Consider the following 144,179-nt stretch of genomic DNA (forward strand, 5'->3'; position numbering starts at 1 on the left):
AATCAAAATTAAAAACTTGTAATATATTAGTCTAAATTATGGGCCTATCTTGGTTAATATGATCAAAGTGTTGACCCAACTCTTGTAGGATCCAAACAGGTTCTTGTGACTTCTGAATAGCCCATGTTACTTTACACAACTTGATGTCCTTTGATCATGTGGGTCAGAAACGGATAGTTGTAATCTGTAATCTATAGGAGAATGCAGAAGATTGAGAACTCTTTCCCATAGAGCATATCTTTGTTCAGGAACACAATTAGGCTGCGTTAAGACCAGGGTTGAAAGAGTGGGTTATTCTCTGCTGGAGGTAGGCTATAGTAAAACTTTGGGATTGGGGCAACATCCTTGATATATGACCTTGTAGCACTCTTGGGATTCTCATGCAGTTCTTCGAATTAGAACTAGGTTAGAAGGCAGAACAAAATGAATTTCTGTTCTAAATTATGCTATTCATTCATGTCCCAACAGATATTTCAAATAATTATCAAACTTCAAGCAATTAAAGTAGTGTTGTTTATCTATTTCTCAATCTCTGTTGCCTCTTGTATTACTGAGTTCTTGATTTGAAGCCTTGTAGAGTAGGAGTTTTATCATTTAAAAAAGTTTGTTCCATGCGAATAAGAAAATATTTACATAAATAACATTTTGAAATTTCACAGAATCATTTCCCACTTACAGTTTTGATAAGAATGTGTTTATGTTTGGAGTCTGGACTAAGGCCATAGTAAAATCATATAAACATGTGACTCTATGAAATATAGATATGATGAGTAAAGAAATAAAAAATCCAGTTTTTTTCTTGTGATGAGATCTATTCAAGTACTTAATTGAGTGTTGTCCCCCCCCCCCCTGGTTGTTCTGAATAATTAAGGTTCTCATCAGATGTTTAGTCATTTGTAAAAATCATACAAAACATGGTTTCAATAAATTCTCAGAGCCAATTTGGTACAGTGGTTAAGGTATCTTAGAAATCCAGGGACTGTGAATTTTGGTCACACCTTAGCAGGAGTGGGCTAGTGCCGGGACGAGGTGGGGGGTGGACGCAGTGGGGTACCAAAAATGAAGCTCCATCCCAGAGCACCCAATTTGTCTTCGGAGTCTTTGGAGAGGGGCGGCATACAAATCTAATAAATTATTATTTATTTATTTATTTGATTTGTATGCTGCCCCTCTCCGAAGACTCGGGGTGACTAACAACAGTATAAAAAGACAATGTAAACAAATCTAATATTAAAAATAATCTAAAAAACCCCAATTTAAAGAACCACTCATACATACAAGCATACCATGTATAAATTCTATAAGCCTAGGGGGAAGGGAAATTTCAATTCCCCCATGCCTGATGACAAGAGGTGGGTTTTAAGGAGCTTGCGAAAGGCAAGGAGGGTGGGGGCAACTCTGATATCTGGGGGAGCTGGTTCCAGAGGGCCAGGGCCGCCACAGAGAAGGCTCTTCTCCTGGGTCCCGCCAAACGACATTGCTTAGTCAACGGGACCCGGAGAAGGCCAACTCTGTGGGACATAACCGGTCGCTGGGATTCGTGTGGCAGAAGGCAGTCCCGGAGATATCCTGGTCCGATGCCATGAAGGGCTATTAAATTATTGTACTGAAAGATGTGTAAAGAAAATGCAGGGCGTCCTGCATAAGCCACACCCACAGTGTGGTAGTAAAAGTTTTGGTAGCCCTTCACTGCACCTTAGGCACAAAGCTAGCTGACTGACTTGGGCCAGTCACTATCCTTAGCCCTTAGCAATCCACTTCCAAGAATCTTTCCAAGGAAGTCACTAAAATCAAGACAACCATAAGGAGTTGGGACTAACTCAAAAGCATGCATAAATAAACAAACAAAAATTGGATCCTGAAACAAAAGATAAATTGGCTTTTAATTTCAGGATTTCAGGATAAAAACACCACAGGTTCCTACTAAATATAGTTAGTAGTATAGCTAAAAGCTTTCAATATAGTATGTTCAAATGAAGCATAAAATCCAGGTGTATTAACAGTAGCCCTATTTAATTCAGTGATGCAACTCATTTGTTATGGAAGCAGTGAGACTTTTACATAAACTTTCTGGTCAACGCTGGATAAAAATATTCTGCGATGAAATTAATTTGAAGATTAATCTTATACTGTAATTTTATAAGATTAATTTTATCAAGTCTTTTTGTAATGCAAATGGATTTAAGCTCTTGTTTCTATTTTTTGTTAAAATTTCACATTAGTTTTGTCTGCTACAGTTATCATCAATTGGTGTAGTATCTTTGTTGTGATTATAGTATGGATATATGCAAACACAGAAGTAACTATCAGTCATTGCTAAGTACCCCAACCCTCATCCATTTGGAGAAGGGGGGAAAGTGTGAGGTGTAAGAAGATATAGTCAGTTGGTGCATGAAATTAGTTGGCAAGCAAGGATTAACAACATCAGTAAAATATATCAAAATATTCAGCTTATTAAAACATCTTCTTATTTGGCATCCAATAACACAGTCTTCCAAGCTTCAATAAAACCTCATAAGCAACTCTTTTCAATCTGCTTAATCATCTGTGCTCAAACATCTCGTATGGAAACTACAAAAACTGTAAAACGTCAGGAAAATATTGATTGTTCCCCTGTAGGGAATAACAATGACAAATATCCAGAGGCATGGGTTATTGTCAGTATGTCTTGTTATTCCCACAAAATATGTTTTCCTGGAGCTGCCTAGATTTCATTGGAAATGAAATTTAAACTATGGCTATCTTCTATGGCATAGGCTCAAGTTACTTGCCCATCCTATAGGGGTCAGGAAAGTTGGCATCCTCAAGTTCTACTGATTAAGCAATGCCACCTGAAAAGCCAAGGGACTGGTCCTTCTCTTCCACAGTGTATATACTCTGGAATGATGTTCCCTCAGCGATCCATAGAGACTCACCCTATTTTATTTTGACGAGCCTTATAATCTTGCCCTTGAGCTACAATGGCGGCAGGCTCCTTGTAGGCTGTTTGATTTATGAGATGGAGATGGGATTTCCCTGTTTCTATAGATAGAACATGGAGCAGAGTTGTCATAAAGTCAGGTGGTTTATAAATTTAACAAAAAAACCTCTCCCCACCATAATAATATAAATATGAAAAGAGAAATGTTGTCAGTTAAAGGGGCAGAGGGATTGGGGGATAGAATGGAGACATTTCCAGTAAAGACAGCTTTGACAGGAAGATTAAATTGAGAATTAAGTTATTATTTAAAAAATAATTACATTCCTAAACACATTATTCCCACAATGCCTTTATATTTGAAAATTCTGAGGAAATGTTTAAAATAAAGAAATCAAAGCTATATTTTGTGACTGTTTTTTGTTTTTATTCTGTTCTCTAATTTTCTGTATATTTATTCTTCTATATTTACTGAGTGGCTGATCTGTACCACATACAGCTTTTGAAATACCATTTCCAAAGTCTATAGACACATAGTGCTACGATATCATTCATCCAGCTATAAACTGAGATTCTCTAAAGTACATCATAGCAATCCAATCCAACCAGGACAAAGAAATTCATCTATACATTAGTAGACAAATAAAAACCCAAATAGTATGTATAAATATTGGATTCAATAGCTGATATGATCTGAATATTTCCTCCACTGGGTAAAAGATGTATATTTTCTTGATAAGGACATTCCTTTCCCACAAAATAATTTTCTACTCGTCTTTCCTATTCCAACAACTTGGGTGAAACATGGAAAGTGATACAAATAACACCATCTTTCTTTTGTTCTGTATTGACATTGATATAGTGCAGATTATGATAACATGTCTTTGCAAAATAAATATCTTTATTCTAAAATGTTATAAAATAACATTAAGTGGGGTTTCATCTATTAGTTGCAAAATATAAACAGATAGAGTTTGGTGTCCTTTCTGACATGTTAATTTTTCAACTGAAAATGGCAAGCTGCCATATATTTTCAAAGTAAAGAGTAACAACATGGAATTATACGAAATAAAATTTAATTAATCACAAAGTCTCTTTGTTTCAGCATATTTTATCATGTTTCCGCTTTTTCTTGCTTGAATGCATAAAAGTCCTGTAACAAAGCAACCGTTACCCACTTCCAATTTTGGAATTTGAAAGGGATTGGGAGTCTAAAATTTGCAACCGATAAACTCAAAAGCATTTTGTTTACTTATCAAATCTTAGAAGCAAAAGATTTTCCATTGTATGTGGCAAATAAATCAGTTTGTGAAGCAGGGAATCTATTATATTATGTGTGTAACTAATTGATAGTTCAGTGAACTTTCACAAAACTAAAAATCTTTATTTCATTTTACACAACGCATTTCAATTTTCTCAATTTATTGTATTGGTTTCCGTTCATGACAGGGAAAAATACGTCATGTTTCTGTCTAAGAGAAAAATAATATTTTGTTGTTCACTACTGACATCAACAATAGTTCTTTTTTCAAACTGTTTAACTATGTTTTCTACAAATATCATGTTTCAATACCAATCATAATATATACACTTTAGAGCCCTTTTCCTAAATTGTGCAAAGATAAAAAGGAAGTTACATATTGCATTATTTTCCTTTACAGTTAATTAATTTATTTTAACAAGACATGTTGAATAACCATGCATTCACTTAACCCAGGTCTTTATTTATCATGCAGGTGTCTTTTCTTTTTACATTTTTTTGTTGTTCATCATACCCTCTATGGCTTCATCATAATTCAAGACTAAAAGCACTTTTCTCTTATCTTTAAAAGATGGGACATTTTGAGGAACAAAAAAAATATGATTCTTTGTGTTTCTGATCATGGAAAGCATCCCTGAAAAAGAAGAAAAAGGCAGATGCTATGAGGACCTAGATTGTTGGGGGGCAATATGCTGACTCCGTTAACTGCTTGGAGAGGGCTGTAAAACACTGTGAAGCAGTATATAAGTTATAAGTGCTATTTCTATGAGGATGACATACCAACAGCCTTTCTTCAGTTCTCTGCAGTAAAAGAGCTGGAAAACGATGCCACTCGGATTCCTGTGGCTCGTCTTTCTTTGAGACAAGAAGGAGAAGAACATATTTTTCACGGTACTTGTAGACCACAGACCTCTGAGGTCAGAGTCACCTTATCAGTGAGATGTGTGGCATATAAATTTAATAAATAAATAAATAAATAAAATAAAAATTTCAGAGTCCACATTTTCTTCAGCTGTTGAGTCAACAACTTTGGCTTATGCTTCATTGCTTTTTAACATTGTGCTGTTTTTAACATAACTATTATTACAACTACTTGTTTAATGGCTACCTCGTTTAGTGGCAGCCTATAAATAAGAAAGTAGTAATAAATTAATAAACATCATTTTTTAAAACTAATATAGGAGTTTAAGCCCAAATATCCCACATGCTGGTGTGAGTGTAATGCTGGCATTGCCCTACAGCAAAACTTTACCTAAATGAGGTTGCAGCACTCAGCAATCTTTGCAATCTCTGTCATGTGGTTTGATTTGTGTCCATTTAGCTTTTGATATAGTTCATGAATTGCATTTTAATTTTATTATTTATTCATTTCGATTATCATTTTAATTCTAAGCTGTCCTTCATACAAGTTGTTACAACATGAAAAATGGGAGATCAATGGAGGTTTTTTTCTTAATTTAGGCAACAATACACACTCACTCTCTTTCTCTTTCACACACATACATGTGCCGATACAAACAGACACACACAGAGAAAGAGGGACAGACATACAGACATATTTAGCAAGTAGAAAATGTGTTTGTATAGAAGTGTGCACATTCTGTTCCAGACACATGCATACTCACAGAATTATGTAGAAATATCTAAACATTGGTTATATCAAAATGTTAACTGTCAAAGAATATAGGCTTTGCTTTAGATTAAGTACAAATAATGGAAACTGTTTTTACACAGCATCCAATTAAATGATTATAAATAATGTATTGTTGAAGACTGCTATCTGAACCTCTTTTATACAACTTCTTCATTTTATCATTAAAATAGGAACTAAAAACATTAGTCGATTCAAGTGCAGCATACATTTTGATATTAATTCTCTCTCTGCATTTTGATATTAATTCTCTCTCTGCATATATGCAAAAATGTATTTCTATTCCTATGCATAGATTGAGCTTCTTATAAAAATAATTATAATAAAACAAGAAGATAAACTTAATCCTCTGAATGCAATAAAATAACTTTAAGCAGACACCAATTCAGCAAATCTTCAATAGACTTATATTAGCCATCTCATACATCTGTTGCAGATGATATAAAGCTATTTATTTCCCTGCCTAAAATCCAGATTTGCTCTTCCATACTAGTGCACTTTGCATAGAGACGTTGTTTGCTTTTAAGAAAACCATTCAGTTTCAATCACATAAGAAACAGTTACTGGGGAACCTTATTCCTAATTCCCATGTAAACAAACTTCTTAGCATTCCCTTGCTTGTATAAACCAAGGGATTGAAAAGTCTTTGGTGGATTGTCGGAAGAAAAAAGCAACACAGGACTTCATCCAAAATAAGGTGCTCCCGAAGGGAAGGGGCAACATGTAGCATCATCAAGGTCACACTCTCATCGGTTTTTGTTTTGTTTCGGGGGTGTTCTCTTAGTTGGGTGGCACCCCAGCTTCTTTCTGACGTAGTTTTTCTTTCTGTTGTTTAAGAGAAAAGAAGTTTATTATCATTCTTTGCTTTAATTTTCCATCTGTTTTCAAACTGCAGAGAGTATATGGTTTATGGCAGGGGTCGGCAAACCGAAGCTCGCGAGTCGCACGTGGCTCTTTGGCCCCTTGCTCTTGTGCAAAAGCAAGTTTCTGGTTGCCATTTAAATTTGCCACCCCTCGGTTTAGGCCTGTGATGGTGAATCTTTGGAGCCATTTTGGAGGGCATACAACACTTTGCTGTGTTTCAGCTCCAGTGTGTTTGTGCGCTGGTCAGCTGATTTTTGGCCTTGAAAAAGGCCTTTCATCCTCTGGAGGCAAAAAAAATCACCAAACGAACAAACCGGAAGTTCAGAAAAAGGCACTTCCGGTTTGTCGTTGTTAGAATTCTTAGCAACCGGGTGTTCGGCCGCCACTCCTGATCTGGCTTTCCACTCCAAGATAACCGCTGCTGTTTGTGCCCCTTGCCCCTGTGCCCCTTCTACCCAGCAGCTGCTCTATGGCTGTGAGTCCATGCGGGCAGACGAGGGCCTGGAGGCGCAAGCTGGGTGGGCAGCAGCTTGCTTGGTGCCGTGGCTGATTCTAAAAGAATCAGAAAAAGAATTTAGGCCAAAAGAATGGAGCAATTTGAAACCAGAGTACACATAAGCTTTCCCCGTCCTCCATTTCTTCCAGAAAAATTAATTCCTGAAATGCCACACTAAGACAGGAACTATATGTTTTTAAAACAAGTATATGTCAAAAAGCCTGTATCTTTAGTCAACAGTGTATGTCTGTAAAAATTACAAATGTGAAAAAAAACCATTTTAAAATTGTAGAAATAATAATAAAAAAAGTAACGGCATGATTTGAAGCCAGCTACTTGTAGGGATTGTCCATTCCTTTTCCTTCAATTATTTTCAATTACTGATTATTTTACACAGGCCATGTGGCAAACCACACAATAATGTAACTGTAGATCAGACCCAATACAAACCTGATAGTCATACATTATCATATATTATTTCAGATAATTTCTATTAAATTAATAGAACTCTATTTTGATTTCATATACATGCTCAACATCAGGCTGTCCCTCAAAAACATAGTCATATCTTTGTTACTAAATTGGACTCAATTCTCTCTAGCTTGCTGATATCTGTATTTAGCATCTACATGCAGCAAAAGAATTTTCCATCTGTCTACATAAAAAGATAGTAGCCAATACTGGACAAAATCCAGCAATCCAGAACTTGTTTTTAAATAAATTAAAATGACAAATTTAGAGGACATCTTACAGGAATGTGCTATTAACTATCTTTTCTATCTATGGTGTCATATTAATATTTCATAAATGGAAAGAATCTTGAAAGGCAAAAACAATGCCAAGGACTATATAATGGGGCAAGAAAGGATGCCCATGTTCAATTAACATTCAGATTTCATACAGAAAAATGTTGAGTTAAGATCTACAATAATTTTATAACATGGCTCCAAGATATAATGCCATTGCAGGAGAAAGCCCTTAGGCAGGGAAGGGTTACAAATTTTTTTACTACCACACTGTGGGCGTGGCTTATTTTGCGGGTGTGGCTTGCAGGCCATGTGACCAGGTGGAGTGGCTTGACAATGATGTGACTGGGGGTGGCTTAAAGGTCATGTGACTGGCTTAAAGGTGGCCAACTTGACGTCACTCATGTCAAGGGTTTGGGTGAAGGTGCCTGGCCTCTCCTCGCCTCAAAGAGATACAATTTCCCTATCTATTGACATCCAAAATATACTCTTTAATTCTATGTATATATGCCATATGTGTACATACATATTATTCACAGGCACACAAAAATATACATTATCTACTATATAAACTGTATGTGTATGTACACACACACATGCACAGCTCTTCTAAAATTATACACATTCAACCTCATTTACTGCAATAGGAAAAACATATCCAGAGCCCAGAAGGGGAAAAAAGAAAAAAAATTCAAATTTTTTTGACTGGTTCTGCATACCTGACCATTCCCATAGGAACCCATCACTACCCTTAGGACACCTATTTTAAAATTGAAAATGCATACTTGCTTTTCAATATATTAACTACATAAGAATTAATTAAAACTTCCAGCTTTATTTAGAAAGAGAAACAGAAACCAGAATCATAATAAGAATGTAACATACCAGACTGGCATTTGGATTGATTTTCCTAGTTTCCACTTTTTTTTCTGAAGTTAGCTTGCTCACTGTTTGCTGAGCCATTCGGAGTCTAAAACAAGAGTACGTATAAGCAAGTATTATTAGAGATTTAAAAATGATACATGTTCACCACATAAAAGTTGTTTTCCTAAAAAGCTATACTTTATAAAACAAACTCACAAAATCTACACCAATTCTCTTACCTGACAAATTTGGAAAAAATATTGTCTATAATTTTTAGAACCAGCATAGGACCTGACCTATTTTACATTCACTAACAGTGAGAGTTTTCCTAACAAAATGTCTTTTACTGAGATAATCATTGATCCAACCTCATATTAGCCCCGATTCAGAGCAGTTTCCCAGAGCTTCTCCAACCCAACCTGAAGATACTATAAAGTGAATTTGGGGTGTTTAATTGCAAAACATATGTTCTGTTACGGAACCATAGTCCTTTCCTTGCAAGAAAGCACCTATCAAGCCAGTATGACCTTCATCAGGGTCACTGCGATGTAGTACCAATTCCAATCAATAAGGATATCAACTAGCTGCTATCATAATACATTCTCGAAACATATTAAATTCCTTATGATTAACATAATTTGGGGTATTTATAAAAAAGGTTCCAACTATCCTATATTTGTAGCTCAGGGTTAACATGAAGGGGCCTTGTTGCTCTCTGATTTTGATTGTTTTCTTGCAGACATTTCATTATCCAAATTAGTTAACATCATCATCAGTGCTAGTTTATAGTCTAGTGCTGTGATGGTGTGCCTATGGCATGTGTGCAGGGATGGGCAGCAGCTGGAACGGTCGGGAATGCCGTTCCGCCAGCGGAAACGGAGTGTGTAGGCTCGTCCCGTTGCTACTGGCCGTGCACATGCAGGCACGCGCAACTGGCACGATTCCGGTAAAAATTTGCCAGTTTTTCTGCTACCACGCATGCGCGGAAGCAAAAAATTGGCAATTTTTGTGCAAATCTTGCTGCCAGAAGGACATCCGCATGAGATTTCAGCTGATGCACATGTGCAGCAGCAGAATCTTACTGCGGCACCTAGACCAGCAGCTGGGGCCAGCAACAACAGCGGCCTGCATGAATAAGCCATGCGGCTGGAGTTTGGAACTGCACGGCCTGCTCCCCGTGCCGCATGACATATTCCTCCCCGCACTGCATGCAAGCATCATCCATAGAAAAAGGTAAGTCAGTCGGCGGGCGGGGAAGTGCTCTGGCTGCAAACAGGAAACCTGGGACCCAGGGGACCCAGGGGAAGAGCCTTCTCTGTGGCGGCCCCGGCCCTCTGGAATCAACTCCCCCTGGAGATTCAAACTGTTCCCACCCTTCTCGCCTTCCGCAAGACTCTGAAGACCCATTTATTTTACCAGGCATGTGGAGACTAATGCACCCCCTTCTGACTAGTAAGATTTGAGTATGGTATGGTTTTGTAGTATTGATTGTTTTTTAATGATAGTGGGATTTTAATTTTAGTTTTAACTATTAAATTTGTACTATATTGTCATTATTATTGTTGTTGTGACCCGCCCCGAGTCCTCGGAAAGGGTCGGCATACAAATCTAATAAATTATTATTATTATTATTATCATCATCATCATCATCATCATCATCATCATCATCATCATCATTATTTGGCACGTATCAAGAAAAGGCTAGCCATCATTGTTCTGGTGCAGTGATGGCAAACCTTTTTTTCCTTGGGTGCTGAAAGAGCATGGGCGCGTGCTATTGCACATGATCGAGTGGCTAACCTATATTTCAATGCCAGGGAGGGGGAAAACAGTTTCCCTGCCCATAGAGGCCTTGTTGAGGCCAGAAACTACCTGTTTCCCAACTTTTGGTGGGGCCAGTAGGCTTGTGCTTCACCCTCATCAGGCTCAAAGGCTTCCTTGGAGCTGTGGGAGGGTAAAAACGTCCTCTCCCATCCTCCCAGAGGCTCTCTGGAAGAGAAAAATGCCCCCCCCCAGTCTCTGTGCAAGACAAAAATCAGCTGACCAGCACACACATGGGCATTGGAGCTGAGCTAGGGCAACAGCTTGCATGCCAGCAGATATGGCTCTGTGGGCTACCTGTGACACCCATGCAATAGATTTGCCATCACTGTTCTAGTGGCTTCACTGTCCGTGTTGGTGGGGATGGTTTTAGAGATTCTTTGACTGGACTGTTTGCTCTTGGTTTCTTGATTGGGGAATTGTTTACTTGACTGTTGGTCTGAAGTTAACCTTGGCGTTAATCTATGCTGATCTGGGATGCTGATTGCTGGTGGAGAGGTGCTTCAGTCTTTTTGTTCCTTTTTGGGCTGGGAGCTTGCGAAACTGGAGTGTTTTTCAAAAGTAGAACAACACATATGGAGTTTCCTGATTAATTCCTAATTAATCCAACTGAACCACACTGTTTATATTAGTATCCTTCATAAAAATCAATATCTGTTACTGATCTTGAAAGGAAGTCCTGATAAGGGTTTACTCGTATTTTTCCTGACTTGCCCTTGTTCTTCATAGGGCAAGATGTTTGCACATCTCCTTGCATAAAAAGTATAGCAATTTACTGAGTTATCCACAACTGCATCCAATTTCAAATAGCTGCTTAAGCAAATTTATGCTTCTAGTGTTGGACAATTAACACTGTTATTATGTTGAATGCCAGCTACTTATGTGGCAAGTTGTTAATTTAGGCTCAAGAATAGTAATGTAGTCTTTGCTTGTTTAATATAAGGGACATCTCACACACATACACACATGCCTTAAATGTTTTGAGTAATTGTTAGCCTGTATCCAGGTTTTCATCAAATGTTACATGAAGAAGGGGATGCTTGCCTGCCAAATTTGTGTTAGTTCCCAGTTAACCACAGTATACCAAGACCATCATACTTGTACCCGTGAAAATCTACGAAAAGATATATATATATATATATATATATATATATATATATATATATATATATATGTCAAATGTTTTTTTAGCTGGAATTTTAAAATTAAGGGAGAATAGGATGGTCCCATTTTGCCCTTGTTCTGGCCTCAGCTAGCCACACCCTTCCTTCCTTACATAAAAAACCATATATATATATATATATATATATATATATATATATATATTCGTAAATTTTCACGGGTATATGTATGTAGATTGTTCTGAGTTCGGGTTTTGCCCTGCGTAATATTTTGCATGTTTATGCGACGTTTCGGTGAAATCACATTCACCATCATCAGGCTGAAGTTTCCTAGGCTGCCATTGGGTTTTTTTATAGACCCAAAGATAAAATCCAATTGGAATACCAAGGAATCTATGAAATCCCTTGCAAAACATGTGCAGCCACATACATTGGACAAACCAACCGAACAGTGAGCCAACGCATTGCAGAACATGTGAATGCAGTTAAAAAAGAAGAAAAGACTTCCTCCCTTGTCCAGCACATTAAAAAAACAGGGCACGAAATTGACTTTGAAAAAACTAAATTACTTCACAAAACAGAGAATTTATATTGAAGAATTGCTCTAGAAGCCATAGAAATTGAGAGGAGCCCCCTTTGCATAAATAAAAGAGATGACACGTCCCGCCTACCAGAAATTTGGAAACCAGCCTTAAACCAAAAAAACACTTCATAAAAATCACCATGTCAATCCTTCTAATAATTATGAATTTGGAATTTTGAAATTTGGAAACCAGCCTTAAACAAAAAACACTTCATAAAAATCACCATGTCAATCCTTCTAATAATTATGATTACACCAACCAATCAGATCACTGAAACATAATCACCCAATCTATTTGCTACATTCAAACCAAATCTCCACCTCCACACTATATACTAGGAAGAAATGACAGTTGCAAACATTCCATTTTACAACAGCACGAAGCTTGGAAACTTCAGCCTGATGATGGTGAATGTGATTTCACCGAAACGTCGCATAAACATGCAAAATATTACACAGGGCAAAACCCGAACTCAGAACAATCTACATACATATACCCGTGAAAATTTACGAAAACACACACACACACACACACACACACACACACACACATATATATATTATATTTGATCATGAATCAAAGCACAAATGATAGAAAATTGGCTGAGTGAAATTAACTTTTTTTTAAGGTGTGTTAGTCTCTCACAGAAGCACAATACATTTTGCAAAATCCATGTGGTTCCATAGAACATATTTTTTTAAAGGAAGGAAGGAAGGAAGGAAGGAAGGAAGGAAGGAAGGAAGGAAGGAAGGAGGACTATACATATAATAAAGTTTCAAATGGGGCCTATTCCCAAATAATATAATGTGGAATGGTCCAGAAGTACAAGTTTCTAACTTTGTCTTCTTCTAGAATATTTATTCCATTTCCCTTCCCTAGAACTAAGCATGCCCTGTCATCATAAGACTGGGTTCAGAAAAAAGAAATGTTCTACTTCTGCAAACTTTCAAATCACTCCCAGCCTGTTTTCTGATAAATCAGCATGGGTTAATTTGGCTGTATAAGAAGCAAGTGTCATAAACCTGAATTTAATAGGAGGAGGAAGTAAAATGAAATGTAGCAAGACCACTGGATGGGAAAACACTTAATATTTTAATACGTAATTTAAAATGTGTTACATTTTTAACATAAATTTGTTACAACATGAAAGAATATACTTTAGTAATGAAATCATAATCATCCCAATCTCCCTCCCCCCCCCACTTTAAACCTTCAAACAGTTCAAACCTTAACACACAAAAAGGTTTTTAACTAAAAGCTAACAAAATCAGGAAACAAGGGGACATACTACGGCATGGAGTTTGATCTCCACAGCGGGATACCAAAAAAAAAAAATGCTGTAAATGCAGTATAGGATTTTGACACTGTGCTAAATGGGGTCTGAATCCCACAGGCATCCCTTTGATGCAAGTGTGGACATATTAACTTCCCTTTTGTTTGTCAGCGCTGTCTGCAACACCAATATTGCACCGCAATACTTAAAAGTTGTCCAACATGAAAACGCAGAGAGAAGCAATCTGTTCCAAATTAGCACAGCTCCTCTTTCATTTCACTAGCTAGCAATTGGAAGGGGTTAAGAAAGTGTAATTTATCAGATTATATGTGTTTATCTTTTTGTGGGGACAGCATCCCTTTGGTCAATTTTCCTAGGCACCCTGAGGGAATAATCTTTCCTTGAGCTCCATTTGATCTCAAAGAAAACAATGACGCCTGAGAAATACAGGAGTATAATTTGTTGAGTTTGAAAAAGAACAGCTCCCCAGACTTCTAAAATGGTATTAATGGCTTTATTAGAACCTTACCTCTCTTTGGAAATGTTTTTGTTCTCCCGTTTCCAAATAGTCTTAAACTCACTACAGAATTCATACCAAACCATGAAAACATAATTCGGTGTGGTCTCTTTTTCACCAGATTTTGGCTTTATTCCATAGTACTTCACCATTTCTTCAAAACTGGAGGAGGTAGAAAAGGGGGAAAAGGTGGACAGCACATAAACTCACTCGGGAAATTCAATGGAAATTTTGGTGGCATAGATTTCTGACTAGAAATGTCAAGCTACAAATAAAAATGTCAGGTACATGTAGAAACTGTACCATAAATAAAGACCAGATGCAATATAATATATAAGAGTTTTTATTGCACTAGCTAAGTAAATTCAGTTGACAGATGTCTACATAGGCAATAGGAAGAGCAAAAGCAAAAAACAAACACACAAACAAAAAAACAAACTGATAAGTAAGATTTGAGAAAGAATCACATTTTTAAACCAGTTGTCTACAAAAAGACACTGAATTGTATCACTGTACATTCCCTAATAAATATCTAAATAATAGGCTATTAAGTCATGCGAATCTTTTCCTAACTGAAGATTTTCAGATATTAATATCTTGAAAATACATCATTTGACTCAGAGCAGGCACCTGAATATAGTACTACTGGAGTTACAATCTTGTGGTGAATATTCCTAGGACTATTTCCACTTAATATGTACTGTCTGCTTCTTCATTTGTGTCTTCTAAGCAAGTTGGAACAACTTATTGCTTATGGACAATTTAAACAATTTAAAGGTTAGAGATCTAGAATTAAGTTTCTTATACTGAAGAAGGATGTGGCTGGTGAAAATATCCACATGCAGTAGACATTTTGCATGGTTCAGGTCATGTTGCATGACCTAAAAGAAAACTACAAAATATTTTAAATGCTCTATCAGACAAATAGCAAGCTTATTATCTAGTATTGTTCCTTGACTATTATTTTCTTCAAGGAAGTCACAGAATACTCTCCATGTTTTTAACTAAACAACCTTCATTTCATATGAAAAGACAGCTGTCACAGAAAACCTACAACCTTTGCTTTAACTCAGTCCTGTAGGATTTTTCCATGTACTGTATACATTTTCATCTATAATTTAATCTCTCCAAAATTTTTAACTGTATGAAAATTCTGTAAAGAATAATATGCATTTGAAGAAAGAATCCCAATTTTATTTAAATTTTGAATTTATAATGCACAGTTTTTTAAAAAAAACTGAAGAACTTACCACTTTTGTGCAATGTCCAGGTGACTTTTTTCTGCCTTATGTTCTTCTATAGCTGCAAAAAGCATTTTAAAATAATTTTATAAATCTGAATATATGCTACATTTCAAGGGTTTTAGAATTTCACACCGCTCACAGAAAAAGGAATATTTATCGTATTAAAATATGAATTGTATGTGTCAGCCTTGTAAACGTTATAAAAAAAGCAATGACTCTCTAAAAATATGCCAGAAATACAGAGGGGTATAATTGGCTGAATAGTTTTAGAACAAAAGTACAATATATGCTGTTTTTATAACGATGAAGGGACTATTTGTGAGACGATTCTGCATGCAGTAATAACAAAACACTTATTTTTATTGTGTTACAAAGATATTTCATTTACAGTGAAGTTATGCAGATTGATTTTGGTTTCCTTAAACCTAATAGACTCTATATGTTTATTTCTTCAATATGTTAATGGCTTTTTAACCCATGAAGGACATATTCAACAACAGCTATTTATCTGTATTTGTAGCTTTATCCCAGAATGACTGTACCTCTGGATTTATAGCTCAAGCTGTAAATAATCAAGCTCAGAGAGCACCAAGCAACTTTAAAGAAAAAAAATATTTAGATGTCCAGGACCAAAATGTTCATGCAAAGATATTTCAGATCCTGACAAGATTACTTACACTTTTATCTAGACTTAATTTACTCAAAAACTGTGGTTTCCTATTCATTCTAATTTCCAACATACAGATATATCCTGGGAACTTTTTTGTGGAATTATAATGAAACATTTCCTATCAGATGGCCAGACATGATACTGCTGCTAGTGTTACATAGCTGAATTTCACAAAATAAAAGGCATGTAAACCTTATATATGACAACCCTTCCTGTGTTTCCAGGATTACTATGGACTAAATCTAGAAATCTAAGCCGATGACAAATTCCATAATGCTTAGTTGTGTGAGCCAGTGGCAGTTTACAGGTTAGAAATAGAATAATATAAATTATTATATTTGTATATTTCATTTGTTCAACATAATATAAATATGCTTAAGAAATGAATAAATAAAAGTAAGTTTGATAGTGTATAAATGAGATTGGCTTAAATACACAGTTGCCTTATGTAGGGTCAGAATTATAAGATTGTCCTACCACATATCTCCTTTTGCACTACAATCCCTGTTTTAATCTGATTAGATATCATCCCTTTGAGGTAGACCAGGAGTTGGAAACCAAAATTCTGAAGACCAAAACTGCTTTTATTTTTCGCTTTTATACTATTTTATGTTTCTCCCCTCTCTTTATCTATTAGAGAATAGAGTGCAGAGTTATTATGGTATGTTAAATTATTTACAGATCCAGTCAATTTCATACCTTTTGTTCTCACCTGCCATCATTTTCACACATAAAGAAACAAAGGAAGACCTATAAGTTGCACATGATTTTAATTACAGGGCCAAGATTAGAATTTTACTTCAAATGTACAGGAGGAACAAAACCCGAAAGCATAACCGATCTCTCAAATTTCCATTCTTGCTTCAAATGAAGCAAATTTAGATGGTAGGGAAAATAACTAAAATATTTTACTAATATTCTGTTATAAATCTTAATAATGTTATTTTAATTTGTATAGTACTACACATAATCTGTTTTCAACCCAGATTAGTTTGGTCTATTTAGCAAACTTATAGAAGTAAACTGCTTTTAAGTTACGTATAAATAATTTTGTACAAGGGCCTGCAAATTGTAAATAGTTACTTGTCCTTACACTTGAGATATTTTGGAAAATAGCTTGACATTTTTAAACTACATGATGTATGAAAGTTCAAATACACTTAACAGTAACACAAAAATACTGATTATATTTATACATTCCACCCACAGAACAAATTCAATTGTTTATTATCAGAGGTAATGCAAGGAAACCAAGAAATTATGTTCTGTTTAAAAATGGATAATGTTGCCTATAAATTTGTCAAAATTGTGTTGAAGGTCAGCTTACTAGGCAATTTAAGCAATGAAGCCAGCTAAGTCAGTTATTATATATTCATTTTTCTTGGATATATTTTAATATTAACAGAAAGTAGGCTTTTTAAAGAGTTTGTTTTTTTATATACTCAAGAAATGGAACATATTTTAAATTGTGTTTCAGTTCATATCCTCTTTTGAAATATAATAGCAAAATAAATTGAGACCAATGTACTATATGTCTCAAAACTCAGTATTTTTTTGGAAACAACTCCAAAAATGTTTTTTTTTTCAAATATAATTCTCCTGCATTCACATTATTAATCAATCATTATACCCCAACTGTGGTTAAACATGGTAACTTTTAAAACATAGTATTATTTAACATAACAAGAAAGAATATTTTTTCATTTGCTTGTATTCCAAAGAAAACAGAAAGAGTAATCTTTCTGAGATTGCTAAATACAGGCAAACAATTTAAGAAACTGGAAAATTGGTTTTAATCCCTTTTAAACAGAATATGTATGAAACCAATCGGTTCAGCTTTTGAAAAAATAAACCAGACTTTTTTCCTATAAAAAGAAGGATTTTTTTAAAAAAATGGAGGTAGGGATGGGGGGTTTAATGTGTTCAGAGGTATGATGAATTATGTTAATAAGAATAGGAAACAGGTCTTGTCTAAAATAAGAAATTGTCACAAATACTGAGCAAATAAGTACATTGGGTAATAGAGAGTTGCAGAAATGGATAACTATACACAACCTAACTTTCAAAAAAGCTTATGGTTGTGGTTATTTGAGTTGTTTTAGAAAATAAAAAACCCCACAGCATTATTTCCTCCTGTGGGATGCCTAGAATGATTTATGAAGCCGAGGTTATATTTTATAAATGTTAACTTAGTAAAGACTTATTTCATACAATCAGGTATAATATGTACAGCAGTCTCTTGCATTTAAGATATAGTTTTCTATAGTGCTGGAATGGAGAATGGTTTAAAGAATTTTCTTCATTAGGATATTTTGCTTTTACAAATAAACATTTCAGGTGGTTGGGAGCATAGGCTCATTTTAAAGACACAGCAGGAAATCGGCAAAATTGAAATTAATTTTCTATGGATTTGTGTAGCCTTTTTCATACTGTGAATTGCTTTATCTCATTTGATGACTCTTTTATTACCTTTCTATTGCTGGTAATGAATTATTCTGCCGCATAGGTTTTAAGATCAGAATTACCATCAGAATTGTAGAGTTTGTGACAGATATTGGAGCAAGAAAGTTATAAGAAGAAATATATGTGTATTTTATATGGAACACATCTGTTTCTTTGCACAAATATATTAAAGAATAATTGGAGTTAAAATATAATAATACAGTATTTTTAGAATTTAAAAAATAAAGGGTATTTTTTAAAAATGGTTTTGGACAGCTTCTTATTTTATACTGGTAATTTAGTATTTTAAAAAGAACAGGCACAACATCTACCAGTATGTACACTCTAGTGTTAGAAAAGTATTGTAGTAGGTTTTGGTTCAGTAAAATTGTCAAACTTGAAATTCTAATTTGTATACAAAATTAGACCATGAACAAATGTTTTTCCTATTGGTTAGTTTTATATATAAATATCAAAGCAATAAATGTATTCATAAACAAAGATGGTAAATAATACAATCTCACTGAAAAAATAGGTGCTTCTTAATCCCAATATGATTTTGTCATTCTTATATGGACATTATTTGGAGTTGGTGGAATCACTGTCCTAAGTTGGTTTGAATAGAGCAGTGTCTAAATCAAATAAATTAAATTAAAATGATTAATAAGATTTAGTTACATTATACTTCACACTTCTCCAAGCTAATGGAAATTTTTACTTGTTTACTAAATACATCTGAAGGGAGTCAGAATGGGAAAGATTGGTTTAACTTTCCCCTTTTAATATTTTACATTTTTCATTTACGTTGCTAATCTTTTTAATAATACGTATGCACAATAAATCTCTGAAACTTGTCATTTTCCCCAGCTTTGGGTTAAGATGGGTCTCATCCTCTTAAAGAAATATATCTGTTTGAGAAATATGATATATATATAGTATGTGCTTTTTATTGCTTTTACTTTTTATAATGTTGTATCTTTTCTTTTGGAGTTGGGTGACCTTCTAAACCGCTAATTAATGATTAAGTAAATAACAAATATAAGTAACATAATGTATTTTCCACTGCTAAGGAAAACATCTTATTGCCTGCTTCTACTTTGTTTTAGATTTTCTTGCTTCTCAACCACTAAAAGACCCTCTTTTATCATTTTAGATCTGTATTATATAGTTTTAAATATACCGTAGGCGGAAATGTTTGCTCATCTACATGAATCTAAATTGTCATGAATACACTTAGGTGTTAACTATATCTTATAATATACCATAATTCTAAAAACTATAGATAAAAATTTCTGTAAATCTAAACAGTTTGAATATGAGTCTCAACTGGACAGCAACCAATTTTCATTGATAAACAAGAACATTTTGGTTCATGTAAAAATAGTTTTCAACAAGGTTTATAAATGCAAAGGTCACATTGAGTAGTCTTTCTATGGATAGTATAAACAGTATTATAAGTGTTGGTTTTCTATATACTTTCCAACACAAGGAGAACCATAGACATGGATCTGCATAAAAATATTATGTTAAAAATTATGTTGACTTTAAGAAAATTCAATAAAGCCTATTCACCTGGAATAGAATTCTGTACATTATTACAAATAATTTGATGTGATTTGGGATCATTTCTATTTCCCAAAATAATTCTAAATTTACTTGAAGAAAATTGTGTTAATTTCAAAGCAAACATAACAAACATAGCAAACAGCCTGCTATTTTAAAGTGGAACATCCAGCCTATATTATTCACAGCATTTCTTTTACTTATAAATATATTTTCTATACTGTAGATATCATTTAGATCTACTATTTATATTGATTTATAGTGAGCTTTGGCTTCCAATAGCAACTGCTTGAGCATACAAGCATTCTTGAAAAAAGAAAACATCTGTATTATCACATCTAAATAAGAGTTGTTGATATTCCAGGATAATTGTTCTATCTCTGGCACTTCTAATATTTTCCCAGTTGCCTGCAGCTGTTGTAATTCATGGGTATGGAAAGAAAGAGAAAAATGCCTATGTATGAAGCAATGAAAATTCTGAACACAATAAATGTTTAGTTATCATTGGAATTTTTTAAAAAATGAAATTATGATTTTTTAAACTACTCTGTCTCACTAAAGATACAGATCACAAATGAAAAAAATATTGCACTGTGAAACATATTACGTAGATTCCAAATGACTATTTCATTCTGATGTTAACACTAATGAAAATTATTCACTAACTGAAACAATAATGTAGCATATCATGCATTGCTTGATAGTTATCCAAGAGTTTCTTCCCAGACCATTCCTTTAAAAAATGAAGACAGCTGTCCTTGATATACTAGCATCTTCTGCCTTTTCTGTAACAAATCACTTAGAGTTCTTTTTATATGGGAGTCATATTGAATATTATGTACAAAGAAGATCTTAGTGTACCAAAAAACTGAAAAATAGATCTTCAATAAAATGAAAAATACAAATCATTTATAAGACAACACAATGCTTAAAAGGAAAGCAGTGCTTTTCCAATATTTATACACATAGAACGCTGGTTGTATACTTTTTAAAAAAAAGATGCGGTCTTTACTATCAAAATATGTGGCACTTTAAATTCCATTCAATCATTCTGTGCCACACTTTTGCTTTGTTTATTATATTTTTATTCTGCTCAATAACCAGATTATCTGGGGACATTGCTATTTTGCTGATGAACAGTTCTATAGTTTCAAAAGTTTGCATTCAGGTTGATGACCTGTGATTTGCCCTAAGAAAGTTACAGCATAATATATAATGTTTTTTATGTTGGAATGGGGAGAAGGGTTGGTTGAAATGTTATGTTTTAACTTTCTCCTCTGTAATCATCATTATTATTGCTACTGAAGAGCTATTTTGCTTGTATATCTTGATTAATTTCAAATTTGAAAAATCCTTCATTTGTGGAGCTGAAAAATAAGTGGCTTGAATCCCACCCGATGCAAAATTATTAAATTAAAATTGTATATATTTTTCCATTCTGCAATTTGATATCCAACAGTACCTGCAACAATATTGTCATGGTTAATCAACAAAAATTAAAATCAAAATGATAGTATTTTATAAATGTGATTTATATGCTGCCCAACTCCCGAAGGACTCTGGGTGGCCAATATTTACAGATTTCTAAGTTGAATGAAGAAAATTCTCAAAAGCATGTAATTATGCATACCATAATTATATAATGGTGTAACCCTAAGCATGCATTTTTAGAATGAAATTGTACTGCTTTTCAAAGGAGACAGTTCTAGGGTTGTACTGTAAAACATTTTCTACAATTACCAGGGAATCTGCTGAAAAATGATACCCCTGAACAAAAGTAGAGTCTACAGAGATTAACCACACATAAATCACTCTTGGTAAATACAGTTGGTCAACCACTCATTTTTAACTAACCATTTTACATTGTATTTATGTGTACCAGATAATTTCCACACACTAAATATCATACTTCTGGTTTAATTTTCACTTATTCATGAAGCAATCTAATCCACCAAACATTTTTAAAAAGTGCTTGCTCTCTCTTCTCTCCCCCTTCCTCAGAAATAAGAGAAAAATGCATGGTTACATAGGATCAAGGTTTAGATGTAGGTTAAATTAGTTATGTTCACCCATTCAGTGGGATGATAAGCAGCAGAAATGTACTTTTGAGGACTTCTTCTAAATGCCCAATAGAGCAGAGGTCCTCAACCGCCGGTCCGCGGACCGGGACCGGGCCGTTGGGGCTTTTCAGCCGGTCCGCGGCGCCAGGGCCCCCTCGGCCTTTCCGCACCACCAGCGGCGCTCCCCCCGCCAGCCAGCCAAGCGCCGCGCCCGCCGGAACCGGCTCCTCGCTCTCCCCCCGCCGCCCGCCGCGTTTGCAGGAGGTGGGGAGGGTTGGGCGACCCGCCAAGGCCAGGAGGGACGCCGCTGCCCCCCCTTCCCTCTCTCCGCCCGCCGCTGCGCCTCCTTGACGCCGAGAGGAAATGCCGGCAAAGGCTTTCCTCAGCGGAGGCCGGCGAAGGTGATATTGAATGTCGGGGGAGAACGGGCGGTTGCACGCGCTCCCTATCTCCCTGCTAGCCCACTCGGAATATTCAAAATAAGAAAAACCTTTGCCGGCGAAGGCTTTTCTTAGTTTGAATATTCCGAGTGGGCTAGCAGGGAGATAGGGAGCGCGTGCAACCGCCCGTTCTCCCCCGACATTCAATATCACCTTCGCCGGCCCCGCCTCTCCTGCAAACCCCCTTGCTGAGAGCCCGGGGCGAAAGTGCTCTCACAAAGGTGAGGCGGGCAGGGCGTGCGCGCGTCATCGCTGAGAAGAACGGAGAGAGAACGAGAGTGAGTGAGAGCAACAGACAGCAAGATAGAGAGAAAGTGAGAAAGAGAGAGTGAGAAAGGGGGGGAGAGAAAGAGATAGCAAGAGAGAGAACAAGAGAGAGAAAGAGCGTGAGAAAGAAAACAAGAAAGAGTGAGAGAGAGAGAAAGCAAAAGAGACAGAAAGAAAACAAGAGAGAGAAAGTGAGAAGAAGAGAGAGAAAGAGGGGGAGAGAGAGAAAGAGAGGGAGAGGGAGAAAGAGAGAGGGAGAGGGGGGAGAGATAGCAAGAGAGGGAGAGAGGGAAAGGGGGAGAGAGGGGGAGAGAAAGAGAGAGGGAGAGAGAGAGGAGATAAAGGAAGAGGAGAGAGAGAAAGGAAGAGAAAGAAAGAAAGAGGGATAGAAAGAGAGAGAGAGAGTGAGAGATGCTCAGTGAGCCTTTCTTTGAAGTTGCCTTTCTTTCTTTCTCTTTCTTTCTTTCTTTCTTGCTCTTTTTCTTTCTCTCTTTCACCTTCCCTTCCTCTATTTCTTCTTTTCTTTCTCCTTCCTACCTTCTTCCCTTACTCTCCCCTTTCATAAGTTTCCTTGCTTCCTTCCTCTGTTCCTGTCCCTTCCCCCTTTCTTTCTTTCTTTCCTTCCTTTCCTCCCTCCATTTCTTGCTTTCCTTTTCCTTCCTCCCTTCTTTCCTCCCTCATTCCCTTCTTTCACTCCTTCCTCTCTTACTCTCCCCTTTCACACCTTTCCTTGCTTCCTTTGCACCCTTCTTTTGTTCCTGTCCCTTCCCTCTTTCCTTCCTTCCTTCCCACCCTCCGTCCATTCATTCACCCATTCCTCTCTTGATCGCCCCTTTTACGGCGCCGCTGACAGCTAGCTCCCCCCCCCCCCACCGGGCCATGGAAAACTGGTCTAGCTTAAAGCCGGTCCCTGGTGCAAAAAAGGTTGGGGACCTCTGCAAGAGGATTGTCAAGCATGCAGAAGAGTCTTTTTGTGCATAATTTTAAAAAACCCAAAATATGGCCTAAAAACATATTCTATTTGAAAAGGTGATTCATTTGAAAAGGAAAAAAACCCCACAGACATTTTCCCCTAGGTTGATCAATGGATTCACTTTGCAGTGGGAAATCTATTATTGCTCCTGAGTTTATGAGGAAGCTTAATACATGTATTACACTTCTTTTTACAAACTATTGGTAAAGAAATAAAGTCTGTGTTAGTGTACAGTAGAATAGTTGCTGGGCTACAATCTTATTGTACATTAACTTATAATACTGTAAATTTTAGTGAAGGCAGTGAGATCTGTGTAAATATATTTGACATTATATAAAAATATAAAGAATACTATGTTACCCATATAAAACCACATTAATAAATTATTGTTTCAATATATTAATACTAGTACTATATTGTGACTAGCATATAAAGGCGATTATTATCTAATGCCAGTGACAATAGACCCATTCAAAAAGTGAAAGAGACAAAAGTGAGAGTAGGATGATTCCAAGAAGAGAAAGTATAAATTCTATATCACAAAGGATTTGAAGATAGGGAATGGAAGTAAGTAAAGAGGATATGGAATCTACTCCAAACTTGACTGTAAAAAATACGACTTTAGTAATCGAGTTGCCGAAGCATAGAACTCATTCCCGGACTCCGTAGTGTCCGCCCCTAACCCCCAACATTTTACCCTTAGACTATCCATGATTGACCTCTCCAGATTCCTAAGAAGTAAGTAAGGGGCGTGCATAAGCACACTAGCGTTCACATTTCTTTATATAGATGAAAAAAAAACATTTTCAGAAATTACAAGCCTTCCATCCCCTATCCTATTGTCTCTCCTATATCTCCTCTTTTATCCCTATATCTTTTCTTCTATTATCTCATTTATATATTTTATTCCTATATTTTCTCTTCTATTTTTCTTTGATATATTTTACTTCGAGTGTAACCTTCATTTTGTATTATTGTGTATTGTATTAAACAAACAAACAAACACATAAAATAAATAAAGTGACTGAAGTTGAAGAATTATATTTGGAATGCCTCAGAACCATGTGAAAATAAGCTAAGGTAAATGATGTAATTTCTGAAAATGTTTTTTTCATTATATAAAGAAATGTGAACCACATTCTGCATAAATCTGAATAAATAATTTAAAACAGATTTGTATTGAAATATATCAAGAATGGAAATGTGCTTCAACAGTTTGGAAAGTATGTACCTTCACAGAAAAAATCTTCAAACTTATCCTTAAAGGGTTGAAGGTGTTCTTCAGGTGATTCTCTGAAAACAACTTTCATTTGTTTTTCACAACCTACAAAAATAAATTCAATGTTAAACAACAAAACCTCTAATAAAGAATAATATTCTAATATCTCAAACAACAGTTTATATTCAACTAATAGGAATAAATACCCGCCAGAACTGTAACATACTTTACAAGAATTTCTAAATTAAGAAAAAGAACTGGCTTAAATATACAGTCATTTAGGCGATTCATTATGGAGTGAATTTGTAATAAAATGACTTTACGTATCTTTATGACAAACAGTTTCCTACATAGCAACAGTCTTGTTGTTTAGCTTCACTGTCACTAACAGGCTTTGTTCCATAAAACAGAAATTTATAGTATGAACGATTCCCAAATTAGCCTTCACTATTCACTTTCATTGGAATCATTGTAAGAGAAAATAAGACATCCACCACATTTTGTGAAGTGCCAACGAGTTTCAGGAAACAGTTTAGGAAAATAGTACAAATGATTTGAACAATAAAGTATTCTGATGCATTTGAGAAGTACAATTATATTGTTTCAGTGATTATCAAAAGCCTGGTTGCAACCCAGCACACACGTAAGTACTTTATCAAGTCAGTTCTGCTTACTTCTGAGTTAATAACTTCAGTAGTTCCTTTCATTGATCTATCTATCTATCTATCTATCTATCTATCTATCTATCTATCTATCTATCTATCTATCTATCTATCTATCTATGTGTGTATATATGTGTGTGTATGTATGTGTGCGTGTGTGTGTGCATTCAACTAAACACACACACACACACAAAACATATATAGGTATATTTAGTTTAATATGAAATCAAAATTTATTCACATACAAAAATGTTTCGGGGATGATCTGTGTAATCTAATTATTTCAATTAGCTTTAAAGCAAGTGAAATGTATCTAAATATTAATATAAGACACTTGCTCTTGGCTTTAGAGGTAGTAACATAAGAAAAAACATTAACAACTTAATTAACACCTTTATATTTGAGTAACTTAATACTGTATATTTTTGATTTACACATATTATTTTCAATGAACAATTCTCCATGTACATTACTACTAATTTTGTAAGGGACTAGTACAGCTCTGAACTATTTTGAAAAAGCACAGGCTATGCCCAGTTTTATGGATTAGGATATCTGATGTTTTGTGATATATTTTAAAAACACAAATCTATGTACTAGATATATATTCTGAAAGAACTACTGAGGTTCTCAGTATATTTAATGTTATTTTTTGGGGTTACTTGATCCATTAATGCTCTAAACTAGGGTTTGGTATTAGGGTGTCAGTTTTACTTTCGCATTTATTCTAGGGGATCTGGCCCAATTTCTGACACACTGTAGTGCAGAGGTGGGTTCTGATTTTCCTTGTTGATGTTTTGCTTCCTGACACGCCACTTGAGCGTGGTGTGTGTTCTAACTTACCTCACTGCCTGTTGGCTTCCTCTCATGGACATGCACAATGCTGAAAACTCAGCTTCTGCACATGCTCAGAAGCAAAAAACAGCTTCTGCGCATGCTCAGAAGCAAACAAACAGCTTCTGTGCATCTGCAGAAGCAAAAAACAAGATGGCGGTACCTATGACACTGTCCAGAGAATCAGTTCGTGACCATGGCCAGCAGGCCATGGCTCCAGGTTCAGCGAGTGGGGGGAGGAATTCCTGCTACCAGTTCTAAAGAACTGGTCCAAACCAGGAGGAACCCACCTCTGACATGGGCACTTTGCGTGTGCAGAAGCAAAAAACAAAAAAGATGGCACAGTCTATGGTGCCGCTACGAGAGCTGGTTCAGGGATGTAGCAGGCCTGGGTAGCTGCCAGTTCCAGTAACCCAGGCTGCCAAGTTACTACTGGTTCCATAAAACTGATCCAAACCGGGAGTAACCCAACCCTGCTGCAGTATCACTACTATAAGCACTGGGCTGGGCAATAGTGGGCATTCACCACGCTAAGACTCAGGAAATCACTAGTGTTCCACCACTTCAAATGGAAAAGAATCACATCAAACCTAGACTGCTTCTGTGTCTACATAATCTTAACACAAGCTAAAATCCTAATTGGTATATACATCAATAATATAAAGAAACTGGAATCATCAATTGTGGCAGCAGTGACAGTTTGGAAAATTTGTCAGTGAGACAATTTTAGAAAATAAAAAGAATAATGGTCTTATTGAAAATGAAATTTCTAATGACTTCATAATGTGTCCACTACATATATAGGCTGTGCAGAAAGAATGGGGAAAAATTAAATTTATTAATTAATAATCCAATTTGTGAGAAAATAGGAGATTTTCTCTGAATTAAAAGAGAAATATTTTACGCATTTTACTTCAGAAAGTAGAAATCCACAGTGTAATATTTATTTTTACAACTAAATGAAATGTTAATTTTTTTAATTCCTGACCTATTTTCTTTACTTCTAAAGTTTTTTTAAAATGTCATACACAGCCTAATCCTAGTCACCTTAATTTAGAAGCACATAACATTGATTTCAATGTATATAAAGTGAAGAATCTGGTATTTTTATTCTATTAGTTCATTAAATATATACACTGTCACATATGACCAAATTTTGGTTGCCAAATTTTTAAAAATTAAATAATATCAACTAAAACATCAAAGATCCAATTTTAAAAAGTCATAACTAGTATTTTTAAATTTTGGCTATTGAACATTTATGTCACATGTATTTATGACATATTTATGTAAGAGGGCATCAAGATTTCAAGCATTACGTTCTGGGTCAAGACAACAACTCTGCTGTCTTGAGTCTTGTCGCTAGGCCATAATTCATCAATGTTTCTGAATTATTGTTAGAGGAAAGTTTACAGTCTTGCTGCAAAGGAATAAAATAAACCTGGAGATCATAACTGGCATTTGGAAGAAAATACCAGCTAACAAAAAAGTAGCTCACCCATGCAATTGTTCTTCTATTTCTGATCCTCTGTTATTATGTGAAGGAAAACCATTATTTCATATACATATTATAATTTAAATGTACACTGGAAAGTTAAACCTATAATTAGAACTTGCCTAGATAAAATTATGCTTAAATTTTGGATGCAAGTGCAAATGTGAAATATAATTCTTATTTTTCAATATTTGAGTATATGAATTTCCTTACTCTCCACAAATGTAGTTTTGATTTTCTGTGCACTCTCAATGAACCAAAGTTTTATTTTGTTTTCCTGGCACTGATATTTCTGGAAAATAAAGAATGATGATCTCTAACTCTGGCCCAGCTAGGGTTACCAGAACAGAACAGACTGAGGAGGACATGGACAATTGAAAAAAACTAATGGCGGAAAAGAAGACACTGTTAAATTTCTTGGCATCTGTGAGGAAAATTACAGTGAAAACCCACAAAAAATGTTCTTAAGCGTACAGGTAGCACCAGACTGTTTTTTTCACTTTTGATATTTTAAGAACAAATTTTTATTTTCAAAACGATATGCCGCTAATAATACAGAATTGATAACAACAACTACAATAGAGTTGGAAGGGACCTCGGTGGTCTTCTAGTCCAACCTGCTGCTTAGGCAGGAAACCCTACACCACTTCAGACAAATGCTTATCCAATATCTTTTTAAAAACTTCCAGTGTTGCATCATTCACAACTTCTGGAGGCAAGCAGTTCCACTGATTAATTGTTCTGTCAGGAAATTTCTCATTAATTCTAATTGGTTTCTCTCCTTGTTTAGTTTATTTATTTATTTATTTATTATTTAGATTTGTATGCCGCCCCTCTCAGGTGCTTTGGAGAATAGTTTGACTCTCTCTTCTTTGTGGCAACCCCTGAGATATTGGAATACTGCTATCATATCTCCCCTAGTCAGGGGTGGGCTCTACGTGGAACGCTAAATTGGGCTCGTCGCCGCATCTCATGAGTGCTTGCGGGGCCAGCACGATTTTGCTTTTGAACCTGTGGAAATAGAAAAATCGCGCTGGCCCTGCAAGTACTCACAAGCCACCGCGTTCCAGCTAGCAGCCCACCCTTGCCCCAGTCCTTTTTTTTCATTAAACTAGACATATCCAGTTCCTGCAACCGTTCTTCATATGTTTTAGCCTACAGTCCCCTAATCATCTTTGTTGCTCCTCTCTGTAATCTTTCTAGAGCCTCAACATCTTTTTTATATCATGGCAACTAAAACTGAATGCAGTATTCCAAGTGTGGCATTACCAAGGTATCATAAAGTGGTAGTAACACTTCACGTGATCTTGATTCTTTGAATTCAAGACGATTGCTGAATTCAGGAAATAAATAATATAAATCTAGACAGGAGTTGAGAGACTGAAAGAAAATGAGCAGTTTCAATGACTAGTATTGTTAACATAGTCTGAAGAACAACAATAATATAATAAGTTGTCAAAAAGCCAGACAATGTGTAAGTTTAAGGCTATGCCTGCTGGACAGAGGATACGAGGACAAAGAAATGGATGTCACGGAACTCTCACTTGAATCAACAAATTAATGGAAAGGCAGGATAAAAAATCCACAAATAAAGAAGCAAAACAAGAATCAATGGTGTTTTTTCATTCTTTCTACACCATACAGAGATTCTTTGGCAGCTAACCTAATAAATGTTAAGATCATAAGAGACACCAACAAATAAACTAGAACTTAAATTGGGTGGATATTTATATCAGGAAATCTTTGTAAGCAAGGAGCATGGGACGTTTGAAAGGTAACAGACATTAGAAGCATGGCCCAGTCTCACCTGTCTCACTCAAATTTCTGTTGTGAGACTGAAGGCAAAAATTTAGCAAATGCAAAATATACACATGTTCAGTGTAAAGAAGCATGCCGGTGCTTGTTCAAGTCAGTTTTATGGAGGGGTTGCTGTTTTGTTTAAACAGCAGATAAGGATGGTTTCTAAAGGAGACTGGATTCTTTTTTTAAAAAAAAAACCTTAAACAAGACACAAAGTTACTTCCCCAACTAACTCTTAGAGAGCTCTGGAAAAAGCAGTTTCTGTTAATGACTCTTCATGCTTCTGCCAGTCTTCTCTCTGGATAATAAAATATACAACTGTAAACAGTCATATCTCATGCTGTGACCACACTGGAATGATAGCAAAGGAATGGCAGCTAAGGACAGAAATAAGGATTAACAATCCAACTTGGAGATGCAACATATCTTTGGGAAGATTCAAATTACTTTACAGAAAAACCCTGGAACAAGCTAGCTGTAATTGCTAGAGCCAAGGGAAAGCAGAAAGGAATGCTGGACAGCTAACAATGGAACAAAAATACAAAAATAGGAAGTTGAAATGCTTGGTATCTTGAGATTGGTTGTTATTATTTAGTTAACATAAAAATATTATTACACAATGCAAGAAAAATGATATTGTCTGCCAATTTTAATCTCCTTTAAAACTCATCCCATGGGTCAGTGTTTCCCAACCTTGGCAACTTGAAAATATCTGGACTTCAACTCCCAGAATTCCCCAGCCAGCAAATGCTGGCTGGGGAATTCTGGGAGTTGAAGTCCAGATATCTTCAAGTTGCCAAGGTTGGGAAACACTGCTATAGGGCATGGTCCAATATAAAGTAGCATGCACAATATATTGATTTTTGGGTTGGCATGGGATTGGGGACACCTAGGTAAACTTGGTCCAGTTATTTTTCTTGAGCTCAATCTGTCTCACAACATTTCTGCTATGAGATAAGTGAGGTACATTAATTTGTATTCCTCCTTTCCCAGAGGAAATGAAAGATACAAAATCAATGGCTAAATCAGTTTAGATCTTGAGAAGGACAATTTTCTGGAAGCTGAAGTCATTCCTCTATTTAAGGACTGCAGAATTCAGTAACTACATTAAATTGGCTATCCTACATTCAACCAGATCAAAAGAAATTTCCACATTTAATAAAATGGCTATTGATTTTGGTTTTGTCTTCTCTATGCATCTCATATTCCCTGATAAATTACCTCTTTGAAATGAAACCTGTTAACCGAGATTCAGCTTAATTAAGATCTGCTCTGGGAGCTTTTTAAACATAAGAGTGGGCTTTATATATAAAATGTAAATATTACATATACACTATCAGCTACCTGAAATGTAAAAATGAATGTTAGCAACATGAGAAGCTTCTTTAGTTAATCATTTGCAGTTACATTTTAAAGTACACTATCTGGATATATACAGTACTGTGTTTTCACTGCATCAGATCTAAGATTAGCATGAAACCCTCTCCAAAATGTATGGAGTATAGCAAGAAATAGTATTTAAAATGTCACAATATATGTACTGCTAGATATGCATTATGGTTTCCATGGCAAAAACTAGAATTCAATAGTAAAATATGAAAATGTCATTTGATTAGCATTCAGCCACTGCCAGAAGATTTAATGCATTATTTCACCCAACTCATTTAGCTCGCCAAGTAAAATAATTACAAAGTGGAATTTCTTTCCTTAATGTTTGTGAACAATAATCTTTTAAAGCTCCACAGACCCTTGTAAATCTGTCCAGAGTTCATTACATGTAAGCAACCCTTCATGTAAGGAGCCCTGTGCTGTCAATCAGAGAGGAGCTGGTATTTTTAGGCATCATTTTAAAACAAAATGTAAAACTAGAAATAGTTCAGGGTTGATAAGGATGAATTGTTGAACAAATCGTAGGACCTATCACTAGCACTTACAGGAATCATCCCAATCAAGCCAAGTAACAGCATAGACCCTTGAAACTGTCGCTGATACAATCCTTCATGAATTATGTTCCAGTGAAGACTCCAGGGAGCCATTCTCTCCTGATATCTGCTTAGAATTCAGCAGGTATGTCATTACTTAGGGCTGCTAAAGGCCTTCTTTTTTAATACTCCATTTGAAGCCGGTGCCATCTCAAAGAAAGCTTTAGAATTTAAAATTTCATTTTAAAGTAAGAGAACATGAAAATATATTTTAAAATAAAAACCTTGTGATAACTGATTGATTAACCTTTGCACTGGTTTGTCTGGTGCACCAATTGCGACCCTACTTGGATCAGGAGGCTCTCCTCACAGTTACTCGTGGCTTTATCACCTCATGGTTGGATTATTGCAATACACTCCACATGGGGCTACCCCTGAAGAGTGTTCGGAGACAACAATTAGTCCAGAACAGAGGCAGGCAAAGTTGGCTCTTCTATGACTTGTGGACTTCATCTCCCAGAATTCCTGAGCCAAGCATCCAACTCAGGAATTCTGGGAGTTGAAGTCTACATGTCATAGAAGAGCCAACTTTGCCTACGCCCTGGTCCAGAATGTAGCTGCGCGAGTGGTTGTAGTACACTCAGATTACATCAATCCTGCGCGAGCTGCACTGGCTCCTTATTGGTCAGGTTACAAGCGGTGTGCCACAAGGGTCTGTTCTGGGTCCTATTCTTTTTAATATGTTTGTGAGTGACATAGGGGAAGGTCTGGTAGGGAAGGTTTGCCTATTTGCCGATGACTCTAAAGTGTGCAATAGGGTTGATATTCCTGGAGGCGTCGGCAATATGGTAAATGATTTAGCTTTACTAGACAAATGGTCAAAGCAATGGAAACTGCAGTTTAATGTTTCCAAATGTAAAATAATGCACTTGGGGAAAAGGAATCCTCAATCTGACTATTGTATTGGCAGTTCTGTGTTAGCAAATACTTCAAAAGAAAAGGATTTAGGCGTAGTGATTTCTGACAGTCTCAAAATGGGTGAACAGTGCAGTCAGGCAGTAGGGAAAGCAAGTAGGATGCTTGGCTGCATAGCTAGAGGTATAACAAGCAGGAAGAGGGAGATTATGATCCCGCTATATAGAATGCTGGTGAGACCACATTTGGAATACTGTGTTCAGTTCTGGAGACCTCACCTACAAACAAATATTGACAAAATTGAACGGGTCCAAAGACGGGCTACAAGAATGGTGGAAGGTCTTAAGTATAAAACGTATCAGGAAAGACTTAATGAACTCAATCTGTATAGTCTGGAGGACAGAAGGAAAAGGGGGGACATGATCGAAACATTTAAATATATTAAAGGGTTAAATAAGGTCCAGGAGGGAAGTGTTTTTAATAGGAAAGTGAACACAAGAACAAGGGGACACAATCTGAGGTTAGTTGGGGGAAAGATCAAAAGCAACATGAGAAAATATTATTTTACTGAAAGAGTAGTAGATCCTTGGAACAAACTTCCAGCAGACGTGGTAGATAAATCCACAGTAACTGAATTTAAACATGCCTGGGATAAACATATATCCATCCTAAGATAAAATACAGAAAATAGTATAAGGGCAGACTAGATGGACCATGGGGTCTTTTTCTGCCGTCAGACTTCTATGTTTCTATGTTTCTATGTCTTCAGGCTCAATTCAAAGTGTTGGATATTACCTTTAAATCCCTATATGGCTCAGGGCCAGGTTATCTTAGAGACTGCCTTCTACCTCATAGTTCTCAGGGACCAGTAAGAGTTGGTCTTCTCTAGGTCCCGTCAGCTAAACTGTTGTTGTGAGCAGCTCCGAGTTCTTGGAGAGGGGTGACATACAAATCTAATAAATTATTATTATTATTATTATTGTTGTTGTTGTTGTTCTTCTTCTTCTTCTTCTTCTTCTTCTTCTTCTTCTTCTTATTATTATTATTATTATTATTATTATTATTATTATTATTATAAAACAGTGTCAGCTGGCAGGCCCGTGGGAAAGGGCCTACTCTGTGGCTGCCCTGGCCCTCTACAAACAACCTTTTGAGATCCGGACTGCCCCACTCTATTGGCCTTCCAGAAAGCATTGAAACCTGGCCTTTCCACCAGGCTTGGGGTTGTTATCTCACAATTGTGAGGTCCTGCCTGAATGATATTTATGTATGTGACTTTTTAACTGTTTTAAAATCTTTTATGATGCTTTAAAATGTATTTTCTATATTCTGTAAGCCACACAGCATCCTTCAGGAGCTGGGCAGCATAGAAATACGATAAATTAAATTAAATTAAACTCTTGTTAAGAACTTTTTAAACTTTTTGCATAGTGCTTTTTCCTCTCCCTACTCTGTTCTCTTAGAAGGGGAAGTATATATTATATTAACATCTCTAATAATGTTTTGGCTAGAAACCATGTTTTAATTTGGGCAATGATTCAGAAGGCAACTAATCTCTTTTTAAAAAACTTTTTAAAATATTTTAAATTTATTTGGATTTGTTCCGATTGTTATATTTTGCTGTGAGCCGCCCCGAGTCCGCGGAGAGGGGCGGCATACAAATCTAAATAATAAATAAATAAATAAATAAATAAATAATAAATAAATAATGAAATGAAACAATCCTAGCAACCTATCCAAGTTCTTGAGTATCTAATTATATGGAAGGTCCTTCCATTTATATCCAATATTGATTTTTCACCAATGTTGAGACTTGGCCAGTTTAAATGCAAGATATTTTATTTGGGGTTTATTTCAGATAGGGGAGCTGGGAAATAAAGAATCACAAAAAGCTACTGAACATTTTGTATTTTGATTGCAGGATTCACCAGCATAGCACATGGGCTCATGTCTTTCAGCTCTTAGCTGACTCTGGCCTTGAGAAAGGCAAGGTACCAAAACAAGACCGAAGCAAATTATGGGTCCACTAATAATAACAACAACAATAACAATAACAACAACAACAACAACAATAATAATAATAATAATAATTCATTAGATTTGTATGCCGTCCCTCTCTGAGAACTCTGAGAACATTAACTACTGGAGGTCCCTTACGTCTTTTATTCACTATTGATTTTGCACAGGTGTAGCACATTTACTTTACAAATAACCTGGAAGGGTGTGGCAGACAAATAGAACTAAAAATTGGTTGAAACTAGTGACAGATGGAACCCAAGCCAAAATAAATAGAGTCCAATCTCTTTTCCTCCTTTTTAAATGTCTCTTTTTCCTAATATACCCTTCTATTATTACTCAACCTTAACAAAATGTATGGTGACTGGAGAATTTTGAGAGTTGAAGTCTACAACCAATTGAAGTCTGGTGAGGTTGTACTTGGTTCCCCCACCTGCATTTGAAGAGGAACAGCTTGCTGTTCTTTGAATTGATCACTTTCAGTGTGATTTTTTCAAATGAGGATGAAATGTCGCTGAGATCCAAGAGTTATAGTTTAATTAATTTAGAGTTATATTCTCTCTCTTTCCCTCTCCACCTCTCTCTTTTCTCCTTGCAAACTTAACGTTTAGAAATATAAAGCTAGATAAATTTCAGAAAATCTTGGGTAAAACTGAGTTATGTAATTATTGCTTTCATACTATAATTTAGGGTTTAAAATAAAAAATAAAAAATAGTACTCTTGTACAGGGACATGATACTCCTGACATTAAACTTTTTAATATCAGCCCTATGTTATTACACTGTGAAGCTTGAAAAAATAAATCAAAGTAAAAATAAATAAAACAAACAAAGTAAGAACTTTTCACACAGTTAAATATTTAGTAACTCATCTAACACACTGGACAGTATTTTGGCTTTAAAATGATTGTTTGGATTTAGCAAATGTGGCCAAGCATTTGAAAAGGGGGAAATGAAAAATGTAATCGTTCTAAGCTGAAATACCAGTAAAAAGCTCTTTGCTTAAGTAATTCATATTATGCCTTCCATTAACTGGAAAAAATTCCTTACTCATGTACTAGCTTTATTAGAGGTGAAGTTTTCATCATTCTCTTGGGCGTATTCCATTTTTCCTTAGTTCACTATTATTTTTCCCATCTGTATTTTTCCACTAATAGTAATATTAGAAACAGCCTTAGCAGAGGGCCTCCTTGAGTCATTCTATGAACTGCCTTTCTCTAAGCGTAGTCTTCCTTTTGAACAGGAACAATAAGAATGGTCAGAGGAGCAAATTTCAAGAACAGAGAAGGTTTTGTAAATGTTTTGCTTTGAGAAGAGAAAACTAATAGTGCCTGAAAGGATGTACAAAATAGTTCGAGATTTATTGTATGCCATTCAAGACAGAATAATGGATGAATCTTCACACATTAACAAATTTTAAAATCGCTCCATAAAGCAAACAATTCCACATTTTACTATTTATCCAGTTTCACTATTTATGTATGCGGTTCGTCATTTTCTAAAATATCCCCAAAGGTTTTATTACTTCCTTTTCAGCATTTTTCATGGGCATTAAGATTTATTGCACTTCTGTAATAGATATCCCCACTCTTACTTTATGTCCACTTTCCTTCCATTCTGTTGGTCTATCTTCTAATATTGTTTTCATATAGCAACTCATTCCTTCTCTTCCTGCAAGCATTTTATTTTTTATCCTACCAGTATTTGTTATTGTTTCTATGTCCATTCCTATCCAAGATCTACTCTTGATGCTGCTAAGAAATGGCTAGTCCTACATTTAGGACTGCTCCTTACCATTTCAGTTTTTTATTATAAACATTAAACTTACCATACTATAAAGCACTGATGGCGAACCTACGGCATGGATGCCACAGGGGGCATGTGGAGTCATATCTGCTGGCACGTGAGCTGTTGGACTAGCTCAGCTCCAACGGGCATGTGTGTGCCAGCTGGCTGATTTTGGCTCACACAGAGGCTGTGGGAGGGCGTTTTTGGCTTCCACAGAGCCTACAGGGGGATGGGGGAGGGCATTTTTACCCATCCCTGGCTCCAGGGAAACCTTTGGGGCCTGGGGAGGATGAAACATGAGTCTACTGGGCCCACCAGAAGTTGGGAAACAGGCCATTTCAGGCCTCCAAAGGGCTTCCATGGAGTAGGGGAAGCTGTTTTTGCCCTCCCCAGGCATTGAATTATGGGTGTGGGCACTCGTGCATGCACGATAAGACGCCTGTACGCTCTTTCGGCACCCGAGGGAAAAAAAGTTTGTCATCAATGCTATAGAGTATAGATCTTTGAATTACCTATTGTTCTTTCATTTAATTTATTAATTCATGCTTCCTTACCATTTTCTCTTTCTTCAATTTAAACCTATCCTGGCTTTAGTCAATTGATGACTTCTACATAATTTTTGTTTTTGTAATAGTTTAATAGTAGTTTAATAGTTTACAAGATTTGTATGCAGTCAGTTTGAACACACTTTGAGTCAATGTGAGACAAGAACAACCCAGCTTTGGTGAAAACAGCTCTTTAGCCTATAGAATAATTTTTAAAGCAGAGAGTTGCCTACATTCTAATAAGCAAAAATTTTTTTTTGCACTGACAGAAACTCAGACTGAATATTTTATATTTTTAACGAAAGTGTTATACTTTAAAAAATTGCAAGTAGTTGCTTTTTTCTTTGAACTTGTGGTTCTGTCGTATCTAGAAATTGGTGGCAAGAGTTCATTTGAATTTTAGCTTTAACTTTACTTAATTCTAACTTACTTAAAAACTACACTTTTAACATTTTGAATACAACTGAAGCTTGACTTCAACAAAGGACTGTCATAAATTCTGTGCATGAATATCTGATTGGAAAAATACATTAGGTGAAATAAATTTCTATTGAAATAAAAATAAATCACATCTTTTAAAGTTTTTATTTAGGTCATTCATGGATCCATGAATGAAAATATCCACATTGGTTTTTCTGATGAGGAAAACTATCTTTGTATTAACCAATCATTACATTAAATATATATATTTAAATATTTCCAATTACAACTAAGAATTTATTTATTTGTTCATTTGTTTATTGGATTTATATGCCGCCCCTCTCCGTGGACTCGGGACGGCTTACAATATTTTAGTAAAAAATACAATAAATAAAACATTCTAGGCCAATTAATAGGATAATAACTTTAAAAAATTTCTTAAAACTAAACATTTAAAATAAAAAAGTCACACACATACTATCACACCAGATACATTCGTTGGGCAGAGGTTGCAGTCTAATGACTCCAAACCTGGTGACATAAATGTATTTTCAAATTCTTATTGAAGGCAAGGGGGGTGGGGGCAGTGCGAATCTCTGGGGGGAATTGATTCCAGAGGGCCGGGGCTCCCACAGAGAAAGCTCTTCCCCTGGGCCCCAGCAGCCGGCATTGTCTGGTTGACAGGACTCTGAGGAGATCAACTCTGTGGGACCTAACCGGATGCTGGGATTTGTACGGCAGAAGCCGGTCTCAGAGATAATCTGGTCCTATGCCATGTAGGGCTTTATAGGTCATAACCAACACTTTGAATTATGTCCAGAAACCAATTGGTAGCCAATGCAGTCCACGGAGTGATGGAGAGATGTGGGCATATTTTGGAAGGCCCAAAACTGCTCACGTGGCTGCATTTTGGACGATTTGAAGTTTCCAAACACTCTTCAAAGGTAGCCCCATGTAGAGAGCATTGCAGTAGTTGAACCTCGAGGTGATAAGGGCATTGGTGACCGTGAGCAAAGATTCCCTGTCCAAATAGGACCGCAACTGGTGCACCAGGCGAACCTGGGCAAATGTTCCCCTTGCCACAGCTGAAAGATGGTTTTCTAAAGTTAGCTGTGGATTGAGGAAGATGCCCAAGTTGCGGACCCCATCTGAGGGGGTCAATAATTCCCCCCCAGGGTAATGGACGGACAGATGGACGTGTTTTTGGGAGGCAGTAGCCACAGCCACTCAGTCTTGTCTGGATTGAGCTTGAGCCTGTTGACACCCATCCAGACCCTGACAGCCTCCAGACACCGGCACATTACTTCCACTGCTTCACTGAGTGGACATAGGGTGAAAATATCATCAGCATACTGGTGGTAACTCACGCCATGCCCCTGGATGATCTTGCCCAGTGGTTTCATGTAGATATTAAACAGCAGGGACGAGAGGATCGACCTTTGAGGAACCGCACAAGTCAGGGACCTAGGAATCGACCTCTGACCCCCTGCTAACACCAACTGTGACCAACAAGAGAGGTAGGAGGAGAACCACCATAAAATGATGCCTCTCACTCCCAACCCCTCCAGTCAGCGCAGAAGGATACCATGATCGATGATATTTAAAGCTGCTGAGAGGTCAAGAAGCACCAGGACAGAGGATAAACCCCTGTCCCTGGCCCACCAGAGATCATCCATCAGCATGACCAAAGCAGTTTCTGTGCTGTAGCCGGGTCTGAATCTTGACTGTCAAGGGCCTAGATAATTGGCTTCTTCCAAGGACTGCTGGAGCTGGAGCAACACCACCTTCTCAACAACCTTCCCCATAAAGGGAAAGTTGGAGACAAGACAATAGTTATTTAATAACTATCATCTTGTCTCCAATAAGGCTGGAAAGGCTTCTTGAGGAAAGGGCGCACAAGTGCCTCCTTGTAGGGAGCTGGGAAGGACCCCTCCCTCAGAGAAGCATTGGTAATCTCCTGGACCCAGCTCTGTGTTACCTCCTTGCTGGCCGAAACCAGCCAGAAGGGACACAGGTCCAATAAACAGGTGGCGGAACTCACAGCTCCAATGGCCTTGTCCACTTCATCAGGTGTCGCCAGGTCAAACTTGCTCCAAACAGGTGGACTAAGATGGGCCCCTGTCACCTTGACTGACTCGTTGTCAGCCGACTCTGCATTCCAACTGGAGTCAAGATCAGTCTGGATCTGAGTGATTTTATCTCCGAAAAACTGGCATTACCCTGCAAGGGTTCCTCAACTCCCCCCTGATTAAGGAGGGAGCGAGTCACCCTAAACAGGGCGGCTGGGCAGGATTTCGCAAACGCAATCAGGCCGACGTTGTATGCACATTTTGTCAACCTGATCGCCACTTTGTAAATCTTAATATGAACTTTTACAAGTGTTCGGTCAGATTTGGATCTGGTTTTCCTCCAACGCTTCCCTAGACTTCTCTTCCCTGGAGAATAGTTTCCAAATTTTCACTATTTCAGTATGTTTAAAATTTTGAAACTAAAACATATAGTGTCTTGGTAAAGCTCTCAAATATTACCAAAAGTAATTTAAATTTAGTTAACCAAAATTCCAGCATGTATATAACATCTGTAATATAAACAGTTAAACTCAATATGATCCATCTAAAGTATATAGGAAATTTTGTGCTTGTCTAACTAGTTGGATGAAACCTTCTCTGAAGACAATTTTTGCAAATGACATCTGTTTCAGTTTTAACTTTTTACTAGTATTTTGCCAACAGCCACAGCTTTTTAATGGTTGCCAGAAACTACACAGATTCATCAGATATTTTGTGCACATGCTAAACAATATCCTTTTCAATTAAAACATTTCACATGATATTGTGTTTAACAATGTACAAAAATAGTTGTTTGAAGGAAAAATACTCTTGGTTTACTATAAATTCCACTTCTTGATTTCTTAACCAAAATTCAGTTTTTGCCAACAGGTTCTTTTTACTTTTGATGGAAAATAAGGTGGAATTTTGAGTTCATCCATTATGTTCTTATGTACTGCGTAGGACTGAGCAGAATTGATACTAAGTGTATCACTACAGCAGTTCAAATTATGACATGATAAATTCAAGGATTAAAATGTAGAATAAAATAGGTATCTTCTTTTGAATAGAATTACATTTAGCAATTCATGCATATAACCAGTGAAGGGCTACCAAATTTTTACTACCACACGGTGGGCATGGCTTATGCAGGACACCCTACATTTTCTTTCAGCATCTTTCAGTGTAAATTGGGTGCTCTGGGGTGGAGCTCCATTTTCGCTACCCCGTCAGGGCAGTAGCCCACCCCTGCATATAACCATGTCTGTATGAATAATTGTGGAATCTGTATTCTTGCTTGAGTATTCTATATTATCTATGAAGAACTCATACTTGGACCCAGGTATATTTAAATATAGTACATTTAAATAGAGTAATTTATTTTGTAAACCAGAATCTAATATTAACTCTGACTGAGCTGTAAAACAAGATAATGTTTTCTTTTCTTTTTTTCTTTTCTTTTATTTATTTATTTATTTATTTATTTAATTTATTAGATTTGTATGCCACCCCTCTCCGTATATTATATCATTTTATTTTATTTTATTTTATTTATTTTATTTTATTTTATTTTGCTGTCTATCTTGCCTCAGGGCTGCTTTGGCAGCTTACAAAATTAAAAGCTAAAAAACCATAACACATACAGTAAATATTTTTAAAAGCAATAAAAAGGTCATTACAATGAGGAAAAATTGTAAATAAAATAAGCTATTAAATTGATTTTTTTACAGGATTGAGTGGAGTAGAAGTGTATAGATTGAATTATATCTCACTTCCCAAGAAACACTTGGCAAAGCTGGCCACTGTTTTTGCTCCTTGAGATACTGTAGGAAGGTTTCTAATGGTTGTTTCCTTGCCAATGGTTCTATTCAAAATGACCGACACTAATGTTCATGAAAATTTTCTGCTTTAAAATGTCTTTAAATAAGGTTAAAGATAGAAGAAGAATGTGTTTTTATCTTTTCTATCTCTACTTTATCCTTATATTATGTTAAACATACTACAATACAATACTATATTTGGATGGCAAATAAAAATAAATAAATAAAAATAAAAGAATTGGGAAAATAAAAATTCTAACATTATTCTAGGCTAGTTTCAAGCAGAGATACACCCAACATACTTTATTTTCTTGTGGAACATTCTGTGCTATTTCGGCAGAAAGAGTTTTTATATATCCTATTTTTCAGTTTCAATTTTTAATTAGCATTTGTCCAATTATTTGAAATAACAAACTGAAAGCTCTTCCTCCATTTTCTTATTCCATATTCTATCAGATAATTCTCATTAAATTAAACTGATCTTCATAAATTAACTTGGCTTCCATAAGATTTTTTTAAATTTAATTTTTAGGATGAATCCTAGAAAAAATTAATTCCCAGCAATATCTGTTTCATCATGAATCTCCCACAAATCTACTTTAGTGAAAATTTCCAAATTTGCTCCTGTCTGGCAAAATTCTACTTCTCTTTTGCCGGATTGACATTTGTTGGATAAGATAAATCTATCAATTGTTTAAGATTAATACAGTAAGGTTCAACTATAAAATTCAATCTTACTGTCAGGTAAATAAGGTAGTTTTTTTAAATTTACGATTACAAGTGAACCCAACATTTCTGTTGTTAAGTGAGACATGTATTGAGTTTTGTTCCATTTTATGACCTTATTTGTCACAGTTACTAAGTGAATCACTGCAGCTGATAGTTGTTAAGTTAATTTGGCTTCCACATTGACTTTTCTTGTCAGAAGATTGCAAAAGGTAATCACATAACCTTGGGACACAGTAATGATCCTAAGTATGATCTAGTTGCCAAGCATCTGAGTTCCACCCCAGAGCACCCAATTTGCACTGAAAGATGAAAGTAAATGCAGGGCATCCTGCATAAGACACGCATACAGTAGTAGTAAAAATTTTGGTAGCCCTTCTCTGTATACAACTATACATAAAGATACATGGAAAAACAAATGGCTGGTATCCTAAAGGGGAATAAAGTTTATTTTCAATAGATTGTGAAATAAAAAGATGAGATTGGAAAAAAAAGACTGGAAAAATATGCAATGGTTTTTGGGGTTTTTTTAACTGCAATAAAACCAGCATTTTATTGACTTCCTGTTAAAATAATCACTCCTTGGGCATGTCAAATGTATAGCAGGAGAACGATACTTTTTGAAAATGGTAGATCAAACGCAGATCCTATTTCAGCATGAACAAACATATTGAAGGGGAGGCCAAGGGGGCTTAACAGAACCATGAGATGAGGGGAGATAGAGCATTCATAGATGCCAAGGTTAAATAAACAACAACTGATATTTCCTTACCATTGGTGACCTTTGAAATTTCCTTTAGAACAATTATGAGCTTATTTAGAAATTGCTAGCTAGAAAAATAAATTCTTTACAAATTTTATTTTCAGCTGTGTATAGAGATCCTTGAATTTTTCAAGAAAAATTCTGTTTAGAGAAGACAGAAGTGACCAGTAACTTATATGCATTAAGATGCTTTGTATCCATACTATAAATTATGACAGCTCCCAATTTAATTTATCCAGTCTTCTTTTCTTTAAAAAAAATGCAAATGACTTTTATTAATCTCTTTTAAGTCATAGCAGAAGGCCTAGATTTGAAATTCTTGTTTCCTTTGTTAGAAAATTGTCTGATACAATGTGTTTGATCTATAAGCAATGAGAATCCATAAATAGCAGAAACTTCTTTTGAAAGTATATCTTGACTGCAGTTCTACCCACTGCAGCCAAGAGACTAATCTGTTTAAAAGGAACTTAATCATTTTCAAATGGAATTTTTGCTTTGAGTTGCAAGCACAGCCTTTACTGATATGTAAATTATATCTACTCTATTCCAAATTCATGAGTCAGTTGAGAAATCTAAACAAACAAACAGCTTATTCTATTCAACTTTTCCATTTGCATTCATGACCCACAGTAGTAGGTTCTAAATTCTTTTGTTACAAGTTTGTGTGCACGCTCACAAGTGCAACGTTTCTGCACATGCACAGGCATGTAGGTAGAGACTTGCTACGAGGCCAAACTGGGCAACCCACCACTGATGGTGCTTCAAAACTTACTGAATATTATTACAAAATTAGAGGAAATTATACATACTGGGTTCCACCCACAAGGTTAAATTTAATTAACCAATAGAAAACCTAGAAGACATTTGCTCATATTCTTCAATCAAATATTCTTTAACGTTCTTCAATGCAATATTCTTTTAGCATTGAAGAACTTAAAGTTCTTCATTAAAGTTATCATTATAAAAATATTTATTGCTGGCCTTGTTTTTAACTGTGATAAATTAACAGCATGGATTTGCGGTAGTCGAGCTCAAACAACAGTAATCTACCCAAAGCTGCAATCCAAAGCCAATTTACTTGGGAAGATTTGCCAAAAAGATTTTGGAAGACTGGATTGCTCAGAAGTCCAAAAGCATATTTTCAAAAGAAAACTAGATTTTTATTTACCTTCTAGATCTTTCTTTAGTTTTCTTAAATCTTTTATCAGATCTTCGAATTTTACTTGTGATGCCTGGAAGAAATCCTGGGGCTCTGGCAATGGAAATACACTATTTTCTGTTCCTGCTTCCTAAACAAGAAAGTTAAGAACAGTAACTGTAATAATGCCACAAGTTCTATTGAAACAGATACATATCCTTAATTATAAATATAAATAAATGATGCAAGTTAAATAAAAATACTCCTTTCCCCTGAAGATAAATTGGAATCCCACCAGTGAAATGCTTGTGATCTTCAAATTACATTTATAGTACATAATAATTGTAATATTTGATTAAAGACAGCTCACCATGCTAATAAAACTTCATTGTATTGTATTTATTAGAGTGAATTCCTTTATAATTGCACGGCCTTTTTCCTCTTTAATACCTCCTTTTGCCTTGGGCTTGGCTTCTAAATTCTGGAATTTCTTGCCAAAAATTCTAAATTCCTTTTTGGTTATCTTTTTACTGGCAGGTACCTGATGGATAAACTCTGTTTTTTCCTGAGTTCAAAATTATTTGACCGAATGCAGACTGTGGACCCTATCAATGTGGTTTTTGTGGGTCTTTGAACCATGCTTTAATGGCTCTTATTTGATTTGTACTGTGATGTAGCAAGCGTATCAGGAAAGACTTAATGAACTCAATCTGTATAGTCTGGAGGACAGAAGGAAAAGGGGGGACATGACCAAAACATTTAAATATATTAAAGGGTTAAATAAGGTCCAGGAGGGAACTGTTTTTAATAGGAATGTGAACACAAGAACAAGGGGACACAATCTGAAGTGAGTTGGGGGAAAGATCAAAAGCAACGTGAGAAAATATTATTTTACTGAAAGAGTAGTAGATCCTTGGAACAAACTTCCAGCAGACGTGGTAGATAAATCCACAGTAACTGAATTTAAACTTGCCTGGGATAAACATATATCCATCCTAAGATAAAATACAGAAAATAGTATAAGGGCAGACTAGATGGACCATGAGGTCTTTTTCTGCCGTCAGACTTCTACGTTTCTATGTTTCTAAGCTATCCTAATTAGAAATGCAAAATATAAACCCAATGAATAAATTAATAAATAAGCTACCACCTTCGTTCAGAGAGAATATGTCTCAAAAACAACCAGCTTTTGTGATGTCAGAGTTGGCTGATGACACCCACATTTATTTCGGGCAATGTTATTTATTTCCACAGTTCCCTAAATGGGGAGAGTGTCAAAAGTGTCTGGTTAATGAATAGTAACTTTTCCAGTCATCACGGAAATGTTTTCCTTGTTTATCCATTCATCTTAGTCTTGGCCCCTCGCTAAAAAGCATTGCGTAGCATGCAAGGAAAACAAAGATACAAAGTTATCTTTGCATAAGCAAATCCTAATTTTTAACTGTAATTTAATGGCTGGTAACTGTGTTTTTGCCCTTTATAGGACATTCTTTAGTCCAGAGAATTATTATGCAAGAATAAATAAAAGGAGTGATTTAGAACCATTCCCTTTTCTTTTTTCTTTTTATCTGCTCTTATTCATACTATCACAACTCTTTGAAGAAGATTTGAGGGCTGCTCCAGCATGAATTAAACCTCAAACTTTTATTTTCTAATTATGGAAATCTTCATTCCAGAGTGGCGCAGTGGCTTAGAGGTGGAGCCCTCTCCTCACAATCAAGAGGCTGTGAGTTTGATGCTAGGTAGAGGTATATAGTTCTCTCTCTGGGCACAATGAGAATATATCTGCTGAACAAAACTCCACACTGGCAACAAGAAGGGCATCTGGCCAGTAAATACTGCTAGCTCCATTCAGTTGTCCAGACTCCACACCACAAGGGATTATGGGGTTGTTAAAAGAAAGAAGATGATGAAAATCTTCACTCCATCATAAAATTTGGGTCTGCGGAAATTCACAGTTCCAATAATTACATCATCATCGTTGTCGTCATCATCATTATTAATAACAACAGAGTTGGAAGGGATCTTGCGGGTCTTCTAGTCCAACCCCCTGCTTAGGCAGGAAACCTTACACTACTTCAGACAGATGGTTATCCAACATCTGCTAAAAAGCTTCCAGTGTTGGGGCATTCACAACTTCTGGAGGCAAGATGTTCCACTGATCAACCATTCTGACTGTCAGGAAATTTCTCCTTAGTTCTAAGTTACTTCTCTCCTTGTTTAGTTTCCATCCATTGCTTCTTGTTCTACCCTCAGGTGCTTTGGAGAATAGGTTGACTCCTTCGTCTTTGTGGCAACCCCTGAGATACTGGAACACCGCTATCCTGTTTCCCCTGGTCCTTTTTTCTTTAACTAGCCATGCCCAGTTTCTGCAACTGTACTTCATGTTTTAGCTTTCAGTCCCCTAATCATCTTTGTTGCTCTTCTCTGCACTTTTTCTAGAGTCTCAATATCCTTTTTGCATCGTGGCGACCAAAACTGAATGCAGTATTCCAAGTGTGGCTTTACCAAGGCCTTATGAAATGTTATTAACACTTCATGTGATCTTGATTTTATCCCTCTGTCAATGCAGCCTAGAACTGTGTTGGCTTTTTTGGCAGCTGCTGCACACTGCGGGCTCATATTTAAATGGCTGTCCACTAGGACTCCAGGATCCCTCTCACAGTTACTACTGTTGAGCAATGTACCACATATACTGTACCTGTGCATTTTGTTTTTTCTTGCCTAAATTTATTTATTCTTTTCAAAGATCTCACAATCATAAGGGATTAGGAGACGTAGGAAGACAAGAAAAGCAATTCATGTGGTTTATGTTTCAACTTTAATCCAAGATGCAACACCACCACCACCCAAAAGCAAAATAATAGACAACAGTTTAATTTTTTCAGATAGCTTACTATCCTTACCTTTCCTGTTTCTTTTCTCATATAGGAATGGGATGAACATAATTCTACAGAACCTTCTTAAATAAAATACACATTGCAATAATTGATAAAAACTTACCTTATCAAAATGGCGTAGATAGTAAATTACAACATAATCTGCAAGGCTGATTCCTGTATCCTAAAAGAAAAATAAGATTTGAAAATATCAGAAAATGTGGGATATGAACAGAAAACAAATACAGATTGAAAAGAATATTCTACTGTAATTTATACTTCCTAAACTCTTAATAAAGGTGAAGTGACCACAAATTCTGTGAAAAGTAATAGTAAATAGTATAAAATAGTTAATTGCTATTGTTTTCTATTATTGTTGTATTTTCAAGTACAGTAATCCCTCGCCACTTCACGATTAATCTTTCGTGAATTCGCTATTTCACAGGTTTTTTTCAAAGGGATTTTTCAATGGGAAAAGAACACAGGGCAGTGACAGAAGAATGCTGCGACAGGGGAGGAAACTGCAGCGTCGGCCTCCTTCAGCCTGCATGCTAGCTGAGGGAAGCTGGTCTCTCTCAGCGGTCACCAGCGGTGCGTTGTTAACAATACAGGGTTTAAAGTCCAAATACTCGTTAAATACATAAAAAATATATTTCCTCTACTTTGTGGAAATTTGTTTTTCACGGGTGGTCTTGGAACACATCCCTCACGAAAAACGAGGGATTACTGTACTCTCTTTTTAACAATTTAAGGAGAAAAAACTCATCCCAAAAACTTTTATCTCTTAATGGGGATAATATATACTGCTCAAAAAAACTAAAGGGAACACTTAAGCATCACAATATAACTCCAACTAAATCAAACTTCTGTGAAATCAAACTGTCCACTTAGGAAGCAACACTGATTGACAATAAATTTCACATGTTTTCAGCACATCCAAATTTGTACAGAACAAAGTATTCAATGAGAATATTTCATACATTCAGATCTAGGATGTGTTATTTGAGTGTTCCCTTTATTTTTTTGAACAGTGTAGAATCACTGTTATAAAGTTTTTGTCATATTGTGGCTAGTTTTGTCATACCAAATATGTTTGACATGATCTGTAATGACTTGGACAGGGACTCAGTTGAAATGAGGCCATCTGAATCTGTACCTGATCACCATTCTAAAATTTGTCAGCAGCCCAGAAAATGGAATTCTTAGGCTCACTTCTCCCTGCTTGCTTTATATGTACACACATTGGGCTTGGCAAGAATATTATATAAGTATCAATTGAATTCCATACGATGATAGACATCACAGAATACATGATCGAGATTTTAATTCTTCTCAGATACCTCGCCAGAATATTAGGTTTGGGGAGAAAAGCTACCAGAGAAAGGAAACCAAGACATTAAGAGGTTGGAAGAATTAGCTGGTCATGTTTAGCCCAGGGAAAAGAAATCTGCAAAGGGGCATGTTAGCTCTCTTTGAATATCTGAAAATTTGGCATGTAAAAGGTGAGGTAGATGTGATCAAAGTTGTTCCAGAAAATAGGACAGGAAACTCTTTGGATTTCAATTGGGCATAGAGCAAAAAAAAAAGTAACAATAACAAAGGCGCAAATCTGGATAGCCATGGGCAGGGGAATGGATTAGATTATTTTTAAAGTTGACACCCCTGATCTATCATTCTGTTGTAATACATTTGCCACAAAGGAAAAGTCATTTGAAAAAAATTATAGACATTTCTCCTTCCAATTACACTGCACTATCAAGGCCAGAGAGTCAGTTTGATCTAGTGCAGTGATGGTGACATGTGGAGCCATTTCTGCTGGCACACGAGCCGTTGCCCAAGCTCAGCTCCAACGTTCATGTGTGTGCCGGCCAGCTGATTTTTGGCTTGTGCACAGGCTCTCAGAGGGCATTTTTGGCTTCCAGAGAGCCTCTAGGGGGATGAGGGAGGGCAGTGTTACCCTCTCCGGCTCCAGGGAAGCCTTTGGGACCTGGGGAGGGTGAAACAGGATCCTACTGGGCTCACCAGAAGTTGGGAAATAGGCCGTTTCCGGCCTCCAGAAGGTTTCCCGGGGTAGAGGGAAGAAGTTGTTTTCATCCTCCCCAGGTATTGAATTATGGGTGTGGGCACTCGCACGACAGTGCACACACATGTTTTTTTGGCACCCAAGGAAAAAAAGGTTTGCCATCACTGGTCTAGTGGTTTAAGGCACCAGATTAGAAACCAGGAGATTGAGTTCCAATCCCACTTTAGGCATGAAAGGCAGATGAGTGACTTCAGGCCTCTCTTTCAGTCCAACTCCCCTCATTTTGTGGGGAAAAGAGGAGGAGGAAAGAGTATTAAGTATGTTTATTTATTTATTTATTTATCCAATTGCTATGCCACCCAACTCCCTAGGGCAGAGATGGCAAACCTGTGGCATGGGTGCCACAGGTGGCACGCGGAGCCATATCTGCTGGCACACGATCTGTTGCCCTAGCTCAGCTCCAATGTGCATGTGTGTGTGCCAGCCGGCTGATATTTGGCTCACACAGATGCTCTGGGAGGGCATTTCTGCCTTCCAGAGAGCCTCCTGGGCAGTGGGGGAGTTCATTTTTACCCTCCCCTGGCTGCAGAGAAGCCTTTGGAACCTGGGGAGGGCGAAACACGAGCCTAATGGGCTCACCAGAACTTGGGAAACAGGCTGTTTCTGTCCTCCAGAGAGTCTCAGGGGGCCCCTGTTTTTGCCCTCCCCAGGCATTGAATTATGGGTGTGGGCGCTCACACATGTGCAATAGTGTGCACCCACGCTCTTTCGGCACCCAAGGAAAAAAAGGTTAGGTATCACTGTCCTAGGGACTCTAGGCTGCTCACAACAAGTTTGCTGCCTTGAGACATTTATAACAGGAATAAAGGTGAGATATATCATATCTTTTTGGAGTATAAGACACAGCTTAGTTTGGGGGGAATGCACTAGGGGACAAAATCTACCTACCAAGTATTTATCTGGTTAATAAATCTGTCCTCAATCTGGCCATTTATGGTCAGCTGAAACACATCATTTTATCCTATGGTTAGGGCTGAAAAAAACCCTTTTGCAGAGGGAATAGCAATGAAAACAAGCCTGCAAAGACTTAGGGCTGGGAAAAAACTTCAGATCAGCAATGAAAAAATGCTGAAAGCTGGGAAGATCATTACAAAGATTGTTAGCATTTCCTTCGGAATGAAAAACCTTTTTTGAAGGGAGTAGCAATGAAAACAAGCCTGCAAGCCTGGACGAGCTGGGGAGATTGTTAGGGCTGGGAAAAAAGCTTTGAAAAAGCTACCCTCAGAGTATAAGACACACCCAAATTTAGGGTGAAAAAAGGTGTGTCTTAAACTCCAAAAAGTACGTTAAAAAAAATCTAAAGGTCACCTTATGAACAATATATAAAACCTCCTATGGACCATTGCCAGCTTTTAACAGCCTAATTATCATAGAGGGGCGGGGCTTAGGAGAATGGTTGGGGCCAGAAAGAGGGATCTCTACATATTCTTCATTTCAGCTCTCAAGAATTCAGTAACAACTAGCCCTCATTAGTAATACTGTAGTCTTCCCTAGGACCTGTCCAGGGTTCTGAAGGATATATCCTTCAGCAGGATCACTTTCTGACCTCACTCTCAATGGCTTCTTGTTTATTAATCCCTTTCCCATGGTCCCTTGCTTCAAATCACTACCTGATGTGTCTATCTATATAATGTAGAATCAAACAATATGTCAAAAATTTTAGAACATTCATAGAGATGCAGTGTCATGAGTGTGCACTATGCTTTTCACAATATCGCTTAATTTAACATAAAAACCCCACTCCACCATCATCACTCCCCCAGAAAAACAAGAATTTAGGATTAATGGCAGTTTTATATGGGTACTCTTCAACATACATCAGTTTGCAGTGAAAGTTACAACAGCACTGAAAAAAATGACTTCACACTTACAGCTGTTGCAGTAGCCCCATGATAAAAAAAATCAGACACTTGGCAACTGACTCATATGTATGATGGTTGCAGTGTCATGGGGTCAACCGTCTGTGATCCTTTGACAAGCAAACTCAATGTGGAAGCCAGATTCACTTAACAACTATTAATAGTAAAATAGACAGTGGTGGGCTCCTATGGGAACGGTCAGGAACGCAGTTCCGGTAGCAAAATTTGGAGCTCCACCCCAGAGCACCCAATTTGCACTGAAAGATGTTGAAAGAAAATGCATAAGCCATGCCCACAGTGTGGTAGTAAAATTTTGGTAGCCCCTCACTGAAAATAGAGTAATAAAATCTATACATTAGGTATATCAAGGTTGCCTCAGCCTTCCATACTTCTGAGGTAGATAAAATGAGGACCCAGATTGTTGGGGGCAATAGGCCGATTCTGTAAACTGCTTAGAGAGGGTGTAAAAGCACTATGAAGTACTATATAAGTCTAAACGCTATTGCTATAGATATACCTTAATTACCATGTGTATAGATCAGGGGTCAACAACCTTAAACACTCAAAGAGACATTTGGACCCATTTCCTACAGAAAAGAAAACACGGGAACCACAAAACCTGCGTGGGTGTGGTCAACTTGACATTACTCACCCAGTCAAATGACTCCCAACCATGTCTACCCAGCCAATCATTAGGGCAGAGAACCAGTTGTTAAATTATTTGCCATACCCGACCCTGTGTCTGTCTCTCCCTCCTTCCCTCCCTCCCTCCCTCCCTCTCATCTGTTATATAAAAGGAAAGAAAAGTGTGCTAGAAGGCAAATGGAGGTGGGGAAGAGAAACCAAGACATGGAATGAATGGGTACAGATCTGAGACTGGCTCCTGGGGCAGGATTCCCTTTAACCCTGGGATACCTCATTGAATTAAGAGGACAGCAGAGAAATACATTTATCTGAAATTTAAATCATAAGGCACATAACAAGAAACTGCGTCAGGGAGAACCTATCACCATTTAGTTTCAATGTGAGGAATTTCAATCACTCTTTCACAACTTGTCTTCTTAGTGGTGGCACTGGATTTGTAACAGCACAACTCAGGAATGATGGGAGTGTAGTGCAGTAGCCTTTGGAGGGCCATCACATCCTTCTTCCTCCCTCCCTCCCCTTCTCCCCTAATTTCACCTTCATTCATTTAATCCTGAGTATTATGGTTCATTATTGTTAGTAGAAGCTCTCAGCAAACAAAACAGCAGCTGTAGTTTGTGGCTGAAGTAATCTTGGGCTGTCATTTACACACACGCACACAAACATACACACATACGCACAAACACACACTATTTTTATTACACTTGTAAGGGACAGGGAAGAAGAGACCCGGGCAAATCCCTCTCTGAATAGCCTCCCGCCCAAATTTTCACTACTTTCCTCTCTGATCCTCTGATGAACAGATCTCTCTCCCCCCCACTTTTGGACTCTGGACTGCCACACCTTTATTTTCCCCATTTATTGGGGGAAATTGGATTTTTATTGGGCCTTCCCTCACCAAAAGGAAAGCATGCCAAAAGGAAAGCCAGCCAGGATTCTTCTCCTAGAAGCCTCCTACCCTTCTCCCTGCACCATTCCCATAAGCCCCACTCAATCCCACTTCAGGACAGAGGAGCACACGCTGGAAACGTATGTTGGGATGACATTGGAGCATGACTTTTGACCTTCTGCCCTCAGCCCACAATTCTTCATGCTCTTCCAGGCCTGGCTGGCTGAGGAGTGTGGGAGCAGCCCTGATGCCTCTGCTTCTCCCCCCACAGCCACAGCCGTCGTTGCCTGGCTTCCTCAAAGGCGCAGCATGTTTCAAAGGTCTCAGCTCGCGCTTGGAGGTGTCTCGCTGCAAGAGCCAGGCCAGGCCTCTCCACCATCTAATTTGCCAATAGGGGCACTTTTGCTGGGCCAGCCGTTCCCCCTCCCACTGGGATTTTGTGCTTGGTGCTCGGCTGAGGGAGGGGAGCACTACCCCACACCGCTCCTTTCTTTCTCTTGGCCCAGCCGATGAGGGAGGAGGAAGGCCAGGCTGCCTGATTTGCCCCCATCATTCTCTCCCAAGCCTCTTTGCTCATAGAACTGCAAATGTGCCATGACTCAGGCAGAATCCTATTGCTGTGCAAAGGAAGTACAGGGGCTCTTCGCTCCCGCATTAAGGCTCTGGCAAGGAGCTGCAGTAGAGGGGTGAAAGAGCTGCATGCGGCTCTGGAGCCGCAAGTTGCTGACACTTGGTATAGACTAAGGAAGATTACCTTGATTAAATATACAGGAACCATTATTTGGGGGGAAAAAGGCTGACATGGAAGAGTCTGTTGTTATAACCAATTTCAATAAAAGTACAGTAGTTTTATCCTTCATCCAGAATTGATTTTCAGGTTTGGTCTACCGGATGGAGCTGACATTATGGAGAAATATATGTCTCACATATAAACAAAACAACAGCAAAGAGAAGAAAAACATTTTTCTTTCAAAGACCTATAGGGATTTGTAGTAGAAAGCAAGAGGAAGGAGAAAAATGACAAAACACACAACACAATATTGTAACACAAACTCCAATCCAATGTATGTGACATTATCACTCCAGTACAAAAGTGTTGTGCATGCATTATGAGTCTACGAAGAAGAGGAGCATAGAAATCCAATCCAAACACAACATATATTTTGTCATTTTAGTGTCATTTCTGTTAGGAGCAAATCTGTCTATCCACAAAACGTTGCTTACTAATTGAAAGACTGAGTGTAATTTAAAAATATTCAATTAAACTGCATACTGTACTTACTCTGCTCTTAACATCTTTTAGTTTGGGAAGTATTTCCAAGCCAAATCCATCTGCTTGACCACGTGTTTTATTTCCTCCATTCATATAATTTCCAAAAGCCAGAATTAAAGCTAAAACATTTTTCACACTTTCCATTGTGATCAACCCCTGAAAAATGTAGCAGGAATTTATAATATCAAAAAAATTACATGAAGAAATATTTAATGTTAGCTTTTCTTTATAAATGTATACAGTGAAATATACTAACAGAGAAATGCTATAATTCTATAATTAATAAAATCAATTCTGGGCCATGAAATTATTTTAAGAACCCATATTGCTCAAGTTAGGTAGAATATTAAATTAGGAATTCAATAATTATCACCTAGAAAATTAATTGGATGACTTTGAGCCTATTATTATTATTATAGAGCCATGGTGGCACTGTGATTAGAATTCAGTAATGCAGGCTAACTCTGCTGACTACCAGAAGTTCAATCTTGAACGACTCAAGGTTGACTCAGCCTTTCAAGCTTTTGAAGTTGGTAAAATGAGAACCCAGATTGCTGGGGGCAATATGCTGATTCTGCAAACCACTCAGAGAGGGTGGTAAAGTATTATGAAGCAGTATATAAATCTAAATGCAATTGCTATTATTAAACTTTTAATTCAGTAATTGAAGAGATAAAAATGGAGGACCATATTTTATCATCCATACTTTTTAAAGTAGATGGGTTTTAGATGCAGCATATAGAAATAATTTCTCATGTTGATATTTTGGCTGCTTTAACATTATTAGCTGCTAACACTGGATAAACGTTTTGCATAATAAATGAATATTCCAGACGTCAATAAAAAGTGAACAAAGCACAGAAGAAATTGAATGGTGCTTGTGTTATGTGGATCTCACTTGAATATACACATTTTGTATCAGAAGTACAAAATAACGTTTGTATCAAGAGTTAAGTGCTTTCTTTGCTCTCCTAACAAATCCCAAGGTCTGTTTCTCCACCTTAATTGGTATTCAAAGGGTGGGCTAACACAAAAAGAGGGCAATAATCTCTCCATCTCCTTTCTAGTAGTCATGAATTTGAAATCTTCTAGATTCAGAAATTATCTTCTCTCTTCTGGTAGATATGTAGAATTATACCAAGTTTGTTGAGTGATGAGCCAATACAAAACCTTCTCAACCCAATTTACGAATATAGGTTAAATTAGATTAAAAAAATTACTTTGAGGCCATTAGATAGTGATTAGTCCTCAGTTCTTTTTTCCCAGAAGTTATACAGTAGAAAAGTAAATGAAGTTCAAACTTCAACTATGAAGCAACATAACAGAATAGAATAGAATTCTTTATTGGCCAAGTGTGATTGGACACACAAAGAATTTGTCTTTGGTGCATATGCTCTCAGTGTACATAAAATAAAAAAATACATTTGTCACTGTAATAATCAATGTCACTAATTCAACCCAGTATAAACACAAAAATATTGTATCACTACATTAAATTTAAAATAAATATGCAAAAACAACATTCAAACTAGGGAATTTTTTAAAAAAAGAAAGTTGTTTTCTGCTTCAAAAGTTTATCTGAGAATCAAATACCTATTGTAGATTCATGAAATCCATTCTGGCCTCAAGTGTCACTGGGATCTCTTTGGATCCTGCCAGTGTTGAAATGGATACAGAACTTTGCTTTGTGCACTTGAAAATGAACAGATTCATTTGCGTTTTAAAAATTAGCCAATTTATTAGGACTTAAGCATTCACAGATGTAAGTGAAAGCTTACGGTATGCCATTATAAATGAGCTGGATTTTGCCAATTGTAATTTCAACAATTCAGAATATATTTTTTCATTTATGATTTTACATAAAAATATTTTTTAAAGTTGTTTAATTTTTTAATAGAAAGTCATTTTGACTTAAAATAATTGGCATTCAAAAAGATTAGAAAATGACATTTGTTAAGAAACACATTATACAGTGATACCTCATCTTACGAATTTAATTGGTTCTGGGAGGAGGCTCGTAAGGCGAAAAGTTCGTAAGACGAAACAATGTTTCCTATAGGAAACAATGTAAAACCAATTAATGTGTGCAAGCAAAAAAAATTGCAAAAACGGTGCTCTTTTGTCACCTTTTGAAACAGTCGGGAAGTTTGGCAAAAGTTCGGATTCGGGAGGCCACCGAGAAGCGCCGCTGCCCGGCTGTCACCTTCGCAGAAGAGCCATGGAGCTGCCGGCCGGTCGGGAGGCTCAAATGGAGGTGGGGAATCACAATAGGGAATTCCATGAGTGGAGCTTTGATGTCACGAAGACGTCCTTCCTGGAGTCCACGTTTCGGCCGGCCAGGAAGGATGTCTCCGTGACATCAAAGCTCCATCCATGGAATTCCCTATTGGGATTCCCCACCTCCGTTTGAGCCTCCCGACCGGCTAACAGCTCCGTGGCTCTTCTGCGAAGGTGACAGCCGGGCGGCGGCGCTTCTCGGCGGCCTCCTGAACCTGAACGCCGAACCCGAACTTTTACCAAATTTCTGGGTTTGGCATTCGGGAGAACGCTGAGAAGCCCCCCGGCTGTTTTGGAAGGTGAGAGCCGGGCGGCGGCGCTTCTCAGAGGCTTCCCGAACCCGAACTTTTGCCCAACGTCTGGGTTCGGTGTTCGCAGCGGCAGGTTCTTAAGGCGAAAAAAGTTCGTAAAAAGAGGCAAAAAGTTTCCGAACCCTGGGTTCGTATCTCAAAAAGTTTGTATGACAAGGGGTTCATATCACAAGGTTCTACTGTATATTATTTTAACTAGATTTGAATCAATTTTCTGTCATTTTTACTTTTAAAAAGTCATGTTCAATGAAGGAAAATAAACTTTAGAATGCTATAAATTTTGTCCCAAGTACCTTACAAACATGATGAATAATGTCAACTTTATGTTGAACTGCAATTATCCCTTCATTGAAGACAGATTGAAAGATTATACATTGGGCACGTTCAGCAAAGTTGGAGATCTGGGATAACTCATATAAAAATCTGGAAAAATAGGAATAAACATGTACATTTTCATCAAGTGGTTGCATTTTACATTATACAATCCAACATATCAGAAAATATTGACAATACATAAAAGGAGCTCTTTGCTATAATTTAAATTAAATTTAAACAAACAGTAAAGGTAACATAAACATTCTTTTTATCTTTACTGAAAAAGCTGAATTCAATATTCCAGCACAGTGTATACAGTCTGAAAGAAATAGAAAGGTCGAGATGCTGCCCTCTGCTGGAGAGAAACAAAACTAAAAACAAAAATTCTAGTCCCATTGTGAGTATGTGACATTTGATCAGGATCCAATGAGTAGGTATGCTATGATAAATTTATCATTCTCAGGCTTATTCCTAAAAAAAATAATCTTCAAAATAAAATCTTAATTCTATTCTATTTAATGTAACATAAGTATTCTATTTTCAATAATACAGATCTATTCAAAAGTAAATCCTGGTTAATTCGAGAGAGTAGCAAAGTAGATATAAGATTAAATTTAAACTTCTATCAAATATTGATGTTTAGAGTCTTGAGGCTAATCCAATATAGCACCCTTTAGGTATGATGTTCAGAACATTAATCATCTAGTCTAGATACTTATCTGACATTTAGTTATTATTATTAGGAAAATCACTTTACTAATTTTACTTTGTTGGGAACTGGTTGCTGTTTGAAATTATTTTATATAAATCATGAAGATTTCTATAGAGACAAAGGATATAAATGTTTTAATTAGTTATGTATTAATTAAACTGAACTAGAATTCTGACTCTAATTTAGTGTAGTGTCTTTCTTTGTTATAATCTTTTGTATCTATATAAGGATTAAACCTGTTGGAAGGTTTCATATCTGTTCTATCTTTTGGTGGTTTCAATATAACAGGTAAAATATAAATGTTGTACCATGTTAGGCGTCTCACTCAGTAGGAATAGTTTAGAAAGCCAAACTGAATGTTACATACATATTTGTCGATTTTCTTAAATAAAAAGCAAGTTTGGGAGGTTGCCATATAAATTGGAAGTATCTACTTCATTTCTGACAGTTGGGAAAAAGAAATTGCAGTCTTCACCAGATGCACTGAGACTCCAACCCTTGAATTCTTTCCCAACATAGCTTTTGCAGTTTCAAAACATCTGAACAGCAGCAGGTTTTAATCAGCTCCTTCTGTGGCTATTGAAGGCTCTCTTTGATTAGCATCTTTCTCTCCTGCTGTGGTACATATACTGATACTAGTAGCTGGATACCCATGCTTCATTACAAAAGTATGTGATCGGGCTTGATACATTGAAACGTAAAGCTTGAAAATTTAGGTAGAATGTGTAACACCTTAGAATCAGAGTGTGTTAATATAAGGCAAGTGGCAGTTGGAACAGAGTCCTTTTCAGGCAGGGGGGGAGTAGAACGTCTAAATCCTTAGCATCAGAATAGGTTAATATAATACTGTATAAGAAATACTAATGATCTGATGATCATTTCAAAAAATCCTTTCTCAGCGAGCACCTAGAAGCCAAGAAGAACATATGTGCCAAGTGTCAAGATTGTAGGCATTACAATTCTGGAGATTTCGTGTTGAGTGAGCGGTATTTGGTTTTTATATAGAGAGAGTTAGGGGATACATCTCTCTAATGTAATACCACATACCATAGCATTTTATTGCTTTTCTCACTATCATTGGAAGCATAAAGTTCTCTCCCATTTTACCCTCTGTAAAAAATGGATGAAACACTTCCACTTGACAGCAAGGGAAAGATAAGTTGCTTTAAACTTCTCTCTTAAAGCTACAAGGCATCAAACCTGTTATTTTAGTAACAGGAGCAGCAGCAGCAATTAAGATACAACACTTTTGTAGCATTTCCTACCGTCTCTAAAAGGTTACAACCGAGATGACTGGGGTGTAGAAAAAACTTCCTAAAAGCACAGAATTTCAATCTGGGTTGAATTTCCAATGCTTTTTTTTGTTTATGGAAAAAAGGGATAGCAATTAGGGGTGTCTGTAACCAAATATATAGCCTGATTCCAACTTAATTTTAACAGGATTGCTAAAATTTATATTTTAATTAATAGGATTAGTTTTTTAAAATGTATATTTTCTATATTCAAGAAATAATTCTAGGTAACTTGAACTCTCATTCACATTACTTGGCATGAAAAAGGTAACTGTTTGAAATTGCAATAGCAAATATTTTGATAAATTAAGATATTCTCCTCCCAGATTTAGCAACGGAAGAAGCTGTCTACTTTTCCAGAATCTCTGCATTTTGAGATCTTTAGCAAAAGCCCAGGGAGACATGTCCTAAGACTGGTCTCTCTACATCAGGTGGCAGCCTTAAGATCATCTTGGATTAACTATAAAAGCTAAGGAGGAACCAGAGTAGGAAACGGCTAGGAAACCAGCAAAAAATGTCAAGATTATAGGTTTGACTTGGAAACATTAAATCCTCCAGAGCACAGCAGTGGCCAAACCACTTCTATACTATTGTCAAGAAAACTATGTGAACATGTTTATGTAGTCACTAAGAATCATGCTCAACCAAAGGGAAATGAAAAACAAACAACAATGGTGTATTTGGGAATTCCTTCACATATTTTTCTGTCATGATGCTGTATCAAACATTCTGCTTTTCAAGAATGTTTTGAATGAATATGGGGAGCACCTTGCCCATAAGATCTTACTGTTCAGGTTTATCCAGAAGCTTCACTTCTTCTTCTGTTGAAGTGTGATAATGCTGCTTTATTTTTGCCAGTTCATCCTTCTGTGCTCTCTGTAGATTCAGTGATAAAAGCAACAGGGAGATTATCTTTCTTATCTGACAGCTGGGAATACTTCTACTTTTGGAAGTATGAAAGATTGAATTAGCTTCGACAAGTGTAGTTGGTTACGATCAAAACTGAGATCATCTTACATTTGCATAGTGCAAAGATTGGATTTACTTAAAAGTACAAAGAAAGAAAATATTTGCAGCACGTACTTCTATACTGTTTTTGACCTACAAGAAAAAATGTCTCCTGTGACCATATTTCTCCTCCTAGATTGAGCCAATTACATTATTTGTAAAATCTTCGGTTCTGTTCTACACTACACACTACTGACAACATACATAAACTTTGTATAAACTGATGCCTGAAGAAAAAAAAGTGATTCTATAATATAAAATTGCCATAAATATGGAAACAGATATAAACTTTAGTTTGGAAATGTTGATAAATTGTATAGCTGTACAAAGATAGGGTTTATATAAAATAATTCAAGTAATTAGATTTCTTAAGTTTCCTATTAAAAAGGAATTATTTTTTTCTCTTTCATTCTTCTCAAGATGTGATCAGAGATATCTATTAATCCAATCATCCAATTCCAATTCTTTATTATTTTTTTTAAAATGTTGTTTTGTAACAAAACAGAGAAACAACTTCAGCAATCATTTAAGAAATTCAGATACTTAAACCATAATGCACAGGCGTATTGATATCTGTTGCTCAATTAAAGTATTGTGACTAAGTGAATGTACTTAATGTGAAAATATTCTAAAAATGATCCAGATACTAATAATTTAATACAAATTATTACAAAATACACAAAGTGGCCCAATCTGCATTACAAACACCATTTATTTATTTATTTATTTATTTATTTATTTATTTATTTATTCATTCATTCATTCATCATTCATTCATTCATTCATTTGTATGCCGCCCCTCTCCGAAGACTCGGGGCGGCTAACAACAATAAAAAGACAATGTAACAAATCTAATATTAAAAAATAATCTAAAAACCCCAATTTAAGAAACCAATCATACAAACAAGCATGCCATGTATAAATTCTATAAGCCTAGGGGGAAGGGGAAAAAATTCAGTTCCCCCATGCCTGACGACAGAGGTGGGTTTTAAGGAGCTTGCGAAAGGCAAGGAGGGTGGGGGCAACTCTGATATCTGGGGGGGGCTGGTTCCAGAGGGTCGGGGCTGCCACAGAGAAGGCTCTTCTCCTGGGTCCTGCCAAATGACATTGTTTGGTCAACGGGACCCGGAGAAGGCCAACCCTGTGCCTGAAGGCTGTGAAGGTCTGGATTGGGGCTGAACAGATTTTAGCTTAACCCTAGAGTGAAGTGGGAATGGAGATTTTGCAATATCCTTCCCCTAGGAGTGGGGTGGGAATGGAAATATTGCAGTATCTTTCTCCTGCCACGCCCACCAAACCTAATCATGCCCACCAAGCCATGCCCACAGAACTGGTAGGGAAAAGAACCTGGATTTCACAACTGGTTTTAAGGCTTCCTGGCTCCAGTGATTTTCGTGACAAGTTGGTTAGAGTCAGTGAATGATTTAGGGCTACTGCTTGATGAGCAGGTAACAAATATGGCTGGGAAGAAGGCCTGTCATTGTGGTTTTAATTACTGTAGCATGCTGTAAATAGGATTGCTCCAGAAGAATATTTGGAAACTGTAGCTAATTCAGAATGAAGTTTGATGGACAGTTTTTGACTTTTAGTATTACATAGAATAGAATAGAATAGAATAGAATAGAATAGAATAGAATAGAATTTTTATTGGCCAAGTGTGATAGGACACACAAGGAATTTGTCTTGGTGCATATGCTCTCAGCGTACATAAAATAAAATATACATTTGTCAAGAATCATGTGGTACAACACCTAATGATTGTCATAGGGGTCAAATAAGCAATGAAGAAGCAATATTAATAAAAATCTTAGGATATAAGCAACAAGTTACAATCATACAGTCAACATGGGAGGAAATGGGTGAAAGGAATGATGAGAAAAACTAGTAGAATAGAAGTGCAGATTTAGTAGAAAGTCTGACAGTGTTGAGGGAATTATTTGTTTAGTAGAGTGATGGCGTTCAGGAAAAAACTGTTCTTGTGTCTAGTTGTCTTGGTGTGCAGTGCTCTGTAGCGACGTTTTGAGGTAGGAGTTCATATAATGCTGCTGTTTTGTATGCTGAACTGACTCTTAATAGGCTTTTGAGTTAAAGATAATGGTCCAAAGCCTTATGCCAAAGGGAGAGATTCATCTGGTTTCACTTCTAACCCTCAAATAAACTAACAGCATTTACTTACGTTTTCATATAGTGCTTCCAATGTTTCTAGGTCAACTACTGAATCATCCACATTTAGTACAGCTGTTGAAATAATAAAATAACAGATTAGTATGTTAACTGACATTGTTGCTTATCTCTTGTCATGAACAGAAAACACTTGGATAATGTTTTATTTTTTGGTTGAATGCTTCTTGTATGCTGTCACTGTCATAACTCTCCCCCGGTAGCTCACTGTATAAAAAAGAATACTACAGTTCTCTATTGTTTAAAACAAAATACATATTTTACTGACCATCTGCATTGGAGATTGGATCAGTAGGATACCTGCTAGGTGATTAGATCATTTACAATGCAGTGGATAGCATGAATGATACAAAAGCAGACACGAATCCCAGCGACCGATTAGGTCCCAGAGAGTTGGCCTTCTCCGGGTCCCATCGACTAAACAATGTCGTTTGGCAGGTCCCAGGGGAAGAGCCTTCTCTGTGGCGGGCCCGACTATCTGGAACCAGCTCCCCCTGGAGATTAGAACTGCCCCCCTTGCCTTCCGTAAACTCCTTAAAACCCACCTTTGCCGCCAGGCATGGGGGAATTGAGATATCTCCCCTGGGCCTATACATTTTTTGTATGGTATGTTTGTATGTATATCTGATTAATAATGGGTTTTTTAAAATGTTTTTAAATTATTAGATTTGTTATGAATTGTTCTATTGCTGTTGTGAGCCGCCCCGAGTCTACGGAGAGGGATGGCATACAAATCCAATAAATAAATAAATACATAAATAAATACATAAATAAATAAATGTATTGTGATTCTCTAATCATTAAAAGTCTTAACGAGAATTAACTCTGAACCAATGATATATTAATGTGCTATTATACACCTTTATATATAATATATAAATCTAAGCATTAAATTTATTCCAATATCAGTATATTTAGTATGGATCATTAATTATGAGATAATAATTTGCCTTGGTCATTAGTCAATTAGATTGTTTTGTATACAAAACATGTAATAAACATGAAGTGCCTTGAATTCAATTCCTATTACTGGTTGGTTACGCCTGAATTTACATTGATTATGATTGTTATGGCATTCCATGCACATATATTAAGTAAGACATATTTTTTTCTGTAGAACAAATTGATTAATTTATGAAACCATTACTGCAGAATAATCCCATGCTATGTACTATTGTAATGATCAGAACATCAGTTACCTCAGGAACAACTTGATCACTACTCCTTCAGGCATACCCGGTAAAAATAATTTCTGTTGAAGACTAATTTAATTGCATTCGGATTGGGGCAATTTTAAAAAACTGATGTTCCTTTCAAAAATAGTGATGCTAAGCTATCTTGGCAAACATAAAATGACTATATTGACAGAAAGTTCTGTTAGTAAAATAAATAAGTTTAATTAACTGCATAGCAGTACTGATCAAAACTCTCTTTTTTTGGCAGTTAGACTGACAAATTTAGAAGTTAGATCCTGAAGTGTTTATTGAAATCTTATTTTGCATTTATAGTAATCTTGGTGAACCTGGCAGCTTGATTTAAATATATTATATAGACTTCAGAAAGTGTGAGGTAGGGAACAAGATGTGAGAAGCCAGTAATTTTATTGGGTTCCTCCACCACTAAAACTCTTTTATTGAGACAGAATGACCACAGCCTGGTTTCTGAAATCCTTGTCTGTAAGGAAATTGGAATACACATTTTTCTATGGCTCTATGGTGTCTGCTCACCATACATAATAATTTATATACATAAGGATAATTAGTGCAATTATTGCCCCCAATAGCACATAATGACTGTCAGCATGGATAAAAAGCAGACCAGAATCACAAATTCAAAACCAGATATAAAAATACTTGGCAGCTGTATTGCTTAAGAAGGCAACATAAACGGCATATCAAGTGATTCCTCTGAGTGTGCTAATAGAAGGCAAACTTCCACTTTTTTCTTCTAAACCCAACACAAAGAACATGGATAAGAAATGACTAGACATAATTTAAAGTTTACTATACATTCATTCAAAACAAAATAACCTTTTAGGGTTCTGTAATTTTAAGAATTATAAATATCGTAAAAAATATGTGGTTATCTACAATTAGTTCCCAAAACTGGAGCCCACATGCCTTAGTCTATAATTTACATCAGAATCAGAATTAAGTCAGAAAAAATTGGTTATCCGTAGCTTCCAAGAATTGATGCGGTCAATAAACTAATTGGTAATTCTAACAAAACTATTGTTAATCCAACTCAGAGAAGCAGAAACCAGTACAAGACCAGTGGTGGGTTGTAAAATATTTTGCCATCAGTTTGCATGTGTGCTTGTGTGATACTTCTATGCATGTGCAGAAGCATCCTGGGTGGGTGGGCGGAGCCTCCCGCCACCAGCACTACTGGTTCTAAGAACTGGTCCGAACTGGGAGAAACCCACTGCTGTACCAGACACTCCCTCGCAAAATGGCAATCAAAGAAGAAACAATGTCAACAAACACCACTTCCTGTCCAAACTTGTTGTTGTTGTTGTTGTTGTTGTTGTTATTATTATTATTACAGTGGTACCTCAACATACGAGTTTAATTCGTTCCAGACCTGAGCTCGTAAGTCGATCAACTCGCATCTTGAACGAATGCCTTTAGACTTTGTTTTTCGCGCCTGGATAACTGGAAGCAAGGAGATTCTTGTGCCACCTAGTGGAAGTTTGGCCCCTATCCCGAATTTGAGCTCGGGTGTTGAACAGAAATTTCGCTCACGTCGCGGCTCGTAACTTGGAATACTCGCATGTGGAACAGCTCGTCTTAGAGGTACTACTGTATTATTATTATTATTATTATTATTATTATTATTATTATTATTATTAATTAGATTTGTATGCCGCCCCTCTCCGAGGACTTGGAGCACCTCACAACAAAATACAATGTCACAAATCCAATATATTAAACAACACATTAAAAACCCATTATTAAAGCCATACAACTCAGACAGACCATACACAATTCTACTGAAGTTTGCAATTCAAATGTCCTTCTATTAGTACACTGAGAGGAATCACTTGACTAGAACTATGAGTTTAAGGCTCATTGGACCAGTTCTATTATTAAATATTAAATTCTGAATGAGCAAAATATGCAAAAAAATATTAATGACTTCAATTGCATTTTAAAAAAACAATACCATTAAAAGTTTCTTCTACTATTTTACTATGTTATAAAAATGCTCTAACACAGCAATCTGTTTTAGATATAAATGTGAGCTTAAATACTGGGGATAACTCAACAGCTTTATAAAATCATAAGCAAAGATTGAGGCAATACACTTATATTGTGGAAAAAACTAAGGAGGTGAGTGGCTAACCTTCATAATTTAATCTCAGCTGATCCACAAAAAGAATAATAAGAGGATTCTGGCAAATCTTTTGGTATGAATAGGACTTAAAAATGTCCAAATACTGTTAAACAGCATTTTAAAATTTAATATTAATTATCAGTTTGAAACAAGAAGAATTATAAGGTCTTGTCAATAGGAAAATAATAGAGAATCATTTTGAAACAAGAAGAATTATAAGGTCTTGTCAATAGGAAAATAATAGAGAATCATTTTGATTCTAGTTGAGAAAACAAAAAACTGAGAATGAATCATCTATTTTATTACATATCTCATTTTATGTGGCATGAACTCCATTTTAAACTGGTTAGAAATATTTTCATGGTTTTTTTATGATTCGGAAGTCAAATCAAACCATAAAATTATTATGTACTCTCTTCATCTAATATTAGTCCCTTTAAACAAGACAGACAGCACTGATCTGCATTTTTTATTAACAACAAATGCCACTCTCTCTATCCTAAGAAACATCTGTGGCTGATTTTTTCCACAAATGTGGCAATCTTCAATTTGTTGGCTGGTAATCAAATGCAAACTTAAACATCTGTTTCCCAGATGTATGGAGCAAGATATTCCTTAACTATATAGAAATTGTGAAATATGTCAGTAACTGGCTTATAGACGACTGGAAGTAGAAAAGTGTCAGAATAGGAAAGAAATCCACCCTTAAAAATTCTATATATATATTCATAGATTTTCACAAGTACAGTTATGTAGGTCTTTGCATATTTGGGTTTCTTCCCGTGTAAGTTTCAGAGATTCTGGTGATGTTTCGATGAGTCGGACCTCATCAAAACATATATTAAGCCGCCCCGAGTCTGCGGAGAGGGCCGGCATACAAATCCAATAAATAATAATAATAATATACACACACACACACACAAATATATACACTTTAACCTTAGACTATTTACCGTTGATCTCATCTCATTCCTAAGAGGTCTGTAAGGTGTGTGTATAAGTGCACAAGAGTGCCTACCGTTCCTATCCTAATGTCCCCAGGTATTTGTAACCATCTCATGTACTCATAACCATGCTTATACATCTTATGTATTCACAATCATGTTTATACTTGGTCTGTAATCATATATATGCTTGACAAAATAAATAAATAAACAACATAAAATATAAATAAATAAATATGGAAAAGCCTGGAAACAACTTCAAATAGAACTAAGAATGTCAGAATTTCAGTTGCAGAAAATAATAATTATGATTTCAGTTTTTCAAGGCATTTTGGCTCCAGATGACATGATATTCATGAGGTGTGCGCTTGCTGTAGACTAGCGGAAATCTTTTGACGAAAGATAGAAAGTACATCAGGGTCCCCAAACTTGGCAACTTTAAGACTATGCTGGCTGGAGAGTTCTAGGACTTGAAGTCCAAAAGTCTTAAAGTTGTCAAGTTTGAAGACCTCTGAGGTATATATTGAATAACTATTATTAATAACTGAAAAAACCTGAAAAAAATGTAATAAACATTCATCAGAAATGTAATGCATGATACAACATTTATACATGGATATACCAAGTCAAGTTATTAAAGAGATATAAAATTTTAAAAAATGTTCAGGTATATAATTTCCATTGAAATAAAAGCAGCGCTTACCTTGTTCTATGTCCTTCATCTCCAGATGTAAACTGGATATCAGAATTCCTACAGTTTGAGATCTCTTCCCATCCAATAATTTGATAATCTGGAAATAAAAATACCCAATCAAGTCAGAATAAAAATTAACATGATATTTATAGCTTTCTATACTGATTTAGTAACTAAATGTCAATCATCACAACCTTTTTAGATTCATCAAGATTCATCAAGATTAATTTATTTATTCATTCGTGGATATAGCCCATAATTTTTAATTTGTTCTGACATAATGCAATATTATCTCTGCACCATTTAGAAGTTATGCAATCCTAATACAGTGATCCCCCGCTCGTTGCGAAGGTTCCGTTCCAGGACCCCCCGCAACGAGCGGGTTTTCGCAAAGTAGCGCTGCGGAAGTAAAAACACCATCTGCGCATGTGCAGATGGTGTTTTTAACTCCCGCAGCGCTAGCAAGGAGCCGAAGATTGGGGGCGGCGCGGCTGTTTTAAAACGTCGCCGCCGGCATGGGGGGCTTCCTAGCAGCCCCCCAAACCCGGGTTGGGGGTCCGGGGGGTGCTGGCAAGCCCCCCATGCCGGCGGCGACGTTTTAAAACAGCCGCGCCGCCCCCAATCTTCGGCTCCTCGCTAGCGGGCTTTCGAGATGAGTCCTGAAGCGAATTCGCTTCAGGACTCAGCTCGAAAGCGGCGAGAGCTAGCGCCCAGCCCCGTGACATTCGCTTTCCTGCCGCCCGCAGCCGAGTGATCCTGGGCTCCTTCGCAACCTCGGAGAGCTTCCTGGGCATGAAAGCTCACGAAAACCAGGAAGCTCTCTGAGGTTGCGAAGGAGCCCACGATCACTCGGCTGCAGGCGGGAGGAAGGCGAATGCCACGGGGCTGGGCTCGGTTCCGTCCTTGGCTCCCCTCCTACCAGCCCCGCCGCGGAAGGCTCCATTCTGTTCCCTGAATGGAGACCGCCGGCCGCTCAATCGGGCCGGCAGGGAACAGAATGGAGCGTTCCGCGGCGGGGCTGGGGGAGCCGAGCCCAGCCCCGTGACATTCGCTTTCCTGCCACCCGCAGCCGAGTGATCCTGGGCTCCTTCGCAACCTCGGAGAGCTTCCTGGGCATGAAAGCTCACGAAAACCAGGAAGCTCTCTGAGGTTGCGAAGGAGCCCACGATCACTCGGCTGCAGGCGGGAGGAAGGCGAATGCCACGGGGCTGGGCTCGGTTCCGTCCTCGGCTCCCCTCCTACCAGCCCCGCCGCGGAAGGCTCCATTCTGTTCCCTGAATGGAGACCGCCGGCCGCTCAATCGGGCCGGCAGGGAACAGAATGGAGCGTTCCGCGGCGGAGCTGCTAAGGGGGGGGGAGTCGAGCCCAGCCCCGTGACATTAGCTTTCCTGCCACCCGCAGCCGAGTGATCCTGGGCTCCTTCGCAACCTCGGAGAGCTTCCTGGGCATGAAAGCTCACGAAAACCAGGAAGCTCTCTGAGGTTGCGAAGGAGCCCACGATCACTCGGCTGCAGGCGGGAGGAAGGCGAATGCCACGGGGCTGGGCTCGGTTATCCCCTCGGCTCCCCTCCTACCAGCCCCGCCGCGGAAGGCTCCATTCTGTTCCCTGAATCACTTTGAATCCAGCAGCTTCTGCTGGATACGGGCGGTGGGTGGGACGAGCGGTGAGGAAGCCAGGGGCTGTGGCAGCTCGCCCCCCCATCGCCCGTATCCAACAGAAGCGGCGGGATTCAAAGTGCTGGGGTGGGGGGGGTGTCCCGACAGCCCCCCACCCCAGCACTTTGAATCCAGCAGCTTCTGCTGGATACGGGCGGTGGGTGGGACGAGCGGTGCGGAAGCCAGGGGTGTGGCAGCTCGCCCCCCCATCGCCCGTATCCAGCAGAAGCGGCGGGATTCAAAGGGATTCAAGGCTAACTTCTGCGCTTGGCTTGAGGACTCAGCTGGGAAGCGGCACGGGTGTTTTAAAAGGTCTCCGCCGGCATGGGGGGCTTCCTACCCCCCCCGAACCCCCAACCCGGGTTTGGGGGGGGTGCTAAGAAGCCCCCCATGCCGGCGGAGACCTTTTAAAACACCCGTGCCGCTTCCCAACTGAGTCCCGAAGCCAAACGAACCCGGGTGGCCGGGCGAGCAGCGAGCAAATGGCGGGTGGCCGGGCGAAGGGCGGGGCGAACGGAGGGCGAGCGGGTGCTGGGGGGGGGCTTCTCGCCCTCCCGCCAGCAAGAGGCGAAAGACCCAGGGAAGCCGCCCAGCAGCTGATCTGCCCGGCGGGGAACACCATCTACGCATGTGTGGCCATAGGAAAAAAGGGCGCACATGCGCAGATGGTGTTTTTACTTCCGGGTTGAAAAATCGCGATGTAGCCCATTCGCAATGGTCGGGGACGCAATAACCGGGGGATCACTGTATAACATGAATGATTTTCAAGGTATTTAAATTATGCCATATTTTATACTTATTGGTTATAGAAATCAAAGGACTTTTAATTGCCAATGAAAACCATTAAATCATATACTTAATTCTTTCACTGAAATTAATAGAATTTAAATCAAAGTTTGTCTGAAAGACAACATATACTATTATTATTAACATTTACAATAAAAATGCAGTAAATGAATAATTGAGGGAATTAATGGAAATAAATGAATAAGTGAGAACAAATTATTGGATGGTTGTATTTTTGTTTATTAAGAAAAGGCACCTTGGTGTAAATATTTTTGCAATGAAAGTTTTATCATACATCTTTCTGAAGTTATACATGTTATGTGATGAACTTGACAACAGAGTAACGTCTAATAGAGGTAATTATTGTCTAAAGAAAGGTATAATTTGTACAGCACTTACTGACTTTGAGACAGACCTTTTTAAACGGAACTTCTTAGGCTATCATAAACTTCATTAGGCATGTCTAATATTTGAAATAAAATATTTCCTGAACGTACTTTTATTGTGATGCTTCTCCATATCATAAGTATGCCCCAGAGATACAATCAGAATGAACACGCATAATCTCTGAATATATCCCATTTTAAATTGCAAATAGCTATTGAGGGTTATTTTTAACATTATTTTAAAACCACAGATGTTGATTTCAGACTAACTAAAGCTCAAAAGGAATAGCTTGTTAGAACCAAGATACAGAACTCTTGCAACACTAACATGGTTTGGTTTTGTAGTGCAAAAAAATAAATCAACAAATAAAAACAATTTCATAAAAGAAGATAACTCCATTACATAATTATTAGCAGGGAGAATAATAATTTCCATGTATTAGAGCAGGATAATAGAAATTTGCAGAAATATAATATATGTTTAAGTGTTAAAACATAATCTATAAATAATTTCTCATCCGAAAACCAACTTGTTACAAGTCTGCAAGAGCTGATCAATAATAAACTGCCCGAATAATACATTTAAGTCATGTATTAAAGAACAGGAAGTTTAGAAAATGGTTGAATAAATAAATACTGTTTGAAAAACTGTGTGACATCTGGCAATGATCCTACAAACTCACAGCAAGGTTACACTGGTCAAATTTTGGTACTGATGGCTAGAGGATGTTATAAAATGCTGATGCAGACTTCTCAAATTGTTTTTAGAAATACCATGACATAGTAATTTATAATCTTTCGTAATTATGAAATAAGCAATAAACCTGATGACATTCTCTTAAAATATAAAAATGTTCCTCATTCAAAATATTGACATTCACTGTAAATGAGAACATGTGTTACTAATTATATGAAACCAGTTAGAGGCAGAAAACCCATTATCTTCTGTCACTGATATAGTAATCGCTGCACTAAAAAGTGAAAAATGATGGATGGAGCCTTATTTATATCATGCAGGTGACACAAATTATCCCCTTTCTTTGTACAAGGAAAGTATAATAGTCTCTGTTTGGTAATGTTCGATTCTATGAGAGAAACTGGCATATGGCAAATAATAAACCTCAGCAAAATGGAGTTATTTAAATTTCAAAAAATATTGTCTCACAATTTTCACTCAACATTTCAGGTAATAATCATACTGAAAACACATAGTTTTTTCATAGCAGGAGAATAGTAGATATGCTTCCTTAAGGTCTCATTACAATACATCAAGAAGGGCAGCTTTGCTTAGCAGTTAAGGCATCACATTAGAAACCTGAGATTGTGAGTTCAAGTACAATCTTAGACATGAAGCTAGAGGGATGGATGACCTTGAATCAGTGACTTTCACTCAGCCCTTGGAAGGAGACAATGGCAAAGTACTTCTGAAAAACCTTGCCAAACAAATAATGCATCTTGATTGTCTCTAGTTCCTCAATAACTATCTGTTTTTCAGTTACATCTCCTTCTCTTTTTCCTATCAAACTATTTAGTACAAATTAAAACTGTATTAACAAATGACCATGGGTAGGAAAACAGAATCATTCTAAGATGACAAATGATAAGACAAGTAACATGGTTTAGAATACAGCTGAAATAAGACAAGTATATGATTTGTTTCCAGGGAGACAGTAGACCACAGAATGGCTGTGTTAACTACATTTAATTTCTGATCATGTATGGTTTAGATTTTTAGAGACTGGTATCAAAATATGCATGGACTCATTGTAAATTATGGCTTAGTGAATTGCCTAAATAAATCTTACTTTACAATCAAATAATCCATATATGTGAATCCAGATTTTATTTTAGGAAAGGTAGAATAAAACAAATCTATTGCTATAAGTGAGAGTTTTGTGCAAAATACAGATTCATTCTATCGAATTTTGTTACCTTCCAAAGCAAAATAATTCATATGTAGTATCTAGAGAATATGAAACAGTGTTTTTTAACTTTAAACTTCTATTGCCTGATTGGTATTAAAAGTAAAAGCAGGTTCACACATTTAGTTGGGGGCAATGCCAAAATATCATGGCATATATACAAAGGAAGATTTAATTTTAGGTTACAGTTATGTGAAATGAAAGGAAATGGTACTAAAAGTCATGTTCCTTATTTGATGGAAGTACTATTTTAAAGGGCTAATTAACAGCCTGAAACAAGTCTGCAAAAAATTAATCCCAGATGCTGGCTTTCGTAAAAAATTCTTGGCCAATCAGAAACAGATTATTTTTGTCCAATTTTTGTATCCCTTGGCCATCGATTTTTTTAAAATTAAATGTTATTGTAATTTTTATTCTATACTAAACTCAAAATCATTAAACTAAAATTAGTTGTTTTTTTTAAAAAAGTACAGTAGTTGGAAAATAAAAATACCTTTTTGGTTTTTGTTTTCTTTTCATAAGATTCAGCTAGTGCTTTTTTCTTTTCCTGAGCTGTTTCTTTTGAGAATAAGTATTCAAATTCATTTGTATCACAAAGATTGGGTTCTTCTAATGAGTCCCAAAGAGTTGGCAATGACTGTTGACTAAAATGAGAAAAAAAGAGAAACATTCATAAATTGTCTCTTAAAGGTAAATGTTTTGCAGGTGGGTTATATCAGGGGTCTCCAACCTTGGTAACTTTAAGACTCCTGAACTTCAACTCCCAGAATTCCTCAGCCAGCAAAGCTTGCCAAGGTTAGAGACCCTTGGGTTAGATCACTTTTGAAAGAAATGTTTCATATGAAGAACTGTATAATGCCCAACAGTTATCTCAATTGTTTTGGTATTGCATAGATTACAAATGTTTTATTTTATGGACAACAAGATTTTCTTCAGTTCTGTCCCCTCTTTTATTTTTAACAAAGTTTGGAGTAGAAATTTAACTCTTCAACATGTTTTATTATTATAGTTGGCTATGTATATCATGCTCAGTTTAGTGTGTCACACTAATTAAATCAGAATAATTTGTAAGAGACTTCTGTGTCTTTTTCAACAAATTATAAATTAAAGGAAAACATGATTGAACAATTTATCACAATATTTGAAACCAATAAGGAAATTATTCTAGGCAGATTGCTTTTCTCTTTACTAAAAAAAAGCTTTCTTCAGTAGTAGCAACTGATATTTTCCCTCCAGCAGGGGTCACTCAAACAACATTCTACTTATCCCTCTCCTGTAATACAGTTTCTAGTCTTTTTTTCCATGATATGGTCATGGAAAGAAAAGGAAGGAAAAGTAAAGGAAAGCCAATGTGGCAAATGGATCAATGAGATATTATTGAAAAACATACTATATATGTCATACTATATATTACTGACAAATATACATGTCAATATGTCTATGACAATATTCCTTCCTTCCTTCCTTCCTTCCTTCCTTCCTTCCTTCCTTCCTTCCTTCTCATTCATTCATTCATTCATTCATTCATTCATTCATTCATTCATTCATTCATTCATTCATTGGATTTATATGCCACCCCTCTCCGGGGACTCAAGGTGGTTTACAGCATATAAAGAACAATATCCAATTTTTAAAACTAAACTAATCTAAACCCTCCAATTTATTAAAAAAAGCAGTCATTCTACTATTGACCTCACTCCAGTCTTAAGAAGTCTGTAAGACGTGTGCATAAATGCACCAATGTGCCTACCATCCCTGGCCTACTGTCCCCCATTTATTTGTATCCATTTCCTGTACTCATAGTCATATGTGTTACCTTATATATGCTTGCCAAAACAAACAAACAAAAATAAAAGAAGGTAAAAGTGATTGCTAAGGGTAGATAAGGAAGACAATTTCTCATTCAAAAATTTATTTTTAAGGGTGCTATTTTCTATTGCAAAGTGTCAGATTTCACAAAGATATTGGTTATAGTACCATCTTCCTTTTTTATGAATCCCTCACTCCTTTTTAATAGTTTAATGCATTAATATAGCAGAAAAATGTAAAAAAAAGTTTAAAATATTGTTAGAAGCTGCAAGAACACCTTCACTCTTTTCTCTGAAGCCCTTACAAGCAATTATATGAGGGGTAAGTTCTAACTTACCTCACTGCTAGTTCACTTCCTCCCATACCACGAAAGTGCACCTCAAGGGTGTGAATGCGCTTTGCGTGCATGCACAGTGGCAAAAATTTGACCCTCCCCCCCAAAAGCCCAAAACAAGATGGCAATGTATGCACAGTGCTTCTGCGTATGCTCAGAAGAAAAATAAAAAAATTCAAAAAAAAGATGGTAGCACCCATGGACTGGCACCAATCAAACCGGTTCCGTGATGTCATCGTGATATCACCAGCAGGTCACCATTGGTTCAAGAGAACCGGTCTGACCTGGTCTGAACCTACCTCTGAACTATATCATAGGTTATCCGGGGTATACTTTATATCAAATGACATTGTTGTGTTAGACACAAGTATAGGTCTGAACAAGAACACTGAGGCAAATATTTGATAACACGAAGCAGTGAAAACAAATTGTTCAAATTTCCCATAATTTTGCCTCTTGTTCACATTATCTTTTGTGAATAGCACACCAATGCACACGTATGATGTATTTATGTATGTAGGTATGCATGTATGTATTATGTATGTGGATATACAATATTTCTTTATTTATTTAATTTATTTATTAGATTTGTATGCCACCCCTCTCCGTAGACTCAGGGCGGCTCACAACACAATAAAAACAGTTCTTGACAAATCTAATAATTTACAATTTACAATTTAAAATAGTTAAAAAACCCCATTTTTAAGCAGACATACCTACAAACATACCATACATAAATTATATAGGCCTGGGGGAGATATCTCAGTTCCCCCATGCCTGACGACAAAGGTGGGTTTCAAGGAGTTTGCGAAAGGCAAGGAGGGTAGGGGCAGTTCTAATCTCTGGGGGCAGCTGGTTCCAGAGAGTCGGGGCCGCCACAGAGAAGGCTCTTCCCCTGGGGCCCGCCAACCGACATTGTTTAGTTGATGGGACCCGGAGAAGGCCCACTCTGTGGGACCTAATCGGTCGCTGGGATTCGTGCAGCAGAAGGCGGTCTCAGAGATATTCTGGTCCGATGCCATAAAGGGCTTTATAGGTCATAACCAACACTTTGAATTGTGACCGGAAATTGATCGGCAACCAATGCAGACTGCGGAGTGTTGGTGTAACATGGGCATACCTTGGGAAGCCCATGACTGCTCTCGCAGCTGCATATCTTCTCCACATAAGCAAGAAGACATAACTATAAATAAAGTGAAAACTGATGGAAAGATGGGACAGGGTTAGAGGTTTTATGGCCAGTAGAATTTGAGTGGGGTTATAAAGAATAAACTCGAATCACTCTATAATTTGTAATCTTGGTTTAAAATATTACAAATTAGTGCACCCTCATTTTGGTGGAGGGAATTGAACCAATGATGTTGGGTGTCTTTTGTGTAGTGTGCATCTGTTTTTATTATCATTAAAACTAATACATTTTTTTAAAAAAAGAAGACATAACAATACCTGCTATCTGATATTTGGATTCTGTTCCAGTAGAGTGGCCTCATGAGACAAGAGGGTTCAACCGCAGGTTTTCGAGGACCTTGACTCATTGAAGAAAAATTAGAGCCAAGTGGTGGCGGTAGTGGAGGTGGCACTCCTGTTCCTGGTGGAGGTGGCCCTGGTGGAGGAGGTAGAGATGGCTGATGAACACCAAAAGCTGATGGAAGCGGTGGTGGTGGAGGTGGCGGTGGCGGATGGGCAGATTTCAAGCTTGTCGGCAACGGTGGTGGCTGTGGTGGGATTGAAACAGATAGCGAGAAAGGAAGAGGAGGTGGAGGAGGAGGTGGAGGCACTGTTTGGTCCAACTTTGAAAAAACATTCCCTGAGATATGGTCAGAACTGCCTATTTCCTTACGATCAGCTGAAGTCAAAACACTGTTATTCAAATAGGGTTTGGAAAGTTTCTTTGGAAGTTTTTGATTATTTTTGGGTGTCCGTGTTTCTTCTTCATTTGGCTTTATAAAAGTTTCTCTATCTGTCTGGATGCATACATTTCTGTATGTCTTTGGTGGGTTGTCATCTTCAGTGGATACACAGGCATCCTTTGCTTCTTCGTTTTGCTTGTATAACTTATTTTCCAGTTCATTTTTTAAATCTAGAATGTGTTCCTCAAGCTTTGTTATTGTTAAAGCGTGTTCCCCTCGAATACGAAAGACATCGAGTTCAAATTCAGACTGTGAAAAAATATTGAAAAGTCAATGTATAAACCATTATGAACCTTTGCCTTATTTATTGTGCATACAATTTATGATGTTTTATAGATTTCTCCCCCAAGCTACTGTTCTTCAGGCATGTCAGAATTAAATTTCTCCCCCTACAGCAAAAGAACATTAATGACAAGAAGTTTTCCCAATGTATCCGGAGGACACCAAATCTCAAGAACCTAATCTACACTATCAATCGTTCTTTGTCTTATGACAACCTAATGATAAGTAAAGTGCCATGGTGTGTTAGTTAGATTATTGTGCTCTGTCTACAAAAACAGGTGTATTTACAGCAACCTATTTACAAAGGGAAAATTTAAAGTCTTATTAATTTTACAGCTTTCCTTAAGGAGCATTTTGGCCTCATATGATTTATTGAGCTTTCTGATTTCTTTTCCCCTCCCCAAAAATGTGAGAATTAATTCATATACTGATTATTCTGGAATACAATGTCCAAACATTATAATTTTGGTACGAACAGTCCCATATGCTACCTTCTGACTGTAGGGGGAAAAAATAATGACTTTTTGGTTTGCATAATTTCTACTTTCCTTGAAACCAAAACAAAAATGTTGAATACTACTTCATAAGGGGGAAAAAGAGGCTTTGAAACAAACTCATTTATCCTACACCAGACATTCTCCTTTGCAGGGAAAGTAAAATTCTGAGACTACTGTATATCAAAAGTTATCAAAAAATAATTTCTTCTGAAGATCATAGACAATTAGAGAATCATGTAAACATTATGAAGACCATTCTCTACATCAGTGATGGCAAACCTTTGTGGTTTGCATGCCAGCTAATTTTATAAATTAGCTAGGGACTCTTAGCCTGAACTAACTGTTTGTTATCATCCTAAGAGGCCCTTAGAGGGTCTGGAATTTTGATGTGATGTAACTCATCTCTTCTTTGAACACAGCTTTTCTTCTACTTTTAGTTCTAACAGTGGTAGATCTCTTACTTCTTCTAACAGCTTTTTATTTTTTATTTTGCCATTAGCAATATATTGCTTTAGCAGGTGGAAGTGACTCATGCCTCATAATGCCTCCCTCCTATCACTGGCTAACAAGACTTTGAGTTTTGCAAAGTAAATAAACAATTGGGTGTTGCTTGAGTAACCAGACTTTTAGCTGTAAAACATGATACAGCAACAAAATGCAGATTTTAAAAGCCCAATTCTATACATGTATATTTGAAAGCAAGTATATTTGAAATTCGTGTATGTTTTATAGTACTTAATCTTAAATAGGTTTTACAGAAGGATATATGGTTAAATAATGAATTTGGTAGAAATATAAGGTGGCACAGTATTCTTTTTTCTTCTATTATAGTTTGCCACCTCACTTTGACTCTTGTTACTTGCCCAAGGGCAATTTTCTGGTCAAATACAGGAAGTCCTCAACTTACAACCATTTGTTTAGTGATCGTCCGAAGTTACAATGGCACTGTAAAAAGTGACCTATGATCAGTTCTCATACTTATGACCATTGCAGCATATCCACGGCCACAAGATTAAAAGTTAGGAGCTTGGTAACCACATGTCTTTACAATGGTTATGGTGTCAGCCTCCATGCTGCCTGCTTGCTTCAGCTGACATTGAAATGGGTGGGAGGAGGGTAGATTAAGTATTTGGGGAGGAGGGGAAGCTGTGCTGGAATGTCTCTTCATATGTCTGATTAGGAGTTTAGGGAGGAAAGTTCTCATCATCTATTGTCACGCTGCATGGACATTTATACAGCCTGCTCAAGGTCAACCACTTCAACTGACCAAATGTGGAGGCTCCACCTGGACCTATGACAACATGACATCTTGGGGTGCCATGATTGGATGATTTGCTGGGGGGTTATGTGGGGAGGAATTTGGGATCAGTTCTACATACAATTTATGCGCCTTTTGCCTTAGATCCTCCTTTCATTTTGTCACTATCAGTTCTTGTCTAGTAAAAATACTCTTCTCTATCATCACGGAGTTTGAGGGGGTCTTCCTAGACTTTGAGCAGAAGCACACCTGACATACAGTGTCTCCAGATCATGTGATCTCCATTTGCTACCTTCTCAACTGACTTCCAGGAAGCAAAGTGAAAGGGGGGAGGGGCAAAGATTCATTTAATGAACACATAGTTAACAACAACAACTGTAAATAAAATCATAAAATTGAGCATGACTCACTTAGCCATAACCATACTCAGAAATGGATATTCTAATGCCAATTGTGGTTTTAAGTAAGACCCCCTGTACTATAAATCCAATACTTCTATCATTTATACAGGCTTTGAATTTTGATTTTTAGCATGCTGGCTTACCTTACTGTTAAATGTGAAGACTGCTTATAACAATTAATTAGTATTTATTAATCTATTATATTAATTTAAGTAAAGATTAATTAGTAATAACTATTAACATTAAAATAAAAAGACATCTACTATAAAAACAGATAAGCATAGGAAGATCTCTCTGAGATGTTCTAGAACACACTGATTTATTTCATTAACAAACAATTAAATTTGTAATTCTCTTAATTTAATGAAAATGCACCCTATTTCTTTATCCTGTTGCTTACTCCATAGAAACGTTATTTCTTTTCACCTTTTTTTTGGAAGAAGTCATTATGATAACTATCACGTTTCCCTGAAAATAATTTTTGCTCCAAAAGACTCACTAGGGCTTATTTTCTGGTTATGTCTTATTTTCGGGGAAATATAGTACTGGTTATCACCTTTAAAGTCCTACATGGCTTAGGACCAGACTATTTTGGGGGCTGTCTACTACCTCACATTTCCCTGCGGCCAATAAAAGACTACAGAGTTGGCCTTTCCCAGGTCCTGTCTGTCAAACAATGTCAGTTGGTGAGGCTGTGGGGAAGAGCCTTCTCTGTGGCAGTTGGAACCAACTGCCCCTGAAGATTCACACTATCTCTACTCTACCGGCCTTCCGGAAGGCCACTAAGACCTTTCCAGAAAATAAGCCCGAGTGAGTCTTTTGGAGTAAAAATGGCCTTTCCATTAAGGCCATTAACACTTTTCCAACGGGCCTGGGACCATGAAGGATTGAATGTACGAATGTACGTAGGGTTATTGATTGTTTCTACATTTATTTTGATACTGTAATTTTATACTGTTTTGATATATTGTTAGCCGCCCAGAGTCCACCGGAATTGGGTGGCATACAAATCGTGTTAAACATTAAATAAACATTAAATGTGTCCATCTGGCTGCTAATATTAACTGGGATTTGTTTTGGGGATTGGGTTTATATTACGAGCATTCTGAAAAATCATGCAAGGGCTTATTTTCCTGGTGGCGTTTTATTTGCAAGGAAACACGATAACACTGAGCTTTGCTTTGCAATTAGTTGCTCATATTCAGTAAAGGAAATTATTTGGAGTATTTATATTTAAGTTCTGAATTTTCCACTCCATTAGGATGCAAAATATATAGTCAGAGGCCTGGGCACAGGTTAAGATAATCACTGCAAAGTGTTGTGTAAAAAACATTCTACAAAATATTAATATTTCTAAGATAGGAGAAGATAGGAAGCAACTAAACTTGTAAAAAAAAAAATTCTACCAGCAAAAGAAAGAGATGCTTAACTGACCTCTAGTGGATTTTTTTCTAATGGATTTTTATAAGTTTTGGTTGTATGTAACAGGCAAGGAACCCCGTCGTCTTCCAGATGTTGTTGGAACGATCTTCCATCAGATGCAGCCAACATAGTCAATGATTAGGAATGATGAAGACTGATCCAACACCATCTGGAGAACTACAAGGCCCCAACCATTTTGCTTTAAATGTCTCACAGGAGGAAAGAGTTGACCTTCCCAAGTTTGCAGAAACTGAGAAATGCATTGTCCCTCCCCTCCCTCAAAAAATCAGTGGAAACTAGGTATAGAGCCAGGTGGCTTTGGACTCACAGCATAATTGATACAAAATAGGTTTATTGGATGCTATTTTTTTTTACAATACTGTATAGTTCAATGAAAACATTTAAGTACAATTTGAAAAAGGATATTACCAACAAAGACTGTAAAAAAAGCTTATGTACGCATCAAGGTGCCCTGGATATGAATGTGAAACACAATGGAATATCCTTCTGTTTTTCATTTAACTTATTCTTATGTTGGGAATATACACTAATGAAGGAAAATAGGATAATAGAAATACTACTTTTTGTAAATATAATTATTTATTCTGTATCCTTTTCTTTTCAGACCAGACAGATGTGTGGACTTTTGAAGCAATGGATCAGTTTAACTAGATATATTGTTACTGAATATCATAAAAATGAAGACTCTTACATACCAGACTTTAAATCCTTGTTACTAAAACCCAATTGCAGTAAATAGTTAACCAACCCCCCCCCCCCAAATATATTAACCTAAAACTCATTTTCCCCCCTAATCATTAAATACCAGGATTTAGGTTCCTTTAAGACAGAGGTAAGCAAAGTTGGCTCTTCTATGACATGTGGACTTCAACTCCCAGAATTCCTGAGCTCAGGAATTCTGGGAGTTGAAGTCCACATGACATAGAAGAGCCAACTTTGCCTACTCCTGCTTTAAGATAAACAAAGTCAGCATGAATGAGGGGACTGATCAATGATTGATTTATATTTTTCTCCTGGTGTCTCAACAGTTAAAAAAGTTTGGCATTCACAGAGGTCTACTATATCTCTAAGGAAGTGTCATTTGAGACTGTTTAAAATTCTGACAATATTTGAAGATGAAAAATATTTTCAATACAGAAGATGCCTAATAAGAACATTCCACAAATGTATACAGTGATCCCCCGATTATCGCGAGGGTTCCGTTCCAAGACCCTTCGCAATAATCGATTTCTCACGATGTAGCGGCGCGGAAATAAAAACACCATCTGCGCATGCGCGCCCCTTTTTCCATGGCCGCACATGCGCAGATGGTGGAGTTTGCGTGTGGGTGGCGGGGAAGACCCCTTCGGCCGCCCAACAGCTGATCTGCTCCGCAGCGCGGCAGCAGCGAGGAGCCGAAGATGGGGTTTCCCTGTTGCCCAGGCAAAGGGGAAACTCCAAGATCGCTTGCCGCTTGCCCGTTCGCCCGCCCGCCCGGCTGCTCGCTTGCCGCTCGCTTGCAGCGCAGCAGCAGCGAGGAGCCGAAGATGGGGTTTCCCCGCCGCCCAGGCAAAGGGGAAACCCCAAGATTGCTTGCCGCTTGCCCGTTCGCCCCGCCCGCCCGGCTGCTCGCTTGCCGCTCGCTTGCAGCGCGGCAGCAGCGAGGAGCCAAAAATGGGGTTTCCCCGTTGCCCAGGCAACGGGGAAACCCCATCTTCGGCTCCTCGCTGCTGCCGCGCTGCCGAGCAGATCAGCTGGTGGGCGGCCGAAGGAACCTTCCCTGGGTGCCGCCCGCCGCTCGAGAGCAAGAGGGGGAGAGATAGAGAAAGAGAGAGAAGGAAAGAAAGAGATGAGAGAGGGAGGAAGAGAGTGTGAGAGAGGAAGAAGCAAGATAGAGAAAGAGAGAGAGAAAGAAAGATGAGAAAGGAAGGGAGTGACGTCATCGGGTGGAAAAATCGCGATATAGCGATTCACAATGATCGGGATCGCGAAACTCGGGGGATCACTGTACATCATTTCAACAGTGGAAGAGAAAATATTTTTATAGAAATAAATGCCCTAGAATACTTACTTTTAGTTTCTCTATTTCATCCTTATGCTCCCTTTTTAACTGCAAAATCACAGCATGGTACTCTATAAAAAGTGAAATAATATGTCAGACCAATGTTACAAAGGTTTCTGATATGCCAGCAGAAATATCAAAGGAACTACCATATCTGATATCATACAGCATTTCCTGGATGCAATGCAGTAAATGATAAAGTGGAAACTATAAAATATATTGAAGCACAACTCACTAAAATTGATTGTTTTGCTAAAATAAATTATTTTGCTTTTCACTTTGTATTAATGGCTCTAATATTTTTATTTATATTTTATTGCTTTTTAATTAATAACAAAAATTATCAAAACATAAAAATTATAGTAATGGGGTTACATACATTTTCAAAAAGAAGAAAAAATAACATGTAAAAGTGTAGTAAGAAAACAGTGAAAAAATGATGGAAAAGGGGAAAAAAGAAACATATATGCCATGACTTCTAGGGTAATATAAGCATTTCCATCTTTTCGATAACTTACTATGTCTAGAAAGAAAGCAAAAAATGGGTTAGCATGTACTGTATTGAATGAGTGAATGAATAATGGGGTGGTATCTCTATATGTTGAATAGCTGAAACACCTATAAATGTATTCAGAAAAGCTACTTCAAATAGAGTATCTTAAGAAAGTAGACAGGCACTGAATGATGCTAACTCTGTCCAGACGTCCAACAAAATCTTTAGCCTAGTCTCAGTGGCTATATGTTCAGGCACAGTGAAGGGGGGGAATGGCCCAGCCCCGCTCAACCATGCCAGCGAAGAAGAATAGAAGTTCCAGCCCATCCACCCCATGAACGAAGCGGGTGGCATGAAGGAGAATACTTGGCAGCAGCAGGTTGTACAGAGGGTCGATAGAGGTGAGGGAACCCCTGCCCTTTCCTTGCCTGCCTCTGTGCTTGTCACTGCTCACACACTAACACCCTGGCCCTTGCTTCTTTGCTGGTCCTGGAGCTGAAACAGAAGACGAGAGGGGCAGTGGTGGCGGCAACCATAGTTCCCTCTAAGCTGAGCAGTGAGCAATCGCTCACTTAAAAATCATCATCAACTCAGAGTTTTCCAAACCTGCCCAGAAGCCGAGAGGGAAAGAGTGAGAGGGAAGGAGAGAGAGAGGAAGAGAGGAAGAGAGAGAAACAGATAGAAAAAAGAGAGGAAGGAAAAGAGAAAGAAAAAGAATGGGAGTAAGGAAGAGAGAAAGAAAATCAAAATCTAGTTTGAAACTATCTCAACTATTTAAGTGGCATTTTGATATTGATAGAGTTGCCCTATTATGAGCTCACTGTTATAGACACACAGTACAGTATTTTATTTTGAAATTCTCTGAGGCAAAACAGGGTGGGTTTTTTATTTGTTTGTTTGTTTGTTTGTTTATTATTTCTGTGCCGCCCAGTCCCGAAGGGACTGCCGCTCAGACACTATACTCTTCCGCCCCCCCCCCCCAAAAAATTAGAGGGAACACTGGCGGCAACAGCACTCCAGAATGGCACATGACAGGGGACATGCTGCTGCTGGGCCAGGCCGCCCACTCTCCCAGTCCCAGAGCACTTTCTTCCTTCTCCTGCCACTGAGAAGAGAGAAAGAAAGAAAAAGAAAGAAAGAAAGAAAGAGACAGACAGACAGACAGAAGACCGAGATAAAAAGGAAAGGAAAGAAGGAAAGAAAAGAAAGGAAGAAAGAAAGAAAAAGAAAAAAGGAAAGAAAAATAATAAAGAAAGAAAGAAAGAAAGACAGAAAGAAAGAAAGACCACAATTGAGTCTAAAATTTTGGTTGCTAAACAAGAGCGTTGTTAAGTAAGTTTCACAACATTTTACAAGCTGGCCACACCCACCTAGCCCCTTGACCATGTGGTTGATACACACATACACATTAGCAGGATTCTATGTTATTAGAATTACATTGTTACTATATTGTTATTATTTTAATAACAGAACTGTACAATCAAAACAAAACAATATGGAATGGGGAGTGTATTGATATACATACATTCCAAAACTCCTAATCTGCAGTAGAGGAATTAAAAATAATAATTTATGAAAAGGCTAAGTTAAGATGGCATTACAGTATTGAAAGAAATGGAAAAAAAAGAGAAAGTAACAGAATCTATACATACATATTATACTGATAATAAAAACATACTTATGAAAATTCACATGGAATTGTCTCTTGGTGACCATCTAAGGCCGTGATGGTGAACTTATGACATGTGTGCCACAGGTGGCACACAAAGCCATATTGGGGGACACTTGAGACTTTGCCTTGTGTCGGCCTTGGGGAAAGCCATTTTGCCTTCCAGATGCTTCAGGGAAGCTTCTCTGAAGTCCCGGAGGCAAAAAGAAGGGAAGATGTCAAGGAACGAGGAGTCAAGATAGCATTTGACTAAGGGTTCCATTGAAGCAATGTGGGTTGAAGCAGAACTCCCACAGCAATAATTTTGGACTCTGCAATTAGGTCCACAGCTTCTCAACCCTAAGCAGGCAACACAGTTATGAAAACAGAGGATTATGAGAGTTTAGAGTCAGGGCCATAAGGAACACAAGCCACTATCAAGAGAAATATAGGTTTTTAAGGATAGCTAAAACTCCTGAATTTATTGATTTTTATTAAAGGGATAAAACAAAGCAAAATGAAACACAGAAGCGAGTCAACTAATAGATAATACAAACAAGTAAATGCTGAAAATAGTTATATTGTATATGTATATTAAAATGGGTATATATAACAAGATAAGTCATGTACACTATGCCAAAGAAAGACAGGAATAATTCCTTCATTTTTCCTATCATCTCATCTTATAAAACAAATAAGACTATTGTGGTATATATGCATAAGCGCACTAGCGTGCCTTCCGTCCCCTGTCCTATATCTATGTCTCCTATATCTTCTCTTCTATCCCTATATCTTTTCTTCTATTCTCTCATTGATATATTTTATTCCTATATTTTCTCTTCTATTCTTTCTTTGATATATTTTACTTCGAGTGTATCCTCTATAGCCTTCATTGTGTATTATTGTGTTTTGGACAAAACAAACAACCAAACAAATAAACAACCAACCAACCAACCAAATAAACAAACAAATAAATAAATAAATAAAAATAAAATTTACAGTATAAAGTCTGAGCATTTTTAGTGAAAAAAATAATCCTAAAAAACCCCCCCAAGGAAAACAAACTTTCTTCATGAAATGAAACAGCACAAAACAAAATGTCACTTCCTGATTACAAGATAAACCTAACTTCAAATACCTTGAAATTTCTTCTTTTCTTCTTCTCTCATGTATAGTTCTTATATTAAACTACACATATTAGGTGAGTAGCCAAATTAAATATATCCAAGAGTAAAAAATAAATCTATGCCCATTGCAGTAATGGACTGCGGATATCTACTGTTTATTTCAATTAGATTTTTTTTCCATAAAAGGGCAGGCAAAAAAAATTTAAGCAATCTGTTACATCTTATTGTCATTAAGGACACACCCTCTCATTTACTTTTGTTAGTTTATTTTTTACTTAAAAATAGTAACTTGGACACAATTTTCTTATCTAGCAGGCCTACTATTGTCCTAAATCTGCGATGGTGACCCTAAGGCACAAAGACCCTTTTTTAGGGCATGTGAACCATTGCCCAGCTCAGTTCCACCAACATGTATACACACTTCCCACTGGCCAACTGATTTTCAGGTATCTGCTACATAGAGGGTGGGACGCATAATGGGAGATGCATATGCCCATGCAGACGTGGGTTGTTGTTGTTGTTGTTGTTATTATTATTATTATTATTAATATTATTATTTATTAGATTTGTATGCCACCCCTCTCCGAAGACTCGGGGCGGCTCACAGCAATAATCAAAAACAACATAACATTGCAACAAATCTAATATTAAAAGTGAACAATATATAAAACCCCAACAATTTAAAACCCATACAACACATACATACCAAAAACATTAAATAATAAAAGCCTAGGGGAGATGTCTCAATTTATTTATTTATTTATTGGATTTGTATGCCACCCCTCTCTATGCCTGGCGATATAGGTGAGTCTTGAGTAACTTGCGAAAGACAAGGAGGGTGGGAGCCGTTCTAATCTCTGGGGGGAGTTGATTCCAGAGGGCTGGGGCCGCCACAGAGAAGGTTCTTCCCCTGGGGCTTGCCAAACAACACTGTTTGGTCAACGGGACCTGGAGAAGGCCAACTCTGTGGGACCTTATCGGCCGCTGGGATTCGTGCGGGTTCCTACCAGTGCTGTCCGGTGCGCTACTCTGGTAGTGGCCCGCCAATTGTGAAATTTTGGCATGATGGCTCCGGTGCTCTCTTTGCCAGTCCGTGCACGCTGCCATCTTTTTTCTCTAATATTCAGCAATTTTTTGGCTCTCTCAGCATGCGCAGAAGGAAAATTGTCCCTCTGCACATGTGTGGAAGCAAAATCATGCTTGGGGACACACAAGTGTGCATCAGTAGTAAGGTAAGAGGAATATGGTCCTGTGTGGAGGTGGGGGTATATGCGCAGTGGATGGAAGCACAGGTGGGTGTGACGCCCCCCCCCCCCCGTGGCCCATTTTTGGTCCCAGGAGGCTGCAGGAGGCCTGCTAGGCCCAAAATGGTCTCATGCGCATGTGCATTGGGGGTTGTGGGAGTTGTGTGTGTATGGAGCAAGGGGGAGTCACACACACATGCATGGGGGAGTGTGAGGGGGTCATGCATGCATCCATGGGGCAGGGCGTGTGCAGGAGTCATGCATGCATGAAGGTGGGGCACAGAGGGGATGTCGCACACATTGCATTATGAATACTGGCACTTTTCCATGCGTGTTTTGGCAATGTAATGTGAAAAAGGTTCGTTAGACATGCCTTTATCAGCTTGGCACAGACAAAGCTCATGGATTATATCTTCTATCAACCCAGTTATATCTCCTTAAGAGGTACCAAGTGAGCCAAAGAATACATTAAAAAATCTTTAACATATATTTATAGTAATTAAATTGAAACAATTAATTATTCTCTTATACAAAGCACATCTACTTTAATCCAACAGACTAGAATAAAAAAACTGAAACATAAGATAAAAGCAAGAAACACCAAGAACACTGAACTGTTGCTAAAAGTGTTGGTTTTAAGACTCTGTCAGCACCTGATATAGTTGGACAACTGAATACCTAATTATACAAAACTTGCTGACCATATTCATTCTAGGTCTATTGTAAGGTTACTGGACTGGGAAGGTGTTTTAGACAAATGCTGCACTAATTGCAATTTGGGAAAAAATTAAAAAAAAAAAATAGCAAAGCACAGGTTGAGCTTCTGCAATTGCTTGTGTCCATTAAGAAACTTTCTGAGAAGGCACCAATGTTCAAGTGTTGGTCCAGAGGATACTTGGATGGGGAATGATTCAAGAGCTGAAGCTACTTGTGATGACAGTTTTCCAAATGCCATTGTGCCAATCAAAAGAAACACTCATGAGTTTGTTTAATTGGTTGAGCAAGAATTTATGCCGATTTTATTATTGGTAATTCTGCTGAAAGGTGCATATTTATTGAAGATCTTTATAACATGTAAACATTGGAGATAATCCTTTATAAATCAAACTGGACAAAAATACCCTTTTTATCTGATTTAAGATGAAGGGTACATATTTGTTTTTAGATAAGACAGCAGAAGCTCAGTATTTGTTGCACATTAAATAACAGCTAAGCTCAGATAAAAAAACAAGAAACTGTGCAGATATATTTGCCTTTGATAAGTATATTATTCAGGATTATTATATTTAAAGCAGGCTGGAAGTATTCTCGAGAACTCCTTCAAAACAAATACTTCAAGTCTTCTTGTAAATTAGATTAACAGAAGAGAAGACAGATCAGGGCATTATATTATAAACCAATCTATATAGAGAGTAAAATTGGCTGCATCATTCTGCAAAGAAACATGAGGATTACAGCATAGAACCTCACTGAAAAATCTGTTTTATAGCAATTTTGGAAATGAGAGCTGCAATTTCATAGTGTGGTACACAGCAGTGGGTTGCTCCTGGTTCAGACTGGTTCTTAAAACCAATAGTCACAAGAGCCTACAAAACTTTTGCCAGACCCATCCTAGACTACTGCTCATCTGTCTGGAACACATACCACATCTCAGACATCAACACCCTTGAAAATGTCCAAAGATATTTCACCAGAAGAGCCCTTCACTCCTCCACTCGAAACAGAATATCCTACGAAAATAGACTAACAATCCTGGCCCTAGAAAGCCTAGAACTACAGCGCCTAAAACACGATTTGAGTATTGCCCACAAGATCATATGCTGCAACGTCCTACCGGTCAATGACTACTTCGGCTTCAACCGCAACAACACAAGAACACGCAACAGATTCAAACTTAATACGAATCGCTCCAAACTTGACTGTAAAAAATATGATTTCAACAATCGAGTTATCAAAGCGTGGAACTCATTGCCGAACTCAATTGTGTCAACCCCTAACTCCCAACATTTCTCCCTTAGACTCTCCACGATTGACCTCTCCAGGTTCCTAAGAGGCCAGTAAGGGGCGTACATAAGTGCACTGGTGTGCCTTTCGTTCCCTGTCCAATTGTCTTTCCTTTCTCTCACTTATCATATATATTTTCTTTCTTTCATATATCCTCTCCTCTAAGTTCACTTTACCCTTATATATATTACTACATGTCTATTTTTCTTCCTATGTATTTGTGTATTGGACAAATGAATACATAAAATAAATAAAATAAAATAAAATAAAATTGTGGCAGCAGCAGGAGGCTCCGCCTATCCGCCCAGGATGCCCAGAAGTCTCACCCATGTGCATGAACCAATGGCAAATTTATTCATAACCCACCACTGGCCGTACACCTTACAGATGTTCAAAAGTTTATAGAGTTATTATTAAATCTGATTTAATTAGTAACTTATGATCTGGATTTTGGATTTTGCCAACATGGTTACCATGCTGTTCCATGATTCATAGCTGCATGAAGAAGGAAATGAGATTTGATTGTCATTCTTTTATCATCTTGACCACCGCTATACAGTAAAACTTCCTCCTCGGGAGAACCAGATACAATTCTTCTTCCATCTCCCTAAGAGTTTCACTGTTGGAGGGCAGAGCTAGAAGAGAAACTCCTTTCACAACACACAGCTGTTAAAACAAAGGAAGTGGCTCTTTACAACAAGGGTGGGGAATCTTTTGGGACCCACAGGCTGCCAGTACTTGCTCACTTCTTATAATTACTCATCATAATTCCACCAGGATCTCAAGACAGGACACAAAGTCGCTTTCTGTTAGATGGGTGGCCAGGCAACTCTGATTAATGAATAATATAAATAATTCTCTTTCCTACTACCATGACAACCTTGTGAAGGAGGTTGAACTGAGAGAGAAAGACTTGCCCAAAAGTCACTCATTGAGGCTTCATGACTTTAGGTGAATTTGAGACTGGATTTCCCTAGTATTAGTCAAACACCCTAATTCACACATCACAGTAGTGCAGAAAGATGCAACAGTGGCTTTTCACAGGCATTTCTACCGTATTTTACCAGCTGTGAGTACACAAGCAGACACACCCTCCCATGATATCAGTGTAGCTGAGACTGCTAGATTGAGGAGGTAAAACCTGCTCCTCCAACCGCTTGTCTATTTCCTCCTCACTTACCAGTATTGAAAATTGCTAATTTTGGAGAAAGCCCAGCAGCCATAAAGTCATCAATGCAGCAAGTATTAAGAAGTCTTGCAGGGAAGTACTAATAACTACAGCGTGCAATGCTCCAAGCTTAAGCACTGAAAGAAGTCTATGTTGCTGAGCCTTGAAAAAATAAGTATCGTAGTCTTTTAAACACAGACAGCAAGGGCAGCCAATGCAATGCTTTGAACCGAGAGAGACTGAAATATTTCTCAATATGTCTTTGTTTTGAAGGTACAGTGCTATCCTTTTATAAAATGTTTCCATTACCACAGTTTCTAAGTAAAATACTGGTTTTGGAGAGGCAAAAACATCTGAAGAGGCTTTCATTTTCTACTTATATTGCCAGACCTCTCACCAAAGTCAAAGTAGTGAATAAAATGTAAAATTCACAACATTATTTATTAAACAAAAAGTGTAATAGAAAACAAATAGCAGCTAGCAGCAGCCAGCAACTTAAAATAAAATAATGAACTGGACATCACTAACCACGAGTAACCACGTAAATATTTATAATAATACAAACTTTAAAAAAAATTATAGAGCTAGGGACTTTCTTCTCAGGCAGAAAATCAAATGAAAAGACAATCTTTAACAGAAAAATGATGGCAAGGGTAAAGTTTAAAAGTACTGTATCTTCCTATTTCAGTTTAATATTCACATTAAAGATGTTAGATACATTTTCAATATCCCTCAAGTTTCTGATTTAGCCACTAGATGTCAGCAGTCTATGCTTTGTTAAAATTGAACTTTATGGTTAAAAACACTGAAGTGAATTATTTCTATTAAAACTTTAATAAAGTTTTGCTTTGCAAATCAACAAAGGTGCATCAACAAAGGTGAACTGTACATGGTACAATGCCCAACATTTTGCAACATTTCCTTCTTCTAACAAATGCAAAAGGCTTTAGTGAAAGTTAGAATACAGGCATAGAAAAGATCTACTTAGGAATACTTTAAATGTATTTGAATAAATCATTTGCAAGTATGAAGGCAGTAAAAAGGCTGACAGAAGAGAAGGTGGCCAACTACTATGACACAAGCATCATGTTACAACGACTCAAAGTAATAATTACTAACAGAGAATACAAATGAAATGTTGAAAGAGATGGAAAAACTAACTACAACACAACACATACTGTAGTTATTGTAACCAGAATATATTGATTTATCCAGGCAATTGAAAATGCTTTCAACTGTTCTAGAACTAGCCATTCTAGCATTCTAGATTAATCTGTGATGTGTACAATTTGTGAGTATTGTGAGTATTGTCATGGTAAATTCAGTATCATTTTCAGAACAGAAGCTTCAATATATACATAAAATATAGACCAACAACAGACAAGACTCTTTTACACAAATTTAAACATTTTAAGAAACTTTGGTAGAATGATTGCGCCTTACTCTTCCAAACTATGTATCCTAATATCAAGTAATTGAAAGGCAGCACATAGGTCCACAAAAAGGTGATATGAACTTTGTTATATTAGGACTTCATGAAATCAAGACAAGGAAAAGAAGATTGAAAAATAAATCTTGTTTTCTAAATTGCTGTTGAAAGATTTTCCATTGGAAGTGCATCCAATAGTACTGTACTGAATCAGATTTTTGCAAAGAGAACACATATTTTCAATTTTGTAATGTACTAATGATATTTAAACCATAGTTATATCCTAGTTCTGTTCCACAGTTACATGTCATCTTTGCATACCTAAAAGTCTCAAGTTAATCCTTCTAATATGCAGTATAAGATTCTCTGGTAGAAAGTCTGAAGAATCTATTCTGACTGCATCTTGAAAGCTATAGTTTCTGTAGCCTAGAAAATATTAATCTACCTGGATTACACTAGTAGATTAATGTTCCATGTCTCTTACATATTTCCCAATCAAATGTTATTACATTCTGTGTTCCTACATATTCCTCAATGAAACACAGTTTTTTTAGTTCTCAAATAGTGTATATTTCCAAGAACCTACGTGAGTCTCTGGAAAATACCTTAATTGCTGCAGAGAAGGATTTTATTTGGCAACTGATACATATATTTAGAACAGAACAGAGTAACAGATTTGGAAGGGATCTCCAACCCCTGCTCAGGCAGGAAATCCTATACCAGCGTTTCCCAACCGGTGTGCCACGGCACAGTAGTGTGCCGCGAGACACGGTCAGGTGTGCCGCAGGAAGCTCCAGGTGGGCGGGGCACTGCCAGTGCCGGACCGCCAGTGCCTCCGACCTGGAGCTTCCACTCGCAGCCCGATGCAGCTGTTTCCGGCTGGGCCCCAAAGAAGGAAGGCGGGAAAAAGGAGGCAGGGGCGGGGAGGTCCGGCAGTAGGAGTAAAGGGATCCGCGGCCGCCCCTGCCTCCCCACGGTGCCTCTGGCCAAACGCGCCCCTGGCTTCTCTGCCCTGCCCCATTGCCCACCCGATCCGCCCACTCTCCTCCTCCGCCGCCTCCTGTCTTGGGGCGTGATCCGCCCCCTCTCCTTCGCTGCCGGAGAGAGAATGGAAGGCGCCGTTGTCTTCGCCTCCGCCGGCTCCCCTCGCCCTCCCAGACGTCCCCAGCGCCCGGCCACGCGCCGCCTCCCGTTAGCCCAGCCGACCTTTCCCTGCTGCCGTTTTCTCTTCATGGCGCAAAGCCACACAGTCCCGGACTCCCGGATCGCTCGCTTCTCCGGTCAGCAAAGCCATCTGCCCAGGAAAGCGCCGCGCCGCGCTTGCTGGCCGGAAAAGCGAGCGATCCGGGAGTCCGGGACTGTGTGGCTTTGCGCCATGAAGAGAAAACGGCAGCAGGGAAAGGTCAGCCGGGCTAACGGGAGGCGGCGCATGGCCGGGCGCTGGGAACGTCTGGGAGGGCGAGGAGGCTGATGGCTGCTGTTGCCTCTTAGCTGCAGAGCCGGCGGGCGGAGGCGAAGACAACGGCGCCCTCCATTCTCTCTCCAGCTCTCTCTCTCTCTTTCTTTTTCTCTCTGTTGCTGGCATGGTGAACGAGAGAGAAAGAGAGAGAGAGAAAAAGGAGGGGAGAGAGAATGAGAGAGAAAGAAAGCAATAGAAAGAGAGGGAAAGAAAGCAAGAGAGAGAAAGAGAGGGGGGAAGGAAGGAGAGGGAAAGACATGGAGGGAGAGAAGGAGGGAGAGAGAAAGAGCAAAAAAGAGGAAGAAAGAAAGAGGGATGGAGAGAAAGAAGGGAAGGAAGAGAGAGAAGGAGGGAGAAATAGAGTGAAATGGAGGAAGAGATTTTTTTTGTCCAAACTTTTCTTTAGCCCCGCCCCCCACCCCCCCTTCAGTGTTCCCCAGAATTTTGAAAATATTAATAATGTGCCGCGGCTCAAAAAAGGTTGGGAAACACTGTCCTATACCATTTCAGAGAAATGATTGTCCAATCTCCAACCCCCTGCTCAGGCAGGAAATCCTATACCATTTCAGAGAAATGATTGTCCAATCTTCTTTAAAACGTCTAGTGTTGGAGCATTCAGAACTTCTGGATTAATTGTTCTAACTTTCTTAGTTCTAAGTTACTTCTCACCTTGATTACTTTCCATCCATTTCTTCTTGTCCTGCCTTCGGGTGCTTTGGAGAATAGGTTGACACTCTCTTCTTTGTGGCAACCCCTGAGATATTGGAACACTTCTATCATGTCACCCATAGTCCTTCTTTTTATTAAAGCCATTCGTTCATTGGCATCCTTCAGTTTCAAAAGACTATGGTATCGTGCTCTGGAAAGAGTTCCTAAAATGCCGTATGCAAAGCTGGAGTAATCTATCCAGAGCACGAGGCTTGGGTAGGTCAGTAAGGAGGATAGACTGTTACTTAAGCAGCAGGTTCCTCCTCTCCATGTCTCTGAAATAATCCAATGGAATGGCAAAGTCAATATGATTGGTTCCAGCTAGGTTGCAGGAGTTATCAGAATGTGGCTGTACACAGTCATGAACTGCTTCTGGGACTCCGGCTCTGGATTTTTCCTCAAGGTTTACTCCTGAAGCCTTTTCTAATAATGGATATAACCACAAGGCAGTGAAGGTTTGCAGTCAGAGTTTCCCTTCTCCTAGAAGATGGTTTTGCCGCTTTATCTATCGTTGGGATGTAAAGCCCTCTTCCGCTTTCATCTTCTCCTGTAACACTGAAAAGGGGGCCTTACAAGGTGCATTAAACTAGACATACACAATTCCAGCAGCTGTTCTTTATATATTTTAGCCTAATCATCTTTGTTGCTCTGGATATTTCCCTATCATGATATGGTAGAGAAATTTACTCTTCCTGAGATACAGTTACCTCTTTCTCTCTCTCTCTCTTCGTCTCCTTTGAATCAAGCATATCCACCATTGGCAATAAATACAGAAATTGTTCCATGTTGCATTCTAGGATGAGTTTATAACTTCTTTGTCTAGACTTACAATTATTTTCTCATAGTTTCTCATCCAAACACTAACCAGAGCTCACCTTATTTCCTCTCCAAATCCCAATAATCCTAGGTATGCCATATTAAGTCCATAGAAGCTTTCTAAAAATCAAAAACAGCCATTGAATTGGCATAGGTTTAATTACATTAAAAAGTTTCAAGCGACTACAGATAACTTGCAGATAACAATAGAACTCTTCAATTCCAACAGTCTAAAGAAGTACAGTGGTCCCTCGACTTGCGCGTTCTCGATTAGCGCGAAACGCTGCAACGCGGTTTTTCAAAAAATATTATTTAAAAAATAAAATATTAAAATATTATTTTAAAAAAAATTTTTTAAAAAAAAAAATTTTTTTTTTTTAAAATTTTTTTTTTAATTCTGTTCCCTGAATGGAGACCGCTGGCCGCTCAATCGGGCCGGCAGGGAACAGAATGGAGCCTTCCGCGGCGGGGCTGGGGGAGCCGAGCCCAGCCCCGTGACATTCGCTTTCCTGCCACCCGCAGCCGAGTGATCGTGCCCTCCTTCGCAACCTCAGAGAGCTTCCTGGTTTTCGTGAGCTTTCATGCCCAGGAAGCTCTCCGAGGTTGCGAAGGAGCCCAGGATCACTCGGCTGCAGGAAAGCGAATGTCACGGGGCTGGGCTCGGCTCCCCCAGCCCCGCCGCGGAAGGCTCCATTCTGTTCCCTGAATGGAGACCGCCGGCCGCTCAATCGGGCCGGCAGGGAACAGAATGGAGCGTTCCGCGGCGGGGCTGCTATGGGGGGGGGGAGACGAGCCCAGCCCCGTGACATTCGTTTTCCTGCCGCCGGCAGCCGAGTGATCCTGGGCTCCTTCGCAACCTCGGAGAGCTTCCTGGGCATGAAAGCTCACGAAAACCAGGAAGCTCTCTGAGGTTGCGAAGGAGCCCACGATCACTCGGCTGCAAGCGGGAGGAAGGCGAATCCCACGGGGCTGGGCTCGGTTATCCCCCCGGCTCCCCTCCTACCAGCCCCGCCGCGGAAGGCTCCATTCTGTTCCCTGAATGGAGACCGCGGGCCGCTCAATCGGGCCGGCAGGGAACAGAATGGAGCCTTCCGCGGCGGGGCTGGTAGGAGGGGAGCCGGGGGGATAACCGAGCCCAGCCCCGTGGGATTCGCCTTCCTCCCGCTTGCAGCCGAGTGATCGTGGGCTCCTTCGCAACCTCAGAGAGCTTCCTGGTTTTCGTGAGCTTTCATGCCCAGGAAGCTCTCCGAGGTTGCGAAGGTTACATCTTCCGCTGCCAGCCAGGCCATGCTGGCGGCAGCGGAACAATCCGCTGGGGGATTCTGGCGGCTGGTCTCCTTCGCAGTCACGTGGCCATCGTGACGGGCGGAGGCACGGGCATCGGCAAGGCTATCGCTGCTGAGTTGCTGCATCTCGGTGGGCAACGGAGCTCCCAAAGGAGAGAGCCGAGTAGCCTCTCTGGCAGCGGGCTGATTTCTCCTCCCTTGAGGGAATGGGAGACTCCCTGTTATGGATGGTAGCTTTAGGACTTGGACAAGAGTGACAGGATGTCTCTGGAGATTCTCAGTCTTCCATGGTTGTCCCAAAAGTGCTTTCTTTCAAAAGGCAACTGGACTTTCTTGATTACAGTGATCTCTCGAGGGGCGAGGTGGGGGAGAACGGGAGGCTCAGCATTCCGTCAGCCGCAGCGCTGGCTGTCAACTTTTCTTTTTAAAACTGGGCAGGAGCTGACTTGCCTCCCCAGTGCTAAAAAGAAAAGTTGACAGCCAGCGCTGCGACTGACGGAATGCTGAGCCTCCCGTTCTCCCCCACCTCGCCCCTTCCAGTTTCGGCGTTCGGCAACGGAGTCCGGCGCTGGGGCCATGCGGGGCCGCTCATCCAGGGGGGCGTGGACTGGCAAGCGGCAAGTGATCTGGCGGGAAGACCAAGGGAAGGTTCCTTCAGCCGCCCAACACCTGATCCGCTCAGCAGCGCGGCAGCAGCGAGGAGCCGAAGATGGGGTTTCCCCTTTGCCTTTACCCCATCTTCGGCTCCTCGCTGCTTCCGCGCTGCGGAGCAGATCAGCTGTTGGGCGGCTGAAGGAATCTTCCCTTGGTCTTCCCCGCCGCCCACACGCAAACTCCACCATCTGCGCATGTGCGGCCATGAAAAAAAATGGCGCACATGCGCAGATGGTGGTTTTACTTCCGCATCCAGTATAACGCGGAAATCGGTTAGCGCGGGAGGTCTTGGAACGTAACCCCCGCGCTAATCGAGAGATCACTGTATTCCTCAAATTCAGCAAGCGGAATTCATTGCTGGCTGGGAATTTGTTTGTTTGTTTGTTTGTCTGTTTGCTTGCTTGCTTACTTACTTACTTACTTATTTATTTGGTCAAGTACAAGGAAACAAGTATCAGTATAGACCTATACATGGACACTTTAAAAAAATGGTACAAAATTGGATATAAAGCATAGCCATAAACACATAAAATGATTACATATAAATGGGGACAGTAGGACAGGGACGGTAGGCACGCTAGTGCCCTTATGCACATCCTCCTAATATATAATAATTCTGGGAGTTGAAATCCATGCACCTTAAACTTGCTGAGGTTGAGAAACATTGTTTTAAAGTTTCTAATCAGTCTTCATGGACAATTCTACATATACTATTAGCAGTGATGGGCTCCTATGGGTATAGTCAGGTACGCAGTACCGGTAGAAAAATTTTGGTCAGGTATGCAGAACCAGTAGAAAATTTTTGAATTTTTTTCTTTTTTTCCCTTCTGGGCTCTGGGCATGTTTTTCCTATTGCAGTAAATGAGGTTGAATGTGTATAATTTTAGAAGAGCTGTGTGTGCGTGTGTGGGTACATATACATACAGTTTATATAGTAGATAAAGTATATTTTTGTGTGCCTGTGTGTAATATGTATGTACACATATGGCATATAAACATAGAATTAAATAGTATATTTTGGATGTTCGGTAATAGTAAATAGATAGGGACATTGTACCTCTTTGAGGCGAGGAGAAGCCAGGCACCCTAACCCTAACCCTTGATGTGAGTGACATCAAGTTCGCCACCTTTAAGCCACCCCCCCTGATCACATGGCTGGCAAGCCACACCCAAAAATAAGCCACACCCACAGTGTGGTAGTAAAAAGATTTGTAGCTCTTCACTGACTATTAGTATACACTTTTAATAACAACCAGGAACAAAACTAGTCAGATGATGGAATCTTTCTGAAATTAAAAATCACCGGAGACCAGTGTCTCAACAAACCAATACAACAAAAGCAAAACAAAGGTCACAATAAATACAAAGAATAACTAAGATGCAGTTACTGGAAGTTGGGCATAGTTCAATGATTTTTAGTATTGGTGATTGTGGAAGGTCAAAGCTTGGAAAGTTTTACAGTTTGCTATTTGAGTTTAATTTTGTAAAGATTACAAAAATAATTCAGGCAACATGTTATTTCTATAGATATTGCACTTTTCATCAAAAAATGCAGAAATATCATTTTTCTTTAATGGAAATCAGTCAACATCAATCTTTTCCTGAGTTTCTACCTAGTTTATCTGTAAATGCTCAACCACATTTATATTCACTTAATTTCTATGAAGTACTTGCTCTCTTGTCCATACACAACACATTCATGCCTATTCATTTATCAAGTAAACAATAGCAATTAGGCCCCTAATACGTCTTTTTATTTTGGTAAATATGTGGCTGCCACATGACTTAGAGAAAAATTAATCCAATGCCAGATCACTTGATAAAACTGAGCAATTATTCTGCCTAAAACCAAACATTCAAAATTAGAGTCCAGCAAATAATTACGCCCAACTGACAAACATTGAAGAAAGTTAAATAGACATGCCTTTGGTATACTTCACACTCCCTTTTGCCCATCTTAGACAAAGGAATGATAATAATGGAATGTATACTTTGTGTCATACAACATAATTCTCTGTTAACGAGTCATTTCAGATATAAACATTATTTGAATTATAGGATGTGCCATAACCACCCATATCCCTTTTATTCTTTTAATAAGATTCACTTTAGTTATTTTATATTTAGTACAAATCATTTCTGATCATTGCATCAAACTAGAACATAATTGTCCACATGGCTTCTACAAATACAATTTACAAAGCAATAAACAAAAGTGGTTTGCCATTCAGCATAGAGGATACACATACAAATAGTAGATTATATTTCAGATATACTGCTATTTCACTTTCAGTTCATGACATCATCTAAATTAATTTTGGATTTTCTCATAGAATATTCACAAAGGTTTACAACAGCACACACACACATGTAAAGAATTGGAACTCAACTTCACATCCGGAAAAAGACAATAAGAGACCACCTGTTAGAACTCAACATATACAAATCACCAGGTCCATATGGATTATACCCCAGAGTCCTAAAGGAACTAGCAGAGGTCATCGCTGAACCACTTTATCACATATTTTGAAGATTATAGTTCATAGGAGACTACCAGACTATTGAAAATGAGTCGATGTGGTCCCCATCTATAAAAAAGGCAAAAAAAAAACAGACCCAGGAAACTACAGGCTGATCAGCCTTATGTCAGTACCCAGGATAATAATAGAAAAAATAATCTAGAGATAGATCTGCCACCACCTAGAGACAAATAACATAACCAACAGCCAACACACACCTAGAGACAAATAACATAACCAACAGCCAACACAGATTTGTCAGGAACAAATCATGCCAAACCAACCTCATCTCATTCTTAAAATGTGAGCAAATCAACTGACCAGCACAACACAGTGGACTTAGCATACCTGGATTTCAGTAAAGTTTTTGACAAAGTTGACCACAATCTACTACTCCGCAAACTAGAGAAAAGTGGGATAGACATCAACACTACCAGGTGTATTGGCAACTGACTGATCAACCGCACCCAACGAGCAGTCCTAAATGGGTCCATGTCCACATAGAAAGAAGTCAGTAGTGGGGTACCACAAGGATCAGTCTTAGGCCCAGTACTTTTTAACATATTCATCATTGTCCTAGATGAGGAAATAGAAGGGGAACTGATCAAATTTGCAGACGACACCAAGATAGTGGGAGTGACCAACATCCCAGAGGATAGGCTCAAGATACAGAGGGATCTAGACAGACTAGTGCAATGGCCCAAACAGACAAAATGAAGTTCAATACAAAGAAAAGTAGGATCCTACACTTAGCTAAGAAAAACGCAAAACATACATATAAACTGGATGAAAACACTCTCAATAGCAGTGAACTTAATGATTGTCATAGGGGTCAAATAAGCAATGAAGAAAATCAATATTAATAAAAATATAAAGGATACAAGCAACAAGTTACAGTCATACAGTCCTAAGTGGGAGGAAAAGGATGATAGGAATGATGAGAAAAAACTAGTAGAAATAGAAGTACAGACTTAGTAAAACGTTGACAATGTTGAGGGAATTATTTGTTTAGTAGAGTGATGGCGTTCGTGAAAAAAACTGTTCTTGTGTCTAGTTGTCTTGGTGTGCAGTGCTCTGTAGCGATGTTTTGAGGGTAGGAGTTGTAATACAAATAGTACAATTATTTAGTACTATTTTGCAATTAAATGTTTGCCAAAATGACCTCACCAACATGCTGGAATGTAGCTTCCATATCTACAATCATTGGCTTGCTTGACTGGGATTTGGTATACAATATCCCTAAATGTACCATATTGAGGAAAAAAATGGTTAAATTAACAGCACCATCTGATTCAATTCCCTATTGAAAAATTTTATTTTACTCAGTAAAAACATATTTTCCAAAAATAGTAAAATAACGAGACTACGATTTTATTCAGGAATGTACAAAAATCTGCAAATTAACAAACAATGGACAAGTCTTCAAAACCTTCCTTTTATCATGAAAAAAACTCCCTAAACTTGTAATTTTGTGACTTGAAATCACCCAAAATGTCACACCATGTATCACTTAAACCCAAAACAGGTTATTGTAATTAAAACATATTGTTAGGTAGTATAACACAGTTAATATTACAACTGAAATCTGTTTTTTTATGACAGTTTCTATTATTTTCATTTTTTCAGTTAAGATACTTTGGTTTTGTTTTCATTCACAACCTTACTTCTTTTTCTCACACTAAATTAAAAATAGTATTTATAGCTTCACAGTCTGTTGCCATGGAAATTGAGGTGCCATAGAAACAGCATGACTTTGCTGCAGGATTAAATAACTGTAAAAAGCGATGAAATGGAAAGAACATATAAACTTACCATAAAATGCTATTTAAAATTTTAAACATAAAATAAATTATGTCTTACTGTGATTATTTTCAACACTGTCAGATAATCAAAGTTTCTTTTTTATACTACTTGTATCAGAAAAATATTCAGATTACTGCCATTGTTCAGAGTAGGAAGACCGAAAGCCATTTTAGTAAATACAGTAATTAGATACACAGTCCCTCAATACAATTGAAATGCACAGCATCATTTTGAGCACAGTATATTGTCAGAGGCATCAGCAATGGTTGTAATATGAAATGTTATTGAGGAATGATATTAAGAAGAGCACATCTTTTTTGCCTGTATACTATTGTTATATAAATATTTTAAGGATGCAAATTTTCTCCTTCTATAAGCAGAAAAAAAAAATTGAGGCAGTATATAAATGTTTCCATATAGAGAGTACAAATTTATGACCAGACAGTACTGAAATAGAGCAATTAATCTGATAAATGCTCAATCATTATGTCCTTTTTTATTTTGTAGTGAGGAAAGACACATTTGATAAGAATGTATGTTTTCCCTTACAATGATGTTTTTTCCTCTAGATTTAATGAGCACCTAATTCACCATATTAGAATGGTCTGTAGCTTGATATAGTTTTCCACATATTAACCCTTTATAGCAGTGTTTCCCAACCTTTTTTGAGCCGCGGCACATTATTCATATTTTCAAAATCCTGGGGAACATTGAAAGGGGGGGTGGGGGGTGGGGGGTGGGCTAAAGAAAAGTTTGGACAAAAAAACCCTCTCTCTTCCTCCCTTTCGCTCTATTTTTCCCTCTTTCTCTCTTTTCCTTCCTTCCCTTCTTTCTCTCTCTCCATCCCTCTTTCTTTCTTCCTCTCTTTTTTGCTCTTTCTCTCTCCCTCCTTCCCTTCCTCTGTCTTTCTCTCTCTCTTGCTATCTCTTTCTTGCTTTTTTCTCTCTTTCTTGCTCTCTCTCTCTCTTTCACTGTCTCTTGCTATATGTCTCTTTCTTTGCCTCTCTTGCTATCTCTCTGTCTCTCTTGCTATGTCTCTCTTTCTTTCTTTCTCTCTGCCTCTCTTGCTATGTCTCTTTCTCTCTTGCTATGTCTCTCTTTCTTTCTCTTTCTCTCTCTGCCTCTCTTGCTATGTCTCTCTTTCTCTCTTGCTATGTCTCTCTTTCTTTCTTTCTCTCTCTGCCTCTCTTGCTATGTCTCTTTCTTTCTCTTTCTCTCTCTGCCTCTCTTGCTATGTCTCTCTTTCTCTCTTCCTATGTCTCTCTTTCTTTCTCTCTCTCTGCCTCTCTTGCTATGTCTCTCTTTCTTTTTCTCTCTCTCTGCCTCTCTTGCTATATCTCTCTTTCTCTGCCTCTCTTGCTGCCTCTCTTTCTCTCTCTGTCTCTTTCTCTGCCTCTATTGCTGTCTCTCTCTCTGCCTCTTATATGTCTCTCTTTCTTTCTCTCTCTCTCTCTCAGCTGACTGCAAGCGGGAGCCCTGACGGCAGCTGGACGTGCTGTTGGACGCCGTATATGCCAAGCCAGCAGCGCCAGCAGTACGGCGTCCAGCAGCACGTCCAATCGCCACCGTCAGGGCTCCCACTTGCAGTCAGCTGAGAGAGAGAGAGAGAGAGAGCTCCCGCCGCCTGGAGCTCCCTCTCGCCGCCGCCATCTCCCCGCGACTGCCTGCGGCCGCTGCAGCCACCCCCCCGCTCCCCCCACCAGTGCCCTCCCGCCGGGCCCCAAAGGACACTTGCCGCCGACGCCAGGGCCCGGCGGGAGGGCACTGGCGGGGGGACCGGGGGGGTGCGGCTGCAGCTGGGAAAGGGAAAGGCGCAGGGAGGGAAGCTGCCTGCCTGCCTGCCTCGGGGAGCCGCGCTTGCAGCCGCAAACCAAAAGGGCAACCCCCGCGCGCTCCCCAGCCCCGGCCCGCCTCTGCGCCCCCGCCCGGCCCGCGCTCTCTCCTGTCCTCTCCTGCCCGATGCCGCGGTTTCCGGCGCTCTCCTGCTGGGCCCCAAAGAAGGAAGGCGGGAAAAAGGCATGAAGAACGAAGCTCTCCTTCTTCTTCCTGCCTTCCTTCTTTGGGGCTCAGCAGGAGAGCGCCGGAAACCGCGGCATCGGGCAGGAGCCGGGGGACAGCTACGAGCGGGCGCTCCAGGTCGGCACCGGCAGCGCCCCGCCCAGCTGGAGCTTCCGTAGCTCTGCGGCACACCTGGCAGTGTCTCGTGGCACACTACTGTGCCGCGGCACACCGGTTGGGAAACGCTGCTTTATAGTACCCTACGCCATCTAATGCTCATAATTAGGATCATTCTCAATTCTAGGTGAGATCATCTGTTCTGCCGGCGTATCTCAACTGCCTGTAATTACAGGGTAATTAGTCCAGGAAGACACAGATCACAAGATAAAAGGAAACCCAAAAGTTTTTATAAACAGAAAAACAGAAACAGCTTCCTTTTTAAATGTCAAAGGGATTTTCTGGTACACATAAGGCACAGTTTAAATGCAGTCCAATTGCTCACCCAATAACTGGGAAATTGAGTCCAATTCTAAAGTCCAGAGAGTCCACACATACAATCCTGAAGAGCAAATACCATGATCTTGACAAAACAATGAATCAGATAAACTGCCATGAGGCTAACACACCAGGCTGCACTTTTATCTGTAGCACTAATTACAGCAGCCCCACCCAACCACAGGTGGCCTCATTTTCTCTTGTAATAATCCTTCAGCTGTTGTCTCCTATGCATCACTCTATGCATGTGTGGATGTATCATTAATTCTTGTTCAGAATCCAGGGATGATACAGATGACTGATCTCCTCCTGGGCTGTCTGCCAAACTTCCCTCTTCCCTATCACTCAAGCTTCCTTGGTCAGAGGAGACTTCGTCGGCAGATTCTACTGGGAGCAAAACAGGCCTGCGGCATGTGGATGTCTCCCCCACCTCCACCTCCACATTGCTTGGGACAGGAGCTGGGGCAGAGCTAACCACAACATAATCCAGGGTGAGTTGTCAGCAGTATGCTGATGATACTCAGCTATATATCTCCACCCTGTGTCCACTCAGTGAAGCAGTGGAAGTGATGTGCCGGTGTCTGGAGGCTGTTAGGGTCTGGATTGGTGCTAACAGACTCAAACTCAATCCTGATAAGACAGAGTGGCTGTGAGTTCTGCCTCCCAAGGACACCTCCATCTGTCCATCTATTACCCTGGGGGGGGATTTTGACCTCCTCAGAGAGGGTCTGCAACTTGGGCATCCTCCTTGATCCACAGCTGATATTGGATCATCATATTTTGGCTGTGGCGAGGGGGATGTTTGTTCAGGTCTGCCTGCTGCACCAGTTGTGGCCCTGTCTGGACAGGGAGTCTCTACTCATAGTCATTCATGCCCTTATCACCTTGAGGTTCGACTACTGCAATGCTCTCTACATGGGGCTACCTCTGAAGAGCGTTCGGAAACTAACAAACTGTGCAGAATGCAGCCACAGGAGCAGTCATGGGCCTCCCAAGGTGTGCCCATGTTTCTTCAGCATTCTGCGGACTGCATTGGCTGCCAATTGGTTTCCAGATGTGATTCAAAGTGTTGGTTATGACCTATAAAGCCCTACATGGCATCAGACCAGATTAATTACGGAAACGCCTTCTGTGTGATTGTGGTTGGAATGAATTTAGATTGAATGGTTTTAAATTGTTTGGGTTTTAGTCTTAGGTTTACACTTGTGTTTTTTAAATTCTGTATTTTGTATCTATTTTATTATGTAAGCTTCCCCAAGTGCCTTGGAGAAGGACAGTTCAGAAATCCAAGTAAATAAATAAAATAAATAAATAAATTTTGTTGATATTCCCCTACACTGTAAATCTAGTGGACAATTCTCACTAGTGGACAATCATTTAAATATGAAACAGTATGCTGCAGCTGCCAAAACAGCCAACACAGTCCTAGGTTGCTTAAGAGAGGAATAGAATCAAGATCACATGAAATGTTAGCACCACTTTATAATGCGTTGATAACAGTGCATTAGGAATATTTCATCCAGTTTTGGTCACCATGATATAAAAATGGTGTGAAGACTCTGGAAAGAGTGCAGAGAAGAGCAACAAAAATAATTAGGGGGCTGGCGGCTAAATCAGATGAAGAACAGTTGAAGAATTTGGGTATGTCTAGTTCAATAAGAAGAAAGACTAGTGGTGACATGATAGCAGTGTTCCAATATCTAAGGGGCTGCCACAAATAAGGCGAGGTCAACATATTCTCCAAAGGTATAGATGAAAACTAATCAAAGAGATTAGAACTAAGGAGAAATTTCCTGACAGTTATAATCAATGGAACAACTTGCATCCAGAAATTGTGGGTGCTCCAACACTGGAGGGTTTTAAAAAGAGATTAGATAATCATTTGTCTGAGATGATATGTGATTTCTTGCTTGAGCAAGGGGCTGGACTAGGAGACCTCCAAGGTCCCATCTAACTCTGTTATTCTGTTCTGTAAACCTCTCCATGTTCCTATAATTGACTAAAGATATCCATGAATATGTGCAATAGTGGGAAAAATTGAAAATGGGTATTAATGAATGTTTCCTTTTCTACTGGTAAAAATATCCTGAGCAGATGTCAACCAAGGAAATGATCCTATTTTCAGAAAAAGGAGCTGGATCCAGCTTGGTGCTTATACTGTTATGTAAGTAGAATGTTCTGTGACAGCTATAGCCTGGGAGAATTCTCTAGAAGTTATTATAGCACAGAAATCAGCTAATGATTTTGATTGTGCCATTTAGGATTAAAAGTTCACCTGGAAGTCAACCTACATTCCCACATTAGGAGCGGAATGGCTAATTCCGAAGTGACTGTAAATAAGTTGGTAACATTTTAGGCTGAAAACAATGAAAAGCCATGATGAGAATCTGTATGTGTTAGACAAGTAATAATATTTCAAGTCTTTGGAACACTAGAACCTATACAAAAATCTGCAGTCTGCACTGGTTGACGATCAGTTTCCGGTCACAATTCAAAGTGTTGGTTATGACCTATAAAGCCCTTCATGGCATCGGGCCAGAATATCTCTTGTGCTGCACAAATCCCAGTGACCGGTTAGGTCCCACAGAGTTGGCCTTCTCCGGGTCCCGTTGACCAAACAATGTCGTCTGGCGGGACCCAGGGGAAGAGCCTTCTCTGTGGTGGCTCCAACCCTCTGGAATCAGCTCCCCCCAGAGATTAGGATTGCCCCCACCCTCCTTGCCTTTTGCAAACTCCTTAAAACCCACCTCTGTCGTCAGGCATGGGGGAATTGAAACATCTCCCCCTTGCCCATGTAGTTTCTGTGTATGATTCGACTGTGTGCTTGTTTTTTATATATTGGGGTTTCTTTTGCATTTTTTAACTTAAAACTGTAATTTAGATTGCTAAATATTAGATTTGTTACTATGTATTGTTTACCATTGTTGTGAGCCGCCCCGAGTCTGTGGAGAGGGGCGGCATATAAATCCAATAAATCTAATCTAATCTAATCTATATAAGTAGTTTGTGGTGGATACATCCAACCAGAGTAGCTCACATTTTAATGTATTGGCCCTTCTCTGAAGATCGGTGGATTAAGACATCATGAATATACAGTATTTTTTTACTTCCTTACTGAAGTGTGACTAATTCTGGCATTTCTCAAACTAGGTGAGAAACTTTGTATGCATCCCCATGCATTCTAAACTCTCTTCCCTTTGTTAAGTATGCAGTGAACAGTGAAAATCCCATTTAGAGCACATCTATATAATGAAAACTTTTCTCCAAGGGAGTGTGGCAGTGCTTCTTTTTACTAGCTGCAGCACGTTAGCACTCACCCCTCTCCTAGAAGAATGAAATATTCTATGAAATATTTGAAAAGGCGGAACATTATACCTCCCTGGATGAGGAAAGGGGAAACATGCTCTCGCAAAGCATCCTATACCTTTGTAAATAACCCCAGAAAGATTGGGCCATTTTATCTATGAGACAAAAGGCCTCCAGCTCCAGGATGATAGGATTATTCCTCACTCAAGATCCAAATCAGGACAAAACCATTAAGCCAAAATAGAAACATAGAAGATTGACGGCAGAAAAAAACCCTCATGGTCCATCTAGTCTGTCCTTATACTATTTCCTGTATTTTATTTTAGGATGAATATATATTTAATTCCAGGCATGTTTAAATTCAGTTACTGTGGATTTACCAGCCACGTCTCCTAGAGGTTTGTTCCAAGCATCTACTACTCTTTCAGTAAAATAATATTTTCTCACGTTGCTTCTGATCTTTGCCCCAACTAACCTCAGATTGTGCCCCTTGTTCTTGTGTTCTCTTTCCTATTAAAAATACTTCCCTCCTGAATTTTATTTAACCCTTTAACATATTTAAATGTTTCGATCATGTCCCCCCCTTTCCCTTCTGTCCTCCAGACCAGAGTTTCCCAACCTTGGCAACTTGAAGATATTTGGACTTCAACTCCCAGAATCCCCCAGCCAGCAAATGCTGGCTGGGGAATTCCGGGAGTTGAAGTCCAGATATCTCCAAGTTGCCAAGGTTGGAAAACACTACTCCAGACTATACAGATTGAGTTCATTAAGTCTTTCCTGATAAGTTTTAGGCTTAAGACCTTCCACCATTTTTGTAGCTTGTCTTTGGACCCGTTCAATTTTATCAATATCAATAATAGGAATTGCCCAACACCCTTTCAGAACACATGCCTCTTCATTACATCATCACCCAGCAAGATTCAATCAGGTCTGGGACACAGACAGTCTATAAAGTTAGCTAAGACCCCACTTCCTCGGGAGACTGACAACCAATAGGATACATTTCTTTCATAGGAACAGAAAGCAAGTTCAAAGCCCAAGAGAGGGTATAGATCTCTCTCTCTCTCTTTCTAATCCTTGTACTCATTTGTCCAGGTCCCCCAAAAATCCCATGTGGTCCTGTCCACTCTTAAACCATCTTTCCAAACAGCCTCTATGTTTCCAGTGGCTTTTTCTCCACTTGGAATTGAACCCAGATGGACATTTCTTCCAACTTAGTCCAATCCAAGAGTTATTGGCAGAGTGGGGGGAGTCAAAGCTATTTTCCAGGATGCTATGGATTTCTTCTGAGATTCTCAGTAGCATCATCATGATTCTTAAAGTTTGAGGGATGGTTTGAAAAAAATTTGCTTAAAAAGTATCCACATATATAACACATTTAAGAAGCATTACTCAGAAACTCTAATATATACCTGATATATCAGAAAGCTATTAACTCCTAATTTTACAAATATGTTTTGATGCTTTCTGTGTTACATTCCTATATCTTTCATTATGTCTCACTTGTCACACAAAGGATAATGTTCTATAAATGTTACCATCAATATGTGAAATTAGGCATTTTATAGAATGTCTAGGAATTCTATAAAATGTCAAAACTGAGATGTTGAAGTGTGAAATGCTTAATATTTCATTTCCTAAGCATTCTATGCAATGCCAAATGCAAACCAGCAAAGAATAAAATACTTTTGCTAAAATTCCATTGTAGCCTTCCTTGTGACAACAAGTAGGTCAATGCTGGTCTTTTTCCTCTTGATTTTTTTTTCCAGTAAGAAAGTTCTGCATTTTATTTTGCATTTCTTCTTTCAGTTTCATATACAGTAATACCTCGTCTTACGAACTTAATTGGTTCCGGAAGTAGGTTCATAAGGTGAAAAGTTCGTAAGACGAATCATTGTTTCCCATAGGAAACAATGTAAAAGTGATTAATGCGTGCAAAGGGGAAAAAAATTGCAAAATGGCACTCCACTGGGCGCCGCCGCATGGCTGTCACCTTTTAAAACAGCTGGGGGGCTTCTCGGCGTTCTCCTGAACCCGGACCAGAACTTTTTGGGTTCGGGAGGCTGCCGAGAAGTGCCGCCGCCCGGCTGTCACCTTCTGAAATAGCCGGGGGGCTTCTCGGCGTTCTCCCGAATGCCGAACCCAGAGGTTCGGCTTCGGCTTCCGGAGGCCGCCGAGAAGTGCCCGGCTGTTTCAGAAGGTTACAGCCGGGCGGTGCCGGAGAACGCCGAGAAGCCCCCCGGCTGTTTTAAAAGGTGACAGCCAGGCGGCGGTGCCCAGCGGAGCGCCATTTTGCGATCTGCAGTGGGTTAGAAAGCCGAAAAAAGTTCATAAGAGGCAAAAAATGTCCGAACCCCGTGTTCATATCACGAGGGGTTTGTATCACGAGAGGTTCATATCACGAGGTACCACTGTACATCTTTTCAATAAAATCAGTTGCATTACTTCATAAATTACTAACTACTGCACTTTTAAAAAAATAGTTCTCTAGTAAGAAAGCAGAACAGCGCAATTTGATTGTCTGACTCTCGCCATAAAATGTGAGGTTCCTTCTGCTGCATTTCTTCAGCCACAATCTTGCAAAACAAACATTTTAAAAGGTAGTTGGAGTATTAAAATCTAACTGAAACAAAACACTGTTTTCATTCTTTCAAAATCAGATTGTAGAGAATTTCTCAATGAGTTAATATAGTTGTACTATATTTATTGGTTGTAAATTTATTTGAAAGAGGAACTTATTATAGTGTAAGCATTGTAATAAAGAACAGAACTACTTGACCTCAAAATCATTTACTTATGTCAACCTTTGAAATTGTAGCCCGGAAGTGATACAATAACATTTGTTTTCAAGCATACCGTATAAACATACATGTAAGAAATCTATCATGACTAAAATGGTACGTATCCCTGCTTTCAATTACCTGCTTCAGTATATTTTAAGCCTATTTTCTCTTCTTCATCCTTTGCTTTGGGTGGGGGCCAGACAGTCTGGAGTCTTCCTGGAGTCTTGTCATCCTGTTCTGAAGGAATTACCTCAGCCTGACAAAACAAAACAAAACCACAAAAAATAAAAATAAAAATATTACAATATTCAACATAAACTTTATACGTTATTGTACACACACTTCTCCCCTTCTTTCTCTAATTTCATTTCACAGTTCTTTCAATATGAAGAGGAGGAATGTGAAAGCTTGCACATATCTGGGGACTTTTTATGTGGTTCAGGTAGAATTTAATCACATTATTATTATTTTTTAACTAGTGGCTCATCTTCTACATTTTTTCCCTTTTTATATAAGCTATCACAGTAACTTAACACTCCATGCAAGTAACATGCTATCTTTGTATGCATTTCAAACATGGGATTACCAACTATAGAAAATGATAGACAATGCGCAATGGCACCAGATTAAATTGACAGTGTCAAACTAGGTGGATGTCCAGTAACAGGTAGTTAACACCCATGGTGTGAATTTGAGTAGCATAATAATCATCAATTTACATCACCCTACAGGTTTGTTTTTAAAAATAAAAGTAAACATATATCACGATCCTGGTTTAAATCTCTTGGACAAAAGCAAAATGATAATGCATTAGATATAAACAAATTTTTTTAAAACGTTTTTTGCCTACCAATATGTTGACTATCATTGATTTGCTTTTAAAAACAAATTAAAATAATGAGTAAGTCACAAATCTATAAATTATAGGCAAATAAGCCTCTCAATTGTCACTTCTCTCTCTCTAAATAAAATATAATTTGACAATTAATGCCGACAAGATTTTTCCTACTAATTTATGATAATCTGTATTTGCTATTTTATACAATACTGTTTTTATGCACAACGTTTATCAAGATAATCTAGTATTGTGCTGGGAAAAATAAAATGGGGGGCAGCCTCAGTTTGGTGGTACATTTTCTGCATCAGAAGGTACTATCATTATTTTATCTCGTCCAACTTAAGAAGCCTATATATCAAAAACTCCAGTCTTTGCAGATATACTCTAAACATAGCACACAAGAGAATCAATCAACCTACTGGGTTAGTTTCTGTAGCTACATCACCGGATTTTGGTTTCTCAAATATTGCCATCAAAGATTCCTTTTCATGTTTCATTTTGCGTTTTATTGCTTCTAATTCTGAAGTGTCAGCAGTTGTCTCTTTTTTGGGAGGACGTGTAAACAAAGCTTTAAATGCATCCAGTGCAGATTCTGCAGGACTCGGTTTCATTTCTTCACAAGGATCCGTTCTCTCATATGATTTTCTCTCTTGGACCTCTCCAGATGCTGGTACTACTTCATCAATACTTTTCTCCTCAGGTTTAGGCGCTAATAACTGAGAAAGCTGTTCTAGAAAGGTAGGCGAACCTTTCGGCTCTGATATTTTCTTCTTGGTTATCGTCTCAGGTGCAAGATTTGACTTCTTAACAGGCTGCCTTAGTTTGAGCATAGCTAGATCACTGTCTTTCTGTTTGATTTCGGTGAGAGTTTCCTCCGGATCTGCAGTCAACCCTTTCTTTCGAACCCGTAATCCACTAAAGAAGGCTGGAAGCTGAAAGGACTTTTCACTTGAAGCTGGTTTTGTAGGAGAATCAGTGCTGCAGTTACTAGAAAGAGATTCCTGCTCTTCTTCAGCTTCCTGAATATCCTTTGCTGTAGCAATTGAACTAATATTTTCCTCAATTGGTGTCCTAACCTTTGTATTTGAATACACTTCTGGTATTGTATCCCCCGTTTCTTTCGACGGCCATTTGCAACTTGGTAGAATTGGCTCTGTGTTATCCCCTGCTATAGCACTACCCATTTCTGTATATAGTTCTGTGTCTTCCTTATTTTGATCATTATCCTCCAATGATACAGCACAACTCAACACAGGGTAGTTTGTTATATTTCCATGCGCCTCTAGATCTGTAGCCTCATTGTCTAATTCTGTGTCACTTGTTGTATGAGCCAAAGTACCCTGAACAAGAATGGAATCTTTATCATCTTGTTTGCTGAATTCAAACAAAGGAGAGTGGCTAGAATAAGAGTCTGAGAGGGACGGTTCCTTCGGCTCCCTTTGCTGTGTTTCCAAGTCTCTTGTCCCATAAATATCAGCCTGATGATCATCTGAGACAACAGCGTAGTCTACAGGGGTATTATCTATGCTGCCATTATCTTCAGAGTCAACAAAGTTTCCAGCATAAATTCTGCACACATTTGAAGCACCAGTAATGGTTTCTGCAGGGTCATTTGAAACGCAGTCATCCATTCCTGACACCGCCTTCCAAACAAATATGTCTCTTGTATCAGCTTCTGGAATAGCCTGAGCATTACTTTCCCCCTGCACCGTTTCTGGAAGCAGGTCAACTGTATTTAGATCAGCTTCTTCATTTACTCTGTTCTTCTCATCCTCTTTGCACACATGGCTATCAATATCCCCATTGACATTACGAAGCCCTTTTAAAACCACTTGCTGTTTTGAAGCTCCTGGTTCTAATTTATCTGTAAATCCAAACAGTGCTTTCATAGAAAATTTAGTGAATAAAGTTTGGCTGGCTTCAGTCTCTTTCTCCTTCCCTGGACTAGACAGCTTACTGCAATCACAATTTTTTTCCATGTTGGGCAAATCAAAGCACGCATATATTCCTGGAAGAAGAACTATTATTTTATATAATTATTTCCAAGAAATGTTTTTTTTCATTCAGTAAGTAAATAGAATCATTATGGAGGGAAACTGTTTTTCCAAATCATACACTGTTCTTCCCATAGCACAGTGGTACAAAATGCAAATTCCTGCCAACGTTTACAACTTTAGTAGAGAAGAAATAGGAAAATTTAACTCATTTTGTATGCCACGTTTTCTCAGCAGTAACACAACTTACTTTTTACCCAAAAGGGCTTTTTTTCATCAGGGCAAATCTAAAAATCTGCTGAAAAGCACAAGGCAGAGTTGCCTTAATTCCTACTGTTTGGTGAATTACAAAGCTTTTTACTTTCTAGAAAATAGAGTTAAAGGTTAGCACTGAACAACTGGTACTTGCAGTTTGCTATTTCCTTATGCCGGCTCAGGAGTCGCAAATCTGTCAGCAGAAAATTTCAGAAAGATCTCCACTGTGGTCAAAAGCTGCTTTGGCAGAATCTTCAGAGCGGCTTACGTATCAGAAATGTGGAAAATCTTGATGGATTGGAATTTATTTGAAGTTCTTTGTTAAAACATGCCTTGTCTTCGGGAGAATTCCAAATGTTGAAGTGTGGAAGTTAACTGACTGTACTGCCCTTGAAACTGAATAATAATAATAAAAAGAGTGCACTCTTCCGCTTTTGGTGCAGGTTTGGTCTGGAATGTAGCTTGCAGCGAGTGAACCTCAACCAAGAAGACTGGTTTCATATTACCAGTTTCAAACTCTGCCTAACTATTTCTGTGGCCCACAAACAGGTATGAATCAGGCAGTTTTACCACACCCACGGATTAGAAGTTATATGAGAGGGCAAAGTAAACACAGAGAATATTCATTAACTCTGAGAGAACAGAACATTTGGAAATATGCATTTCCGCTGTCTTTTCACTATACAAATATACACGTGGGTGTTTGCCTATATACTTCATGCACACAATTATTTGATTTCTGAATACCTCTGGAGTTTAGGATCAATATTATTTTCTCATTGTATGAAAGAAAGCATCCTGAACCAATTCCAGACAGGTATGGTTGTTGGCATAAAATTTAATAGTGTAAAGTGGGTCAAGGAGCAGCAGGTTTTCAGCTTACTTGCTTAATATTTATCAGTAATGTTTTCCCGTAAAATATAAAATTGGATGAATTAACTTTTGAATTGAATTCAGCGTTGAAATTCAGCCGCTTCTATCCAGTTCATGCGAGCGTGTAGGGCCGACTGCACGAAGTACCACCCACCTGTGTGGATGTTATGAATGTCCCTTATTTGCGATGATTTTCAGGTTCCGCGCATGCACAGAAGGCTTTGCGCATATGCAGTGAGAGCAAAGCAAGCGCGCATAAGGCGTGCACACATTTGCGAGCTGGTAGGGAAGGTAAGTGAATTTCACCCCTGATTGAATGCAAAAGGCCACCTTCCAAAAAACAGGCAAGGCCAAAGCAAAAATAAATATTAATTTAATTTAAATGGAAATAGAATAATTAATAGAAGCTAATTTAATTCTTTAATATAATAATTCATACATTCCATCGCAATAGAAATTAGTGACATGAGTGCTTGAAGAACTTCGCCCACACTTTTGGTGGCTGCAAAAACCCTGGAAGTTTTTAAATATAGTTTTATATGTCTGCTCTATTCCATTAGGTGTAATATTAAATTCCTTCATTCCTTCCCTCTTCAGTATCTGTTTATGGGACCTAGTGTACTCTTGAGAATGGAGAGGCACAGTTTCCTTACACTACTCACACTACTTACCAGAGTTTACAAAACTTTCGCCAGACCCATCCTCGAATACAGCTCATCTATTTGGAACCCATACTGCATCTCGGACATTAACACCCTCGAAAATGTCCAAAGATTCTTCACCAGAAGAGCCTTCACTCTTCCACTCAAAAAAGAATACCCTACGAAACTAGACTTACAATCCTGGCTCTGTAAAGCTTAGAACTACAACGTCTCAAACATGATCTAAGTATTGCCCACAAGATCATATGCTGCAACGTCCTGCCTGTCAACTACTTCAGCTTCAACCACAACAACACAAGAGCACACAACAGATTCAAGCTTAATATTAACCGCTCCAAACTTGACTATAAAAAATACGACTTTAGTAATCGAGTTGTCGAAGCGTGGAACTCATTACCAGACTATCCCCTAAACCCCAAAATTTTACCCTTAGACTATCCACAGTTGACCTCTCCAGATTCCTAAGAAGTCAGTAAGGGGCGTGCATAAGCGCACTAGCGTGCCTTCCGTCCCCTGTCCTATTGTCTCTCCTATATCTTCTCTTCTATCCCTATATCTTTTCTTCTATTCTTTCATCTATATATTTTATTCCTATATTCTCTCTTCTATTCTTTCTTTGATATATTTTACTTCGAGCATATCCTCTATAACTTTCATTGTGTATTGGACTAAATAAATAAATAATTAAATAAACAAACAAACAAACAAACAAATAAATGAAAGAAATCTACAACTCTGTAGAAAGGAAGGAATAAAGCCTTTTTGTCAATCCTATAAGGTAGACACGCCTAAGAAACAAATGCCATAAAGAAGAAGACTACTTTTATTATAACAGCCATAGAGGAATCCTGCAAGCCTGAAGCCTGAATGTGATTCCTTTCTTCCCTTTATTTTTGTGTAAATTAGAAATGGTATGCCTGAGACATTTTCTCAAATTAGTTTCTTAACGAGTCATTGCCTCTACCTCCTTTTTTTATGGTCATCCCTTTACACCTTCCCAAATTTCCCTTTTTCAGCACAGTCATGGCTTGCTCACCTTGATGAACATCCTACTATTCAAAATGTATATAATTATAGTGTAATTATTGTGCTTTGAAAATTAAACCCAGTGATGTAACATCTTATTTGGAATATTTGTAGACGGGATAATGCGATTTTTTTTTTTTTTTGCTAAATAGGTCACAGGTCTTTTTTTCTATCTATTCAGCTTTTACATGTATACCATTTTTTTGGACTATAAGTCGCACCAAGATTTAGAAAAGGTAAGTAAGGGAAAAAAAAGGTTTTTGTTCTCCCGGACCCTCAGGAGCATTCTATAGGCCTCCCAAACCCTCTACGTGCCCTGTTTTTTTGCAAAAACGCCCCATTTTTAATCCATTTTTGTGGAAAACAGGTTGCGCAGAGGCCTGCAGAATGCTCCTGGGGGCTGGGAGAAGGCAAAAATGCCTCAGTTTTGCAAAATAATAATAATAATAATAAAATAGCCCATGTGTTTAATGCAAGCAATAAATGCAAGCAATATCTGCTGTTGACATTGATAAATAAAGTAAAAATATTTTTTGGTGTCATAGAAACCTGTGCCATCTGAAAGATATTTTTTGTCCAAAGTTCCATTACAAGGCTAAATTAAATGAGGCTGAGTAAAATTAATAAATATATTGTTCCCCATTACATTCTACCACTGGAAAAATACATTCTAAGCTTTTGTCTCCCTCAAATATAATTGCCAAGGCCATGTTCCTCACACCATGATATAACTAAACTATAGGTTTCAACAAATTAAATAAATTGAAAAACAGTAGGGGATTGGCATAGATTTAAGAAAAGGATTGTGTTGATGGAAAATGATTTCCTTCATATGCAATATTACATTACAAAGGTATACTGTAGTTCCTATTTACTATATTGTTGAAAGGAATTATGGTTCTAATGGAACGATCTCATTATCAGATATCATCTCTGAATGTGCTTCACACATCAAAGCCTAGGTTATTACTGTAACAAGGCTATAGTTAAATGTTTCCGGAGTTTAGAAGGACTTAAATAACTTAAGAATCAATTAGATGATGTCCTTCCTCTTACAACAAATTCACGCCACCGAGAGCTTATTTGGAAGCAAAACATATTGTTGACCCTAAACTAGAGTAAGAAGAACCTGGAGTTCTTGGGTGTTTACAGTTACATGCAAACATTAAGTTAAATTGTCTGTTAAACTATTCATAAAATAGCAAACATGGATTCAAATTTGAAGAAAGATTTTGTACTGAATTCTGCACAATGTAGACAAGGTTTCAGCTTCAGTTTTCTCATGGATTCATTCAAACCTACGATTTGACCAGCGATGTTTCAGCTAACAAATAATATTATTAGAAAATAAAGGCAGTTGTGGAAATTCAATTGTTTGCTTCAAAATAGGAACACCTTCTCTGAAAAAAAAATCTAAGTTATGCTAATAAAAAGCATAATGCAGGATAGAATGGAGGTAACACACAGGTCACTCTCTCTCATTCTCCTATCCAACTTTGCAAAACCCTACCTGTAAAATAATAAATGAATTATGCAGCACCTTTCATTAAACATCTAAATAATAAATAATATTTAAGTAACAAAATAATAACCTGCTCTGGAATATGGTTTTGATAATTGGATAGACTCATAAATTTAGCTATTATTCAAAACTCATTTCAGGCTTGGCAGCCTATTTTGTCCAGGAAAGCTTTTTTTTTAATTATTTAATGTAATCTCCTCTTATATCTCAGCATTTATTCTTTTCTTTCAGGCTTATCTATTCATCTTACCTGGTAAATGGGAAAGACAACTGATGAGCTAGGAGTAAAAAAAAATTATCTCCTTGAGTAAACTTTAATTTCTGCAATCTATGTGGACATGTCATTTTCTTGACAACAGTACAAAAGTAATTTGCAACTGTTTTTTTTCTAGGATGTTTTTGTCTTTCTAACTTAACTTTCAAGCCTGGAAGTCTTCCATTTAAGTACTAATAAGATTTCACCTTCTTTAGCTTTTCAAGATCAGCTATGTTAATGTTTCTCAACCTCAACAACTTTAATCTGCATGGACATCAACTCCAGGATTCCCCCAGCCAGCTTGCCATTGGGGAAATTCTGGAAATTGAAGTCCACTCATATGAAAGGTCCTGAGGATCATAAAGTCATAGGACTGCAAGGGACCTTGGAGGTCTTCTAGTCCAACCCCTGTCCAAGTTGGGAGTCAGGAAAGAAACATGTTTTTAATGTAGATCTCAGAACATGCCTTTCTTGGCATAAACCTGTTTAGAACTGGCAGCAGAAGTACTCTTGCCAAATGTCATGATTTAATGAGCCATGTCTCATCCACAACTTAAGGAGCTATATTTTGACTTATCAACTGTTGTAGTCAAGAAAAGAAATAATTGTCTTCTTCAGGCTAGGGTTTTAAAGAAATGGTAGTAATAATAGTTCAGTGTTTGCTGGGGCAGGGGGCGCGTGATTCTGGTAAAAATTACTGGTTTTTTGCCAAAGGAATCGGCACTTTTTGCCCAAATCTCACTGACGGAAGGATGTCCGCATGAGATTTTGCCTGCTGCACATGCGCAGTAGCCGAATCTCACTGTGGTGTCTAGAGCGGCAGCTGCGACCGGCAGCAACAGCGGCCTGTCTGAGCTCCGGCCGCATGGCCTGCTATCTGCTTTCCTGTGCTGTAGGCATCTCTCTGCGCATGCGACAATGATGCCCTGAGTGAATCATGGCCTTTGGGAGCAGCACTGTGCAGGCCGCACAGCTGGAGTTCGGGGCTGCCCTGCCTGCTTCCCACACCATGGCCCATCTTCTCGGTGCTTCTGCATGAAGCACTTGCTACAAGGTAAGGGCTGGGTGGCAGCACGATGGAGCAGGAAGGCCGCTCATGGTGGAACTGCCATGAGCGGCGCAGCAAGTGAGTAGATGGGAGCGGATGGAACTGCCACTCGTGGTGAAGCTGCCACAAGCGGCAGGGCGGGTGAGCGTACAGGAGTGAATGGGAGCATGCGCAGAAGCTGAATCCCATGCCGGGTGCGTGTGCATTCCCGCGCTCCTGATCCATTCCGGTAGTATATGTATATGCATTTATGCATGCATTTCTTATTTCTTATGGCTTGTCATGAAAGTGACCACCTGTATGATCCCTGGTTTGGGACCAAAAGGCAAAAGGAAACAGTATGCTCCCTCCCATATATGGGTATAACAGGTGATTTGACAGAAAAGGGTTTAATCCCTCTCCTGGTTCAGCTGGTACAGGGAGAACTTGTGGCTTAGAGGTTAAAGCAACTGCCTAAAAGTCCAACTTCGAATTACAAAAGGATTTAGCTAACTGATGAGAGCTAAATAGCTTGAAACAGATCTATACTAGTCTCTCTTTATTTCTTTATCAGCAAAAATGTTAATTGTTCCATTATTTATTATGTATTAATATTTTATTCTATTTTATATGCAGAGTGATTTTACTGCCTTTTTTTTTGCTCAGGGCTGCCGCATATTTTTCAGAGATTTACATGCTATTCTATTTGCCACACCAGCTATAATACTAATTAGTGTTTTGAACAATATGCAGGTTGTATTATACAAGTGGCTATTTTATATCTGAAATTATGACTGAAATGTTTCTGCACCTATATTAGTTCTCACTGTCAGGAAGTTTCTCCTTAGTTTAAGGTTGCTTCTCTCTTTGTTCAGTTTCCCTCCATTACTTCTTGTTTTGCCTTCTGGTGCTTTAGAAAGCACATCCCCCCCTCCCCTTTCTGGCAGCCCCTGAAAAGCCTGTTGCCCATTACACCCTTGGGCAAAGCATATGAGCCATTTCCTCCTTTTAGTAGTCCATGAAAGTACATCTGTAGTATGTAGATAATAAAGTTGAAAAAAGGTGGACAACATTTTTACAGAACTGTAGATTTGTTGAGGCTGGGTGTGACAAGGAATGGCTGGGAGGGGAAGGGCCAGGCGAGGCATTTCTTGACATGAGTGACATTGAGTTGGCCCCACCCACCCAGTCACATGACCCCAAGCCTCACTTGCCAAACCACATGACCATGAAGCAACTCCCACCCAGTCACATAAACTCAAATCACTCCCACAAAATTAAGCCACTCCCAGAGAATGTTAATAAAAAAGGTGGAACCCACCCCTGTATAACAGCATAAATAAACAATAGCAATAAGGTATTTCATAAAAATACTCACATTTAGCTCAAGATGTAGTAGACTCCTGTCCACTCTTTCTGGTTCAGTGAAATAAACAGGATCAGATTGCCTCAACCTGCAAGCTAAAACCCAGGTATCATCATCTCTATATGTGACAGGTGTCTTAACTGCCTGTTCTGAGTTTTTCCTCCAAGCAGTTTCTACTGGGAAACCTATGTGGTTTTAACAAACACGAAGAAGAAAGAGAATTATCTCCAACTGTAAAAAATTTAAACTGAAAGTCATTAGAAAATAGATGTTGCAATAGCATAATATTTACTTCTTTTCAACTTGACAGACTTCAAAAGCACCATTGCTATGTTATTTAAGAATAAACATTCTCTCCCCATTTTCAAATGAGGACATCCTGAATACACAGCGAAGACTGAGTCGTGAATGGATTTCATTCTCTGAACATGCAGTAAAGAACTTAAGAAACATTGTAGGCATTGGATAGGAAGCAGTGAGCCATTTCAAGCATAGGGATATCTCTGAAGAGATGTCTCAAAGCCAACTTTGTCTCTTCAGACAAATAGGCCACCATAGGAAGGACAACATCAGCCATACTGCTTTAAAAAAAACAACATAAACATTGAGAGTTGTGAAGGAGCAGTATGTAAAACATGGATGGACTTGTTTCTTGTATTTTCTACTTTTCTCAGAACAGAATTGTCATTCTTTGGGATGGTGATCTTAACCAAGGCAGCACATTTATCTGTATGCTGTTGAGAAACAGATCTGCATGGATCTTCATTCTAAATTTATATTCTTTATCACACTTGAATAAGGCAATGTGATAAGCTTTTCATTCATGAGAGGGACCCTGTCCTTTCTGCCAGCCAACAACACATGTTATTTTATTAATTAATTTATTTTATTTTATTTATTAAATCTGTATGCGGCCGCTCTATGTAGACTCGGGGCGGCTCACAGCAGTAATAGAAAAACAATATACAATACAAATCTGATAATTAAAACTAAAAACCCATAATTTAAAAAACATGCATACAACATACCATACATAAACAATATAGGCCTGGGGAAGTTATCTCAGTTCCCCCATGCCTGACGACAGAGGTGGGTTTTAAGGAGCCTATGAAAGGCAAGGAGGGTGGGGACAATTCTGATCTCTGGGGGGAGTTGGTTCCAGAGAGTCGGGGCCACCACAGAGAAGGCTCTTCCCCTGGGTCCCGCCAAATGACATTGTTTAGTCGACGGGACCCGGAGAAGGCCAACTCTGTGGGACCTAACTGGTCGCTGGGATTCGTGTGACAGAAGGCGGTCCCGGAGATATTCTGGTCCGATGCCATGAAGGGTTATGCCATGAAGGGTTATGAGCCACAAAGATTTATATATGTGGCCAGTGAAGGGCTACCAAATTTTTTACTACCACTCTGTGGGTGTGGCTTAAGCAGGACGGCCTGCATTTTCTTTCAACATCTTTCAGTGCAAATTGGGTGCTCTGGCGTGGAGCTCCATTTTCGCTACCCCATTGCGTTCCCCCACCCATCCAGGCAGTAGCCCACTACTGTATGCGGCTTACTTGAGAGCTATAATTCATCTTATTCGTGTGTACAGATCTTTTTCTTATATAACTAGTGACTGGAACATTAAAAGTTCACTGAAATTGCCCCTCTAAATTGTTTATTGTGAAGAAGGGCTACAGAAGAGGCAGACAGAAATCAGAAGCTGTGTTTTCATATTTATTGTGAAATCTGGATACTGCGTGGAATGGATTTTCCTTAACTATTCATAGGCACTATGACATATGGACACCCTTTGCCTACTGCACATCCTTTAAATGTATATGACTAGGGTCTCCTGCTTGAGTGGGGGGGGGTAGTTGGATTAGATGACCTACAAGGTCCCTTCCAACTCTGCTAATCTGTAATCTATAACTATACTTCAATTGCAAATTCCCAGGTTGTATGATAAACAACACACACTTTAGAAACTAGATTTCAACTTTCAGTTCAAGTGTTCACTCTACCTTATTAATGTAATTCAGTAGAAAAACAGCTTTACACAGCTTTAGTTTGTTGCAAGATTGAATATTAACACCACTCACTTTTTCTATTTGACATTTTGATAAGCCAAAGCCCAATGACAGAAATGTGTAATGAAGAGGAAATGGTATATTGGGTTGATAAAGATTTGTAACTTTGACCTAGAAGTTTCTTATCATTTCCTTAACATGCCCTCTGATTCCAAAGGCTTTTTCATTATTATGCACATAAGTTTTGAAATGTATGTTTCATTCATTCACTTCATGTGTATGTCACTGGAGAATATAGTGGTTAAGGAACTAGGCTAGATACTGGTAAACCATGAATTCTAGTTCTGCCTTAGGCGAAAACCAGCGGTATGATCTTAGGGTAGTCCAACCCTCTCAGGCAGAAGCAGGCAATTCTTCTGGGAAGCAAGCAGTGTTAAACCGCTTCTGAAACTTTACCAAGAAAACTGCAGATGTCAGGAATTAATATTGACTCAATGGCAAAAACAGGAAGGAAAAAAGGAAGAGAGGGAGGGAGGGGGAGAGGGAGGGAAGGAGGGAGGGACAGAAGGAAGGAAGGAAGGAAGGAAGGAAGGAAAAGGTTCTCCATTTTTTTGTTATCTACCAAGGAATTTTTGTTATCTACCAAGGAATTAAAGAACTTCGAATTTTGATATATGTAATACCGAAACAATATTGACTCAGTTTCTTCCTGAATATTTTTTACATATACTTGACCAGAATTTTGCTAAAAATATTTGGTTCAAATTTGTTCTCCTCGGAAACATATTGATTTTGTGAGATTTTAAAATAAGTTATTTAAATATGCATATTTTTAAAAATGAAGGGACACTAGGATAGCGCTATTTCGGCCTGCAAGCTGTGTTGAAACCTCCTGGTGAGTCAGTGGCAGCTCAGGTCTCGCTGTGTTCGCTCACAGAAGAAACCCGAATATGCCAAGACCTTTACCTGTAGTTGTGAAAATCTACGAAAACATACACACACACACGCACACACATACTGTATGTGTCACAAAAATCATATATACTGTATATATATGTTTGTGTGTGTGTGTGTGTTTGTGTATGTATATGTATATGTATATTTGCCTGCTAGTCATAACAAATAAAACCTGCACAAAGGTGATCAAACATTAATAAAATATATTAAGATGATTAAGTATATACTGGTATGTTAAATTACAGTATAATCTAAACATGTGGTGAGAAATCTGATACCAAACACCTTCAGACCATTTCTGAAATTTAGGATTGACAAGGGATTGCACGCTTTGTCCAGAAACATCAGGTGAATATTAGGTTGATTTTGTCTGATCTAAATAGTACATGCATCATATACAAATATGAGCTACTTCACAATCAACATGACTTCTGAATGAATCTATGTATCCAATTTAGCTTACCTGTAAGAACTTTTCATAATACAGTACATTGAAGATCCAATAGACATGATATTCTCCTTCTTTCCAAGCTATCAAATACGGCTTACTTTCATAAATCAAGTATGTGTTTATTAGCCAACACAATTACAATACAATACAGTATTTAATTTCTGGCACACTATTTTTGCTATACAACTGGTCAAAATTAATTAATTTCACAGAATTTAGTTTAACATTTTCTTTGCTCATACAAATTTTGCATACCATAACTGACACAAGTATCATAAAATATACATACATGTGGGACAGTTCTTCAGAATGTCAATAGCCACCAGTAAATATACAATCAAAAACTTGTATATTTGCTTGAGTTATTTGCTTGATTATATAATTTGGTTACGTGTCAAACTCAATAGCTTTACGACTGTCATTTCTCAGGATTATTTCCTAATTCAATATTTCATGTGGTAGTTTTAAAGTAATACGGTAGTGAGACCAACGTGAAGGCCTTTCTGACAAAAATTAAGAAAAAGCAATAATTGTAAATACAAAAAGGCTGCAGTTGATTATAAGTGATATTCTAGTTGCTCTTGAATATTTAATATATAATTTAGTACTCCATTAGGCAACATGGCATTTGGTTGTATTTTGGCTCAGCATAATATCCAATTCAGCAATAAACTTGTTCAATAATCCAGAGGTTAAAAATCCCGACTGAGCATTAACGACAACATAGCTCTGATCAATTTCTGGATGCTGTTCCCCAAGCCTGTTCACTGAAGTCTTTTGATTTTGGAATCATCTTATTGTTCATCGATCTGTTGCGATGCTTTATTATGACTGCCCCAGATAAGCAGCTGATGTGGCTACCAATAGCAAAGGAAACATTTTCTTTGAATCAGCACCGGACTCATTTAGTACATAGCATCATTTATGACATATGGCTTAAGGCCAGCATGCACTGATTTAAGCATATGCATAAACCGCCTGCTTGTAATAAGTTCCCTGTGACTTGTCTGTGGATTTCTCATGGGCGTGTGGTTGTCCATTAAGGGAAACAGAATGCAAAACTAGACAAGCCTTTGAGCTGATCCAGCAGAATTTTTCGCATGCTTTAAAATAATTTTATTTTGCTGCAATTAAGAAAAGACAGACCTAGCTGTGCCTACATCCTATTTCAGCATCTTCTAACGAAATACTTTTCCAGAATTTGAGTAGATATACCGAAGGTTGAATTTTCAGAAAAAATAGAAACAAAAGATCGATGGCAGAAAAAGACCTCAAGGTCCATCTAGTCTGCCCTTATGCTATTTCCTGTATTTTATTTTAGGATGGATATATGTTTATCCCAGGCATGCTTAAATTCAGTTACTGTGGATTTACGAACCACGTCTGCTGAAAGTTTGTTCCAAGCATCTCTACTCTTTCAGTAAAATAATATTTTCTCACATTACTTCTAATCTTTCCTCAACTAACCTCAGATTCTGCACCAACTGAGCATTAACGACAACATAGCTGTCTTGTTCTTGTGTTCACTTTCCTATTAAAAACACTTCTCTCCTGAACCGTATTTAACCCTTTAACATATTTAAATTTTTGATGATATGTGATCCAGCTCTGCTTGGTTAACTTTTCTAAGGGTTTTTAGTTTCTATTTTTTCTCTTTTGTCATTAAGATATCATTAAAAACAAAACAAAACAGAAGAAAAGTAGGTTATCATCATAAGAATGTAAAAAAAGAAAAAAAGATATGGTGCCCTCTACAGTTTGAAGAGTGCAACAATGTCATGCGTAAAAGGCAACAACAACACAAAACAATGTCATGGTTTAGAATCAAAAAATCTGTCAACACAAGGGATGTACGGGTTCTGCGAATTTCACTAACAGAGAAGAAAGATTAGGCAGCCTGCATTTTGTGAAAGATTTATGCTTGAATAGGAAAACTGTGGTCAAAGCAACACTGTTAAATGTTATGAATAAGCATTAAAAACAATGTATGAGATAAAGTTCGAGTAAAAATAAGTGCTGCAATTAAAAATGTTTCCTCTCCCTCTTGAAATCAATGGGACAGGGTTGTTGTTGTTTTATTTTCCATCTCTCTGACAACTTATTATTGGCAGATTTTTTTAATGTATGATGCTGAATACTAAAGTTTTCTTATATATTCAAGAAGAGAAATGAACATCTGTGCTTCTGTTGGTCATATGATTGTGCATATAATAAAATAGCTAGATTATTACTGGAAAAAAAATCAACATAATGTCTTTCTAGAAACTAAAAGGAAAAAAATTTAAAATGTATTTTATTGGTACTTGTTGCAGCACAAAATTCCTATAAATCAGGGCTGTTAAACTTCTGGCTGCCGGCTGGATGCATCATATGCTGCCAGGTTTAGCAAAGGAGAAAAAAATTGCAATAAATAATATTATTGATTGATTGATTGGATTTATATGATACGGCCATGAAAATGTGAGTTTGACACCCCAGCTATAGATGGTTGTTTTCAGAAATATAGTTATTGACAAAAAGATTCTGGGAGTTGAAGTCTAGATATCTTCAAGTTGCCAAGGTTGGGAAACACTGCTCCAGATGGCTAAAATCCCAGTGACCGGTTAGGTCCCACAGAGTTGGCTTTCTCCAGGTCCCGTTGACGAAACAATGTCATCTGGTGGGACCCAGGGGAAGAGTTTTATGTACAGTTTTATGTATGGTATGCTTGTGTTATATGTTTTTAAATAATGGGGTTTTTAGATATTTTTTAAATATTATATTCATTGTTCACTATTTTATTATTGTTGTGAGCCGCCCCGAGTCTGCGGAGAGGGGCGGCATACAAATCTAATAAAATAAATAAATAAATAAGAGCCTTCTCTGTGGTGGCCCCAACCCTCTGGAATCAACTCCCCCGGAGATTAGGACCGCTTCCACCCTCCTTGCCTTTCGTAAACTTCTCAAAACCCACCTCTGTTGTCAGGCATGGGGAAATTGACTCCCCTGGGCTGTTTCCGCTTTATGTATGGTCTGTATGAGAAGTATGATTGTTTTTATATTAAGGGTTTTAAATTGTTTTAAGTATTGGATTTGTACTGTTTCTTGTTGTGAGCCGCTCCGAGTCCTCAGAGAGGGGCGGCATACAAATCTAAATAATAATAATAATAATAATAATAATAATAATAATAATAATAATAATAATAATAATATAGTTTGATGGATTCCTTAATGACAGACTGAAGACATTTCTGTAAAAGCGAAGCCAACAACAGTGGTGAAGAATGAAGAGCTGGTAAATAAACTGAGGTTTTAGTTTTTGGTTTTGGAATAACTAAGGAGAGGTTCGGAGATTGTTTTCGTGTGCCCTGGATGGATATTCCACCCAAGGAGTTTACAGGACAGTGGTTTCCCATGGATTTGTGAGTTTGAGATGATGGGAATAGCCATTTTGTTCCTAAACATGTTTGGAACCTTTTAAAGGGCACTAACCTGGCTAACCTTCACTTGTTAATCGTTTTAGGAAATTGCTCATTAACTACTTCTAAGCTATTAGAGTGACAAGTTTGAAAATGCCCTTTGAGATTGCCTTTAATCCTGAATGAAAGAAAACATTAATCCTATGAATTTAAAGAATCTGAAATAATTAGCAAAAAGCTAACTAAGATTTTGATTTTAGAAACCAATAAATGGACCAAGGGTCCAGATGAACTTTTTTTTTTACCTTGTCCATATGGTCCTCATTTTTTTATTTATTTGTCAAAACATGTACAAAATAGCAGGTATTGGTATAAACATAAACAAAAGCACAGTAGTACAGGTAAATTTGGACAATAGGACAGTAAGAAAGAGTCTTTGGAGAGGGGCGGCATACAAATCCAAATAATAAATAAGAAAGGGACAGTAGGCACAATAGTGTCCTTATGCACACTTCTTATAGACCTCTTAGGAATGGGGTGAGGTTGACTGTAAACAGTCTAAGGTTAAAATTTTTAAGAAACTTGGGATACTGGAACATTTATAATAAGATTTTGTAATTAATTATAAAGAACAAACAGCTTCTCAGGGAAATAGTTCTAGTTTTGATTTTGTACAACGTAACAGATATGGAACTTCATGATTTTAAAAACTGGACACCAGAGGGATCTCGACAGAGAGAAAAAAGCAAAACCTTCCAAATTGATGTAAAAATTACAACAATGAAAATATTGAAGGGATTTTTTAATGAATGGGCTCCAAAATTAGTAGCTGCAATATCAACAATGTTAATAAAAAAGTTTGCTTCTATGGATATACTGTACTATGTTCAAAATACGTTATTGAAGAAATGGAGAATTCATCAGACAGGATAGGGATGGTATCAAAAGTGGATTTATAAATGATAACCCAAAAGAATGGCTTGGAAGAAGATTCTTCACTAGATCTAGAAGACAAATTGGCTTATATTTTTTTAAAAAAAATTAAAAGGAAAATACAAATGACAGACCAAGAGAAGTACCTGTATATTTTTCTATACTGATTTTCAAGAGGCTTGCTAAAATCTTGAAGAATCTGTATGATGGGAAGTAGAAAAAAAAATGAAGCAGGCATATTTTTGCCAAATTTCAACCCAATGGGAATAATAGATCCTGGATTTTGGACACTGTCTTTAAATTAGCCCAATGGAGGTACTTTTATTCAAAAACTGTTGTTCTATCTTTTGCCTAATTGAAAGTGACAAATAGGAAAGTTACAGGGAGGATCCTGAACACTGAAAACTCTTTTGTATATTTTAAAATGCTCTGTTTTGCAATCTGACCCATCCCAACTGTTTCCGAACAACTGAAGTTATGATTATTTATATAGTATTAACAGATTAAAGTAAATTACATTGAGGCAAAATACTGGGGAGGAGTTGGGGTGGATTAGATTATCCATTGGATTGTTATCACACAATATTTTCATTCAACAGTATCCCAGAAATAATGAAAGCATAGTTGTAGCTTCACCCCAACACTCTGAAGGCAACATCACTACGCATCTTTAAAAGTGGCACAGCTTGTATTATTATAATGCTTCACAATTGTTTATATCACTGCAACAGACTGTGAAATAAAGAAATTTTTTTTGAAATGAGGAAGGTCTGTGCCTTATCTCCACTATTCTGGAGCAATGCCATTAGTCATTGTCCCAATGGAGAAAGGATCAAGGTTGCTTCTCCCGAACACTGAAGAACGATGTTTCACATTTATTCACAATTACAGTAATTAGCAAATGATGGCACAGCTAAATTACCTTCTAAGATTTTAAATTAACCTTCCGCCAAATCAGCCTGTTCTGATTTCTTCAAATAGTTTTGTCATGGAGGAAAGCATGCTTTCCATGTTCTATCAATTATATTATTACACTCAAGAGAAGCATTGAAAGTCTAAGCATTGAAAAGTCTATCATAATACCAAGCATTCATCGCAGTAAATCTTTCACCGATATGGTACAAAAATGTAAGTGGGATTCCATTTGTACCAATGTTTTATTTGTCAGCATAATAAATGTTCTACGCATGGATGGAACTCTAACAATCACAGAAGCTCAGTAGAAAACCATAGTGTATTTATTTATTTATTTATTTATTACTTAGATTTGTATGCCGCCCCTCTCCGAAGACTCTATAGTTATGTAATAACAATCTAAACTGGTAATTCAAAGAGACATCAAAGCAAAACAGATCAAAAAGAATTCAATGATCAATTTTAATTTGAAAAACATCTGAATCTGTGCTGAACCGATCTGTTCAGTTTGTGTTGTCTGTTTGTGCTAATTAAGAATTGTGCATGATTCCAATATATTTATACAGGGCTATCAGCATGAGAGGGGAAAATACTGAGCTAAGCAATGAAAAATGCAACAGTATGAACATCTACCAGAAGCCATTTTATTTTTATTTTTAAAGACTTTATTCCAGGATGTGTCCACATATTCTGGTCCAATGATTTTAGGTTATGGATAAAATCATAAAATTCGCTTTTGTGGAACTCAAGAACCAAGATGGCACAAACTGTTTTTGGACATTCACAACCTTTTACAGTACTGTCATGTTTTTCAATACAGTCAGAGCCCAAGGAATCAGCGAGAAGCCTGATAATCCTGTAGCTTACATAATTAATACAAAAAGACTAACTTAGTTCCTTTTCCTAGTGTAAAAGGCTTTGAAAATGAAAAATGTACACTACATGCTATACAATGCATAGCTGGTTCAGTTGGTTCAGAAGGGCTTCTGAGCTAACACTTTTCTCTTAATTCAGCATAAACTGAAAAAATAGAGATCCTTTAAGAATCACCTTAACTTTTCATAAGTAAGATGAAAAAAAGATTCAGGCTTTTTAAATGAATAGTAGAGGTATGTATTATTTTACTCTGAAAATTTGCACAAAGGTATTCCTAAACTTAATGAAAATATTTAAACAAATGTTTGAATTTAATTTTAAATAAATGCAGATGAATGAAAACATATCCCCTTTGTTCTTCAGCACTGGGCATCTGTTTCTCTACTTCCATGCAATCATATTTTATTGTGACATTTTAATTTACAAGCTTCCTTTTTTCGCAACTGTTTTTTTAAAAAAATGCATCATAATGGAAAGTGATTTCTGATTTTACTGCTTTGATGTGGTGAGGGTGAAGGTCAAAATCGGAAAGGTGGCAGATGCAGCATTTCCATCTAAGCCTCACCATTTTTGTATTTTCCTGTAATGTCAATGAATATATAAAAGGAGTGGAGTTTGGATGGGGATGCTTTGTCTGCCATCTTTATTTATTTATTTATTAATTAGATTTGTATGCCGCCCCACTCTGAAGACTCAGAACTCTTGACTGTTTTGACTCCTTCTTGCAGAAGCCATGGCACCTATGTATATACTCTAAAAGGGAACTGAACATATTGTCCCTGGAAACCAAGAACCAATCCTTATTATTGTAATTTTTTTTAAAAATAAAATCTCTACCTAGGACAGTGATGGCGAACCTATGGCACGGGTGCCACAGGTGGCACACAGAGCCATATCTACTGGCACGCAAGCCGTTACTATAGCTCAGCTCCAATGTGCATGTGCATGCCAGCCAGCTGATTTTCAGCTCGCCCGGAGGCTCTGGGAGGGCATTTTTGACTTCGAGAGAGTCTCCGAGGGAGATGGGAGAGGGCATTTTTGCCCTCACCAAACTCCAGATAAACCTCTGGAGCCTGGGGGGAAGCAAAAAATAGGCCTACAGGGCCCACCAGAGGTTGGGAAATGGGATTTTGCAGGTCTCCAGAGAGCCTCCGGGGTGGGCGGGGGGGGGCATTTTCACCATTCCCAAGCATTGAATTATGGGTGTTGGCACCCACACATGCACGATAGCATATGTATGCACACTTTCGGCACCTGAGGAAAAAAAGGTACGTTATCACTGACCTAGAAGATGGTTAATGTGCATCAGCTTATGAAACAAAGGAGGGAGTGAAAAAGATATTGACCTGCCTTGATTCTTTTTTAAAAAAATAAAAGAAAGGAAAGAGAAACTCAAGCTTCCAATATTTGGTTTACATAGCCTTGTTATGGCGATCCTATGGTACGAATGTCAAATTGACATGCAGCACCCTCTCAGATGGCACACCCCAATTCAGCTCTGATGCGCATGTGCACGCACCTCCTACCAGCCAGCTGGCATGAATGGGGATGGGGTGTGCGCGTGAGGTCATACATGCATGTGTGAGGCACAGGGTACGTGCAGGGGAGGCATGCGGGGGCAGTGCGTGCAGTGATGCACATGTGCAGGGTCGCGTGTGCATGTGCAGAGGTGAGTTGTGTGCATGGGGCGTGGGGGAGCTGTATACATGCATGTGAGGTGTGCTGCATGTGGAAATCTTGCATGCAAATGCATGGGGGGTGGGGCACATGCAGGAGCTTCATGCACACATCTGCCAGGGTGCATGCGCAGGGGGCGCATTGCATTTTGGAGGTTTAGGCACACACATGCACTTTGGGCACTCTGGAAAAGGTTAGTCATCACTGATGTAGCCTATAAAAATATATTGAAATTCCAATAGTTATTGTGGAGATTCCGTTCTTTAAAGGATTGACACCTGACAAATAAATCATCAACATTGCTCAAAACTAATTCATCATGAAACACAAAAATCACAATAGCATCACCAAGAACCTGATCTAACAATTAGAAAGCAGCTATTTTAAAACTCCGAATATTACAAAATGGAATGTGAATGTAAAACTACACAAAATAATAACAAATCAGAACAGTGTTTGTAACCTCTGCAACTTTAAGATGTGTGGACTTCAATTACTAGAATTAGAATAATTGTTAGAATAAACAGTCCACCTGTACAGAAAATATTCCATAGAAACATAGAAACATAGAAGTCTGATGGCAGAAAAAGACCCCATGGTCCATCTAGTCTGCCCTTATACTATTTTCTGTATTTTATCTTACAATGGATATATGTTTATCCCAGGCATGTTTAAATTCAGTTACTGTGGATTTATCTACCACATCTGCTGGAAGTTTGTTCCAAGGATCTACTACTCTTTCAGTAAAATAATATTTTCTCATGTTGCTTTTGATCTTTCCCCCAACTAACTTCAGATTGTGTCCCCTTGTTCTTGTGTTCACTTTCCTATTAAAAACACTTCCCTCCTGAACCTTATTTAACCCTTTAACATATTTAAATGTTTCGATCATGTCCCCCCTTTTCCTTCTGTCCTCCAGACTATACAGATTGAGTTCATTAAGTCTTTCCTGATACGTTTTATGCTTAAGAGCTTCCACCATTCCTGTAGCCCGTCTTTGGACCCGTTCAATTTTGTCAATATCTTTTTATAGGTGAGGTCTCCAGAACTGAACACAGTATTCCAAATGTGGTCTCACCAGCGCTCTATATAAGGGGATCACAATCTCCCTCTTCCTGCTTGTTATACCTCTAGCTATGCAGCCAAGCTATGCAGCCAATGGCAATTGATTGGCTAGAACCCATCTAAAAATCAAAACTTATTGAGAGAACAAAAAAAGGGGGGGAGGCTTCTAATAAATAAAACAGAAGGAAAGACAAACAGCATCAATTTTATATAGATAAGCCATCCAATGGCCTTCTGGACCTGTTGAGACCATGTTGAATAGCCATAAGAGATTAGCCTACTCACATTATAGTTGTCATGGAAGGCGCACCCAGCCACAAATATCAGCTGTCTGCTTTTCACAGAATCAGTAAAAGGTCTTTTTTGTTTTATAAAGTCATTATGCCAAGAAAATCACATAGGAACTTATCACAAGACTTTCTGACTAACTTCATTTGATTAAGCTTGTTTCTTTTGAGATCAAAGATCCAGTTTCACATGCTAGCTACAACAAAAGGAGTGAAATGTTAGCTGGACCTAGGCAGGGTGGCCAGCAACAAAGGCCCAGCTTCAGTTAGCTGAGCAGCATTTCCTCCACGCTAATTCAAATAGTCCCATTTCCTAGCAAATTAATTTCTATTATTTTATGAAAGATTCTTCTGTAATCCAACTAATTAATAAAACTGTAAAAGTAGTGAGTGCTTCAGGAAACAGACATGGAACTTTTACACATGGCTATATTTATTCATTCATTCATTTATTTATTTACTAAATGTGTATGCCGCCTCTCTCCGCAGACTCGAGGCGGCTCACAACAGCAACAGAAAAACAGTGTAAAATACAAATTCAATCATTAGAAAGCTAAAAACCCATAATTTAAAAAAACATTCACACAACATACCATACATAAACAGTATAGGCCTGGGGAAGATATTTCAGTTCCCCCATGCTTGACGACAGAGGTGGGTCTTAAGGAGTTTGCGAAAGGCAAGAAGGGTGGGGGCTGTTCTAATCTCAGGGGGGAGCTGGTTCCAGAGGGTCGGGGCCGCCACAGAGAAGGCTCTTTCCCTGGGACCCGCCAAACGACATTGTTTGGTCGACGGGACCCGGAGAAGGCCAACTCTGTGGGACCTAATCGGCCGCTGGGATTCGTGCGGCAGAAGGGGGTCCCGGAGATATTCTGGTCCGATGCTATGAAGGGCTTTATAGGTCAAGACCAACACTTTGAATTGCTTGCTTGAATTGCGGAAATTGATCGGCAACCAATGCAGACTGCGGAGTGTTGGTGTAACATGGGCATACTTTGGGAAGCCCATGATTGCTCTCGCAGCTGCATTCTGCACGATCTGAAGTTTCCGAACACTTTTCAAAGGTAGCCCCATGTAGAGAGCATTACAGTAGTCGAATCTCGAGGTGATGAGGGCATGAGTGATGAAACTGTCAAAACTGAAACTGAAATGAAGCAGACATGTAAGCAGAGAGGAGAAAAATCAGGACTCTTGTTGAAGAGTTCCTTTTTATGAGGTAGATAAGAAGAAAACAAGTGGCTAAGGAATCAAAGGAGAAAGGTCAACTGAAGCAGACAATGGAGGCTAGGTCTGAGAAGATAGAAACCATCCCCCAATCGCACTGTCAGCTAAAAGGCTTGTAAATTAACAAAGCAAGCAATTTTGGGGATAAAATGAATCTTGATGCCAGCCCGCTCTTCAGTTGTCCTGGATCCAGGCTTGCCACTGCTATCCCGCTAGCTCAGTGGTTCCCAACCTTTTTTTGGCCATGCCCCACATAAGCATCTCTAAAACCTGAGACCTCCCCCCCGCCATGACATATAATTCTTATTATTCAAAAAGTGAATTGCTCACGCGGAGGAAGTGTAAAAGGCCATTAACTAGGTTTAAACAAGATTCCAATTGCCTCCATTGAAAATGAAATTGGAATCTGGGCTCTAGCTAGTGCCTGGTAGCCTATTTGAGAATGAAATGGATAATTGGGAACTATGCTCTTTCTCTCTCTCTGTGCAGAGGTGGGCAGCAGGCAGGATGGGGTGGAACACAGTTACGTCGGTGGAAATGAAGATGCGTGCACAACTCCAGCCGATCGGTGGCTATCACTTCCTGTATTACTGGCTTCGGCTGGGCTCTCCTTTTCCCCCCTGCTGCTGCTGCATCTGCACTTTTTACTTTTTCTCTCTTTCCTCCTTCCTGGCCTCGGGCAAGCTTCCGTCTCTCCTGCCCGGCTGCCCTCCAGCCTCAAACGGCCACCTCCCGTCTGAGGTGCAAGCAGAAGGCATAGGTGGAAGCGGCGCTGGCAGCATTTATGCTTCGCCTAGCTACCCAGCCTGAGGTGGGGAGGTGACCCAGGAAGGAGTGTGCGGGAAACACGAAGCAAATTGTCACCCCAGCGAGCGACACTGGTAAGGTTGTAAGTGGAGGACTTAACAGTTCACTTGAACAATGATGATCGTTCAAGCCACTCCTATCTGATCACATGGCCGTCAAGCCACTCCTACCCAGTCACATGACCATTAAGCCACACCCACAAAATAAGCCACACCCACTCTGTGTGTGTGTGTGTGTGTGTGTGTGTGAGAGAGAGAGAGAGAGAGAGAGAGAGAGAGAGAGAGCACATTTACTTTGTCATTAATTTTGTTGCTACTTGGAATTCCTTGGATCTCTGTGTATTGCATTGCTGGTAGAAAGTGATTTGTGTGGGTTCCTAATTATTTCCCAGCTGTTGACCAGAAACAAGTATGCTGCAGCTGCACCTATCTGAAAAATTCAGATAGAAATGGGTTGGGTTTGCAAGATCCATATACCTTATCTGGTTGTGAGTACATGAATGAGTGATACATGTAACAATGATTAGCACTGAGGTACAGGTATTAAATCTAAAAAAAAGTCAGATGACATCTAGGCAGGAATACGAGAAGGCTCAAAGCGAAGCCATAAAATTCATCCCCCAAAGAGAAATGCTTGAATGGGTACACAAACAAGCAACCAGTTGTACAAGGCACTAGAAAGGACAGCAGTATTAGGAAGAAGCTGACTAACAGGCAGGATGACCCTGTTAATCTTAGCTACTGCAATGATAATTCACATTTTTAATGACTCTGCATGTTGATTGCAATCTATAGAAAAACAAATGGAAAAAAAGTAAAATATCATACTTTAAGAGCAAAATTAGGAAGCTAATCATACTCAAGAGAAGATCTAGGACAAGTTTGTGAAGGTTATAAAGGGATTGATTTTGACAATGGCCAACATAGCCCAGCGTCAAGCAGCCAATCGCACTTCTGCCAATTCTCTCATTCAATGGCATCTACCTGGTATGTTTATGTATAAATGTGTCAAGCTCTGTAAGATCAAAGCTTTTCCTTTTTCCTTTGATTAGGATGGAACTTATCCTGAAATGCACAGAAATATCAAGAACACTTATTTTAAATGAGAAGGTTCAGATAATTACTTACAATTTCTAGTGCTTTAACATAGTTTCAGATAGCAAATACTGTATATGCCAGAGCAGAAAGCCAGGATATAAATATAATAAACAAATAAGCAAATGGGCTAAAGAAATAAAAGTCTGAAAACTCCTGACCTACATATAGTAGCAACTCATCTGGAGCCTGTTAGGTTGAGAAAAGATGATGTGCTAACAATTCAAAGTGCTACTCCTAGATAACAAAAGTTTCATTTGCACAACTTCTATCCTCTACTTCTGCCTAAGCACTCCACTATATGATCAGCACTGATTTAACTAGAGCTGAGAACTGGTTGGGGATTCATTTCTTTTAAAAATATTTTTTTTAGTTTCATTCTTCTATGTTTTGTAAAGATGAATATATATACAGTGGTACCTCGGTACTCGAGCGCTTTGGTTCTCGTACATTTCGGATACCGAACAAAATTTTCGGCAAAAATTTGCTTCGGTATCTGAACAAAAATTCGGATACCGAACAGCCACAGAAATTTTTGTTTATTATCCGAAATGAGGGGACGGGGTGAGAAGGAATGGGAGTCGGAATCCGACACGCCCATTCTGGCCGCCCACTAAACAGCCTCCCAGTCATGCTCCAAGCTGTAGGGAGTGGGGGGGGCGGCTGCAATACCGGCAGTTTCGGGGGGGCTCCTTTCCTCAGTGGTTCATCTTCCCTTTAAGCAGTTACACCAACTTTCTCTTTCCCGAGAGTAGCGATGGCAACAGAGGCTTTCCTTAGAGCAGTAGCAGCGCCGGGAACGTCAGAGGCTTCCCTTTCTCATCTCACGTTCCCGGCGCTGCTGCTGCTCTAAGGAAAGCCTCTGCTGCCGTCGCTACTCTCGGGAAAGAGAAAGTTGGTGTAACTGCTTAAAGGGAAGACGAACCACTGAGGAAAGGAGCCCCCCCGAAACTGATGGTATTGCAGCCGCCCTCCCACTCCCTACAGCTTGGAGCGGAAGGGTGTAGGAAGGGTGGGGCGGCTGCAATACCGTCAGTTTCGGGGGGGCTCCTTTCCTCAGTGGTTCATCTTCCCTTTAAGCAGTTACACCAACTTTCTCTTTCCCGAGAGTAACGACGGCGGCAGAGGCTTTCCTTAGAGCAGTAGCAGCGCCGGGAACGTCAGAGGCTTCCCTTTCTCATCTCACGTTCCCGGCGCTGCTGCTGCTCTAAGGAAAGCCTCTGCTGCCGTCGCTACTCTCGGGAAAGAGAAAGTTGGTGTAACTGCTTAAAGGGAAGATGAACCACTGAGGAAAGGAGCCCCCCCCCGAAACTGCCCCCACCCTAACTACAGCTTGGAATGCTTAGACCTCATATCTTTATCCCATAGGAAATAAAGGAAATAGGGGCTGGAAACCAATTAAACACATTTCCATTATTTCCTATGGGATAAATTAATTCGGTACTCGACCAAATCGGTTCTCGACCACACTTTTGGAACGGATTATGGTCAAATACCGAGGTACCACTGTATATAAGCCAAAACAACAACATTGCAATACCCGAAGAGAAGTTTTAGATGTAATATAGCAGCCCAAATGAAAAAAGTTCACTGAGTAAATGGGGAAAATAAAAGAATTACAACAATTTAAATAAGGGAAATAAATGGGGAAAATAAAAGAATTACAACAAATTAAATAAGATGAATGTCACTTATTCTATCAAGAAAACACATTTGTTTTTTAATTGCTTATCTCCAGTAATTAATCTGGGAGAATATGATAAAAAGGTTCTGAGCAGATGTGCCTCATTTTGGCATTACTGTATAGCTATAGTAAAATTGGACTAACCTGAAAGCAGTTGATGCTGAGACGGAACACTGATTTTTTCCTGAGGGTTTCTTCTTTCATAGTTATCCTTACTGGTATCTCCACATAGTCCTTGTTGTCTTGTAGAAAGGCTGGGATCTCCACTCTCAGAAATCTTGAGATGCCTTTGTGCTTCCAAATCACTGCACAGTGACAAATCTGAAGAAGAATGTCTCGAAGCACAATGGCCAACAGATTCATTTTCAAGATCAAGGGCAGTCAGTGGAAGTATTCGGTGGTGTAGCTTCAGACTTGGCGGACTTGAGGATAAAGGAGAAGGTAGGGGAGACATTTGTGTATGTGTATTGGAGGAAGGATATGACCGATTAAAAACATTGCTAATAGCTATTAAAGATGGAGAGGGTGGTTTTTTCTCCTCTTGCTTATTGTTGGTTCTCCGCTGACAAATCTCAGGTGCTGTCTGCAAGTGTAAGGTCAATTGATTCTTCTTCTTCTGGGGCAGTTCAGTTCTTTTCTCTCTTTTTTCATGCGAGAAACTGGACGAGCTTGTAGAACAATGGAACTTCTTCCATTCGCCCGATTCGTCTAATCTGTCAAACTGTTTAATTTTCTGCAAGGTTTTATTGACTGCTTTCACTGGGCTACATGCTTCCTCAAAAGAATAATCCTGTTCTACTTTAGATTGTTGAGGAACTCCTTCGTGACCTTTCTCACCGGTGGCATAAGACACCTGACTGTATCCTGCAGCATCTTTCACATCTTGTCTTTTTAACAGCTCACTAGTTTCAGATGTACCCTTGCAGATCTCTGCAGCATGGCTATAATCACACCTCTCTTCCGATGCTAACTTTTCTTGGAAAGTATTCAGCAAAGGGCTGTTCTGCTGGATCACTTTAAAGGTATTCTCTACCTCATCTAACAGACTATGGCTGGAATGTGCAAAACAGTGCCCAAAAACAATATTGTCATATTCAGAGAAAGAAACAGAGAGATCCGAGTCGGATTCCAATACCTGACAGTCCTCAAATAAATGCTGCTTTCTTTTAGATAGTTCTGGAGGTTTATTCACATCTGATAATTCACTTTTGCATTCCACCTTCCGCTCATCAGAATACATGAAACCTCTGGAGGAATCATCAGAATGATAGCTGTCATTTCCTGATAAAGCTTCCTTGTCGTGTAATACCAGAGGATCCAAAGTTGCAGAAATTTTCTTTTTGATATTCTTGTTTATGAACTCTTCAATACTCTCTTTCCGTTTGCTAGATTTTCTTCTTTTTTTGTTTTTCAGTGTGGATCCAGAAAAGGAGTGCGACTGATCGTTGAAATCCTCTTTATATTTTAAAGGTTCTGAAACTTCTTGTAGTTTTCCATCCTGGTTTCCCATCTTAACTCCAAGTATGTGGCTTGAACTAAGCAGAGCTGTCAAGATTCTGTCTTTTTCAGCATGCAGCTTGTACAACTCAGTGAGAATATTCTCAGTAGTTGTTTGTTTAAAGAAGATTTCGTCAATGTGTTCGCAGCTCTGCCCTTGTGATCCAACCACTTCTGACTCTTCTTTCACTTGATAGCAATTATGAAAACATTTACTGGATTTATCCAGAGTTACACAGCCCTTGTATGTGAATCCTGTGATTTTGCCCCTCGGAAGATAGAAACTGACATAGCAAAGTTCCATAATGGGTCTATGCAACTGGAGGATTGTGTGAGTGCCTTCCATTATGCTTACCTAATTAATGCTGCATTAAAGTTATGAGATCAACATTTCTAATTTTGCATGACACATCATGTGATGCAAAGAAAGAAAAGAGGCTTCTGACTAATCTTCCATGGGGATGTTTCCTGAAAGGGAAAAAAAAAGAGATTATAAAAAAGTAAAAGTCAGTTCGTAGTGGAACAAAGTTTTGAACAAAGAATTTCACACTATTATCTACATTTAAAAAATTTTTGTAGCAAGCTAAAATGTACAGGGCATGCATATAACGGACACACTAGTTTGCTTATTTATGACATTTGCATGCTGATTCAATTTACAATGGTTAACAAGAGTTAGTAACATTAGTAATTTAATTGATTTACAATAATGTTTAGACCTTGGACTGCCATTGAAAATTGCTCAAAACTTTTAGAGGATGAAAAAATGTTGACCTGGTATATTTGTCATCAAGGTGGGTTTATATTAAAGTCTTCACTTCTGCCAGTTCACTTCTGGATCAAATTCAAGATGTTTATATCTTTAAACCTCTAAATATATTGGAAGTGAGAAACTTGAAGGAACAAATTCATTTCATATTAATTTGCTTGTACTTTAAGTTCTTCTGCCAAGATCCTTCTCCATAATTCAGCAGCATAGAAAATGATATCCTTAGAAATTGTAACTTGGTTAAGAATGTCCTTCTGATTATTTGATACTACAGTGAAAATCAAACAAAGCCATTTTTAACCTATCAATTATTTAAATAAATGGCTTTATTTATTTTAATTAATTAATTATTAATACATATTAATTATTGTACGCAGGACAACTGATGGACCTTATGGATTTCAGAGAGATAGGGACGATAACTGAAGATCTGCTACACAGTTCTGCCAAGACTTAGGACAAATGAGGCTTTAGATAACCCTAAACCTAATCCTAACCCATGACATTTCCTAATCCATGGACCTCATCACACACCATGGCGTAAGAGAAACTGAGAGGGATTAAATGAAACAAGAGACATCTAGAATGCTGCTGGCAGAAGACAAAGTGTTAACTTGGTTGAAAATGGGTAAATCAGAGGTGGGTTCCTACCGGTTCTAACTGGTTCTTTAGAACCGTTAGTAACTTGGTGATGACATCAGAGAGCCGATTCTGGCAGTGTCTCCATGGGTGCCACCATCTTGAATTTTGCTTCTGCACTTATATTTTTTGATTGCTGAGGGTGCGTGCATCCATGGTGCGACCCTGACCAAACCGGCAGCAAAAGGAGCCAGAACCTACCCCTGGGGCAAATGCTTTTATTAAAGCCTATCTTGTGAGAGTAAATTATTTGTATCTGGAAATAAGTGAACCTCTTTAAGGTGATTTGATTCCTCCTGGTAAGGACTTGGAGGCCTGTATCTGCAAGGATGTACTGAGGAATTTGCTGATTCTGTGGCAATTAAAGTCACATGGAAAGTGACTTGGTTGGTACTGGCAATGATCAATTTATCTTTGGATGAGGGAGTGATGCCCCAGCCCTCCGAGAAGCCTATTGTTCACCCCATTCTTAAATCATTGTTCTATCCTGATGGACAATTTTCCTTCTGTCTCCAGCTTTACCTTGCTGGGAAAGATTGTTGAGAAGATGGTTTCCCTGAAGCTCTAGAATAGTGATGGCGAACCTATGGCATGGGTGCCAAGGTGGCAGGCGGAGCAATATCTGCTGGCACATGAGCCGTTGCCCTAGCTCATCTCCAACGTGCATGTGTGTGCCAGCCAGCTGATTTTTGGCTCACACAGAGGCTCTGGGTGGGCATTTTAGAACCTCCTGGGGAATGGGGGAGGGCATTTTTACCTTCCCCTGGCTCCAGGAAAGCCTTTGGAGCCTGGGGAGGATGAAACGCAAGCCTACTGGGTCCACCAGAAATTGGAAAACAGGCTATTTCTAGCCATCAGAGGAGCTCCAGGGGGTGGGGGAAGCTGTTTTCACCCTCCCCAGGCATTGCATTATGGGTGTGGGCATTCAAAACACACACTCTTTCAGCATCACTGCTCTAGAAGATTCTGGATGAAGCAGATTATCTGGATCCTTTCATGGATTACACCTATTCCTGGATCAATATGCTCTCGTCACAGTACCCCTTTTCTCAATCACTTCCTATTTGGACTATTGTAATGTGTTCTTAATGTGTTGTTTGTGCATGTCTGACCTTTTTATGGCCGTTGTATTGGCTGCTGATTTGTTTCTGGATACAATTCAAGGTGCTTGTTATCACTTTAAAGCCCTACATGATTTGTGCCCTGGCTATTTAAGATCTGCCTCTCCCACAATTACAGTGATCCCTCGATTTTTGCGGGGGTTACGTTCCAAGACCTCCCGCGAAAATCGATTTTCCGCGATATAGCGGCGCGGAAGTAAAAACACAATTTTTGGCTGTCACCGCTACCGCCCGCCCGCCCGATCCACCCCGTTCCCCGTAGGCATCCACCCGCCCGCCGCCCGCCGGCTGCCCACTCCCTTCTGTCCAACCTGCTGTTAAGGACAGCTAAGCAACTTTTCCCCGCGCGCACACACACAAGAAGGGGGCGGGAAGGAGAAGAGGCAGCGGGAGGCAGTCCCCCGTCCCGCTGCCCTAAGGTTTCCCTTCCCCCAGCATCTCTCCCTTGGCTCGCCCCTCAAGCTCACGCCTCTTCTCCGCTGGAGCGGGCAGCTGTCCTCGCCCGTCTCTGCTCCCCTTCGTCCAGCTCCCACGCACCGAGGGGAAAGTAAGTCCATTGGAGCGCAGCCGCTAAACTGCACCGGCGTCTTTACATGCTTTCAATCCCCATTTTAATTATTTTCTTCTTGTTGAGAGATTTCTAGCTGTCCTGGTATAGGTTTTTTTTAAAATTATTTTCTGAGCCAGAACTGCAGAAAAAACAATTGCTGCCAGTCTGCCTTCCATTGAGGACTTTATATACTGCAAAAGAGGGCGGTCAAAATAACCGTGGTATAGAAAAAAAACTGTGGAGTATTTTTTAATTAATATTTTTTTAAAAACCGTGGTATAGCGTTTCGTGAAGTTTGAAGCCGCGAAAATCGAGGGATCACTGTACATCTCTCTAGCCCAGGGGTCTCCAAACTTAGCAACTTTAAGACTTGTGGACTTCAACTCCCAGAATTCTCCAGCCAGCTATTTTAGCTGGAGAATTCTGGGAGTTGAAGTCCACAAGTCCTAAAGTTGCCTAGTTTGAAGACCTCTGCTCTAGCCTATTACTAAGGCTGGATATGTTTGTGAGTCCCATCTATTAGAGAAGTACAATACATCTAGCAGAACCAAGAAAAAGGACCTCATCAGTGGTGGCTCCTTCCCTATGGAATATCATTCTCTTGGAGATAAGATTAGGCTTCGCTTAATGTTTTTCCAAAAAAACTCTGAAGATATGGTTTGCCACTCCTCTGGGGGAACCTAGGTCGATGTAAAACTGATCAAGTGGCTAGTTTGTGTTTGTTGTTTCGAGGGGGGGGGAGAGTAGAAGTATAGAGGTTCTGTACTGTGGCTTTTTAATTTAGTAAGCTGCTCAGAATCAGCATGTGTGAGAATGATAGTTGTATAGATTTGTTTAATAAATAAATAGCTATTGCATTTCTATTATGAGTTGGCTGTGCATATGTAAATACTACTTTAAACATTTATGCAAGCGTGGATTACAGTTGAATGTTTATCAGACCTTCATTTATCAGATTTTCCCCCCAGCTATATCTCTGGGTAATAAATGCAGCATGTGTTCCCTTTCCATGTTGCAGTTAGAACTTGCAATAAAAAATATTACAGTGTTATTATGGCTTAATGAGCATGCTAGGCAGCTTGCTGTACATAATTTGTAAGGATTCTAAATTTAACTTCTCAGTAAACAGTTTAGATTCATTTGATCACATGAAAAACTACCATAAATAATCTACCAAGAGTACATTAAGTCTCTTGGAGCTCCTAAGCACAATCATCTTTGCAGTCTGTCATTGTGGTGATCAATTGGATGCGGAGGGTTAAGGTTTTTCTGGACATCATTATTTTAATACATTACAGGGAATAAAATCTACATTGTATATGTGTATGTACACACACATAAATGCACATATGAATCATATCTTAAATATATTTATTTTTAGGGGAGGATATGCAAATGTTGGTTTTGCTGTCAATTTCATATCGATTTTTAAAATTTAAAATGTGTTGTAGACCTTAAGCACATACCTAATAAGGCATGCAATTTAGTTTCAGAAGTACAAGCTACTTTTCTCTTAGTTAAATTATGTTCAGTTCAACAATTTTTGCATCCTTCTCCATAAAGTTCTTTTCAAAATTAATTATGGTGACCACAAGTAGCCTCCGACATATGACTATAATGGTGCCTGCCCATCATGGTTATAAATTGTGATAATTGTAAAGTCACCCACATGACTCACCCAATTTTACAAACTTTTATGTGGCAATTCTTAAATGAATGCTGTGATTGTGAAGTGAATTAATGGTTCACTATGGGCCATTTTACTGAAAATTGGAAGCAAATGCTGGGTTTTGGCAAAAACAATCTAAAAGGTAATCATTTTTTGGGGGGGGGATTTTTTTAAAATTTTCTTCTCCAAATACGTGTACAGAAAAAAAAGATACCATTAATTTTAAATTACATTACAATATATCATTTCTGCAATTTCGGTATACATAGAATAACCAATGCCACCTCCTTACCATTTGACATCTGAACCAAAAAATAATTATTCCAATTCCTTATATGATACGAATTTTTTTAAAAAAACTGTCAGCCAATATACATTTTAGGCATTTACTATTCTTAATCACATCAAATTAATTAGATCATAATGTTTCAATTTTCTCAAAATCTCCTCCATATCAATTTTCATGTATGCTTTAAACCCTCTTCCATAATAAATGCCCTTTAGAATAAAAGAGAAAAAGAAAGAGGACATTAAGGGAAAAGAAAAGGAGCAAAAATTCCTGATTACCTCCAACACAGTATTTAAATTAAAACCAACCATTGCTAAAGAAAAGTAGTTAGAATATATAAAAAGGGGGCAAGAAAGGAGAACCCACCAAATAGTATATCCCAAATATCGCCAAATTAATAAGCCGTAATTTGGCTTATTAAAAGGTGATCATTTGACTGTGAGATTCTTCAAATGATTGTAAATGTGGACAAGGTGCCAAGGTCCTGAAATGCAGTCATGTGACAATCAAAATTTACGGACTGAGCCGTAAGTATCCCTAGAAGGATCACCTCGTAATTCAAGGACTACCTATATCTTAAGTGGTATTAGGAAGATCTTGGTCCTTGTATCACATAGAAACCAAACACGGCAAATGAAATGTTTGTTTTATAATAAATATGAAGTAGCCATGAGGAAAATGTTTTGATCTTTAAATTTAATAAAGAAACATCATATTTCTGATGGTGATGCAACAATAGTTTTTTTTCTCTGCTTCTTTTCTTGTCTAGTTAAAAATAACAGAATTTGATATATGAGTGTGTACTAATAGCATGGCAGGAGCAATAGAGAGAGTAATCATATTATGCTTCTTTTAATTTAATTTCTCCAACAGATGTGTTTTATATCTTATAAAGTTCTGCTTCATCCTGAGGAACATTACATATGTTGTTCAGACTATTTCCATAACAGCAAAATTGACAGGCAATTATTTTTGTAAATAAATTAAAAATAAAACAAAAGAGATGATATATCTTTTGTATCATGTTTTTTCAAAGACAGATACACTCCATTCTTCTGACATCCATATTTTGTCAAGTAAGATTTGCTACCGCCTTCCAAGAGGATGCATTACTCTTCATCTTCCTCTGAGTCAATGCTTCTCAAATAGTGGGGCATGGAGCAATGCCAGGGGGGGCACATGATCCCGGTGAATGTGTTTTTTTTTGTCCGCAGGAAGTAGGACACGCATCCTACTGATACCTCCATTGCGTTCTTTGGCGTTGAGTCCAGGGCAGCCCGTTCTGAAAGAAAACATCTCATAAGTTCAATCAAACTTCTCAAGCTCCCGAGACATTTTATTTTAGAATGGCTGGCCTGGACACAACACGGAGGAATGCGATGAAGGTATCGATCCAAATGTCAGGAAGGACCCATGTCTCATGGTGGGGCACAATTTGGGGGTGAAAGGTCGGGCGGGGTGGGCTGTGATACTATTTACAGTCACGGTGGAGAGTTGGAGTGTGCGTACGAAATGTTAACTTTTTCCCAAGGGAAGTACAAGAGAAAATAATTGAGAAGCACTGCTCTAAGTAATGAATATCCAACAGGTTGAAGAATAATTTTAATTATCATCATCTATTAGAGTTACATCCAACTTGACTCCAGAATAACTCCGAGCAGTTTACCATTTATAAAACAGAAAAACAATAAAGAGAAAATCTGAAGAGTCCAAACAACCATATCCCATATACCAAAATAACAATAACAACAACTCTACCACACATAGGGCTTTACAAACCACCTACCTCAAAGCCTGGAAGAACTGCCAAGTTTTTAAAGACTTACTGAATATCATTTGGATGGACGCTAGATACATCTCTTTTTTTCCAAATGCCATTTATAGCTGGGCAAGCAAGATCCAAAGGAAAAAAATGTACCAAGCTCGCTCACAACCTACCCACTACTTAGATAAAATAGAAGACAATGTTTGATGTCTTGTTAAATCCCATCAAGCTTGACTTCTGGAGACTGCATAGACATAACCATTTGATTTCTCTAACAATAGTTCAGAAGAGGTTTCTAGAGGCATTTTAAAAAAAACTTTAAACACTACCACACATTACAGTCTTCCTACTGGTTTTTCAGTGTAATTTAAAATGTTGCTGTTAAAGAGACATGGTGGCAAGTGGTACGAATAAAGCCGTGGTGGTACAGTGGTTAG

At 38.4% G+C, this 144,179-nt stretch overlaps 1 protein-coding gene across 1 annotated transcript; it reads right to left on the reverse strand.

Moving 5' to 3' along the window:
* Positions 1–3,322: 3,322 nt before the first annotated feature.
* On the reverse strand, positions 3,323–111,804 carry FMN1 (formin 1). The gene is made up of 17 exons (XM_070756507.1): positions 109,506–111,804; positions 108,387–108,504; positions 81,318–81,379; positions 74,923–75,635; positions 71,827–71,977; positions 66,593–66,680; positions 61,605–61,666; positions 59,208–59,296; positions 56,395–56,524; positions 53,523–53,669; positions 46,889–46,948; positions 43,916–44,036; positions 25,006–25,098; positions 15,366–15,417; positions 14,128–14,277; positions 8,821–8,905; positions 3,323–6,654 (listed from the first exon to the last, which is right to left on the reverse strand). The coding sequence occupies exons 1-17, from the start codon at positions 111,063–111,065 to the stop codon at positions 6,610–6,612; spliced, it is 3,726 nt and encodes a 1,241-aa protein (XP_070612608.1). The 5' UTR covers positions 111,066–111,804; the 3' UTR covers positions 3,323–6,609.
* Positions 111,805–144,179: the final 32,375 nt, after the last annotated feature.

Source organism: Erythrolamprus reginae, chromosome 1, assembly GCF_031021105.1.
Source record: "Erythrolamprus reginae isolate rEryReg1 chromosome 1, rEryReg1.hap1, whole genome shotgun sequence".
Lineage (NCBI taxonomy): Eukaryota > Metazoa > Chordata > Lepidosauria > Squamata > Dipsadidae > Erythrolamprus > Erythrolamprus reginae.

What these genes read in the sequence shown, in the direction of transcription:
- FMN1 (XM_070756507.1), bottom strand. Translation starts at nt 111,065, where the DNA reads ATGGAAAAAAATTGTGATTGCAGTAAGCTGTCTAGTCCAGGGAAGGAG. An exon ending in GATGAAGGACATAGAACAAG is followed by an intron (nt 61,667 to 66,592) that starts GTAAGCGCTGCT and finishes TTATTTCAACAG; the next exon opens with CTGTACTAAATGTGGATGAT. An exon ending in ACTAAAGAAAGATCTAGAAG is followed by an intron (nt 25,099 to 43,915) that starts GTAAATAAAAAT and finishes TTATTTTTGTAG; the next exon opens with GTTGTGAAAAACAAATGAAA.